General features: G+C 42.8%; 2 long non-coding RNA genes across 3 annotated transcripts; one reads left to right on the top strand and one right to left on the bottom strand.

The window, feature by feature from the left end:
- Window positions 1–39419: 39419 nt before the first annotated feature.
- Window positions 39420–83571, bottom strand: LOC128340320 (uncharacterized). 2 transcript variants are annotated; one of them, XR_008313596.1, is made up of 4 exons: window positions 83474–83571; window positions 81553–81635; window positions 79783–79896; window positions 39420–39697 (listed from the first exon to the last, which is right to left on the bottom strand). It is a non-coding gene; the product is annotated as an uncharacterized LOC128340320 (long non-coding RNA). The 2 variants fall into 2 exon arrangements; XR_008313597.1 differs by lacking the exon at window positions 39420–39697 and adding an exon at window positions 51862–52339.
- Window positions 83572–89622: 6051 nt separating this feature from the next.
- On the top strand, window positions 89623–110055 carry LOC128341922 (uncharacterized). Its single transcript, XR_008314680.1, has 4 exons — window positions 89623–89733; window positions 101210–101261; window positions 106873–106958; window positions 109913–110055. It is a non-coding gene; the product is annotated as an uncharacterized LOC128341922 (long non-coding RNA).
- The last annotated feature ends 34124 nt before the right edge of the window (window positions 110056–144179 follow it).

The following is a 144179-nucleotide window of genomic DNA, read 5'->3' as shown; positions in this document are numbered from 1 at the left end:
AAAAGGTGAAACTGATATATGAGATAGACACATTACATGCAAAGCGAGATAAGTCAAGCCTTAATTTGTTATAATTGTGATGATCATGGCGTACAGCTCATGAGAACCCCAAATCCACAATCCCAGAAAATTAGAATATTACATGAAACCAAGAAGACAAGGATTGAAGAATAGAACAATATTGGACCTCTGAAAAGTATAAGCATGCATATGTATTCAGTACTTGGTTTGGGCCCCTTTTGCAGCAATTACTGCCTCAATGCGGCGTGGCATGGATGCTATCAGCCTGTGGCACTGATGAGGTATTATGGAAGACCAGGATGCTTCATTAGCGGCCTTCAGCAATTCTGCATTGTTTGGTCTCATGTCTCTCATCCTTCTCTTGGCAATGCCCCATAGATTCTCTATGGGGTCAGGTCAGGCGAGTTTGCTGGCCAATCAAGCACAGTACACTGTATACTTCCGATATTGTTCTATTCTTCAATCCTTGTCTTCTTGGTTCCATGTAATATTCTAATTTTCTGAGATTGTGGATTTGGGGTTTTCATGAGCTGTATGCCATGATCATCACAATTATAACAAATTAAGGATTGACTTATCTCGCTTTGCATGTAATGCATCTGTCTCATATATCAGTTTCACCTTTTAATTTGCATTACTGAAATTAATGGACTTTTGCACAATATTCTAATTTTCCGAGTTTCACTTGTACTTCAACAAGTCACCAAAAATCAGCCCTCTGCCCAAATCCTTTGAAAAAATTCTGGTAGCTTCCATGCCCCCTTGAGCACTAACACCAACCCCACACCACTCTAGGCCACCCCTTTCCCCCCAACATGGAGCGATACACCTCCATTATACCTTATAGGGGGAAACCTTAAAGACGCATAAACTTCAACAATTCACCAAAAATCAGCCCTTTGCCCAATTCCTCTGCAATTTGGGTGGTAGCCTCCACCCATTAGGCACTACCACCCCACCCCACTCTTCTGCCCCAGATCCCACTTTATGCCCCAAGTCTGCCCCAAAGATACTAAAACTTCAAAAAATCAGCTCTTTGCCCAATTCCTCTGCAATTTGGGTGGTAGCCTCCACCCATTAGGCACTACCACCCCACCCCTCTCTTTTGGCCCTGGGACCTGGTTTTTTAAAATCCAAATCTATTCAGATTTGGATTAATTTGGATACAAATAGAATCTGGGGTGATTTGGATGGGTCAGATTCAATTTGGGGTGTTTCAATTTGGAAACAATTGGATCCAAATTGAAACACCAAAAATCCAAATTGCACACCCCTATGGCACAGGGCTGTCTTGTCTTAAGAGAGCGTGGCTTGTAAGTAGGGTTGTGCATGGAACCAGTTAAGGTGGTTCAGTTAGAATTGGAATGCATTGGAACCAAACCACTGCTGGTGGTCCAGTTTGTTCAGTTGAACCAGGTCAACCCAGTTTGAGGGCTATGCTTGTAAAGGGGAATCTGGTGAGGATTCCCCTCTAAAAGCAAAGGGGTGGGGGGATCTTTTAAGAGTTTGTAAAAGGCAGCCGAGGGGGCAGTGAGAGGGCACCTCACCCACTTCTGCAATTCTGGCAGCACAGCAGCAGCTCCTCTAAGCCCCACCAGCACTGTTTTCCCCCAGCAGTGCAAGCCAGTGGCAACCTGGTTCCGGCCTTGACATATGCGTGGAGGCCATTTGAGGGACCTCACATGATGCAAGTGGCCTCTGCTCATGTGTGAAGGTCACTCAAATGGCTTCCATACACCCGCAGAGGCCATAACTGGGCTGCTACTGGCCAGCACTGCTGGAGGTAGTGCTGGCTGGGCTTAGAAAAGCTGCCACCACAGAAGCAGGTAAGGTGCCCTCTTGCAACCCCACCAGCTGCCCTTAAATCACTCTTAAAGGATTCCCCACCCCTCTCTTGTAAAGGGGAATCCTTACTGGATTTCCCTTTACAAGCATTGCTCTTGAACTGGATTGAACTGGTCCAAATCGGACCAGGTGCTTTTCGGGGGAGGGGGGCTGGTCCGGTTCAAGTTTGGTTCTACACATCCTTACTTGCAAGCAATCCAAGACTATTGGTGAATGGCAGCCTCTGCATGCCAAAGGATATCTTCTCATCCATCATTCCATTTAGACAAATGAAAGATTATAGCATATAAGAAAAGGCAGCAGCAGCAGCAACACAATGCCTTCTGCTCAAATAAATTACCAGTTTCTCGTGATCTTTTTGACAAGTAAATTGCCAGAGAAAATAGCACTGATAGGAACACAATGACAAAAATGCAGCACTTAGGCCACAAAAGCATATACTTCCCTTACATCAAACAGTTTCCTTGAAAAATACTTAATATTGTTTTAGGAAAGAGTTTTTCATTTACATCTTCTGTAATTCTCCCCCCACACCACCCCTTCTGGTTTGACATCGAAAATACAAGCTGTGAAATGTCAGCACAAAAGAAGCAATAAACAGAAAATTTAAAGCACCAAACAGTCCTAGTACTTTATATTCAGCTAAGATCTAATTTCTTATAGAATATGAAAGCACCAAATAGGGTATGCTCAACTCAGACAAAAAATCTAAATGATACTTCTTTCTGCAGTAAAAATATGGTAATAAATATTTCTATCTTTCCCTTGTTGTTAATTAACCTCCATATTTGCTGCTTTACTCTGCCTAATGGTCAAGTCAGCCCTGGGCTAAAGGTCTATCAAAACACCTGTGACAAAATCAGTGACCTGTGTGTGCTTTACACAGATACAATTTATTGTGTGCACAGTCCTCCATTTTGCCTAATCTTGTGACTAGAGTTTTCTTTGAATGAAAAGATGCCTTGCCAGCTTTTTCTCCACGGTCTCCAGTGCTTAATTCCACATATTGTTTATCTACTTTGAAACATTTAAATATTTGCAGTTACTGAGAGATATTTTTAACATTACCTTACATTCTGGTGATCTTGAGAGTCATATCTATAAAGGGGTGTGTCTGTGTGTGTGTGTGTGTGTGTGTGTGTGTGTGTGTAGTGTGATGAAGTGGCTTGGTAGGATATGTGTCTATAATATTAATCTTGATTTTAAGGTATAAAGTGAACATTATTCTTGGGGGTTTTTATTTATATTTTTCTTGTGGCTGATATGTGTGCATATGGGCACAATTGCAGCTATTTTTAAGTAAACTACTATAAAAAGTGTTCACTTTATACAATGAAAAAGCCAGAACTTAGAATGATTAATCCTCTTTTTAAAAAACAACAGCAACCACTGGGAAATAATGTCTGCATTTACACGTAACGCGAAACTGGAGTTCCATTCCCCTCTGGTTTCATTAACTGTATATCCTAATGCGGGCAACCTTAGTTTCATTCAGAAATGGACCTGCAGTTTCCCTCCCCAGACTCCAATTTGTGCCTTGGATTATCATAAGGTTTCACCCCCTTCAATTCCAGTTTGGTGGTGCCAGCGTTACATCTGAGCACTTGCACCACAGTTTCCTCAAGCAACCAAAGATGAGGGAGGAAGCTTCTCCCTTCCTCCGGCTGCCATTTGCTGCCAGGGCTATCCTTCAATAAAGAAGGAAGCCCCAGCAGTCAGTTCCCCCTCCTCTCTGCAGTCAGTAAGACTGCAGAGAGGGAGCTCTCCTGAACATCCGAATTCAGATGGGAGACTGCGGGGAGGAGGGCACAGAACCGCAGGTCCTCGTTACGTCTGAGGGCAACCAATGATAAAACACTGCAAAATGCCCTGAGAATAGGTAGAAGTAAATTCTTCAGTCCACCGCAACAAAACTAATCAGTAATTGGGATGGAGAAACAGAAACCACAGAATAATTTGAAGTCAGGTATTGTTGTCTACATTGCTTTACCACACAAATGTGGCAAACTCCCATACAGTCTCTTGGTCATTCACCCAGAGTTCTGCTGAACACCATTATTTCCTACAACACTGGGAGCGGGGCTCATAGGGTCTCTAAAGATGCTTCAGCATGAAGATTGTTGGAGTGTCAGACAAGGACATTCACTATATACCCACCTGCAGGCGTGGCTCGTGAACACACCTCCGGGGGGCGGGCGGTGGTGGGCTTCTTTAAGGTAAATGGAACTGGAGCTCTGTGCTGCCCAGCAGCCCCCACGGCGGGGAATCGCCTCCGCCACTCACCTGGCTCCCGCAGAGGCAAGCCCCCGCCAGCGGCCAGGTGAGTGGTGGAAGTGATTACTCGCCGCAGGGGCGGCTGGGCGGCACGAAGCACTGGCTCAGTTTACCTTAAAGAAGCTACTCGCTGCCCCCCCCGGAGCAGAGTTCACGAGCCGCGCCTGGCTACATGCCATGTGAGGACTATGACAATTTAGATGCTGACCCTGCATGTCAAAATGGCAGACTAAGGAGTAGCAGGTGGCAGAGTCCTAAAGACGGTCTGTTGGCAGGGAAAGCTGCAGCAGTTGGTACTACTTTTCATGGTACCTCTTCCATTTTGGCATCACCAGCCATAGGGGAAGCAACTGATTGTGCAAGCCCTATTATAGAACACTGCTCAGGGCCAAATTTATTAATGCTTTTAAAGAGATCTAAAAGTGAGAGTCAAAGTTTTTTTTTGTCTCTGATGTGCACTCGAAAGTAGAGATGGCAATGAATGAATATTAAATGGAAAGGAAGTTTGCTATAATTCATGGAGGAGCTGCTTAAACAAATTAATCATCCTCACAGAATTATACATACTGCTGGGAGTGGGATTTGACTTTAATTGGTTCCTCATGTGGCCATCTAGGACTTAATTCAAACTGTTACTCTGCGTTTGAAAGCGTTTATTATTCAGGCAAAAATGGAAAGGAGATTTGACGACTAACTTTATTTTAAAGGTTTTATCCCATGCGCCAAATGGGTCAGCTTTCAAAAATACTTTCAGATGTATAGGTTTCAGCAGGTCCCTGCAAAGAACATGGGCTAATGCCATTCAATTAGTTGCATGTTCCCCATGTGCTTGTTCTTGGCATCTTACTGCATTCCACATTCCTCCTGTTTGTTCTAGTAGAGTTTGGCCAAAATTCAACGGAGTCGACTCTGTTCCATCATTTAATAACAAATTATGTAGGATTCGATTAAGAATACCATTCTCTTGATATCTGTGGAATGCTCAGAAGTCCTAGCAGCCCTTATAAAATCAGCAATGTGAGTAGAACAGTATTTTCCATCTAGAAAGCTTTGTCTGTCTACACTTGCACACATTAACCACTAAGTTGCTCATCAACACCTTTTGACTTTTTCTCTTGAAAATGACACAGGACTCTGAGTACAACATGACGTACAGTTATATTTTCTCCCAATAATGGAGAAATGTTTTCCCCCGTAATGTTTTTTTTTTAAGCAGAGTGGAGACATTTTGCCTGCTTAAGCAACCATGCACATATAGAGGGGCTGGGTGTGTGTGTGCCTGAGGCCCAGTCACATCTCCACAATTCCTCATGACATGTGCACTTTGGTAGTCAGGATGTCAGCCACTGTGTCTCTTAGCCATGGTGAACATTCTGGTGTGCATGCACTGATGGTGACCAGTGTTTTACATTCCATTCTGCCCTTTAAATATAGGGTTATTTCTCTTCCAATTATTTCACTTTTCAGGTTTGGTTTTGTAGTCATTCCCATAATTTATCTGTTGAGTTCTAGGCATTATTTTAATCCTTGGTGACTTAGTAAAAAATCATGCAGTGAAGATTGTCAGTCATCCTACTGCATAAGATTATTCCCCTTCCAGTTTCATTTGGGGCCAACATTGCGGTGGTCTCCTATATTGAATTAAACAGTAACTGAGAGAAAAGGCAAGTCGGTCTCACTGCAACCTGGGTCTTAAACTATCCTGTCAGATCCTTATCTGCCTTGAGTAGTGCACTCGTTGGCTTGTCATAGAGGTTTCAATCAAATGTATCACCTCCAGTTCACCCTGCTGAAAATGACTTTCCCAGCCTGCTAGCTGTATGACTCCTATGAGAGTAACCACATAATCCTATACTGCAAGCAAGCATTAAGTGGCAAGCTATAATCATAACTTGAAGATGCAACTTTTCCAGATTCCCCCACCCTGCAAAGTATCCTCCTCTTGAGTCTTAGGAAATATTTATCATGTTGCCATTCTAAATGTTAATTACCCGAGCAGGATGCCACTTCCACGTAATTACTCTTTACAATAACAGCATGTGCAGTGATCTTCACCATTTTTCAAACAGGGGCCAGGTTGGCAAAGAAAAAGAAAGAAAGAAAGAAAAAGAAAAAGAAAGAGCCATTTTCCACTGGGCTGAGCTCCACACAGTGCTGAGCTTCACCCAGCGCCGAGGATGTGCCTTTAAGAGAAAACAAGTCCTGCTGAGCCCCAATGCCATCTCGGAAGGCATACACAGAGCACCGGGAAGTGTAATGCTTCCCAGCATTTCCCCAGCTCAGTGGGGAAATGCGGGAGAATCCGCATGGGGGAAAAATATATATATATATATATATTGCCCTTCATAAGGCATCCCAAGGCAGTTTACAAAAGTTGAAAAGCAATAACACTCCATAAAAATCACATTTAAAACTTTAGAAGTGGTTAAACAGTAAAAACAACCACCATGAAAAAGACAACAGAAGCAAAACTGCTGAGAGACCTGGCAGCCCTTAAGGGGTAAAAGCCTTTCTCTTCCTGTGCACGAAGATACTTTCACTCCTACACACACACTTGCCTGTGCACATTTCCTCAATTCAGAAACACCTTTAATACCTACTACAATCACCTCAAATATTTATACAATATCAACAATGCTTCTATTTATCTTAGTTCACACACACACACACACACACACACACACACACACACACACACACACGGAAACTGAGTCCCGGATTTTGCCCCAAGATTTAGGGGTAACCTGAACCTTTGGTAAGGATATGTTTTGGTTGAGGGGAAGCAGAGAAAAGGAATAATTTGGTATTGGCCTGTTCTTTTTAATGAGGGCAGGTCTTGTGGTAGCAAGCATGACTTGTCCCCATAGCTAAGCAGGGTCTGCCCTGGTTGCATCTGAATGGGAGACTTGATGTGTGAGCACTGCAAGATATTCTCCTCAGGGGATGAAGCTGCTCTGGGAAGAGCAGAAGGTTTCAAGTTCCCTCCCTGGCTTCTCCAAGATAGGGCTGAGATCGATTCCTGCCTGCAACCTTGGAGAAGCCGCTGCCAGTCTGTGAAGACAATACTGAGCTAGATAGAGTAATGGTCTGACTCAGTATATGGCAGTTTCCTATGTTCCTATGATTAAAAAAAAGAATCCCTACACTTAGCTCCTTTAAAATTAAAGATATTTTCTCCCTTCAGGAGGGTAAGGGGAGGAGTATCAGGTAGCATCTCTCCCTCTCCTTGTGATTGGCTACCTGATGCTTAGTGACCTTTCCCTTGCTGTTGAACCTGTCAGCTGAGGGAGGGGTGGGTTGAACCTGATCACTAAACAGTCAAGAGGAGGGGAGGAGAAAGGAACACTGCCTGACACTCCTCCTCTCTTAAGGAGAGGATTCATCTCACCTGAAGCCAAGATGAGTCCTCTGATCAGGAGCCAACAGTGTGACAATGAGATGGGGAGACAAGAGGGGGAGAGCAAAGAGCAAACTGTTGCCCAACCAGCTGACCCTCTTCTCCTGGAACCCAGGGACATTTGTCCCACTTTGTTCAATTCCCCTGAAGCCACACCCTCTAGAATATCTTGTACTACAAAAATTGTGGGTCGCCCCAAATCCAGTAAGGCTCAGCACCCAATCTGCACATTGTCAGAGATTTCTCTTTGAATGTGGATCAACATTCCAGAGTGAGTAACTCCTGGTCAAAGGGATGTTGTGAGGGGAAGGAATAGAGATTTCCATTCAGCATCTAATGCAGGCCTGCTCACCTCAGCCCCCCAGATGTTTTTGGACTACAGCTCCCAGAATCCCCAGCCACAGTGGCCAATAGCCACGGATGATGGGAGTTGTAGGCCAACGTCTGCAGGAAAGCCGAAGTTGAGCAGCCCTGATCTAAGGCTATGTGCATAGTAGATTGGGTTTGTGAATGGCTCAACAGCTGCTTGGTGCAGCCAGTTGTGATCAAACTGAGATTATATGTTGGATAATTAATTTGAGGCAGCCCATTCTACTAGCATGGGTATCAGTGCTGCCAAAGCTGGGTGCACTAACCATCTGTTTGGTGAGGAGAACTTGCGCAGTGCCATGTACCCTGTGATAAAACAGACTTGAAATCAATGGGCGTGTGCATCCAATTTTGTGCTGGACTGCGGCCAAAGAATGCCAGTTCTGAGAAAATGTTGAAATCATCTAATGCTTTATCCTATTTTAGCCATATGTCTCTCCACTAAATGACTTCAATTGCTGCTTTAATCTTCCACCAGACACTGAATGGGAATTAATAAATGAATCTGTTGCTGGCTTTACAGTTCTTGAGGCCACTGTTTATTCAATGTTTGGAAAGTGACATCATATCTCACAGAGATATTAGAGGGAATAAATATAGGACTATAATACATATTAAAGATGAGGACTTCCTGCCCAGCTCACTTTGCAGTTTCTAAGACAAACTTTGGGGATATATTGAATATCATTTTGGCTGTGTGAACCCAAAATTTTCAATTTCAAAGCAATTTCTATGCCTCCCCTAAAAAAAACAACACCCTTCTATTTGTGATAGCAATTTCTACAATTTTAGTACTTGCAGCAAAAACCCGACAATTCCTATCATGCCTTGTCACTATTCCAAGGCAAACACAAAACGTTGAATGAGATTGCTTTGTGATGCTGCAGCAATTCGACCTACAGTGTAGTATACGGATGTGGTGAATTCCAACCGGAATCTGTGTTGGAAGGTTAGGCAAAGTTAGATGTGTGGAAAGTGGGTGTGTGAGTGACTCTCACTTTGGGGGCATCCATTATCCAAAGGGAGGATTTGTCCCTCTCTGCTTTTCAATACACAAGTTCCACATGCATTTGGAGCATGCACATCTCTCTGTACAGCACTGTACAGGATCTGAAGGTGCTTTAGGCTAGGGGTTCCCAACAGAGGGTCCTTGTATCCCTAGGGGTACTTGAGGGGCATCCAGGGGGTACTCAGAGTCCTCCTGCTTCCCCATGCTGCAGCTGTGCTGCTCTTCTTGAAATGAATGAGACAAGGTGGCTTCAAATGAGAGCACCTTCAAAATGTTTATTTCAATGGGAGTTACTCATGAGTAACTTAGTTTGGAGAGCAATCTGTTTCATATCTCTAACTTTTAAATGTGTATGTGTGTGTTTACATAGATATAGGTACAAAGACACACAGACAACACACACACACAATTTCTGTGGAGTACTAGAACTGATGTTTTGTGGTACACTTGTTTTAAAAAGTTTGGAAACCTCTGCTATAAGCAGATAAGTAAGCGGTTCACATCTTTTCACTCCCCATGACCTCTAGTTGGCCACCACTGTTGCTCCTGCCATCTTTTTCATTTCTCATCTTTTGTGCTTTAATTGGGTTAATGTCAATCAACCCTCTCTTGGCCAATCACTGCTAGAATGTCATGACATATTTTAAGAATGTGCATTTCTAGTTCATCAGAACATCCTTTTCTAGTTCACCAAAGCAACTCTAGCAATTTGAACGAGAGTCCATATAGTGCCCAAAATATAGCTGACATAGAACAAGCCCTAGAACGATTTTCCTCTATACACCCACTCAAGGAACACATTGGCTCCTTGTTAATGTCACTACCACCCACAAGACATGGGTAGGGATGGTAAAGAAACTTTTTTAAAATTGTGGTACCCCAAAACCATGAGTGAACATATAAATGGATGCCTTATATTGAGCCAGGTCATTGGTCTATCTAGGAACATAGGAAGCTGCCATAGACTGAGTCAGACCATTGGTCTATCTAGTTCAGTATTGTCTACACAGACTGGCAGCGGCTTCTCCAAGGTTGCAGGCAGGAATCTCTCTCAGCCACCTCCTCTTATTGGATCAAGTTAAGGCCTTTGACAAAGTGAACCACAATTATCTGTGGACATTGTTGAAAGCTAAAGGTATACTACCCCTATTCGTTACTTGGATACAGCTGCTTTATACTAATGCAAAGGTGACACCACAGATTAATGGATGGCGGGGCGACCCGATAATTTTGCATTCGGGTGTCTGCCAAGGATGCCCACTGAGCCCATTACTTTATGTTTTTGCCCTGGATCCGATCCTGATCAGGATTCAGAGAGAACCCCATCTGCAAGGACTCTCGGTCTCTATCCCTCCGCCCTGCGAGATCTTCCCAGGAAGGAGGAGGAGGGAGAGTGAGGGGATAGCCGAACCACCTGTCCACTCAGAACCGCATTCTGAGTTTAGGGTAAAATGTGTAGCTCATGCCGATGATGTTACATTACTGTTATCGAATGAAAATGAAATCTCTGTAATACTAGACCTCTTCTGGGAATATGGCAAGATCTCGGGCTCAGAATTAAATGCTGACAAAAGTGTATTTGTTAAAATGGACCCCGGACACCAGCAACTCTCGTGCCTACCCATCTCTGAATGAAAAAGCGAAGGGGCCCCAGAGTCCAAACTGAAGTGGGTAGATACAGTAAACATTTTGGGGATTGAATATGGGATTAAGGAAAAAGTCTTTTGGGGGGGGGGAATTGGACAGACTGGGAAGAAAAAGTAATGCTTAAAATCACCATGTGGAAAAAATGGAGCCTCGCCATATACCAGAAAGTGGTTTACATCCGGACTTATCTGATACCCCTGGTGCATAACCTGGTGGTAGTCTATCCTCCCCTGCTCGATCTCCTTCGGAGAGTTGAAAGCCAGATCTTCCGTCTGGTATGGCACACAGCATCCTTCCCTTTGGCCCGTGCGGTAGCATTTAAAGAGGTTGAGCAGGAAGGCCTAGCCCTACCTATCCTGAAACCCTATTTTGTAACTGAATTCATGTTCTACAATTTTGGAAACTGGATTTTCGTGAATGTCCATAATATGTCCAACCTCCTGCAAAAAACCTGGGTCTCGCTTTTCGCTCTGCGTTGGCGCAAGTCAGCATGGGGCATAGCATGGTGGGGGAAAGGATCTTTCAATGGTAATATCACACAAGTATTAAAAAGAGAACACCGGACTACTTGAGAGATTTGTTATTCACACTTTATTTTTGTTATTCACACCGGATCTATTTAAAGGATCCTCCTCAGTTAAGCAGGTAAGGAAAACAATTTATGGAGAGACTCTAGAAGTGGGTTTCTTAAAACCTGATTTAGAACGTAAATGCTACAAACACACTTCACAGTACTTGTTGCAACCCGATCACCCTATCGCTCTCTTTAAGGAGAAAAAAGTCCCTTTCCATTTATGGGAAACAAGGTGGCGCTTATACCATCAAGTACTACCACTTAATGCGGCTAAGCCATGGCTCCCAAAGGACCAGCAAGAGTGCCCTAAAATCACCTGCAAACAGAAAGCTAGTGAGCTAGGCAAAACATTCAGGGAAACCCACTCACATTTCTTAAAAGAGTGTGTGGTAGCCAAAAGGGTGTGGCAGGGAGTAAGCAAGCTGTTAGAGTGGCCTGATTTGGAAAAACAGACTTGGGAAGAACTAACCTCGGGTTTGAGCGATAGAACCTCCTTTCGAGGTCCCAGAAAGAAACCAAGGAAACGGGACGGAACGGGTGCCCTCATACTAGGAAACTGGAACGTTCCCCTTCTTGTAATCAGGTTAGTAAACCTGTATGTCATTTATGCAATGCTCCTGCATAGGAATAGGGAGGGAAGACGCAACCAAGAGGTTCACGCAGATGAGACAGTAAATCTCTTCTGGAAAAGTTTGTATGGTTATGTGCAAAAAGGCAAGAGTATCTCTTCTAAACAGCAATGGGCCAAATTGTGGAAATGGACGTCGGACATAACCCCCCCATTACCTGATGTGCCTTGAAATCCCCCACCCCAAGTTACAGTACTACTTGCATATACTTCATAACCTTGTGGGTTTCCAAATCCTTGTGTGTAAATCTCTGTAGATATATCATGTACAAATAACCACATTGTATATAATTGTACTGTATGCTTTGGTAGTTTGTTGGTTCAATAAAAAAAATCTTGTCCTATTAAAAAAATCTTGTCCTATCTTGGAGATGCCAGGAAGGGAACTTGGAAGCTAGATGCTCTTCCCAGAGTGGCTCCATCCCCTGAGGGGAAAATCTTACAGTGCTCACACTTCTAGTCTCCCTTTCATATGCAATCAGGGCAGACCCTGCTTAGCTAAAGGGACAAGTCATGTTTGCTACCACAAGACTAGCTTAGTATAATCTGCACTGATTGGCAGTGGCTTTCCAAGTTTTCAGGCAGGAGTCTTTCCCAGCCCCAACTGGATTGAACCAGAGATTGAACCTGGGACCTTTTGCATACAAAGCATGTGCTCCTGCATGGAGCTATGCCCCCACCAGCAGAATATTAGTAGAAAGTCCTTTTAAATAATAATATTGTTGTTGTTGTTAAAGTATATCTGTCAATTTTAAAAAATTATATGTTGTATGCAAATTGTTACTACAATGCAACATTTAAAATTTGAAAAGGTTATCAAAAAGGTACCAAAGACTAATCATATCAAACTAATTAATTCAATGTCTGTTAGATCATATTAAGAGGTCCTAGATGTGTCAGAAAGCCAATGAACCTGACATGACTCCTTTAATGACACCACCTAGTTAAACAAAAGCAATCCATGTTTTTATAGACCTAGTCCATTTTATATTGCATTGTGTTGTGGAGGTGAAATCTGGCCCGGGAAGAGGTGAGGGAGACAGACAGACATGCAAGAGAAGGTGAGAGGGGACAGGAGGAGGACAGAAAGGGAAAGTTGAGAGAAGAAGAAAAGAGTGCAAAGATGGGGCATGGGAGGTATAAAGGAGAGAGGGGAAACTAGGTGCAAGAGGTATGGGAGAAACAGAGAGTTTCTCCCATGGTTTTCTGATTGCTTATCACAGTGGTGGTGGATGATCACTTGTTTTAGAGTTTACTAGTCAAACCGTTCACTGAAGGCTTCCAGTTTCCAGCTCTCGATTCCACCTCCATTTGTGTACAGCAAATCTAGACATATTGAAAAACAGGTACATTATTTTTCTTTGGCAGGGTGAGCAGAATCCCTTCATGCTGTGCTACTAATTCTTCCGTCCACTCTGAATAATAAGCTAACTCTCAGTTTTGTTCCTCCCCTACGCTTTAAGCTGTCTGCCTGACTTTGTTTATTTGATTACTGCTTGTACCTTTTAGTGATTAAAAGCTCATGCAGCCTTTAAAAATATAATTTCTGCCATATTGAAGACTGCTACGGGAAATGGGGCGGCGTTTATGATGTCAGAGCCACCAGCCTATCAACACTGTGCATAGCCAACTACTGCTTCCATCCTGCAAAACTGGTTTTCCTTGTGCTCCGCCTTGAAAAAGAATAGATGTGTCTGGACAGGAATGTAGCAAGTATGCTCCTGAGCATAGTGACCCTTGGCTTTTGATCAATAGACATTCCTGGCTGGAAGGACATAAAATAGCACAATCTGATGCAGATTACCCCTTTAGTTCCTGTTTTTTCAAACCCTCTTTGTTCAAAATCTTCTGCAGATGAGTATGCATTTTCCAGTGAGTCATCTCCTGGAAGATTTAAGTATCAGCTGCAAGTAGGTAAGCTTCAAATACAAGAGATGTGACTGCAAAGAGTTGCTGAATGTTCCCAATATAAAGCATTATATCACAGATTCCTTGGAAGGGATGGTCTATAACAAAAGGAAATAAGGAGTAGATTGCATAATGGTTATAATTATAACTCTTCAACTCAAGATGTTTCATTATTGTGCTGAAGCCAGCTGGGTATTATAGGGACTCTCTACATCATCACAGCTTTCTGCTTGCAGCCCCACACGTGGCAAACGAGACAGATGAAGATACACTGGTGTTACATGGAGGTTACCACAGCACACACATAAAATATGGACAGTACTTTGAATATCTTTAAACACCCAGCTACACCCTAGGAGCCCTGATTGCTCCCCAACATGAGCATGGAGTTTCAACAAGAAGCACATATATTGATTTATTTTAAAACCTGCAGATCCTACTTTTCTGCTTTCACACTGAGCATTCAGAGCAGCTAACAACAGAGTTAAAATGCATTAAAAATGAGTAGATACAATAATAATAAATAATCCTTATAATTTAATCAACAGTAGCAAAGAAAAATCAGAAAGAAAATTAGCAGGAACATTTAAAAAAAAATCAAAAGCCCCTCCTGAGCAGAAATGTTTCTGCTTCAGGAGTGAAGGGGCTAGACCAGATAAGATCCTGTCCCATGCATCTACCTACCAAATCTCCAAGGGCATTAATCTTCAAGGCACGAAGCAGAGCTTCAAATGAAAGTCTAAGAAACTGAGCAGGTTTGTTTGTGAGGAGGCAGCCCTTCAGATATTCTGCTCCCTCAGATCACTTACAGCTTCAAAGGTCAACACCAGTACTTTGAACAACATAGGGCCACTTAAGATGATACTTTTAAACACACATTTAGTATATCTGTGGTTTTTTTTATACCCACTTGGAAAATAGATTCAGATGAACAGACCAGTGAGGGTGGAGTATATTCTTCCATCCACATGTAGAGCCTTTCTTTCACAGATGTAGGCCTATTCCTCCCATCTCTTAAAATATGCACAAAACCGACTTGCCCGGTTTGGTTTGAGTCCAAACTGGGCATGTTTGATTTTGTGGCACCGAACACACACACCCCTGGTGTGGTTTCAATTTGAGCTGGTTCAGGGGCCCTAAACTTTTTTCTAAAGCTTTTACTCACCACCATTGCGCTGTAGGTCTGGCGGTCTTGGGGAGTGCAGGCACAGCCACAGGGAGGGGGGTCTTGTATTCTGCTCCCACTGTCAGCCTCTCCCCCAGTCTTGCAAGGGCTGTAGCCTATTTTCCCGCCATTCCAGCTCTTTTCCCGGTGGTGGCAGCCATTTTGGAGGCTACAGCACTTGCTCCCTGGCCATTTGTGCAGAATGGGCTGAAAATGGCCCAAAATGGCCCTTGCAGGATTGGGGGAGGCCACTGTGGGGAGAGGGAAACTAAGGAGTGCCCCCATGGCCATGAAAGCACCCCTCCCCACAGCTGCTGGACCTGCGGCACCATGGCAGTGAGTAAATATTTTTAAAGGTTTAGAACCCCTAAAGTGGCCCGAGCCAGCGGGGCGGGGGGATTTGGCTTGAGATTGAGCCAAACTGAGCCCCGTTGGCAAGCCCTCGAGCTGGACCAGTTTGATGGCGAACCCGCTCGACCTCAAGCCGATTCGCACATCCCTACCCTCTCTATAAGTTTTCCAGGCTTCCTTTGTTGTATTTCCTGCTTCAAACACTGCACCTTCTCATAGATATAAGTGCATAAAATGACAGAATCATGGACAGTGATCAGCTGTTGAAATTAGAGATATAGCCATTTGTGTACCGATGCTGTGTGAGGGCTGCTGGGAGCAGCATCCGATTGGTACAGTGTGACCTGCCTGCCTCCTTTTAAAGGCCCCCTCGCCCCACACCGAAACGTTTTGGATACAGGAGCCTGAATTGTTTCAGCACCTCTCCAAAGAGGTACTGAAATGATTCAGGCACATCCCTACATTTAACATAAGACTCTTATGTCATGGTGCTGTCACATTCCCAGTTCTGAAGATTATATCCCACTGCATGTAGGTTTCTAAATGTCATGGAATGTGACTCTAGGCAATCAATGTGTAAAAATGCATGGGTGTGTGTTGTAGTGGCACACACTATGTGCACAAATTACCCTTACATACCATTGTGCATTTCTAAATTTTACTTTAAAAAAAGAAAAACTCTGGTGGAAAGTTCACACAAGAAGGCCTAGGAGTCCAAATCCAAAATGTTCAGTACAATTCTGTTGCAGAGAGGTTTGAACAGGCAACCAAATAACTTTGCAAGCATGCATGACTATGAAAGCAGGGGCGGGGGGAGCGTGTTTAAGCTGGTTCTTCTTGTACCTTCTTTTTGGACACTCATGATAGAATTATGTCGTTATATTCAGGGGAAAGCAGGTGTGGTGACGAGAGAGCAGCTATTGTTTATATAAGAAAGAAGGTACACCAGAATTGGTAGGGATGACTATTTTTTCAGCAGCTGACACAGACACAGGAACATCACTGAATCTGAAGAATGTGAGATCTTGATCCTTTAAGTTGTGCTTCCTCACACATCACCCTAATGGCACTTGTTAAGTACAACCAACACACATATTTGTGGAACAAGGGATTCAAAAAGCTAAGTATAATTCTAGACCAATAGCAGGTACAGGCAAACCTCGTTCAACGCGGACTCTATATTCGCGCTTTTGCATATTCGTGGGTGTCTACTTTACACCTGTTTTCATTATACATGGATACAAAATTGTTAAAACCCATATATCTGTGGATCTTAGAGGGCCGGAAGTTACCCTGGAGGTCACTTCAAGCCATCATTTTGTAAGGAGGAGGCATTTCGTGGCTCATTTCTTTTGTAAAAAGGATTTTCCCGTGATTTTTCATGGTTGTGTGGGGGGGTGACATTTCACAGATTCAGGGGTCATTCCTGGGCACATGTAAACCCTGCAGAGCATGGTACAGTAAAGAATTTCAATGATTTTTGCCTTTTTTGCCAGGGTTGTGTATGTGTGTGTATGATTTTAAACCATTTTTATCCATTCTGGAACCTAAGCCCCCATTTCCCATAGGCATAATGCCTCATTACTCATGGTTTCATTACTCGCAGTAGTAGGCAAGGAATGGAACCCCTGTGAGTAACGCGGTATACCTGTATAGTATTTGAAAACAGTATTTAGGTGCCTAGGGAGTTGTCTCTAATAGCGTCCCACATTTTTGTCTCAGCATGGAGATGCAGTTAGGAGAAAGCCTGTCATGCATTTGGTAAAAGCAGAGAGCCTTTTTTGATGCCATCACAAATGTTTAAGTTGTGATTTTGTTTTAAGTTGTGTTTTTGTACAGTACTCCAAGCTATAAGACAATTGGGACATTCTTCATAATGAACCATGAAGGAAAAAGGAAATAAAACATGGCAGCTGTTTTCTGAAAGTTCTATATTTCTTTAAAATATCTGAATGATTGACATGAAACTGTTCATACATATTTAGCATTCCAGAAACCTAACTGAAGAGCCTTCTTGTTAAACTCTCTATTTTTTCTACTAGGAGGGCTGCAATGGCAGAGTAACCTGATAAGACAGAAGGAGATCTAGCTGAATCCATCATTCCTAAGCACTTACAGCTCAATCTGAACTCAGACATTCATTCGTTCATTCATTCATCATTCATATTTTTATATCGCCTGATATGTATATCTCTGTTTGCTCCGAAGTAAGTCTTACTGGTTAGAGTTGGACTTCTTTCCAAGTAAGTACATTTTTTTATACATTCCATTTTGAAGTCAAGAGCACTAGGCTGCTTCCATGCAAATACTCTGGCTTAAGCAGTTGATGGATCAGACTTTTAGTACCCACTGTACTTAACTATATTTCCACTTGCTAACATACAGACTAACACTGTACTAGTGCAAAATGTTGCACTAATGCAAGAATGTTGTGTTAGCTAGTTCGACTACGTTGGGAGTTTGCATTCCACCAGTGCACCAGGGTGTGCTGGGGCAACCTGTGGCACGCTTCCAACTGTGGATTTGTGGAACCTCTTCCTCGGTCCAAATATGTTGCCGGGAATGATGCAGAACTGTCTGCTATCCTTGTCGTGCAAGTGTGATGCTTCACAAGCAGACCAAGGATGCAAGAGACTGAGCATTCACTAGGCCACATGACCTTCTTGCATGGAGCAATCTTAGTGCTATTGCTCCATGACTAATATAGTTGACTAATTCAATTACTAATGCCATTGCTTTAGTGTGGCATTCGTCTCAATATCAGCCACTGAAACTTCAGGCTTAACTTAAGAGTGCTTTTCTAGATAACAATTTAATAGGCTGACAAGTGACCACTATATGCAAAACTTGGATGATGATGACTTCATCATTATCATACAGAAACAATTAGGGTATCTGTGACAGATTTTGTGACATTAGGTAAAGGTAAAGTGTGCCATGGAGTCAGTTTCGACTCCTGGCGCCCACAGAGCCCTGTGGTTGTCTTTGGTAGAATAAAGGAGGGATTTATCATTGCCGTCTTCCGCACAATATGAGATGATGCCTTTCAGCATCTTCCTATATTGCTGCTGCCCAATAAAGGTGTTTGCCATAGTCTGGGAAACACACAAGTGGGGATTCGAACTGGCAACCTCTGGCTTGATAATTATATTAATAAATGATAATATATTTAAAATGACATTGTAAATTATTATAAATGATGTGAAATGATACATGACATTAGAAGGTGGAAAATATGGTTCATGATTAAAATCAATTTCAAACCCATACACTCAGTGCTACTTATTGGGCTGGGTTGGACAATACCTCTGATCCAGTCCATCAGGTAAAGGGGGCTGAGCTCATGCATACACTGTTGCCATTATCCATATATATTCATGTGGGTATGGAATGTCCAAATATGGCCTATGCACACAAAATCCAATGCACAGGCCAAAACTTGATTCCCTCACGGGTGGTGGGGCGGGGAAGCAATTTATTGACTGCATAATTTTGCCTTTCACATTTTGGGTGTTTTGCATGTAGGCCATGTTTTGACATTCCATCCTTACATGGCCATATAGGGATGGTAGAGCCGGGGCAGGTGAGGTGGGTGGGTGAGAAGGACAGCCACGCACCTGCTCCCCTGTATGTGATGGGCTGGATCATATGAGCAAGATTGCCTGAGCCGGCCCACAATCGTTGGCTGCCTTTCCAAAGATCTGAAGCCCACAAGCAACCATTTCCCTTACACTACCCTGTATCTTGAATAGTTGTGTGGAAGAAGGAAATTTGGAAGTTTGTTCTGCTGTGGTGAGAAAAGCCACACCTGCTGAAATGTTGTCTGTGTACAATTATCCTATGCAATTTCTGTACTCTATTAACGTGCAAAAGGTTTTTCCTGGATAGTGCTGAGTACATTGTTCACATCTAGCAAAGCTTTCTCAGTATCAGGCTGGAAGCTCCTATGCCAGTTTTTCTGTGATTAGTAGTCAATGAAGGAATTACATGGTTTGTCTCCACAAGGGATTTCGGAAACAATGATTATGTGTCTAGGTTTGGGTGAGGTGGGGTGGAGTGGGGGTTAGTTCATGAGCTTTAGAATCACAGCCAATATGTAAAGATGTCAAAAAAAAGAAAGAAATATAGCTGCACAAATACATGTTAAATGTCTCATTGTTAAGTTTGCTTGCCTAAGCACATTACTTGCGAGTAAACCAAACCAAACTTGGCAGGGCTTACTTCTGAGTAAACTTGCTCAGGGTAGGCTGCAATACAGACTACTAAAAGTAAATCGTTCAATCTGTGGTTTTCCTGGCTCCAATTTTCTGGCCAATTTCCACCAGAAAATATTTGCATCCTTTGAATGGTGTAGAATTGTATTTACATTTTAAATCAAAGCTGATGGATCTAAATCAGCTTAAATCCAAGCACTTTGGCTTAACTTGATTGTGGCCTGGACTGTTTCTTCCTTTCTGCCATAATTCAAACTTGACAGTTCATTTATCTATACCATCTGGGATAAAATATTGACGTATTGAACTTTAGCCACAAATAATTCCTGAGGTATCTTTGATGCAGTATAGTTTATAACCAATTTCCATTCTGATTACAGCACTGGATAAAATCCACTTATGTCTAAGCATTTCAATTCAACTCAATGATCATGACCTTTCTCAAAGTCAAAAAGAAAACCTGTTGTAGATCAGGTATCTGCATTCAGATTTCTAGAGTGCTAGGTTTAGTCTATCACAACTAGTTTATACTTCTCATTAGAGCAATGTCAAGATAGTCGGCACACAGAAGAATAAAAATAAATACAATATATTAGGCAATCACGAGTCAAGTGGGGGCAGGGAGAGAGAGAGAGCGCGCAAGAGAGAAAGCTCCTAAAGGTTTTTCTCAGCTTACTAACATTATTTTAGGCATGTTTTCTTAGAAGTAAGTCCCGTACTGTAGTCTATCCCACAGATGTGATTCCCCCCCACCACTAGTAAAGCTTCAGTTTCTGGAAGAGGCCATACTAGTGTGGGAAGGAAGGAGTGTGGACTTCTAATGTTATTGAGCAGCATGGAAGTATATAGTCATTCTGCATGAATGAACCTTAGCTTGTTTTTTCAGAAGTTAGCCACATTGAATGGAACATAGGAAGCTGCCATATACTGAGTCAGACCATGGGTCTATCTAGCTCAGTATTGTCTCCACAGACTGGCAGTGGCTTCTTCAAGGTTACAGTCAGGAATCTCTCTCAACCCGATCTTGGGGAAGCCATGGAGGGAACTTGAAACCTTCTGCTCTTCCCAGAGCAGCTCCATCCCCTAAGCAGGGGCGTATCTATGGTGCGGCAGGCAGGGACGTATCTATGGTGGGGCAGGCAGGGAACTTGAAGGGGGGGTGTGCCATAATGGCCACCAAACACAAAATGGCCACTATGCGTGCTCAAATAGCCTCTGTGAGGCCTGACATGGCCTAGGGCCTCACAGAGGCCATTTGAGAATGCACGGTGGCCATTTTGTTTTCAGTGGCCATTTTTAAAAAACAAAATTTATTTTAAAAGATGTCCACCGTACATGCTCAAATGGTCCCTGAGAGGCCCTAGAGGCCAACAGGGGGAGGGGGAACCTTTGCAGACCCCCATGGCCTTTGTGTAATATAATATAAGTGTAAAATGTAACATAATATAAGTCACTGTACACATATTTAGTTTGGCACTATGTACAGAGAATCAGGGCTTGTGAATACTGAGCTGAAGCTTATGAGCTAGGATTGTATTCATTTACTCTTACTTTGCAGCTTGTGATAAGCAAGTTAAATGTGTTATCTCAATAATATGGCTATTAATGGTGAGTTTGTCTTTGAATCAGTGTGAAATCCTTAGTATTAAAGCCCACTGGGAGTTTCTTGCTCTCTTTCTCTCATTTTAAGTGTCTTTCTGAAATACTAGAATATACTCCAAGCAGTGACACAGTTTACTCTGCATATCCTTTAATTATTTTCAGATTATCTGGGAAAAGCCAAATTCTCCATTTATTTTTAAAACTATAATAGTGATGCTACAATGCATAGTAGAGAATTAGACAGGCACTTCTGTTTAGTTTTCCAAGAACAACTCCACATAGTATTTGGGTATTTCATGAGCCCCAGCATACTGAAATTTGTAGTTTTCCAGCATTTTTTTGGTCTGGCTACATCCACTGCTAAATAGTTTTTGAAATATTAAAAGATTAATGAGCTTGACTTGTATTTTTTAGCTGATATTATGGTAAAGTTATCAGAAAGATGGGTGTCAGATGTTTGGACAGGGGGCGCAATTTCAGTGCTTGCCCTAGGCGCTATTTTCCCTAGATACGCCTCTGCCCCTAAGGGAAATATCGTACAGTGCTCTGAGTGATACGAGACATGCTTCCTATTAAATGTGCTTAGGGTGGTAGAGTAAGCCCCACTGAAGTCAATTTGACTTATTCTGTTATAGTCAAATAGCAGATCTATAGAAGACTACAACAAGGCAAAATGTAGGTGGGGGAAGCACTTATTTGGCTTGGGTTTGTCACTTAATCAAAAGCCAAGACATGACATTTGAATAAACTCAGTACAATTAAGATTGCAAAACATGTTCGAAAGACAACTTGCATGATGCAGCCATAGAAATCTCAGGGCAATCTTGAACACATTTATTTAGGGCACTTTTTCATGTTACCTTTGGCAGCATCACTACTTCCATGTCACTCATATGGAAGAGTTCACAGTCCCGTGGGAGACGTCTGTGTTCCTTACCACACCACTGCTGTCCTTTCTTTCTACTGGAACAATTCTGGCATGAGACAAAGCCGTGGCATGGGCTCTTTCTTTGTGATCTGATTGTCTGACATAATTTGACAGCTATGAAAACTAATAGCTCCACTTTATGGAATATAATAATAATATTATTATGAAAAGTAATATTAATGTTTTATTCCACCCTAGCTAGAATGCATCTATAGTGTGGAATCCAGTTCTAGATGGCACATTCTAAAAAAGATGCAGACAAATTGGAACAGGTTCAGAGAAGGTCAACAAAAATGGTCAGGAGTTTGGAAATCAAGTTCTGTAAGGAAATATTAAAGGAACAGCTATGTTTAGCCTGGAGAACAGAAGCTTGAAGGGGATAGCAATCTTCAAATACATGAAGTGCTGTCCCATAGAAGAAGATAAAGACTAGTTCTCTGTTGCCCCAGGGGGTAGGACTGGCTCTAATGAGCTTAAGTTACAAGAAGGTAGATTTTGGTTGCACATTAGGAAAAAGTGTTAATGATCAGAACAGTTTGACAAGGGAATGGGGGGCTCTCCTTGCTGGAGGTCCTCAACAGGACAGCTATCTGTTAGGAATGCTCTAGCTCTGGATTTCTTACACTCAGCAGGATTAGACTAGATGACCTATAGGGCTCCCTCCTTTCTATTCTATCTATTCTTCCTATTAAACATATACGACACTAAGAAAAGGCCCTTAAAGGTAAATCCCTTTAATTTCAGTTGAACTTATTTCAAAATCAGTACGCTTAGCATTGCAACCTGCATTAGACTGGTGAGATGCAGATATAGTCAAAATCGGCTATAGACTATAGCAAACCAAAAAGTAGAAGAAAAGCGCTTATTTGGCTTGGGCTTACCACTTAACCGAAAGCTAGTCAAGTCATTGCACTGAAAAAAGGAATCTTATATGTTGGTATAAAAGATCGTTGGCAGGACCAAGTGGCGAAGCTAAACTTTCAAACCAGCTTAATAACACATTAGCTGAAGTTCATTCTTGGACACACAGCCAGATCTCTCAAATCTACAGACATTCAGTCTTTTATGGAAAACTCAGTATCCTTTTTGTTGACTAGTTTCAGTTTTCCACAACCTCTATGTAAAAATATAGGATGACAATGTCAAAATATGGCCCAGTGTTGGCACAAATCTTTTGAATATATTAATGTGTTCTTATTAATATGATAACAAACGTACAACAAATACTGAAATATTATTAGAAGCTGTGCTCGAGATTTTATGGGACTGTTTTCATCGTTGCACTATAAAGATTTCTTTAAATGAATTGTGATCACTTGGGTTTCTTGGAATGCCTAACCCCATAGTATGTGGAAAGTCCACAGGTCAGCTAGTAAATATTGGTTTGTCATTCTAGCAGAAATCCTATCTTGTGTGTATTGATTTGTATGAAATCATTTTGTGTAATCCCCCCCCTCCTCAAAAAAATAAAACCACTGAAAATCACATCACATAATATAGGAAAAAAGAAAAATAGATGTATAAGTGAAAGCACTTTGCCTTGGTCACAGATACATCAGGCAGAAATTCATCAGGGGCATCTCTAGGAAGTGGTTAGGGAAACAGCACCTGTTAAATGTCTACCTGAATGCATCTCTCCCCAGCCCAATGTCCAACTGAAAGACCAAGGCAAAATGTAGGGACATGGACTTCATTTCTATAGCCACCATCATATACCAGACTGTATAAAGTCTTTACAACTTATATAGAGCAGAAGTTAAGATGGGCAACTTAAGTTGCAATTTCCATTCTTTTTAGAGCATGAGTGAAAATGTAAAGCTGCTTAACTCTCATTTTAAACTAAAGGTTTTTGGATTACTGAATTTCCAGGCTTTTAAAAAAGCAAAATCTGATTAGACACTATGGGGAAGAGCTTACAAAACACAAGGTAAAAGTTCCTGATGTTGAACACCAAAAACTTCATAACACCTATAAGATAAAGTCACACTCCCCGACACTGCACCCCGCAAAACCAAGTAAATTAAATTCATGGATTTAGTAATAGTAACAATGTGATCCTACCTCATGATTATTTAGCAGTGAATAAGAACACAAGAAGAAGCAGGTAATTTGTGTTCACTTTAAATCTGTATTTCATGTTTTCGTTTTTCTTAAAAAAAATAACACACACACAAATCATCATTAAAAATAACAATAGCTTTAACAACCATGTCCAAAACTACAGATTATCTTCCCAGAAATTTCCCATTAACCTCGCAGTTCTGCTTAATTTAATTTCCTTCAGGATGGTGTTATCAGAAAAATAGTGTAAAAGTTGTACACAAGTGATGTAGCCATTCACACACAGGCACACACAAGCACACACCCCTCACCTGATCCAGCGCACTTCTCATCCCGGCAAGCCGACCTTCCAAGCAGCAGGGTCAGGACAGCAGAATAGAGTGGTGGGCAGGAGATCTGCAGCAGGGTCGGGGCAGGGGCAGGGCAGCAAGTCAGCTGCCATGTTTATTGTGGGCAGCACTGAGGGCACTATAACCTCAGACTTGCTACAGCACAGATTCTATGAGCACTAAAAATGCATCTGTCTGCCTCTTAAAACCGAACTTTGAGAATCGGTTGTAAAGTAACAATCAATTGGGTTCCAGGGGGATATACAAAAGGCACTTTTCTAGCATGCAGTCTAAAGGTCCAACAAAAAACCCTCTTGTCTAGAAAACCTCATGGAGCGTTAGAGATTTCTGTCATGTTATAACTAACCCCTCCCAACCACTTTGAAAGGTGCCTCTTGGTCCAATTAGCGGAGGTTAGATATAATACTACAGATATCTCCTACTTTCATGAGGCACCTTTCAAAGTGATGGCTCTTTTATTTTTAACAAGGTGAGAGTAATTGTCCTTATCCAACCCCAGCACAGCTTCTTTTCCCCAGCGTCTTGTGTCTCATGTCTTTCTTCTAGATTGTGAACCCTTTAGGGACAAGAAACAATTTTATTCCCTTTTCTGTATAAATCACTATGAGATGTTTTGTGCTGAGAAGCAGTACGTAATAACAGTAACAGCAACAACAACACTCACACAATATCATTGTTTTTATGTGACCTGCTGAGACAATGGATATGGCTGCTGGCCATATCTCTGGCCTCTTGATGAAGAAGAGGAAGGAAGGAAGGCAGGCAGGAAGCGGCCCACATCATGTGCAAGGTTATGCTGGCATTCCTGACTGGCCAGCACTGCTGTACTTGTGGAAATCAGCGCCAATGGCGTTGTGCAAGAGTGCAGTTGCTCAGCTACTTGAAACAGTGCACCTGCACTTGCAGAGCAGCTGGTAATAAAGCAAGTTCCACTATGCAAGTGTGATCAGGAATGCCAGCATTGCTTTGAGCATCATGTGGGGCAATAACAGAACTAGCTGAACCCGCACAGAGCATCTGTGCGGTAGTTCACTTCCTTTGGGGGGTTATTTGGGATAATTTGTTTGGCTGGTCCTCCCACAACTCTCTCACTTGCTCTCCCCTCCCCCCCCCAACAGCTCTCATGCTCGCGCTGTCTCTCCCCCGCACCTCTCTCACTCGCTTTGTCGCTCCCCCGCGCCTCTCTCGCTCGCTCTGTCGCTCCCCGCGCGCCTCTCTCGCTCGCGCTGTATCTCCCCCACGCGCCTCTCTCGCTCGCACTGTCACTCCCCCGCGCACCTCTCTCGCTCGCGCTGTCGCTCCCCCGTGCGCCTCTCTTGCTCTCTCTCTCCCCCCACGCCTCTCTCGCTCATGCTTTCTCTCCTCCCCCGCCTCTCTCGCTTGTGCTCTCTCTCCCCCGCGCCTCTCTCGCTCGCACTCTCTCTCCCCCGCTCCTCTCTCGCTTTCTCTCCCCCGCACCTCTCTCGCTCGCGCTCTCTCTCCCCCATGCACCTCTCTCGCTCGCTCTGTCTCCCCCTCCCCGCACGCCTCTCTCGCTCGCTCTGTCTCCCCCTCCCCGTGCGCCTCTCCTGCTCGCTCTGTCTCCCCCCGCGTGCCTCTCTCACTCGCTCTGTCTTCCCCCCGCGCGCCTCTCTCACTCACTCTGTCTCTCCCCCGCGCGCCTCACTCGCTCGCTCGGTCTCTCTCCCCCTGCGCCTCTCTCGCTCGCTCTGTCTCCCCCTCCCCCGCGCGCCTCTCTCTCTCACTCTGTCTCCCCCCCACGCCTCTCTCGCTCGCTCTGTCTCTCCCCCCGCGCGCCTCTCGCTCGCTCTGTCTCCCCCCCCCCGCGCCTCTCTCTCGCTCGCTCTGTCTCCCCCGCTACCTGCCTCTCTCAATTGCTAGAGTGTGCAGCCACCACCGGTCGCCAGGCCAGGCCCACCAGCGTGAGCCGGCCAATTCTCCTACTCCCCTCCCCCCAAGCCTTCTGCCTCAGTCCCCTCCCCCCAATCCTTCTGCCCCAGCTTGCTCCCTCCTCTGTTTCCACCTCTTTCTCTTTCTCTCTCTCATTCGTGCTCACCCCCACCTCTGCTTTTTAGCCTGCTTGTGTTTTCCCTGCTGGCCATTGCCACATCCTCCTTCCTCCAGTCCCTGGTGTCGGGCCGCCAAGTGTTCAGCCAGCTCCTTCCTGAAGCCCTCCCTCTAGAGAGCATCTTCCGAAGCGGCCGACTGTTTGTCTCTGCCCAGCCAGGCTCCCCCGCTTTCTCTCCCCTCCATTCTGCCTTTCTTCTGTTAAATGTTAATGTAACTTAACTTGGACCGCCTTGTTATAAATTCTAGATATTTTTGGGTAAGAACTTCATAAGAAAGAGCCCCGCTGTACTGGAGCACAAGTCCTGCAAGCCCAGTATTTTGTTTCTCAAAGTGACAGAGCTGGCATTGTTGGGGTTGGCATTGCTGGGTAGATTCTAAGGGCTCGTAAGAACATAAGAACAGCCATGCTGGAGCAGGCCCAAGGCCTATCTAGTGCAGCATCCTCTTTCAGACAGTGGCCCACCAAATGCCTCTGGGAAGCCCACAGACGTGAGGTGATGGCATGCCCTCTCTCTTGCTGTTGCTCCCCTGCAACTGGAATTAAGAGGCGCCTCTGAGGCTTAGGTAGCCTATAGCCACCAGATTAGTACCCAGTGATATACTTGTTCTCCATGAATTTATCTAAACCCCTTTTAAAGCCATCCAAGCTAGCGGCCATCACCACATCCAGTGGCAGAGAATTCCATAGATTAATTATGCACTGTATGAAAAAGTACTTCCTTTTGTTGGTCCTAAATTTCCTGGCCTTCAGTTTCATGAGATGACCCCTGGTTCTAGCATTGTGAGAGATGGAGAAAATGTTCCCTCTGTCCACCCTCTCTACTCCATGCATAATTTTATACATCTCTATCATGTCTCCTTGTAGATGCCTCATTTTCAAACTAAGGAGCCCCAGATACTGTAGCCTTGCCTCATAAAGGAAGTATTCCAGGCCCTTGATCATCTTGGTTGCTCTCTTCTGTACCTTTTCCAGTTCTACAATGTCCTTCTTAAGATACAGTGACCAGAACTGCACACAGTACTCCAAATGTGGCTGCACCATGGTTTGTATAAGGGCATTAAAATATTAGCATTTTCATTTGCAATCCTTGGCATGGAATTTGCCTTTTTTACAGCTACTATTCACTGAGTCAACACTTTCAACGAGCTATCCACCATGACCACAAGATTGCTCTCCTGGTCAGTCAGTGACAACTCACATCTTACACTTGCTTACATTGAACTGCATTTGCCATTTGTCACCCACTCCCTCAGGTTGGAGAGATCCTTTTGGAGCTCCTCACAATCTGTTTCAGATTTCGCTACCCTAAATAGTTTAGTGTGATCTGCAAATTTGGCCATTTCACTGTTTATCCCAACTTCTAGATCATTTATGAACAACTTAAAGAGCACTGGTCCCAGTATCGATCCCTGGGGGACCCTATTTCTTACTTCCCTCCATTGTGAAAACTGTCCTTCAGCCAGTTACCAATCGACACATAAACCTGCCCCCTTATCCCATGACTTCTAAGTTTACTCAAGAGCCTTTGTTGGGGAACTCTGTCAAAAGCTTTTTGGAAATCTATGTATACTATGCCAACTGGATCACCTTTATCCATATGCCTGTTGACTCTCTCAAAGAACTCCAAAAGGTTCTGCATAAGCAAGACTTGCTCATGCAGAAGCCATTTTGATCGCCGAGACCATCTCTGTGTCCATACCTTTCACATGGTGGTGGTGGTGGAGCAACTCTCTCAATTAAGATAATTGGCCCACCATCACCACCTTTCTTACAACCCATCCAACAAGATAAGCTACCATGAACCTTGGTGGGAGGGAACCCAGATAGGAGGGGGCCTGTGGAAAGCAGTTCACTCGGGGGTCCTCTGAAACCTACAGCTGACCCTTGTGAAACAACCAGATGCTTCTGGGAAGCTCTCAACCAGGGCATGAAGGCAACAACCCCTCACATCACAGTAGTTTTTAGAGGGAAAAGTAGTTCCTCATTTTATGGAATAATTTGTTGTTCAGGTAATGGTTTTTTTGTACGTACCATTGGTGTGAACCCATTTTTAATTAAGCTGGTGGAAACCATTCCACTGGCATTGGCAAGTTTTAATAAGAACTTGTGACAAGATGGTTAAACCTTGACAAATATATAACTTTATCAAAGGTTTGTCAGACTGGCTATAATTTTGGCTTATTTTTTCAACTTCTCTCTGCTTACATAAAATTTGACCTATTTCACAATAAATTCATTTCTTGCTGTACAAGGCATTTGTTTAATTTTTAAATCACCTTATTGTCTCTTAAATTAAAAAGAAAACAGTTCTGCACGGCATTATGCCCACCACAATACATTCTGTGTTGCATCACCTTTAGATGATTTGCCAGATTGAAGGTCATTATCAATTGCAGTTTAATCAACCAAATCATGCATGTGGGCAAAGGTTAACTGAGCATGAACCCATCTGACTTCCTTTGTCAAGTCAAGACAATTTGTTGACTAATAAAATTGCTCTGATTGCACTTACCAACACCTGCTTTGAAACCAAGCCTCATTAATACTGCACTAATGAGTCAGAAGCGTTTTTGCAAGGACAGCATCAAAAGCACTGTTTTAACTTCATTCAGGCTATCTACATGCAAATAAATAACCAACTGCACACAATTATTGTTATTGTTGTGTTAAGGGGGGAAATCATAAAGAAGAGTGTGATTTTAAAAAAAAAAATATTAGGGTCACAAACACTAAGGGTGAGATCCTGTAGCTGAGTGCCAGAAGTACAGCCTGCACTTTTCCACTGTAGCCTCTGGAAATAGTTTATTGTTGCAGATCTTTTCTTTTTTGTAATGCACAAATGCCTGATGATCTGGGCTGGGTCCCTGAACTGCTTTTGCAAGATATGGACACACTTTTGAAAGCTGGCCACCTTGTAAACCATATAAGACTTTCACTTCTGATTACTGATTCATTGTAACTTGATGATAAGTAGGAACAAGAAAGGATAATCAGCAGAATAACAAAACTGATATCATTATTGTATGGAATCATTCCATTAAAAATATCCTAGAGCTTCTGATAGACAATGATGTATGCTTTAATCACGCAGTCACCCAGAGAACAATTTGTTATGAGGTGGCTAATATGATGATGATAATTTATGATGAAGGTGGTATGAATCATAATTGCCCACCATGTAACACTTGTTTCTTTATCGAATGTTGCCTCTGATCAAAGAGGTATGTAGGTTTTTGGAGCAATACAAAAACCTGCAAACACTGTTTACAAAGATGACAACATTGGGATGAATATATGTAGCCATCATGTGCATCAATGCCTGTTTCATACCACCTTAACTCTCTGAAAAGCCTATCATCTGTCTCCAGTCTAGAATATAGGAGAACCTCGATATCTGCGGACTCCACATCCATAAATTCATGTATCTGCGGTTGGGTAATTGACACCCAACATTGGTATACATGGGGGGAAATTATTATTATTATTATTATTAATAATTTATGTATTATTTCATTTTATATCCTGCTCTTCCTCCAAGGAGCCCAGAGCAGTGTATTACATACTTAAGTTTCTCCTCACAACTGTTACCTGGGAGACCCCAGTTACCACAAACCAGACAGACAAGGATGATTGAAGGAAGCAATAGTCACCATTTATTGAACCAAAACCAGCGCTGGTGGCTCTTCCTGGTGCCTCACGGCCCTCCAGAAAGAAGCCCCGAATCCCCCGGTTTTTGGGGTTTTAAACCTTGGCATTGTTACACATCTGGGCGTTAACATTTGGCCCAAGAACCAATTAGTTCATTTCATTAACACATGTGTTTGCCTCAGGGCTGGACTTTGCTCTGAATTCCGGTTTTACAGAAAAGAGATAAGCAAATTAAGAGAAGATTCTTTCACATTCTAAGAAGCAGGGCAGTTTGGAATAAGCCGATCATTCGATGCCTATGCTAATGAAGTTTGCAACACCCGTACCCTCTTTCCCCACCCTGTCTGTCCTTGGCAGATAAGTAACTCAGCAAGGAATTTTCCATTCCACACTTGCAAACTCTATTAACCATTTCTTGACCAGTGCAAACCTGAGTTCTGTCTCACTCTTTTTGCAAAGACACTTTCCCATTCCATGAGAACAAAGTAATTACAAAGCAGCTTTCAGAAAAGGCATTTCCCCCTCATTCCACATTTCCCCCCTTAGAAGCCATTTTATGGCTTCTCTTCCTGAGGTACATAGCCATTATATGGGGGGCAGTTTCTTTTCTTACTATTGCTGAGATAGTGGATTGCAAAGCACTAGTTATACATAGTATTATGCAGGGCAACAGTAGCAGTATTAACACAACAATAGGAAAGATCATAAACGCAGATTTCAACCAGTTTAGATCCAGTGAGCCAATTCCATAAGTCCCAGTCTGTCACACTGCCGATCCTCTGAAGGCTCCCCTTCTTTTCACTTGACCACTGCTTTGGTCTGTAATAGAAAGACATCCCTCTCGGGAGAGACAGTTCAAGGCAATCCTGCTTATGCTAGAAATAAAAGACAGATGCATGTATTACCAATTTCCCTCCCCTGGGTAGGGACAGCATGCTGAAACTGAGTTCCTGAGTAGCCCAATACAATAAATAAACCTGAGGCTATTTTCAATTTGATCTTTTGGCATTTTCTTTCCAATTTATGTTTTTGTTTTCCTGCTTGCCCTCTTTTCTCCCCCCCCGAAGTCCAAAACAGAAGATAATGTCCTCATTTACTTCACCTGATGAGCAATCCTGAGCAGGAGGCAAAAACAATGAAAATCAAAAAGAGAAAATAATAATGTTCACATCCATACCCCCTTGTGGGTTTGTGACTGTAAAGGCATTAAAATCCGACAGGTCAAACAGTCTTGTCTCTCGAGAGGCCACAACATAAGCTCCAGTGCTCGAATATCCAGCTGTTTCTCCAAAAAGTCCAGAGCGGTGTACTGCATAAGTCTGCTCTTTCACAACAACCCTTCGAAGCAGGCCAGGCCGTTTAAATAGCTGGCCCAGTGTCACCCAGCAGTGTGGTCGAATGAGGATTCAGACTCAGGTCTCCCTGGTCCTAGTCCACCACTCTAACCACTACGTTGGCTGCCTACATACTTACAGACTTCTGTCAGGGCAATCAATCTCCATCCAGTGTATCTGACTTCATGATTCGTCAGTGACATCTGGCCTTTGGGATTTTCACTGTCCCCATTTCAGCCACGTGTAGATAGTGTTCCAGCTCTCCATCTTCAGCCTCATCACTAGCAAGCTTGGTAGGGCAACAATATCCTCAGAAAAACCTATAAAAGAAACAGTCCTTGCCCCCCAAGAAAAATACTATACCTATTGAAACAGGATCAAAACCCCTTACGTGAGGTCCAGTGTCTCATGAAACAAACAGGCTTCCTAGTTAAAAGATATCATCAAGAAAAATGTCCATAGTTTCGCCGAGGAGTGAAGCCTGTGATAAACACAGTCATTATCCAATCTCTAGTCAGGAGCTGTGAAAACAGGGTACGGATTGTACGACAACACACAAACTTGATTCCTATTAAACTGGGAGGTTTTCCAGATAACATGCAAACCAGTCTTGTGGAACTCCCTTCCACTTGCAGAAGTGGCAAAACAAAATTCCTTTCACCAAATCTCATGTCTGGGATCTGGAATTTCAAGATCCAGCTGCTGTGAAGGCAAAGCAGGGCTGGCGGTGGGACGAATTTATAAATTTTGAAGCCTCAGACCCATTGATAATAGTTTACAGCAAAATCCATTAGCAGAAACATTTCATACATATTACAAAAATATAAAACAATAACTGCATTTGACTATCTGACTTAAAATCTCTTTTCCTTCTTACCCACAATGACAAGTTGCTGTTCAGAGATCTTCCTTTTCACTCAATATTGGGAGTGAGGAGACTACACTCCAGTCATAATTTAGCATTTGCATGTTGGAAACACTTTTCCATGTACAGTCTATACAAAAACAACTGAAACAGAGTTAGAGGAATCTAAGAGCCCCCTCTTTTTAGTCAAGCAATTTCATTACAGCCATAGGCCATACAGAAAATGTAAAGAAAATTAAAAGTATACATTAATACAGAACTTTTCTCCAAGCTCCCTTTAGCTCAAGAAAGTATTACAAGTTTGTAATAAGGAAATCACCATAAGCCAATACTACAGTATAAAATCACATTTGGCAAAAACAATTGCATCTGAATGACAAGGACACACACAATCAGACATTTGGGAGAATGGAGTGGACAGAACTTGCCCTTTCTTCAGCATATATATACAACCTAGCCTCTATATAGCAAATTACCAAAACACTCTCACATATATGACAAAAAAAACACCCATCAGCAAAACAAATAGGCAGAAAGGCAGAATACCCTCTGCATTTTATCAAAACGTGGAATTTCACACAAAGCCTAATAGAAACAGAACTGAACAGAAATAAAGTTCTCAGGAACAGAATCTTCACAGAAGCATCTCTGGACACCCATAGAAGCATACACACATATACACACCCACAGCTCCCCTGAAATTAGCATCAGTCACAGTTAACATTTAAACAAACATTTTTGATGGAAAACAGGGAAGTTCACATTTTAAATATCATTTTAAAAACACAACAAAATAAACAGCTACATATTTCAAACTGCATTTAAACAAAATAAACTGTGATATAACATTTAAGTCTGTTTAGGGCTTAACCCATGAGCAAGTTAACCAGTCAAGCGCAACAAAGAAACCCCAAGAAAACACAGTCACTAGCAAACTGGTCTATAAATCAACATTCTTTTCATTCCGTTGAAAACTTCCCTTTTGTCAACACCCCGGGTTGGTGTGAGCAGATGCAGGGACTTGGTGAACTGTCCCTGCCCCGGGAAATCAGTAAGTCAATTTGGATATACTCAATTAGGCCTGCCTCTACTACCTGAGCCCCAAGGAGCATAACGGGCTCCTATCCTGGCATATGTCACGTAATGTGCACAAGCTTTTTCCCCCTAAGTAGACACGTTGCAGACATGTAGGGATTCCTGCAGTAGCCTTGCGGGCCATTTCTTCCCCTGTGGGTGGACTGATGGTAGTGTTCTATCAAAACATGTCCCAACCCTCTGGACATTGCCTGCCTGCTGTCTGGCTGAAAGGACCAGCCCTGGTCCCTGGCTGGTGACTCAGCCATCCTGGTTTCATCCTCCGGGTGTTCTGGGTGCTGTGAGTCCCAGAGATCTGTGAGTTTGGACAACAGGATCCCCTGTCGGGCTGGATCTGCTTGCAGACCCTCAGCCACTCTTTTTGGGCTGCCTGGTCAGCCCTCCTGTTGCCTTGTGCCTTCCTGCCATCCCCCCTTTGGTAGCCCCTGCAGTGCATAACAGCCACTTGCTGGGTACACCAAACAACCTTGGGCAGGCAGAAGATCTCCTTACTGTGTCTCATCTTCTGGCCCCCTGTGCTGATGGTAACCGGTTTGTCCTCGCCCTCCTTGGGGAGGCCAGGCTGACAAAGTCTCCTGGCTCCTGCCTCTCGGGGGCCCCTGTGATGGTGGTCTTCCAACACCTGTCCCTGTGGCATCCTTCTGCCAGACTTGTTGTGACCACCGACCTCCCAGGCAGGAGTTCCCGGTTTCTCGTGGGGCACTCCTTCCCTTCCCTGTGACCCTCCTCTCTATCCTGACCTGTTCCTTCTCCTGCTCAACTTACCCATGCCTTCTGAAGTGGTGGCCGCCAAAAGTTAACCTTTTGTCTCTGGCCATGAGCCTTTCCTTGGGCATTCTCTGCCCAAGCCTACTGGAAGGCTCCCGGCTTCGTCCTGCGCTATCAGGACTTTGGTGGCCTCCGGTTTCCCGTCCCACCACGCCTTCCACTTCCTTTCTATCTCCTCTCCCCTGTCTGTTGCTTTCCTTCTCTGCTCTCCTACAACCCTGCTTCTCCACCTTCTGTCTGTCCCTCCTTGTCCTACAACCACCCAAACATTACCTTCCTGGCTTCACAACAAGCAACTCCAAACAACATGCCAAACCTTCAGTACTTCACACTTTTCCTTTTCCTTCCCTTAAACCAGCCTCTTTCCATCTGCCTTTCAACAATTAACCAGCCTTTACATCACATGCACCAAATAAACCTCCTGAAACATCTCTACCTCTCTGCACCTTTCCAAGTGAATGTGTGCCAATCTCCTGCAACTTGCACTTCTCTTGAGATTTACCTCCATCTCTGCTGGGCAAATGGTCCCAGCCTGCTTGCCTGGGCCTCTGCCCTCATGGCTACTCAGAGGGTTGCCTGTTGCTTGCAACAGCTCCTGAGCCATGGGGGAGGGCATTTGGTCTCAGGGACCAACCTGGTACCTATGTAGGGGTTTAGCCTGGGTCCCCTGTACTATATTCCACACCTTCTGGGTTACTAACATCTTCAGTTGGCCAGGATCATGATGATCCCATAATCTCCTGCCTTCCTGATTTCTGAGTTGGGGGAGAGAGCAAACTGCCTCCTTCCTACCGTGTTCCTAATTCCCACTGGCCTTGGGGATACGGAACCCCAAGTGCTTCACACGGTCCTGGCAGGCTTGGGCCTCTGGCTCTCGGGACTCTTGTAGCCTGAAGTCCCTCAGAGCCCCCCCAAGCCTGGCTTGAAGCTCTTCAGCATCGACCCTTCCCCTCCCATTGTTTTCCCAGAGGCGTGCTCTCTTACACTCTGAACAAACAGACAAGTGGGGGGGGGGGAACGGACTGCGGGTAAGGGATCCACGCAGTGAGGCACAAAAGGATTTTAGACAGACAAATTCACACTTCGCACCTCCAGTTTCCGCTCTCCTCCCGTCGCCGGGACAGAAAACGTACTCAGGAGTCCCGCCTCTGCCAGTGCAGGGCCACACTCGGGGTGGGTTTCCCCCTTTGGGGTCCCCCTCTGCACTCACCAAACTTTCAAACTGCACACATTCACACCAACTCCTCCCTTGTTCCTCCTCCCAGAGCCTGTCCTGCTTGTAGGCAGTGCCCTCTGCCCACAGCGGCTCTTGACCTAGGGTGGGCTATTCCCTTGGTCTCCTACCCGTCCCGGGACTCCCAATACTTCACCTGTCCGGACCCCTTGCGTTGGTGTGCCTCGTTCCGCGCCCGTCTTCGGTGGACTTGGGAGTCTGGGTCTCACGCCGCGGGGGTCAAAACCTTCCTTCTTACAATGGGAGAAGTGGCGCCGAAGGGTTGCTCTCCCACGACGTGAGAAAGGGACCCCCAAGTAGCCACCGATGGGCAGGTAAATCACCAGCAGACCATCCGAGCTTGAACGGCACCAGTTTATGTTACCTGGGAGACCCCAGTTACCACAAACCAGACAGACAAGGATGATTGAAGGAAGCAATAGTCACCATTTATTGAACCAAAACCAGCGCTGGTGGCTCTTCCTGGTGCCTCACGGCCCTCCAGAAAGAAGCCCCGAATCCCCCGGTTTTTGGGGTTTTAAACCTTGGCATTGTTACACATCTGGGCGTTAACATTTGGCCCAAGAACCAATTAGTTCATTTCATTAACACATGTGTTTGCCTCAGGGCTGGACTTTGCTCTGAATTCCGGTTTTACAGAAAAGAGATAAGCAAATTAAGAGAAGATTCTTTCACATTCTAAGAAGCAGGGCAGTTTGGAATAAGCCGATCATTCGATGCCTATGCTAATGAAGTTTGCAACACCCGTACCCTCTTTCCCCACCCTGTCTGTCCTTGGCAGATAAGTAACTCAGCAAGGAATTTTCCATTCCACACTTGCAAACTCTATTAACCATTTCTTGACCAGTGCAAACCTGAGTTCTGTCTCACTCTTTTTGCAAAGACACTTTCCCATTCCATGAGAACAAAGTAATTACAAAGCAGCTTTCAGAAAAGGCATTTCCCCCTCATTCCACACAACAACCCTGTGAAGTAGGTTAGGCTGAGAGAGAAGTGACTGGCCCAGAGTCACCCAGCAAGTATCATGGCTGAATGGGGATTTGAACTCGGGTCTCCCTGGTCCTAGTCCAGCACTCTAACCACTACACCACATTGGCTCTTATTGGCAAATGAGGGGTTAATTCCACATATCCGTGGGTCGAGGATGGCTGGAAATTACTTGGAGGTCATTTCCAGCTGCCATTTTGTGTTTGGGAGCCTCAAAATGGCTTTATTTAAAAAAAAACCTTTTTAAAAGCTGGTTTTTAGCTGATTTTCGTCCATTTGGGGGACGAATAAAGGAGGGGAAACGAAAGGGGAAAAGTGAGGCATGGTAAGCAGCAACCCCCTGCTTTCCCCCCAGAAATATGACCAATTTTTGATGGTTTTCCTGACCTCCAGGAACCTAACCCCTGCGATCCCATAGCCCCAGTGCCTCGATATTTGCATTTTCCATATCTACGGTTGCAGTGGGGAATGGAACCCCCACGAATATTGAGATTCTCCTGTAGTGAAATATTAAAATACAGACAATTGTCCATTTGTGGAGATTTCTTCATGGGTGTTGCCTAATAAAATTTTACCCATGTGGCAATCACCACAAACATTTATTTGAACTTCTTCAGGACTGGCAGAAGGTACTCCTTCAGGCTCACTGTCTTTAGCCATGGCTTAGAGACCACAGGTGGTAAATGAGACATGCAGAATAGGGGAATAAAGAGCAAGAGAGAGGATATTCTCAAGTGCTTGAAGGCTTAGTTATGTGCCATGTCTTTAAATAAAAATCCTCCAAGGCTCAAGAACTGTCGTAATGAACCTTTAGTAGGGAGTTTGACACGTCTTTTCTTAGGCCCTTTTTCATTATTCCTCATTTGACTTCTTTTGACTAAATGCACGAATCCATTTCAAAAACAGAGATTAAGCCATCACTGGCACAGATGTTTCCGCATTAGCCAGAAGGGTATAATGATGCTGCACTGGAGCTTAGACAATGACAAGCACTTGAGAATTTTCCATCTATCCTGGGGAAGAGAACTGGAGAATATGCTGTCGAAGAAAACACAGTATTGCCTCAATTGAATTAAACAGATTGATATGAAAGAGCTTTTCTCTCTATAATTCCAGAGTCTGTGAAACCCCTTGTATATCCTCTTGCCCTTAAATAGGAATAATGCATTCGACTACTACAACCTTTCAGAACACTTTGCCTCTGCAGTTCTAATCATGGATGCAAAATTACTTCCTAGTGAAAAAGTTATCCCCATTTAGTGACATTAGGTGTATAACTGATTTCTGAGGCAGATCTGGATGAGCTCTGTGTCGACAGGGCCTGTGTGCAGTGAGCTTGTACTGTGGGAATGTACTCTCCTTGTCACCTCTAGGCCTGCTGGATAGGCAGGTACTGGATGCAGTGGTTGGCTGGTTGCATAGGGCCCCCATGCATAAAGTCAGACGTGCATAAGCCTGAACCATGATCATTGCCTAGATTTTATGTGGATTTAATGACTGTACAGTTCAAGTCTATGAGTATATGAATATTCTCATATAAATCTATAACTATGAGTTCTATAACTATAGCTGACTATAGATATCATATATCTATGAGTTCAAGTATTCATGGAAGATGGTCCTATGCAAATATTATATGCAGTGTTATATGCAACATTTATATGCAAAAGTGTCTGAATATCCAGCATACCTGGAGGAGGCACAGGTAGAGTGCAATTCCACTTCCCCACTGTGCATAGCAATATGGCTGAATGGCAGGCCTAAAGGTAGGCCAAGTGTACTTGCAGGGCAATTCCATTCCCTTACCATCCACTGGCTTTTCACTCTTAAGAGTGACCAGGCCCTTGCAAAACATTTACAGGCAGGAGAGGGGGAAAGTATTGGAATTACTTCATGTGAAGCAATCAGAATGCAAGGGACCCTTTGGAATGAGAATCAGGATGCAGAATAGGGTTAGAAGATGCAGAGTTTAATATTCAGTCTCCTCTTCATACAGTAACAGTTTGCTATCTATCTTTCTTTCCCTTGCCCTTCCTGTTCAGTCTGGGAGCAGTTAGCCAGGAGTTAACCCAGGGAATTAAAAAAAAAAATTGCCCTGTATCATGGAATGTGTGTCCCGCAGCTCCGCCACACACACACAAATATCACAATATGTCCATCCCATTACAAGGCTGGGAAGAACATTCTAGAACCTTATTTAAATATTCTGAGATGGAGTGGAACCAGGTCAACCATGATATTGATTCACTACCGCCCTGGCCTGCAGTAACTTTAAGGGAGGTGACTGGTTTGATCTATACCCTGAAGGTGGGGAAGGCCCTGGGTACTACCCTTGTTGTCCTGGAGCTAATTAAAGTGAACCCCAATTGGTGGGCCCTAGGGATGTGCAAACAGGTTTGATGGCAAATTGGTTCTGTTCGACAGTTTGGAGTCAGACCGAACCACCCTGTGTTCGGTCCAATCCCGGACTGACCCCAGACTGAACTTCCTCGGCCATTTGGGGAGTTCGCAAGTAATTTTTCCCCAAAAAACTTTTTTAGGTCTTACCTCCTCCAGGGGGCTTCTCTGAAGCCATGGGGGGGGGTGTCCACAGAGGTTCCCCTCCACCTGCCAGCCTTCCTTGTGCCAAATATATCCAAGTTCAGGCATTCTTCAGTCCTTTCAAGGCCTTTCCCCTGTCACGGTGGCCATTTTGGAGGCCACTGCACATGAACAATAGCCCCCTGTGTGACCCAGGCCACTCAAAGGCCCATCGTGCATGCGCAGTAGCCTCCAAAATGGCCACCACGAGGGGGAAAGGCCCGATAAGGGCCGAAGAATGCCCAAACCAGATGATTTTTGACACAAAGAAGGCCAGTGGGGGAGGGGGAACCTCCATGGACCCCCTCCTGTGGCCTCAGAGAAGGCCCCCAGAAGGTGTAAGTACTAAAAACCTCTCTACTAAATATCATACAATTGAGATAAATGTTTTTATTATAAAAGTAGACACTCCATTAAAAAATATATACTGTGCTGAAGTCAGATGCAGGGGGCTTGGCTGGGGTGCAAGGCACGGCCTATGACGTGGTGGCCTGGGTTCTTTGAACCCCCCCCCCGTACAATGGTGGCTCCGCCCTGTTTCAGTCACAATGTGCTGAGCATGGAACATGTAAAACACAGAGGTCTCATTTGTGTGCTCCAGGAACCTGGATTTCCCCACCTATTGAAGAATGATTAATCACACCTGAGTTAGGTTGTGATCCTGGTGAGAAGAACTCCCCAGCTGGAACCATGTGCTTCTTTTCAAAATCAGTGTTCATGTGCTTCTTTTCAAAATCTGTGCATCCCCGTTAAGGTTATTTAGATCCTCTTCCTGAAGATAGATGAAAATAAAGACAAACCATATGCAAGGTTTAGGAATATAGGCCGTTCATGTATATTCCATGTAAGGTTTGGAATGTCAGCTTGGTAAGCATTCCAAACTATGCTTACATTTCATTCCTTTCATGTCTTTTGTTAATCCATGAGTCATGTAAGATTAATGAGCAAAATGTGATATTATGGAATGTGGAACTCCTTCGCTCAATGCCAATACTGTGAGATTGTGCTGAAATAACTAAAAGTGACACAGATGAGTGTAAATTAGGAACAACTCTGCAGAACTACAGTGAGGTACAAATGGATCAGGTTACTTGATAAATCATCCGTGCACCCCAAGGGGGGTGCAATATTTAATACCACTAACAGAATTGGATTTATACAACCTTATACTACAGATGTAGAGTTGAATGGATTTGAGCTCAAATCGGGGTGTATCAAGTGATTCGAACTCAAATCGAATCACCCCTAGAATAAAGAGCCTGATTCAAGTTCAAATGGAATCAACACTGATTTAAGCTTGCATTGATTCAAGTGATTCAAGCCCCATTTTGAGTCCTGTTTTGTTTCGCCCCACCCCACCCTTGCTGGTTGGTTTTCTGGCACTGGCTTCTGATTGGCTTCAGATCTCCTTGCTTCTTGGTTATCTTGTTCTCATTCAGAGCAATTGTTGTCATGGGTAACTGTGCTCCATTGGCTGGGGGGAGGAAGCAAGGAGGCCAAATGAGGGATTTTCAAAATGAATTTAAGAACCTGCTTGGAGGCAGAGAGACAGAGAGCCATTTCTGCCTCAGGAGAGAAGAATCAGAGAAAGCAGCAGCATCACTGAGAGCTGAGACTGGTGGTGGTGGTGGTTGTTAGGGATGTGCATGGAACTGGTGGTTCTGAAGAACTGGCAGCCCCATTGGTTCGACGACAGGAGGTGTCTAACTTTAAGAGCGGGGGAGGGTACACTTATCACTCCTGCTGCTTTTCCACCGCCAGCGTCCATTTTTTGCAAAGCCCATTGGGGCAGCAGCATACTTCCCTGCCTCCCCATTGCCCCCATTGTCTGGATATGAGCGGAAGTCTCTGACATGCCTGCGTGCACTGGCACGACGTACGTGTGCATGTGCCGGCGTACACAGGTGTGCCGGAGACTTCCGGTCATAATTGGACAATGGGAGCAACGAGGGGGCAGGGAGGAAAGCTGTGCCCTGATGGGCTTTGAAAAAAATGGATGCTGGCGGGGGGAAAGCAGCGGGAGGGTAAGTGCACCCTACCCTGCTCTTAAAGCAGCATCCCTGCTGCCTTCAGGCCTCCCCCGTGTGGTTCTGTGCACATCCCTAGTGGTGGTCTGGGCCTGCCTGCTGCCTGCCCGTCCCAGTGAGTGGAGAGACAGAGAGTGCCTGCTAGGCTTATCTGTGTCTCTATTTTCCCTCTCTCCTTTTAACTTGCAGTGCAAACAACTGCTTTTATTTTCTTTTTTGGACTGTATTTTGGGCAAAATGTGGTTTCTGTGTTGGGAGGAACTGTGTGCTTCTGTTCTGCAGTGTTTTTCAAGGCCGGATTGCAAAATGTGTGCACTCTCCTTGTTTCAGCCATAGGGAACAATGTGGAACTCGAACCATCCCATTTTCCCCCATGGGTAGGTCCTAGGGACACTACTGTGGGTTGGGCTCTATGGTGCGATGGGTGCTACCTACCACCCACTGCACAAAAGAAATGGGCAAGGGGGTGATTTTTTTTAAAAAAATTAACCTTTTCACCAAATCCGCATAGGATCCTATGGGTTTTTTGGGGAAAAGGTTATTATTATTATTATTTTAAATTCTAGTATGACCGGCTATGTTTTAGTCTATGAATGCACATCCTCCTTTTCCTGCAATGGCAAGTGCCTAGAAAGAAAAATCTACACTGTGTTTTGCTGTGAGGAAGAAGCCCCCCTTCTGTGCTTGCTCTTCTTCCTCAGGTTGCCACCACTTCATACTCAGACTCCTGTAGTTTTAATAGCTAGCTTCATGGCAAATAGAAATGAAAAAAAGAAAGTAAGCTTTACTTTAAAGTAAACTCTTCATTAAAAAAGAAAGCAAGTAAGCTTTTCCAAGTAAGAAATATGGGACTGGAGAAAGTGCTACCTGTTGAATTTTTGCCTGTCAGACAGGTGTTTTTTTTGGGGGGGGGGTCTGATCTCTGCTTTCTTAATCATGTTGATTATGTGAAGCTGCCTAAAACTGAAAAGGGCCCACAGCTGTCACTAGAAGGAAGAGCAGAGCATTTATATGAATGTGGTTGCAATTCTGAGAGAAAAGAATTTTTCCACAGCTGACAAATAATAAAAAAGTCTCCTGAATCTAGAAATCAAGACTAAAGAGGCATCTCAATCCAAACAACTGTTCATAAGGTAATGAAGTCATCACGGGGTGTGCATAGTGAAAGGACATGCAAAGTGGCGGGTATTGATGGCAGAGCCAGCAAAGCTTGACTAGGGAGGCTTCAAAGAAGTTTAATTTCTTGTTTGGTAGACAGATTTTTTTATTGGTATGGAAGAAAAATGTTTCCTCAGTTCAGGCAATAACTCTTATGCATCTGCTGACAGTTGTTGTATGAAAGTTGAGGCAACCTTCACACGTGGAACTGTTCTGTTACTGGCCTTTATTTTTTAATGTAACTTTAGCTGAACTTATTTACTTCCATCTTCACAGTCCATTCCATTTCAGTGGTTCTGCTTCCTAGATCATATTATGCTTTCAAACAAGAACCAGTACCAAAAGAACTCCAGAATAAATAGCAAAGCATAAAAGCCATAATCCCCTGATTTAATGTTTGCACAAATAATATTTCCCTGTTGCTAACCATAGCAAGGGAATGTGCTCCTTGCCTTAGGGAGCATTGTCTGCCTTTATTGATCAATTGATTGATTGCATTTCTAGACCACCCCATCCAACAGCACAACACATTTAGAAAACATAAAAACACCATTCAAAAAACACTGCTTTAAACAATTTTAAAACAATTCAGAACCATTTAAAACCAATTAAAATACTTAAAAACAGTTTAATAAACCTTGGAAGGCCAGGCCAAACAAGTAAGTTATTAGGGCTCTCTTAAAGGCCAACAACAAGCCTAAATTACAGATATCTGCCAGGACTGCATTCCCTAGGCCAGGAGCAGCTACAGAGAAGGCCCGGCTCCGAATTGCCACCAGACGTACTGGTGGTAACTGGAGAGGGACACTCCAGATGACCTCAACATGTGGTGGGGTTCATACAGAAGAAGGCTCTCTCTAAGGTAGCCTGGATCCAAGCTGTTCAGGGCTTTATACCAGCACTTTGAATTTTGCCCGCAACATACCAGCAGCCAGTGCCAGTTAATGATCCCCATGAATGTGTGGATTGCAACTCAAGGCTGTGTGATTCAGACCTCCAGTCTGATTCACACCTCCAGTCCCCTACCAACTGAGGGGAAATATATAAAGCTGCTTCATAGTGAGTCAGATCATTGGTCCACCTAGTTCAGTATTGACTATACTGACTGGCAGCAGCTCTCCAGAGTTTCATGAGGGAGCTTTCCTCGGTCCTCCCTGAAAATGTCAAGGATTATGCTGGGGACTTACCACGGAACCAATACCCTTATCATTGACCCTGGCAAATCCCCTGGTATAGCTGGAAAAAATGGGGTGTTGCATGTCCCGATGATGGTCATAAGAAAGAAACCTGTAATGGTGCTGTGTAACTAGTCTGAATGGCAGGAGCTTTCATCAATTCATCCTGCAACTGGGGTAAATCTGGCCAGGAGCTTGCTGTTAGACCAGTTGCTGGAAACGTGGTTGTTGTTGGAGCAGTATTCCAGCTCAAAGAAATATCTAGAGTTTGCCATGCTGGTCCAGTACAGTAGAGTTGAGGATTTTACCCAAAGTGTTCATTCTGTTCCCCTTGAGGTAAATCAATGTCTAAATAAATAAATAAATACTCTCAACTGATGTGAAGAAATTTCTCCCAATGTGGAATTTCTCTATCATTACAGATTTTTAGGGTTCTCCCAGGGGAGAATTCTCTTCAAATACAGGGGTTCTTCACAAGGAGAAACTGAAATCTTTCTGTATTATAGGGTTCCTCCCCAAACAATATTTCTCAGATAGCTTCTCCACATCATGCGATTAGATGTGCAACCAAAATATTCAGGTAATACCTAAACAAAGGTACATTTCACTATATGTTCATCTGAACAATCCACAATTCAATTCATCTGCAATCTGAATGTGTATTAGGGATATGTGAGCAGGCTTGCCATTGAGCCAGCCTGGTTTGGGTGGTTTGAGGTCGAACCGGACCAGCCTCCAAAGTGGGGTGCTGTCTGAGTTCACTGAACTGGCTCATGGGCCAGCTTGGGATGGAAAACTTGTTGTAACAAATAGCCTTGACTCAGAACATCTCGCGGGAGGGAACTATTCGCTGAGACACCCTTCCCCCCGCCTTCCAGAGGAGTCTGAGTGGGCTTCATTGTAAAACTTTTTACTTTAGATCTATGGTAGATTAAAATGCTGCCGCCGCCACCCGCTTATTGGCAGAACCTAAACTCCTGGGCTTGGGGTGGAGTATCCCAGAGAAACTCTTTAACTTTGCTAACAAAGTATGGGGGACTTTGTTCCATGTGCGCAGCTGGCTAGAGGTCTGTGGAGACTGGTTTTGCACCAAAGGCGCATCCCCTCCCTCCCAGAGTTAACCAAACACTCTGTGAGGCTTTAGAAGAAAACAAAACAAGAAAAACGTCTTATTAAAGAGGCTACAAAAATAGGTTGTCTTAAGCTTCAGTTTTAGGTTGCATTTAAGAATGCTTACATGGTTACAGAGTCTTTTTTAATTAGATGGTTCCATCTGAGGTTTTTGGCTTGTTAGATAAACTTAAAAATACTTAGTTAGTTACAAGAATACTTCAAAAGCACCCCAAATGATGCTGGGGCAGCATCCAGTAAAATATTAGTTACTTAGTTGCAACGAACAGATATTTAGGAAAATGCAAAGCACACAAACAAAAGCAAAATAAATTCCTGATTCACAGTTTGACTAAATGAACTGTTCCCTAGTTTAAATTCCTGAAGCCAAAAGTCCTGGCTTCTGTTTCTTAACTCACTGAACTCCTGATGAGAATCAAGCTCCTGTAACTCTGTCTCTCAAGAATCTATAGTCAACCTCCAGCTGCAACAAAGCTCCATTGCCACATGTCCTCCGTTCAGAGGTGTAACTATAGGGGGGGCAGGGGGGCACGTGCCCCAGGCGCCATCTTTTCAGGTCACATGGGGGGTGCCGCCATGACCAAATTATTATTTTTTAAATTTTTAATACAAATTTCTCCTGCTCAGTGCAGCAGCGCTGCAGCAGTCAAGGGAGCGCGTCGGCGCCCCCTCCCCCATGAGCGGTCCCGCCCACGCGCCCCCCCCCCCCATTGCTTTGCTGGCGGCCAGTCAGTGGCCTGGCTTGGCGGCGGCGGGCGCCGCGGCAGGCGCCTTTCATGCTGCTCACTGCGCCTGACCACCCGCGCCCCCCCCATTGCTTTGCTTGCGACCAGTCAGTGGCCTGGCTTGGTGGCAGGCGCCTTTCATGCTGCTCACTGCGCCTGCCCCTGGCTGAGGCTCACTCGCTCCGTCGCTCGCTTAGTCTGGAACAGCCAGAAAGAGGCCCTCTAGTGACTTGCCAGCCAGAGGGTCTCTAGTCAGTGACGCATGCATGCGCGACTCGGCCGGTGTGCCGAGTTGCGCTGCGCATGCGTGTGGTGCATCCGTTCTCCTCTGTTTGCCTGAATGTGGTGGCGCGGTCGCCGTCGCGGAGGTTGCTGGGGCTGGGGCTGGGGCTGGTTGCTGGGGCTGGGGCTGCACTGCAGCAGGCGCAGGCAGGACGACAAGGACACATGGACACCCGCACGGAAGAAAGGATTCGGCAGCGGGCGGGTGGAAGCAGCAGACCAAGTGTCAGGGTGAGAAATTGAATGAGTTGCAAAAACTACAGAAGCCACATGTGGGGGAAAAAACATATTAAAGAATCAGGCTTTTATTTAGCTGCCCAACTATGGTTCTCAGGTGCCTAGCAGGTATTAATGTTTGCATTATACGCTCCTCTCTCCGCCCCAAAAGAAAGAAAAACAATCATAAAGATTCTTTGGCACTCAATCTTAAATGCATGCATGTATATGGAACTGAGAGTCAATTCCCACAGCCTGGGTAGTACAGCAGTGTGAGTTGACTCAAGCAGTGTAACATAGCTGCCTGTGCATTGTTACAAGGTGTTTCAAGAGAGTTTTACCATGAGTTCTGCTTGCTGGCATGCTCGTTTTTGCACTGTGAAAGCTTGCCTTGTGATCTCAGTTTACGCTGAAGTGCTCCTATAACAGCTCCATCTCAGAAAAACCTGCAGTGTTAGCTTTAACAAGTGCCTGTGGTATCCTGCTAAAGACACAAAGTTTGTCAAGAAAAATGGGGGAGGGGGTTATATGCCAGGACCTTTGGAGTTATTCTCTTGCTTGTGAGGAAAAACCAAATTATAATGTGGTATGTATCATCAATCATTGCATCATAATTCTGTTGTTTGAGATACAAGCCAACTCCACAGGGTTGTTGCTTGTGAGGAAAAAACTAAGTATAATGGCAATAGCAATAGCACTTACATTTATATACCGCTCTATAGCCGAAGCTCTCTAAGTGGTTTACAATGATTAGCATATTGCCCCCAACATTCTGGGTACTCATTTTACCGACCTCGGAAGGATGGAAGGCTGAGTCAACCTTGATGTAGTGTGTATCATCATTGCATCATAATTCTGTTGTTTGAGATACAGGCCAACTCCACAGGGTTGTTGCTTGTGAGGAAAAACCTAAGTATAATGTGGTGTGTATCATCATTGCATCATAATTCTGTTGTTTGAGATACAGGCCAACTCCACAGGGTTGTTGCTTGTGAGGAAAAACCTAAGTATAATGTGGTGTGTATCATCATTGCATCATAATTCTGTTTGAGATACAGGCCAACTCCACAGGGTTGTTGCTTGTGAGGAAAAACCTAAGTATAATGTGGTGTGTATCATCATTGCATCATAATTCTGTTGTTTGAAATACAAGCCAACTCCACAGGGTTGTTGCTTGTGAGGAAAACACACATGTGTGTCAGTCAGATGTATGCTGGGGGGGGCGGTGGCAGGGGAGGCGTGGCGGGGGCGCAATTTCAGTGCTTGCCCCGGGCGCCGTTTTCCCTAGTTACGCCTCTGCCTCCGTACTCCTCCAGCACAGACTACCTTTCTTCTTCCCAGAAATCCCAGCAACCGTTCTCTAGGTCCCACACACTTGGTGTATTGATTGGGTGATCCCTGGAGTTCACCAACCTGTCACTTACAATACAGCAGCCCCTTTCAGATCACAATCCGGGAGCTTTTTGCTGAGAGGTAGTGAGTTTGGAGTTCACCTCCTCTCGTAGTTGTGCAAAACTTGGGTCTGCCTCCTGCTCTCTCTGGACCTCCTAGGCTGTGCTGCTGATGGCTGCTTCTGGCATCCCTCTGCAGCACCTCCCTCCTGGTCACTTGCCTGCTGCAGGTGCTCTGGAAGGGGGGCATCTGCCTCTGTTCCTGGGTGTGGCTGGACGTTTCCTCCACTGGGTGCCAACCAGAGGGTACCAACCAACTCCATGGGTTGCTAACCCATGGGGTACTAGGTTTTGTTGTTTCTGAGGTGTTCTGAGTGTAGATTTTCTGGTAGCATATGAGATTTTCAATGACAAACCATGATCTACTCTCATTTGCTACCAAATAATCTACACTCAGAACACCTCAGAAACAACAAAACCCTGTATCCCATGGGTTGCTAACACCCTCTGTGCACTACACACCCTCTGTTGGCACCCTCTGTGCACTACACCAACACTCGCTCTGGGCCACCCCAGAACCCCCCAAGTGCAGTTATGGGGCTGCTGAAACCTCCATTTTCTCCTATGGAGAAAAACCTTACAAATGCATAAACTTCAAAAATCACTTAAAAATCATCCCTTTGCCCAATTCCTTTGAAATAATTCTGGTAGCTTCTTTGCCACCCTTGCCACTACCCACTACACTCTGCTCCAGGCCACCCCTTTCCTCCCGACATGAAGCTATGCATTTGCTGAAACCTTCATTCTTCTCTATGGAGAAAAACCTTACAAAAGCATAAACTTCAAAAATCACTTAAAAATCAGTCCTTTGCCCAATTCCTTTCAAATAATTCTGGTAGTTTCCTTGCCCCTCTTGGGAACTACCACCCACCACATTCCACTCTAGGCCACCCCTTTCCCCCTGACATGAAGCTATACATTTGCTGGAATCTTTATTATTGCCTATAAGGAATTCAAAAATACTTTTAAAATACACCAATAATCCGATTGCCTTGGGGTTTGGTGGGTGGTAGGCACCCCTGGGAGCCTACCACCCATCCCACATTTGTGTCCCTAGGTGCTCCACAATAGGAGATAATGGGCTGGTTTGGGTCCCATTATACCCTATGAGAAAAATAATTTAAAATATTTCAAAAAAAATCATTAAAAATTGTAGGAGTGTCCAATTGCTTCAGGGTTTGGGTGGTAGTTGGCACCAATGTGTGCTCCACAATAAGGAATAATGGTCTGATTTGAGTCCCATTATACCCTATGAGAAAAAATAAAAAAAATAATTCATAAAAATCATACGAGTGTCCAATTGCTTTGGGGGTTGGGTGGTAGGCACCCATGGATGCCAGCTACCACCCGGCCCACTTTTGGAGGTTTTAACTGGTTCAAACTAGTTCAAATCAAACCACACACACACACACACAGTTTGGTTAAAATTCAAACCTGCAGCTTGAACCTGATGGCTGGTTTGGTTTGAATTATAACCATCGAACTGAACCGGTTCGAATTTGCAAATCCCTACTTCCACCTTTGTGGGACAAAAGTGGGTCAGTCCCATTGAGGTGCCTCTGCTGACCCCTAGTTTTAAAGCCAGCCATTTTCTGTGTCAGCTCTCCAGCCTCCTCAATGGTCTTTGGCCCCTGAACAAAGACTTGCTTGTAGAGGTCATCCGACAGCTGAGAAATGAACTGCTCAAGCTGAAACAGCTCCGTGATTTTCTCAACTGGTTTCACCCCTGCCCATTCCAACTATGAGTGCAGTGCCCTCTTTAACTTGTGGGTATAGGTCTGATAAGACTCTGCAACTTTCTTCTTCAGACCCCTGAAGTTACACCTGGTATTTTCTGGGGTAAGCCCTTGCCTGGATTTAACCATTACCTTAAACCACCTCCAACCTCCCCACTGGCCTCCCAAATGATAGTCCGGGCTGGGTGTGGTCTGGTTCAGGCCTCTGCACATGCACAGAGTCCATTTACATCACCGCATGATGCATGTGCGGAGGCCCAAACTGGGCCACAGCCAGCCCAGACTATCATTTGGGAGGCCGGCAGGGCAGTTGGAGGAGCCCCCATCGCTGCCTCCTGAGTCTCCGCTGCTGTCGCTGCCAAACTGGGATAATGTCCGGCTCGAGCCAAACTGGGCTAACGTCTGGCTCGCACATCCCTAATGTGTCAGATTGAGAGAGAGAGAAGCCCTTTGCTGGACCAGGTTTAGCTGGGTTCCCACAAAGTATATTTGGCATAAACATTAATTTGCCCATGCTTACTACATTAAACTGAACCAACAGTTGGTCAAATTTCGATTTACAGTTTCCTGATTCTGCAGTGAAAGTATGGACAAAATAGGAGAGCCTTTCTCTCATACTCCGAAATGGACCCAATTATTTTGTCCTTGGCCCTGTGAACATATTTCTGTCTTTGAAATTACTCCTACGACTTATTTTGCCACTCCATCCCACTGGCTATGTTTGTGTGCTGAAAGTGGAGAGGGTGCTGCATCAATTTGCACTTATACCTCAAACTATCCTTCAGCCACAGGGCCAATTGGGAAAGTAGATGGAAGTCTTATAAAAGCTCTCTTCACCTCCTAGTGACCTTCTTCAGCATCCACTCAGCACCTGACTGTCCACCCAGTTGGCCATCATTGGGGATGATGGATATTACGTAGGATATTTTCCCATCTACCCAGGTTGAATTGTCGATGGATGGCTTTTCAGCTACTTTGCACTGTGCCACTGAAAGTTGTTCTTTCCCCCCAGTTTGACTATAGACTGAAGGCAGTGCTGTTAATAATAGTGCAGGTACAGAGAGAAAAACAAGGTAGGTGAGCAGCCAGGGACAGCAGCAGGTGAAAGACATTTTTCATAGATCTGTCTCTCAGGACTTTGGGACCTGAGCTTCTGGGAATGTTACCACTTTTAGGGAATTGCCTGTCCACAGGTAGCAGTTCCCTATGGGATCGTACGGGGTTTGGGGAAAGGTTACAAATGTTTTTGAAATAATACACTTGCCCATTTCTTTTGTTGGTTGTGTGGTAGGTAGCACCCATGATTCCGTACCACCCAACCCACCTTGGTGTCCATAGGACCTACCCATGGGGAACAATAGGGTGTTTTGAGTTCCCCATTGTTCCCTAGGGCCAAAGCAAGCATAGTGCACAAATTTTGTAACCCTGCCTTAAAAAACACTGCAGGACAGAAGCACACAGTCCCTCCTAAAACAGAACACAACATTTTGCCAAACACACAGTCCAAAAATGGCCAGAAAAGAACCACTGACTCAAAATCCATTGCCAGCCACAGTGCCTGCACTGCACTGTGACATCATTGGCACAAGTTGCATAACATAGTTCTAGCTCCTTACTTCAACATTGTAACAGCTGCCACAGCAGCACCCTTAGCAGCCAGCAAGCATAGCCATAAGCTCAACTAGAACAATGTCTTCAGCCACATTTTGACTGAATACACCTTGCAATGCAGAATCCAGATTGCAGAGCAGACCACCAGAGCAATGAGTGAAGCACAAGTTAGTCTCAAGGCCAGACATGGGAATCTTCACAGCAATGACCAAGAAATATTAAACACACACACAGAGCTGAGCTGCCACTGTCCATTTCTCGCCACAACACCATCTCACAGACAGACCAAAAGACAACTTGAGGAAGGCAAGCAAACACCCAAGTTCTGCCTTTGTCAATTTCAGATCCAGCAAAACCAGATAGATAATAATATAGCAGCAGTAGCACAGTATATTATACTCAGTGCCGAGAAAATAAAACAACAAAATCTTTCCTTCCTTGATTCCTTCCGTCCTCCTCTCCTGAGGTATCCTTTTTAAGGGCACACTAAGGGCTCTCTCTGCCTCCTCTCCCCAGGCCCTTTGAAAACATTTTGAAATCCCCTCCTTTTTTGTTCCCCATCCCTCCTCCCTCCACCCAGCTAATGGGGGCCCAATTACCATGACAACACTTGATTTGTATGATAACAAGCCAACCAAGGAGATCTCAAGTCAATCAGAAGCCAATGCCAGAAAACCAATCAGCAAGGGGGTGGGGAACACACCAGAGTGGCACTCGAATTTGAGTTTGAATCAGGGTCGATTAAATTCAAACTTGATTCAGGCCCTTTATTCTAAGGGTGGCTCAATTCAAGTTCAAATCACTCGAATCGGCCCAATTCAAGCTTGAATTGATTCAATTCAAATCAATGTACACATCTCTAGGCAGTCTTCTTCCTTTTTGGCTACTGCTTCTAAGCAATGTTGCCATTTTGTAAATGTGTGGCTCAAAAACCACTTTAGATTCCACCCCTGAGTTTTCCAACATATGCTCTCCCAGTATGTGGCCCAGTAAACTGGGAAGGCAGAATATAGCAGTACACAGCATTGCATCGCATGCGCATAACATGAGCTTTCCAGGAACTCTGGGGTGAAAGAACACATGTCAGGAGCTAGCAACATTTTTTAGTACTACTTTAGTCTCTGGAGTTTTGGGAATTGCCCTTCCTTTTTACAGCACACTAGCTCAAAGTCTGACAGTTTACCAGATGGAGTGCTTTGTCAAAGAGAAGCAGATCTCTCTAATATCACTTGGTTTCCTCCCCAGGGTAGCATAAATATCCTTTTATTTAATGATTGTGCAGATTATCATTCTGCACTGTACAGAGTCCTGGCAAGATTTCCTTATATGTGCCAGAGAAACAATGCAGGCTTTTCTGTATTAATCATTATGAGCACCCTTAACTCAAGAGAGAAATGAAGACATAAAGGTCTTTTTCACAGCAATTGTTCAAAATAATTTAAGTCCAGAAACAATCCAGAAATGACACTATAGGGGGAAGAGTCATAAAACTTTGTGTTTAGAATAGGTACATGAATACTGAAAGCCATGGCCACAGTATATTCTGCACATATCCAGATGTTTACAATGTATTTGGATTTGGAGGGTAATTTTAGTGCAGAATTTGACATCCTTGAGAACATAGCCACAGTAAAGACTTAAAGTTGTTTCTACACTTTAACTTTCATGGTTAAAGAATCCCCTAAAAAAAATCCCAGGAATGATTAAAGCAGCTTAAGTGCAAGGCATATGGTTGTGTGGACAGTGTCTCTGGGAAACATAGATAGATCTGACATATTTCTCTGTGGTGAAAGGGTGCAATGCCCTCTACATTTTATGGTAGCCTTAATGGCTACCATAAGGCATCCCCATCTTCTTTCTCTCTCCATCCGCCTCCTTTCAAACACTCCATCACTCCAGTCCCTGACAAAAGCAAAAAAATTCAGAATTATTTGCAAACCTGGATCTGACATATGTGAAGCATCTTAGGCTAGGACCAATACAGCAGAGTTACCTGAGGTTGAAAAAGCAATTTCAGAATGCAGGTTTGAAGGTGCATGGTGGATACAAACAGATTATGTGCTTTCCTCATAACCGTAAATTCTTATGGTGTGCTAGTTAACAGGCATAAAATAACAGAGACGGTATAGACTACTGCTTTATATCGTTTTCTAAATTACCATCTGCTTGGCAGTACATGTTGAAAGCTTAACCTGCAGCTTATCCATCACCAGCTGGAACTCTCATTGAAAATCAAATGCAGTATGTAAATAAATAGCAAACCTGCACCAAATCTACAATTTATCTCAGCCTTCTGCTAATAGAATTTTTCCGATAGTGCTTGTACTTCCATTATGACTCTCCATTTTTCACTGGAAGGATGTAATGCTTGAGCATATTATGAAAGAGCTCTCCAAGTTTCATATGATACATGCTATCAGCCCAGCGCCAGCACAATGAAATCCAATGCTGCGTATCTCTCATTAATTCCATATTGCTTAAGTCTTGTACTTGCAAAATAGTTTTGATTTGGAGTCAAGCAATAATGAAAGCAAAAAGTAAAAAAAAAAAAAAGATGAAGGAAAGATGTGTTTGAAATGTTTAAGAGAAACTTGAACTATTGCTTTGATAAGTAATCTCTCCTTTCAGCATCTCATGCTGTGAGGATTAAAAATTGTCGATGATGCTAAATTCAGATAACTAGAAAGCAAGAATTCCTAGTACCCATCTGCAGATGTTTTTTTAAAAAACCCTCCCTGCTTCCTCCCTCCCTCCTTCTTCGTATCTCCTTCTTTCTCCCTGAAGAGTCTTCTGTATACGTACTGGAGTTTCATGTACATATTGGAGCCACTGGGCAATGCTTGCGAGAGTGCAAATCCGAGGCATTTTATTTATTTATTTAACATATTTTTATACTGCCCAAAACTCACGTCTCTGGGTGGTTTACAAGTTAAAAAGAAAAAGTAAAACATCAGTTAAAAACAAAAACAAGAAATTTAAAACACAACAATTTAAAATCTTTAAAACAATATTCTAAAAACAACATTAAAAGAATCAAGATTTTCATTGAATGCATTTTCATGTACACTTTATACAGAGTTCTTTTTTTGCCAACTTAATTTTTAGCATGGAACAGAAGATCAGAGAAAGATTATACAAGATTATGCAAATATTCTGGAATACTGGTAACTTTCTGTATTCAGTATATTTGTTCAAGATGCAAAAAGAGAGAGATGTATGTTAAAAGAAAAAGAAAAAGATGGAGTAGGCTATCAAATAATCAAGATAGCTTTGCAGTGCAGTTCCTCTAGGAATACTTTGAGGATTTCACTACATAAAAATTGATTCAGCTAAGAGTTGGGTTTGGGTATTATTATTATTATTATTATTGCTTGTTTACACAGTCACACAGGTGTTATTGACTGCTTTGTTTTATCCAGACATTGAGTCCTTCCCAAGGACCTGGGATGGCTGAATTTTATTGTCAGTTGCATTTGTTGGTTACATTTTTTGACCTCTTTCATCCAGCCTGCTTTTTTATTATAATCTATTGGATTGTCCCATAATTTCCCCCAGAATGGCACTGTTTCTTTTTTATTTGGTGTTTATACGTTTCTTGCAGTTTCTCCTTCTATGCTTTAGTAGAAACGTCTCTGATTCGACTGGAATTGGAGATTCTGCCTGTGTTGTGTAATTCTGGCTTAATACATGCTAATCTTCTTTGATACTGCTGTTATTTGCTGCTTTATTATTTCCAGGACTTTTCTAATTTTCCTTGAATCTAGGTGGTATTTTTGGATCAGATACTGTTTGGTGTTTTCATTCTTCAGTTTCTTGTCTTTCATATCTTTCAGTTTACTAGCATCTGATCTAAGCCTGGAGATTTTATTTTCTAATCTAATCTTACATTTAGGTGATGTACTGCTTTCTTTTTTTACAGGTCCATTGATCTTATAGCCAAGCTCTTGTGTTGTTATTGTTGCTGCACTGTACATTAGTTGGTTTGTTTCCTGCAAATTATTGGTTGTTATCTCTGCAAGTGCAGCATTGACATCTTTTAATACCTGAGTGAGTTGTTTTTTGGCAACTGTTTGTAGAGCTGGAAGTCGAACCCTGGTGGTTGTTTGGTTCATGTGCTCAGTTATTTTTTGCTTTAGTTCTTGCTGCTTTTCTGTTAAATGGCATTTGGGTTTTTGAGGTGAAGGCAAAGGGGAGGTTGCCTGGTTTTGATTTTGAAACAGTTCAGTAACAGTGGCATCCTCGATTTCCAACACCTCCTCCACCTGCGCCTGAGCAACTTCTTCAATTGGTGGTAATTCTATCTTGAGCCTGTGTTGCTCTTTGCAGTTCTTCCAGCTAAACTCCGGTGAATACTTTATTTCTTATTATGTATCTTCTCTGGTCTGCTAGCCTTTGTTCTGTTATTTCTGTATCTGGATGCTTCTCTTTCCAAATTTGGTACATTCTTTTTAAATAACCTCTTCTAGTTGGACTAGACTTGTAATAGCAGATCATTATTTCCTTGTTGGCATTTTTCATATATTTTTTTCGGTTAAGCGACGTTTCTTCCAGTAACTTTTCTGTCTTCAGCCCTGGTTGCTCAGCTGAAGATCCTGAGTCCTGTTGCCCACTTGCAACCAGATGTCCAGGGACTATAGCACCTGGCGCGGTCCTTGTTGACCTGGGCGACGACCAATCCTGTATAGATTTATTAAAGTTACATCTCACCATATTGTTGATGGGAGAGGCACTCTTTGACTGGCTCCTCTGGTGAGACCTGTCCAGTATGGTTGGACCTCTGGCATAGCTCTCACCTTCCTCAGAGCACACAAGCCCCACAACCACGCCAAGGTAGTGCCTCACTGGGTTGTTGTTGTTGTTGTTATTATTATTATTATTTCTAGCATGCTGTTATGCTCACTTTGTGCCCATACCCAAGGAGACACGGACACATGGTACTTTGGTGAAATTGGCCACTTTTATTGAGCTTTAATTCTTGCTGTGCCTGCAAGGCACTCAGCTGGGATTGGCGCTCCACCCACCACAGTGCGGTTCCTAGGAGGTTGGCCAGGACTGTGGCCACCCTGGCCTACATGCCCATGGCACTAGCACCTTGACTCCAGGAGGCTCCACCGCTATAAAGTGGGGGCGCCCTTCTTCACCGACCTAAGGTTAGGTCTCTGGCATCAATGCCAGCCCTCCGTCGCTGTCCAGCCATATGGAAGGATGTCATTTGCTGAGAGGTAGGAGTTGAGCCGCATCCCCAGTCTGTCAAGCCTCAAGGCATCTGCCCCTCCTCCTTGAAGCCAAATGCTTACCTAAGGTGCTGCACAGATTTTCAGCTGTTTACTGCTGCACTGTACCTGCCATGGCAGGCATTAGACTAGCTTAATGCCCCACACACCCCACAAGCCCCACAGAACCACCATCAATCCCAGGCACAAGTGAGGCTGTTCTTGTGCACAGCCTTACCCAGGCTAGGTAAGCCCATGAGAATTGGCTAGGCTGCATGTGAGAACAGCTAGGATTGGATCCAATCCCGGCAGGGCAGTGCTTGTATAACCCAGCTTTATAACCCAGCTGTTAGTTGGGGTTAAGCCCGGCTCAGGGATCAAGACAGAGATAGGTGCCTAGAGTGCGCATCTCCTAGGGGAATCCCCCAATTGCACCATACTTGATGCACAGTGCATTGTGGGATACCTGGAGGTTGAGAAGCATTGTTCTTCTGTCCCTCTGAAGCTCAATCATCTGGGAGCACAGTCTGCGCTCCCAGCACACCTTTACTAATCATTTGCACAGCCTTCCCCCTGCCCACCTGCCCACCAAGTAGGTTATGTGAATACCTCCTGTGTCTACTAAAGTCCTATTTATCCAAAGCAGCTGGGCAATTAGGGGAGCACGTTTGCTTCTCCTGTTCTGGAAAAATGTAGGAACACCAATTGTCACTAACAAAGGAGATCTGTTACAAAATATTACAATTCCTAAAGGAACTGATCCAAGCACATTCTTCTGCAGCAGCCAAGGCTTTGCATGCAGAGGCTTGTTAGGAAAGCATCAATAATGTCAATCAACTGTCCAGCAGGGAGGCAGAACATGAAGAACTGATTCCAGACGAGCCCCCTCCTTCTCACCCTTCCCTGATCAGCAGTACAGCTAATTTCGTAATTGGGCTCCCATTGCAGAACACTGGCTTCTATTTCGGGGTGGGAAGATCCATTATTATGCATAGTTTTTCATTTATTAAGGGATATACATGCACAAGGCTGTGGCCCCAGTAAGACTGAAGTGGCTGATTATCCTGATAAATAAAATTGAAAATAACAACAACAACAACAACAAGCAGCTTTACTGGGAACAGCCTATATTCTGCGACGATACCTATAACAGCAACAACACTGACAATAAAATTCTGGCATCCAAGGTCCTTGGGAAGGACTTGATGTCTGGATAAAACAAACCAGTCAATAGCAGCTGTCTGACTGTGTAAAATGATAATAAATAATAATATTCTTCGATTCATTGCCTCACACATGGATACTAAAATGTTTAGAAACAACTGGTGTCAGCAAAAACATTCAGATATTTATTTTTTTTAAAGCAATGAGCATGTGGAGTACACAGTTAACAATCAATGGCGAGACACTTGGACAGGTTAGCATTAGAAGAGGCATTTTCCAAGGGGACTCGCTCTCCCCTCTGTTGTTTGTAATCGCCATGACCCCACTTTCACAAATACTAAACAAAACAGGCCTCGGATACCAAACAGCTAAAACATCAAGTAAAATCAACCATCTGCTGTACATGGACGATCTGAAGTTGTATGGAAAGTCCCAGTCAGAAATCGAATCACTGCTAAACACTGTCCGTATATTCAGTAGCGATATAGCAATGGAGTTTGGACTAGACAAGTGTGCTGCATTAATAATAAACAGAGGGAAAATAAGAAAAACAGAAGGAATAGAACTGCCCAATGGAAGCAAAATCAAGAACCTGGAAGAGAAAGAACCTTACAAATACTTGGGCATTCTCCAGGCTGATAACATCGCACACACTGAAGTTAAAAGAAAAATTGGAAGTGAATACATCAGGAGAGTTAGAAAAATCCTCAAGGCCAAACTCAATGGCAGGAACACCATACAAGCCATAAACACCTTGGCTATACCTGTTATCAGATACACTGCAGGAATAATAGACTGGACCCAGGCAGAGTTAGAGACGCTAGATTGTAAGACCAGGAAAATCATGACCATCAATCATGCTCTGCACCCCCGCAGTGATGTCGATAGGCTATACCTCCCTCGCAGCACAGGTGGAAGAGGAATGCTGCAAGTCCATCAAACAGTAGAAGAGGAGAAAAGGGGTCTTGAAGAATATATAAAGGACAGTGAAAAAGATGGACTTCAAATGGTCAATAATGCGAAACTATTCAACACCAATGAAAGAAAGCAGGCCTACAAGAAATAGCAAGTCAAGAACCAAGCAGAAAAATGGAAAAATAAGCCACTACATGGTCAATATTTGCACAATATAAGTGGAAAATCAGACATCAGCAAGACCTGGCAATGGCTTAATAATGGCAACTTGAAGAAAGAAACAGAGGGTTTAATACTGGCTGCACAAGAACAGGCACTAAGAACAAACGCAATAAGAGCAAAAGTCGAAAAATCCACAACAAGCAGCAAGTGCCGCCTTTGTAAGGAAGCAGATGAAACCGTGGACCACCTAATCAGCTGTTGTCAAAAGATCGCACAGACTGACTACAAACAAAGGCAGGACAAAGTAGCAGGGATGATACACTGGAACATCTGCAAAAAATACAAGCTACAGTAGCCAAACATAGGTGGGACCATAAAATTGAAAAAGTTGAAGAAAATGAAGATGCAAAAATATTATAGGTCTTCCGACTACAAACAGACAAACATCTGCCAAACAATACACCAGATATAACTGTAGTCGAGAAGAAAGAAAAACAAGTCAAAATAATCGACATAGCAATACCAGGGGATAGCAGAATAGAAGAAACAGAAATAGAAAAAATCATCAAATACAAAGATCTACAAATTGAAATTGAAAGGCTGTGGAGGAAAAAGACCAGAATAATCCGAGTGGTAATTGGCGCCCTGGGTGCAGTTCCAAAAGACTTGAAGAGCACCTCAACACCATAGGGGTCACAGAAATCACCATCAGCCAATTAAAAAAAGCAGCCTATATTCTGCGATGATATCTATAACAATTGACAATAAAATTCAGCCATCCCAGGTCCTTGGGAAGGACTCGATGTCTGGATAAAACAAACCAGTCAATAACACCTCTCCGAATGTCTAAACAAGAAATAATAATAATAATAACAACTGCTGATTGACAAAATGATTTTAGAAAATTGCAAGAGAAGAAAAGCAAATCTAAGTGTTGCATGGATTGACTACAAAAAAGCCTTCGATTCATTGCCTCACACGTGGATACTAAAATGTTTTTAAACAACTGGTGTCAGCAAAAACATTCAGATATTTATTTATTTTTAAAGCAATGAGCATGTGGAGTACACAGTTAACAATCAATGGTGACACACTTGGACAGGTTAGCATTAGAAGAGGCATTTTCCAAGGGGACTCACTATCCCCTCTGTAATCGCCATGACCCCACTTTCACAAATAATAAACAAAACAGGCCTCGGATACCAAACATCTAAAACATCACGTAATATCAACCATCTGCTGTACATGGACGATCTGAAGTTGTATGGAAAGTCCCATTCAGAAATCGAATCACTGCTAAACACTGTCCGTATATCCAGTAGCGATATAGCAATGGAGTTTGGACTAGACAAGTGTGCTGCATTAATAATGAACAGAGGGAAAATAAGAAAAACAGAAGGAATAGAATTACCCCATGGAAGCAACTTCAAGAACCTGGAAGAGAAAGAACATTACAAATACTTGGGCATTCTCCAGGCTGATAACATCGCACAAGAATATATAAGGGACAGTGAAGAAGATGCACTTAAAATGGTCAAGAACGAGAAACTATTCAACACCAATAAAGCAAAGCAGGCCTAGAAGAAAGAACAAGTCAAGAACCGAACAGAAAAATGGAGAAATTAGCCCCTGCATGGTCAATATTTGAACAATATAAGTGGAAAATCAGACATCACCAAGACCTGGCAATGGCTTAAGAATGGTTGCTTGAAGAAAGAAACAGAGAGTTTAATACTGGCTGCGCAAGAACAGGCACTAAGAACAAATGCAATAAGAGCAAAAGTCGAAAAATCCACAACAAACAGCAAGTGCCGCCTTTGTAAAGAAGCAGATGAAACAATGGACCACCTAATCAGCTGTTGTCAAAAGATCGCACAGACTGACTACAAACAGGCAGGCAAGGTAGCAGGGCAAGGTAGCAGGGATGATACACTGGAACATCTGCAAAAAATACAAGCTACAGTAGCCAAACATTGGTGGGACCATAAAACTGAAAAAGTTGAGGAAAATGAAGATGTAAAAATATTATGGGACTTCCAACTACAAGCAGACAAACATCTGCCAAACAATACACCAGATATAACTGTAGTTGAGAAGAAAGAAAAACAAGTGAAAATAATCGACATAGCAATACCAGGGGATAGCAGAATAGAAGAAACAGAAATAGAAAAAAATCATCAAATACAAAGATCTACAAATTGAAATTGAAAGGCTGTGGAGGAAAAAGACCAGAATAATCCGAGTGGTAATTGGCGCCCTGGGTGCAGTTCCAAAAGACTTGAAGAGCACCTCAACACCATAGGGGTCACAGAAATCACCATCAGCCAATTACAAAAAGCAGCCTATATTCTGCGATGATATCTATAACAATTGACAATAAAATTCAGCCATCCCAGGTCCTTGGGAAGGACTCGATGTCTGGATAAAACAAACCAGTCAATAACACCTCTCCGAATGTCTAAACAAGAAATAATAATAATAATAACAACTGCTGATTGACAAAATGATTTTAGAAAATTGCAAGAGAAGAAAAGCAAATCTAAGTGTTGCATGGATTGACTACAAAAAAGCCTTCGATTCATTGCCTCACACGTGGATACTAAAATGTTTTTAAACAACTGGTGTCAGCAAAAACATTCAGATATTTATTTATTTTTAAAGCAATTAGCATGTGGAGTACACAGTTAACAATCAATGGTGACACACTTGGACAGGTTAGCATTAGAAGAGGCATTTTCCAAGGGGACTCACTATCCCCTCTGTAATCGCCATGACCCCACTTTCACAAATAATAAACAAAACAGGCCTCGGATACCAAACATCTAAAACATCACGTAATATCAACCATCTGCTGTACATGGACGATCTGAAGTTGTATGGAAAGTCCCATTCAGAAATCGAATCACTGCTAAACACTGTCCGTATATCCAGTAGCGATATAGCAATGGAGTTTGGACTAGACAAGTGTGCTGCATTAATAATGAACAGAGGGAAAATAAGAAAAACAGAAGGAATAGAATTACCCCATGGAAGCAACTTCAAGAACCTGGAAGAGAAAGAACATTACAAATACTTGGGCATTCTCCAGGCTGATAACATCGCACAAGAATATATAAGGGACAGTGAAGAAGATGCACTTAAAATGGTCAAGAACGAGAAACTATTCAACACCAATAAAGCAAAGCAGGCCTAGAAGAAAGAACAAGTCAAGAACCGAACAGAAAAATGGAGAAATAAGCCCCTGCATGGTCAATATTTGCACAATATAAGTGGAAAATCAGACATCACCAAGACCTGGCAATGGCTTAAGAATGGTTGCTTGAAGAAAGAAACAGAGAGTTTAATACTGGCTGCGCAAGAACAGGCACTAAGAACAAATGCAATAAGAGCAAAAGTCGAAAAATCCACAACAAACAGCAAGTGCCGCCTTTGTAAAGAAGCAGATGAATCAATGGACCACCTAATCAGCTGTTGTCAAAAGATCGCACAGACTGACTACAAACAGGCAGGCAAGGTAGCAGGGCAAGGTAGCAGGGATGATACACTGGAACATCTGCAAAAAATACAAGCTACAGTAGCCAAACATTGGTGGGACCATAAAACTGAAAAAGTTGAGGAAAATGAAGATGTAAAAATATTATGGGACTTCCAACTACAAGCAGACAAACATCTGCCAAACAATACACCAGATATAACTGTAGTTGAGAAGAAAGAAAAACAAGTGAAAATAATCGACATAGCAATACCAGGGGATAGCAGAATAGAAGAAACAGAAATAGAAAAAAATCATCAAATACAAAGATCTACAAATTGAAATTGAAAGGCTGTGGAGGAAAAAGACCAGAATAATCCGAGTGGTAATTGGCGCCCTGGGTGCAGTTCCAAAAGACCTTGAAGAGCACCTCAACACCATAGGGGCCACAGAAATCACCATCGGCCAATTACAAAATCAGCTTTACTGGGAACAGCCTATATTATGCGACGATATATATAACAACAGCAACAACATTGACAATAAAATTCAGCCATCCCAAGTCCTTGAGAAGGACTCGATGTCTGGATAAAACAAACCAGTCAATAACACCTGTCTGACTGTGTAAATAAATAAATAATAATAATAACAACAATTTTCAATAAAATTCTGGCATCCCAGGTCCTTGGGAAGGACTCGATGTCTGGATAAAACAAACCAGTCAATAACACCTGTCTGACTGTGTAAATAAATAAATAATAATAATAACAACAATTTTCAATAAAATTCTGGCATCCCAGGTCCTTGGGAAGGACTCGATGTCTGGATAAAACAAACCAGTCAATAACACCTGTCTGACTGTGTAAACAAGAAATAATAAATAAATAAATACTCCAGGTTTCCAGAAAGGCTACAGGTTTCAGGGTCCCCCAGCAAACTGCCCTAACTGGCCCCCACATATCTGGGTAGATCCAAAGAGAGTAACTTCATCGCCACCTCATAAAGGCTATGGGCACAAGGGTGGTTTGGGAGATCAGCAGTGGACCTTTCTGAGGGCCCTGGGCCTTCAGCAACTGGCTAGCATCGCTGACTCTTGATGCTAGTACTGTATACAGAACAGCAAACATTTATTTATCTACATTTTGATAACTGCTCCGCAGTTAACAGCTCCAAACAATACCACAATATAATTCAGCATAAAACAAACACAAAGCAAGTGAACACTACACCAGAAAGTAGTAAAACCAATGAAACCAGCAGGAAGACAAAAAGATCAACAGTTAATTAACATGCTGAAAGGCCTGGGCAAATAAAAAGCTGTTTGCCAGATGCCAAAAGGCAAGAGATTTGGCACCAGGTAAGCCTCTCTAGGAAGGGCATTCTGGATATCAGATTGGTCATCCTAGTGGATCTCCACTCACCACCCAACTAAACTCTGAAGATGGCAGAAAGACCTGCAAGTATGAATGTAGGGATGTGCACAAAACCAGAAAACCCAGTTCAGTTTGAGTCAAACTGGACTCAAACCAAACAGGGTCTGTTCTGGTTTTGTGCACATCCATACCGGGCCTGGTTCAGCTCAAATTTGAGCCTAGTTTGGGGGTGGGAGTAGGGTTTGAGGCCGTACTAGTAAAGGGGAATCTGGTAAGGATTCCTCTTTACCAGTACAGGGAAAGGTGAGGCCATTTGGGACTGGGGGAAGGTGGGACCAGAATAAGTGAGCTGGTGGCAAATTGAAGGTAGATGTTTACTTCCCTCCCACCCCAACTCTTTTTCTTTAGGCCCCCTGGTCCCCTCCGTTACTGGTAAGGAGTTATTTTCGAGCTGGTTCAAGCCGAACAGGGCTTGGTTCAGCTCGACCCAAACCCCCTCAAACTGAACAACTCAAAGTTGAGCCAGCTCGATGTCGACCAGCTCAGACACCCCTAGGTGAATGTAGCAGCCAGACATGCTTATGAGGAAGAAGGTAGTCCTTCATGGAGGCAAGTCCTAAGCCACTTAAGGCTTCGTAGGTAATGGCCAGCACTCTGAACTGTGCCCCCAAACAGACTGCTGCTGGCTAAGTTGTGTTAAAGCTAGGTAGATGTAATCCCTATAGATAGTCCCAGTTAAGTTTCAGGAAACTAACTAAACTCTCCCCATGATCAATATTTAATAAATAAGCTTACTGTATTACTAATGTGCACTATGTAACTCCTTGATTATCAGAAGACAATAGCTATCTTCAGATATTAAAATGGGGGGGATGTTGTAAAATGGGGGGGATGTTGTAAAATGGGGGGGGATGTTGATATCTTCAGTTATTAAAATGGGGAGGGGTATTAAGAAGGCAAAAGCTGTGTATAGGGGGGAAATTGAGAACCACATGAGCAGTCATGACACCAGACAAGTGTGGCAGGGGGTTCAGCAACTTATTGGCTACAGATCTAGTGGTCCACCAACTGTAGAGAGCAGTGCCTCCCTGGTGGGGGAGCTGATTACCTTTTTTGCCTGGTTTGAGGTGACACCAGCAGTGGTTCCAGCAGTGCTGCCAGAGTCACCGCCCTCACTCCCCGAGGGAAACGTTGTTAGGGTGGAAGAGGGGGAAGTGAGACGGATACTGAAGGAAATAAATACGAGGAAGGCTACGGGCCCTGATGGAGTGGTTGGGAGGGCGTTGAGAGACTGCTCGGAACAACTGGCTGGAATCTTTATGAAGATTTTTAATCGATCTCTGGCCCAAGCTACTGTTCCACCCTGCCTGAAATCCTCTACTATTATACCTCTACCAAAAAAATCAAATATAGATAGTTTGAATGACTTCCGTCCGGTGGCGCTTACACCCATTATAATGAAATGTTTTGAGAAATTGGTGCGAAATCGTATTATGGCTTGTCTGCCAGTTGGACTTGACTCCGGTCAATTTGCATATAAGAAGAAGAGATCCACGGAGGATGCTGTGGCTATGGCCCTACACACTGTCCTGACCCACCTCGAGAGACAGGGGAGCTATGCAAGACTGCTTTTTGTAGACTTTAGTTCTGCATTTAATACTATTCTTCCACATAGATTGGTGCCCAAATTATTAGATCTGGGGCTTCCACCGTGCTTATGCAGGTGGATATTAGACTTTTTATTATCTCATTCTCAACGGGTTAGGATGGGTTCTCATGTCTCAGCGGACCTCAGTATAAATACGGGGACGCTGCAGGGGTGCGTGTTGAGCCCACCTTTGTACACGCTTTACACATATGACTGTGTTCCCAACCACCCCAGCAATAAGATCATTAAGTTTGCAGACGACACAACTGTGATTGGTCTGATTACTGCTGGAGAAGGGGAGTCGGCCTACAGGAAGGAAGTGGAGTGGCTGATAGAGTGGTGTGGGGAGAATAACTTATTCCTCAATTTAAAAAAAACAAAGAAGATCATTGTGGATTTTAGGAAATGTAAATTGGATATTCAGCCACTCATTATTGAAGGGATTTGTGTGGAACGGGTTTCGGTGTTCAGATTTCTGGGAATGGAGTTGAGAGATGATCTGACATGGGGAGCAAACACCAAAGATCTGGGGAAGAGAGCACAGCAGAGACTATACTTCTTGAGAATTCTCAGGAGGAATAATCTTTCAAATAATCTACTGTTGATGTTCTACCGCTGTACCATAGAGAGTGTGTTAACCTATGAAATCTGTGTGTGGTTTGGGAGTTGCACAGTTAGGGAAAGAGCATTGCTGTCCAAGGTTGTTAAGACTGCGGAGAGAATAATTGGGTGTACTCTTCCCACTTTAGATCAAATTTATGCCACCAGGAGTTTTAACAAAGCAGCAGAGATAGTGCAGGATCCCACGCACCCTGGAAATGATCTCTTTCAGCTTCTGCCTTCGAGAAGGAGGTATGGGGTCATAAAGGCCAGGACCAGCCGCTTGAGAAATAGCTTTTATCCAAAAGTGGTTTTAGCTTCGAATGCAGCAAAATACAGTTTCTGATGGGGTTTTTGTTTTTCAGTTCTCAGAGTTCTTTAGTGTTTCTTTTAGAGTTTTTAGAGTAATGGGTATATGGCGGCGGGGGGGGGTATATTGGGATATATTCAGCTATTCTTTGTTAGGTCCTGTAGAGGTTGTTGTAGATTCTTTCAATCTCGTTGTTCTGTACAGAACAATGACAATAAAGATTTATCGTATCGTATCGTACTCTTGTGCAGTGTCCCCAGTGTCCCCCCCTGCCTTGGGGCTGACATGCCCCAATGCCTCACCCCCATTCCTTCCACACTCTCAGTGGTTATCTGAAGAAGAAAACACTGTAAGCATGAAGAAATTCCTTTTATGATTGGAAGACTGGGACACCCTTCCAATCAAAGAAAGAATCTCTTCATGTTTCTGTATTTGTCTCTGTAGACCAACACTTAAGCATGATGGAAGACACAGGGGTGAGGCTTCTGAATGTATCAGCACCTCAGGGAGGGGCTTCATGGTGCACTTTCAAGACATTGTACAATAACACCCCCCGCCCCCCACTTTCCAAACATGTGAAGAGGGCTACTGAGTGCTTATGACTTAATATGTGGGTTTTTAACAGTTAAATATACAAGTCCAAACATACTTTGAAAACTCAATAGGTGAATCTATATGCCTAGTGCATGAGTAGTTTTCAAAATTACAGCCAGCTTATAATTGAAGCAAGCTTTATGCCTGGAGTTTTGTAGTGGCAAAGGCTAGATCAGCCTTGCATCTTTTCATGAAAATTTCCCAGAAACCAGTTTTTGACAGCTGACTCAAACATCCCACAAAATCTTGCAATGCAGATCCTTTTTCTTTTCTTTTTTTACTGTACTACATCAGAATGCAGATGTGGAGGCTTGCATATTTGCATGTCACACCCCCCCATGGGAAAAAGATCCTCACTGTGCATACAAAAGAAGACAGTCTTATTATTTCCCCCCCGCAGCATGCTAGTTTTCTTTGTGCAGGGAGTTTTTGTGTCATGGAGGGAGCATCCAATTCAATTATTATTTTATTCATTAGGAACAGAAGTATTAACAATGAAAAACCAAAATCAGAAATTCACAAATCAGTGATGAAACAAAATCATAGCAAATAAAAGAACCTATATTCAGCAATGCTCAAATCACAGCTGCACTCCTCATATAAACGTAACTCCAGAGTATTAAAAACCATAATGTCAAACAGCAGATGCACTAAAGGTCTGGTGGAATAGAAAGGTCTTAACCTGGCAGCCAAACACTTGAAATAAATTCAAGTATATGATCCTCCACCTGTAGTTTCCATGGTACAGTCCAAGAATAACTATACAGTGGTCCCTCGACTTACGAACTACTCGACATAAGTATTTTTCGAGTTACAAACAGCAGTTTTAGATCCGGTTTTAGATGCGGTTTTTTCGACTTACAAATTTTTAGATGGGGTTTCCTCGACTTACGAATTTTACATGCGGTTTCCTTGACTTGCCTGCCTGTTTACTGCCTGTTTATTCTTGAAAAGAAATGTTCCTGTGCAGTTTGCAAGCCTTACTGGGGGTCTGGGTCTTTTTTCTAGGCTCCGGAACGCATTAATCCGTTCCCAATGCATTCCTATGGGAAACCGCTTTTCGACTTACGAACTTTTCGACTTACAAATGTGCATTCGGAACGGATTAATTTCGTAAGTAGAGGGACCACTGTACCTATGATTCTGTGGCATAGATCTACTGCAGGCCTGCTCAACTTCGGCCCTCCTGCAGATGTTGACCTACAACTCCCATAATTCCCAGCTATTGGCTGCTATGGCTAGGGATTATGGGAGTTGTAGTCCAAAACCGCCCTGAGCCATTTTGGAAGGGCGGTATATAAATCAAATAAATAAATAATAAATAATAATAAATAATAAAAACAGCTGGGGGGCCAAAGTTGAGCAGGCCTGACCTACTGTGAGTCAAGAGGTAAAGCTCTACATCATCCAAATAATGTAAATAGGTCACAGAATGCATTCAAATCCAAAATAGCATGGGACCAGGGTGCTTTCCAGATTGCACGCTATCACAGTGTCGCAACAGTGTGCTTCCGTATTGCCTGTGTTTTGACATTGCAGCCCCTGCGTTGTAAGGAAGGTACCGTTCATATTTCCAGCATCTTGTTTCAGATTTTATTGCTGTGCCACAGCCCTATAATGTTACATCTGCACTGCAAAAAAATAGCTGTATTTGCCTGTTGTAGGAGGCTTGCCACCTTACAATGGATCTCTAATGTAGTTTGAATTTGGCACCACAAAACGTTGCAGTTTATAACACTTATTGCAGTGTAAGGCTCACAATCTGAAAAGCGCCCAGGTTATATGAAGGATCTCCTCTCTGATGATCCTGTCTGCATAATAAGGTAATTGGGATAAACTGTCTAGTGCATCCTGCCCCCTTCTGAAATGTGATTGATGTAATATGTGAGAAGGCTTTCTTGGTAGTGGTGGATAAAGAAAAATGAGAAGCACCAAATCCAGATGCAGATGAAGAGACAAAAGTCCCACCGTGCTGTAAACCTATTTATTTAAGCCCAACGTGTATCGACTGACGCCTTCTTCAGGGGCAAAATATTGTCCAATGCAATCCTGTCACAAAAACACTTCTTCCAAAACAGGTAACAATATCTTAGACCAGCCAAAGCTAATGGGACACATTTGCTGATATCTTCCTGCTGTGAGTGGCGTTACCAGTAGCGGCGTGGCACCCAGCACCCACTGGGGTAGAGGATTGGCTCTGCCACTCAGCTGGCGGAGGCCATTTGCGTGGCCAGCAACTAGCCTCCACACCTGTGCAGAGGCCAGCAGAGTGAAGGAGTCTATCTCCCTCCACAGTGGGTACTGGGCAGCATGCTGCTGCTGGTAAGAGCTTTTTGGTATGGCAGTACTAGAGGTAAGTGCCTACTAATTTAGACTTAAAGGTGCATCCTGCCACCCCCTCGGTGGCACCCGCACCAGCCACCACTGCTTGTGGGTCTGATTGACATTTTCGTTTTTGCATTTATGTTTGCCACTGAGTGGCTCAGTTCTTGTGCTAGAAAGGCAAGATATTAATGTCCCTTCATAATAGGTGCAATATAGTGTTTGAAATGGTAAGTTAAAGGCTGGTTGACTGTTATAAAATATCTATCTATCTATCTATCTATCTGTCTGTCTGTCTGTCTGTCTAATCATCTGCAATGCATCAGACAATTATAGCCAAAGACGAGGAGATGAAATGCAGTGCCACTATCCCAAATGTTAATAGGAAATGGGCCATACTGCCTTATGCTTCAGCAGCAGTTTGCCCCTTGTCAAAAATCCCTCATGCAGTAAGAACCAATTTACTAAACTTGCCTGTCTTAATTATTTTTAATTGTAGTCATATGTGTATGTTTCTGTTTTGTGGAATATTTGATGAGATCATTTTTCATCCTAGGAGGCTGCTTTTGACAGTAATACAAAGTGATTGCAGTGGTTGGGTTTATGGATTCTTATTGTGGCAAAAAAAAAAAAAAAGGACAAGGCAAGAATTGAAAATTATGCCTACATTTTGCTTGGTCTATGGACCATAGAATGCAAAGGCATATGAAGAGAACACTCCACTCCACACTCCACTGTGTCATTCCTCTGTGCGGGGTGCATACCGAGGTTGGAGTGGGACAAAAAGCGAAGATGGGCCCCTTCCCCCCCTCCCGTTTTTCAGAGAGGGGCAAGTGGGAGAGCAGAGAACAAACCTGCCACATAGCTGTCAGCTCCCTCAAGGGGCCAGGGACATTTGTCTCCCCTCCCCCGCACTTGTTCAATTATAGCTATGCTCCTGCTCTGTAAAGATCTGAGACTGGGGAATAAGCAAGGAATGTAGGTCTGATTGCACATTCTGTTATATATGTGAATAGCAGGTGTGAGCTTTGCTCCCACATCTGCTTAACGTCTAATGATGTAACGTACAAACCACTGGCACACAGATTTCACTTATGGTGAGATCTGTGTCCAGTCATGAATTCATGGAGTGCATAGAACTATGCAATCCTTGTGAGGTTCCACATACCTAAAACTGCAGTTGTATTAGGGAGTAAACTCCACTGGGCATAGTGGAACTTCTGAATAAAAACACTTAAGCTTGTCAGGGGCGTAACTATCATAGGGCAAGGGGAGCCAGTTGTCTGGGGGCCCACTGCCTTGGGGGGCCTTCCAGAGACAAGTCACATGACTGACTCCCCCAGCCGCTCACCCGCCTGGGCTTCCTTCAGTTGTATTCATCCTCCAAAATTGATGGGAGTGTTAAGACCTGGAGAAACCAGAACAGCATGTCTTTCTCTAGTACCATTAAATGACTTGCATTGTCCACAATTTACAAAACCTTTTAAAACATAATTTAGGATGAAGTTCTATTGTGGCACATATCTGTGTTATATTACTATGCTTTTTGTTACCACTATTCAGCCTCATTTAAGATTTCTTTACTTCAGGAGCTAAGCTTCAGTTGGGGGGGGGCATTTTAAAATCTTGTCTCTGGGCCCAGTTCAACCTTGCTACGCCCCTGAAGCTTGTGCTGTTAGACACCACCACATTTCTCTATCAAAGCTTGATCTTTGATATTTACCAAGGCACTCTTTTGATTGTGACTTGCACACTATCTATATGATAACACTGTCTGCAGAAAAATCCTCAGTAGTTGGAAATCCTCAGTAGTCAGAAATCAGGCAGCTCCTTCACCCCACTTTGCCAAAGCATCTTTTCCCTAGCATCTCTTAAGCACAAGGCCTTCCAATTTGGATGGAACAACCAAGCAAGAAAACAAGTACCCACACATGTTTTCCTTCTGTGCTTCTTTCCAATTTTGAGGATACCTCCAATATTAACAATGAAGAGCAAAACCTTTTTTTAAAAAACAAAAAACAATTGTTGCCATCCATATATTTCTTCTCTGTGCAAAAATGTTACATTTGCGATATTTCTGTTCCAAAGTATCCCCTCCACCAAATTCTTACTCTGCTGTTATTCTTGCACAGAAGACCATTATAAAAATGAAAACAGATATATATGACTTAAGGATGTACAATGAGTTACAACATGTTCCCAATGTCAAGCAGGTTATAGCTGCACAGAATAGGGATGGATAGTCAAGGGGGAGATTGCATAGCCAGGTGGCTAATTCCACAAAAGCAGGGAATGCTATTGCTTAGATTGTCACCCCAATGGGGAAAGTAATGGTGGCCTTGCCCTACTATTCAGTGTCATGACATCATGTCAGTGCAGAAAAGCAATCCCTTTGAGAAGACCTGTTTGGAGACTCTGTTTTTCAGGTCCTCCTACAGGGACAGAGACTGAAGATGTCCTTCACTGTGGAGGCATCTCTGGTAGAGCATATGTGCATCATCAGGCAGACAGCTGTGATGACAGCAGCAGCAAGAAGAGGGATGGTCATACTGCAGCCACAGTGAGCAGACAGAGTTCTGGAGGACACCAGGGGGTTAAATGACAGCCTTACGCAGGTGGCAGTGGCCTCACTAGTGAACAAAAAGAGCTGTAACCACCCAGCTCTTAACAACCACCTTCACAGCACCACAAGTTTGGTTTCCAAGTGTGGCCACCATTTTGAGGACATCAAGCTTAGTTTTTATTTCCAGGATCAGCAGTAGCTAAGTGGAGAATATGGACAATTGGGCAAACTATGCTTTTTCACAATAACCTCCTCACAGCATATATATTCAGGTGTTTTCCTTTTCTAGACTTTTTTCTTGATTTTCTTTTTAATAACCTGAGATTTCCTTTAGTTTACCGATGAAATTTCATGAAGAATTATGCAGACATTTACGTCTTATTTTTGGCAAAAGAAACTGAGAAGAGCAGACTAGTGTATGGCACTGAAAAGGAAATCATCCTGAGATTATAATTATGGTGAATGACTTGACAAAGTGCCAAGAGACAGATGCGTCTCAACAGAAAAATGACAATGAATACTGTGTATTAATCAGAATGAAGCTCAACCATTTTTAGTACCTCAAAATTCCGTAATGCTGAAAACACCCTAAAATGTTTATGAGCTACAAAGGGAATCGTAGGGAATGTTCCATATGGGAAATACCAGACTCCAGTCTTCCAGTAATATGGAATGTAAATGCAAACTGTTTGCCAGGATTTTCTGCATAGAGTCAAACACAATGAAAACCACCATATGGGTGGAATAAATAAAGTATATTGGGGGAATGTGCCAAGCCAATAATAACAATGGGGGGGGGGGAGAGAGAATGGAACTAAAACTCAAATCATGACTAAAACTGATAAAGGCAGCCAAGCAGACAGGGTAACGATGACACATATTGTATATAAAAAGAGTGTAGGGGAGAAAGGATCATAATCTGAGTCAGTTTATGAGTAAGCACAACCTCTTTTCTCTTTATTGCATGGACAATTCCATTCTTTACAGTGTTGGTGCCAAATAGAGAATTGAGAGCAATCTAACACAAGCTGAAAAATAACGCAAAAGTTACTGTGCTAGACCTGAACAAGCAATTGTCTAAGACCCCATATGTATGATCCAATAAGAAATTATTTCTTTCCCTATATACATATTTGGGCTATGTGGAGGAATGTATTTGGCTTTTGCTTTCATTTGTCACTTGACTTTAGGAGCAGAAGAGGTGTAGGATGGTTTGTTCAGCAAACAGCCTTCCATGCAATCTCTCCCATATATCATTAGGTGCAGATATTGGATGTTTAATTCAATTGCATATATTATATAAAGTTATGGTCCTCCCAACTGCACTGCAATAATTGCAGCTCGAAAAAGTGACGCTATCTTAAAATGAAGCACAGTAACTGGGAATTTGTGGGTTGTCAGTAGAAAAAAAATGCATGACATACTGCCAGTGTTTTGTAGACCAAAGTATACAAAACGTTTATGTATAGAAACTGGATCTTCTCCATTATTCATATTCTTATTTTGATAGAACAATACTTTCTAATATGTTTCTCTGATAATGAAATAAGAAGTTCTGGTACTCTACAAAGTACCAGGGTAAACAGAAGCTCTTGTCGCATCTCTCTCCCCCCCCCCTCTCCACATGTATCCATTGTTTGAGAATCTAAACTAGTCAGAATTTGCAGAGTACATCACAATAAAGGTGAATTTATATATACTTTACTTTTAGTCTCTGAGATGGCGACAGAACGACAGTGCATGCATATTCACTAGCCATCTGCATAACTGGGGTCACGACTGGCTAGTGCACATGTGCAGCGGCCTCCAAAATGGCCACCGCCAGTGCAGAGAGGCCCAGAATGGGCCAAAAATGAGACCGGGGGAGGCCAGTGGGGAGAGGAGGAACTGCCAGAGGACTCCCCACCCCTTGCAGCCATGGCAGTAGCCCCCGGAGGAAGTGAGTGTTGTTGTTGTTTTTAATAACTTTAGAACCCCAGAACCAGCTTGAAGCTGAGCTGGATGGGTCTGTTCAGCAGGGCAGGGTGGGGTGGGGGGAAAGAACATGCCCAGTTCTGTTCAAGTCTAATTCAGACTCGAACCAAACCAGGCAAACCGGTTTTCTGCACACAAGGGTGTGCACAGAATCAACTGGTCCAGTTTGAGTTTGAACTGGACCTGAACCGGACTAAGCCAGTTCAGTCCGGCACCCCCTCAACCCCCCCCGGTTCGGCTTGATCTGGGGTGGGGCCACTATCTATCTATCTATCTATCTATCTATCTATCTATCTATAACTTACCCCCTCCAAGGCAGTTGCTCGAGGTGTGGGGGGGTGTCCTACGGAGGTTCCCCCTCCCCCTGCTGGCCTCCCTTACTGCCCAAACCGGCCCATTCAGCCGGCTCTTCGGCCTGTTTGGGCCTTCTCCCTCTGGCGCGGCAGCCATTTTGGAGGCCACTACACTTGTGCAATTGGTCCCTGTATGGCCTGGATCATGCCAGGCCACACAGAGGGGTGGCATGACTCATGGTATCTCACCTGGACCTCCTTAGAAAAGATGCTGGTTAAGTATGGGGTTTCCCTCCTGAATCAAGCTTCCAGATTTGGACTTTACAATCACGGTACTGACCATGATAACTCACATGGATTCTACCTTTTTAAAGTGCTAACTGTGCCAGTGTCATAGATTACATTTTGGTATCTCTGACATTCCTTTCATGGGATTTTGACATACATAATAAATCAGAGAGTGACCATCTGACCTTGGTCATGACCTTTTCTACATATACTGTACCCCCTGCTGTAACATGCTATAAATTAGAGGACTTTACCCAAGGTAAACATTGAGGTGATTCTCACGATCGCCAAAAAGTGGGCTAAGGGAGCCTAGCCCACTTTCTGGTGACTGTGAGAACCACTGGGAACGCAGGTGGGCCCAGTTGCTCTCAAGCAGCTTAACGGCTTACAGAGCCCTCCCATAAGCCCAGGTTAGCGGAGCGAGCACTCCACTAACCTGGGCTCTACGATTGTGTGTTGCTGTGGTGCAGCTCTGCACCACGGCAACTCACAAGGAGACCTCCAACTGGGAGGCTAAAAAGCAGCCTCCTGGCTCAGGGGTCTCTCCAGCATGCTCTACGCACTCGCACAGAGCATGCTGGAACTTCCGTGATGATTTAAAATAATAATAATAACATGGCCACCGCGCATGCTCAAATGACCTCTGCGAGGCCCTGGGCCATGCCAGGCCTCACAGAGGCCATTTGAGCACGTGCGATGGCAGGCAAAATGGCCACCACGCTGATTTACAGAGGCTCAAACGGACCAACAAGGAAGGCTTTGTGGTCTGCGGCGGTGATCAACATAGCCGGTGGGGGGAGGGGGGACCTTCATGGACACACATACACCCCGCATGGCATTTCGGAAGCCCCCTAAAGGAGCTACAAGTACTAAAAAAAATTATTTAGTTTTTAAAAAAATAATCGTGAAACACCCCCCCGGACTGAACCGAATGGGGGGGGGGAGTTTGATGGGGGCCGTACAGAACTGGCCCGGTCAGGTTCGAGTGCAGCTTACACTCAAACTGAATCGGGCTAGCCGGTTCCATGCACACCCCTACCATTTAACTCTGTGGTTGTCGCCCAGACAATCGTCAGCTGAGGTTAAGTGAACCTTGGCTTAACTCTGGGTTAAAAACTCAGGCTTGGCATGGGGGTAGTGCCAGGATTGGGCTCAATACCGGTGCTTCACACATGCAGCCTAGCGCAGGCTGGGCTGCCCTAGCCTGTGTTAAGCTGCACGTGTGAATATCCTTCTAGTGTCTACCAACACAGTACAATTTTTGCTGCAATTTTTGCTGCTACAAGTTTCTTCTTGTAGTTTTACCCTACTGATCATATCATTCTGACTCAAAGTAGACTTCATTTCCATACAATATCACAGCACCACCTGGGACTGATGAGCCAACTCTTTTTCTCATTAATCTGCTCTGAAAGTGGCTGTGTCAGGAGGAGGAACACTCAACACACCAAGTCAAGTCGATGGACTGTGTGCTTCTGTCTATTTAACAAGGTCATTGGTGAACAATGTGACAGATCCTCTACCAGTGCTCCAAAGAGTAGCTGAGCAGACCAGTGGGGGAGTGGTTGAAGACTTAAGAATAGTCTGTAGTGATGTAAACAGCCTTACTTTTGACAATGTATTCTTTTTTTTTAGTTCTAACTGTTACAATGATCTCAAAGCACCTTTATCACAACTTTACACCACCACAGCATTAAACGAGTGAGAGAAGGGCAAGGTCACTGTGACTTCTGCTGTGATTAGATATAAAGGGACATTAGCATCCCATCCATCAATCTCTTGGGAAGAGAGCTGGTCTTGTGGTAGCAAGCATGACTTGTCCCCTTAAGCTAAGCAGGATCCGCCCTGGTTTCATACGAAAGGGAGACTAGAAGTGTGAGCACTGTAAGATATTCCCCTTAGAGGATGGAGCCGCTCTGGGAAGCGCATCTAGGCTCCAAATTCCTTCCCTGTCTTCTCCAGGATAGGGCTGAGAGAAATTCCTGCCTGCAACCTTGGAGAAGCCGCTGCCAGTCTGTGTAGACAATACTGAGCGAGATGGACCTATGGTCTCTGACTCAGTATATAGCAGCTTCCTATGTTCCTATGTTCCTGTCCTAAAAGGGTACTTTGTATGATACCACTTAAGTTTCCATGGAGCAGTTGCCCTGTAACACCAGCAAGTAGACAGATGCTTAATGCCCCTGACCCCATATAGCAGGACTTCCCAACCTTGAGAACTGTATTCCAGATGCTGTTGGAATACAGCTACCATCACCCCCTAACAAAGTAGATGATGGGGTCTGTAGTCCAACAACATCTGGGGACCCAAGGCTGAGAACCCCAGATTTATAGTAATAGGAGAATCCTCCTCACATCAAGATGCTTAGTATTTATGAGTTTTGTCTGAAGAAGTTGAAGGAAAAAGCTCACCTGTTTCCAAAAGTTTTCTCCCATCTATTATTTCTTGTTTACACAGTCAGACAGGTGTTATTGACTGGTTTGTTTTATTTATTATTATTATTATTTTACACAGTCAGACAGGTGTTATCGACTGGTTTGTTTTATCCAGACATCGAGTCCTTCCCAAGGACCTGGGATGCCAGAATTTTATTGTCAATGTTGTTGCTGTTGTTATAGATATCGTCGCAGAATATAGGCTGTTCCCAGTAAAGCTGCTTTTTGTAATTGGCTGGTGGTGATTTCTGTGGCCCCTATGGTGTTGAGGTGCTCTTCAAGGTCTTTTGGAACTGCACCCAGGGCGCCAATTACCACTGGGATTATTATTATTATTTCTTGTTTACACAGTCAGACAGGTGTTATTGACTGGTTTGTTTTATCCAGACATCGAGTCCTTCCCAAGGACCTGGGATGGCTGAATTTTATTGTCAATTGTTATAGATATCGTCGCATAATATAGGCTGTTGTTATTATTATTATTCTTTCTATACCGCCCTTCCAAAAATGGCTCAGGGCGGTTTACACAGAGAAATAATATATAAATAAGATGGATCCCTGTCCCCAAAGGGCTCACAATCTAAAAAGAAACATAAGACAGACACTAGCAACAGTCACTGGAGGTTCTGTGCTGGGGGTGGATAGGGCCAGTTACTCTACCCCTGCTAAATAAAGAGAATCGCCACATTAAAAGGTGCCTCTTTGCCAAGTTAGCAGGGGTGTATATTGGCATATACACACTAATGGCACCATGTTGACCCACAGGAATTGTAGTTCTCAGAACCAAACATTGCTGAGAGCTGTTTGTAAATTCAGTCTCTGGGTGAAATGAAGCTCCGTGGTAACACCAGCATTACTAGCTTGAAAAATTCATATTCTAGCTGCTGAAATCTCCTTCTCTTTGTTCCAGGAGCCAATCAGGGCACTTGTAATGCACAATGAAGAGGAGTGTCTCACAACCGCTTAGGCAATGCCCAGCTGCCTGCTCACCCCTTCACTATGTGCACAGCATTGCAAGAAGACGCACGTATTAAAACAAAAGCCAATTTAGAAGTCTTGGGGGAAAGTGTGGGTTGCTGTTGTTGTTTCAACTGATCACAGAAGAAGCTTGTAATTAGTGGTTCAAATATTATTTGAGTGGAGGCAGGACGGGTTACACATCACTAATGAGGTCAAATGACTCAATTCTTGGCATACATGGCTTGCAGTATCTTTGTAGAATGTAAATATTTTACACTGAAATTGCACTAATTCTATATTTGCATTTGTCTGCTGTTGTCTTTTGAAAATAGGGTTTCAGGTTGGAATTTACTATTGTGACACTTCAAAACAGCTTAGATCTAATCTTGTTATACTCATAAACTCAGTTCTCTGTCCTTTGGCAGGACCACATCTTTGTGCTGTGAGCAAGAAAGGAAAATCAGGTGAGGTGGGGTGGATGCAGGACAAAAGCACAGACCGCACAGACTCAGGCCTTCTCAAATTGTGGGCAGTACCACCTGCTTCGAAGGCTCTGCCTCTCAACTAGCCACCCTGGGTGTTGGTTGGCTAAGCAGCATGGCAACTAGCAGAAGGAATGTAAATAATTGATTATTTTAAAGCATATCACTCAACTGCTAATGTCAGGAGCCCCAAGGGACGTGACATTATGTCTGAGCAATCTCTCATTTTAAACATGAGAGCTGCACCATTGTGGTAGGGTTGCCAACTAGGGAACTTCGTAGAGGACATGCGACTATTTTGGGGACCAAACAACTTTTTTTTTTTTTGCCATAGGAGGAATAAAGTCTATTCTGGGGACCAAATGCCTTTTCTGGCATGTGTTGTGGTGTCCAAAGTTCTGGGGAGCAGTTGCAACATTTGGTTTGCTCAGAACTCTTTGCTCTCATGAGCAGCTTCTCTTCCTCTGTCTCCTTCCCCTTCCGACTGACCATCCATCCAATGGAGAAGCCAGAGGGGAAGTTTTGCTTCAGTGGCAGGTTGCAGAGCTAAGTGATTCAGGAGCTCAGATAGGTGGGTCCAGCAGGTGCAGCTTGCTTCCTTCATGTGGTGGTGGCGGCAGCAGTGAGAAGTTAGCAGTTAGTTAACTAACTTTTCTCAGTTAGCAGTTACCTCTACTAACAGAGCAGTTACCTCTGCTAACAGAGTTTTTAAAAAGCACCTTTTAAAGTGGTGAATCTCTTCTATTTATCATGGGGAGAGCAACAGGCCCTATCCAACCCCAGCACAGCATTCCTTTAATGTTTGATGCTGGTGTTACCTTCTGTTTCTTTTTAGGTCATGAGCACTTTGGGGACAGGGGAGCTTCTTATTATTTATTTTTCTTTGAAAACCACTGTGAAAACCACTGCTCTTATGTTCTTATGTAGAGACATAAGAACATAAGAGCAGCCCTACTGGATCATTCCCAAAGCCTATCCAGTCCAACATCCTGTTTCACACAGAGGCCCACCAGAAGCCTCTGAGAAGCCCACAGGCAAGTCCACATGCCCTCTCTCTTGCTGTTGCTCCCCTGCAACTGTGGGAGCAACAGCATTTAGAGGCATCTTGCCTCTGTGGCTGGAAGTGGCCTATAGCCACCAGACAATTAGCCATTTATAGACTTGTCCTCTATGAATTGGTCAAGCCCCTTTCAAAGCCATCCAAGCTAGTGGCCATCACCACATCCCATATCCCGTGGCAGATAATTCCACAGATTAATTATGTGCTGTGTGAAAAAGTACTTCTTTTTGTTAGTCTTAATTTTCCGGGCCTACAGTTTCATGGGATGATCTCTGGTTCTAATGCTGTGAGAGAAGGAAAACGTTTTCTCTCTGTCCACTCTCTCTACTCCATGCATAATTGTATACATCTCTATTATGTCTCCCCATAGTCACCTCTCTTCCAAACTAAAAAGCCCCAGAAGTAGACAAATTCTGTCATTTTATAAGCCATGCTGTCTCCCTGCTGAAATAAGAGCATCTCCTTCTCTGTTTGTTTTCAGGAAGACCCTCAAGACTCTCCTGTTCTTGCAAGCTTTTAATTAGGATTTTAATAATTTGTTTTAATAACTGTTTTATACTATTGTTTTCATTGTGTCTTGTGCATTTTAATTTGTGTTGATTTTTAAATATATTAAATTTGTACACTGCCTAGATCTTATTTGTTTATTGTTTTTCCATGTAAACTGCCCTGAGCCATTTTTGGAAGGGTGGTATAGAAATCAATCAATCAATCAATCAATCAAACAAACAAACAAATAAACAAAATAGAGATGTGCATATCAGGTGGTATAAACAAACAAACAAACTTAAGTGTGGAAAGCATGGTGGGGGCTGAGGCTTTTGAGTATGTCAGTGACAGGGTGGGGCTTTTGGGCATTATCTCAGGATGCTGAATGTGAGTACCAAGTCCCCTTTTTTGGTAACGTCTGAAAAAGGCATATAACTATTGGTTAACTGTTTAATTGTTTAACCCTTGCCAGTTGTCATGGAGTATTTCTGTACCTTTAGAGGCTCAAAACATTAATTGTTGGTTCTTAATTCTACAATGTTGTCCATTTAGGACATTGTCAGTGACATCCCAGGAAACCAAACCTCAAAGAGCAGGTTATTACCATAAATGGTTTTGCCTCCATTAAAAAAAAAATACTGCTGGGGTACAAGCATGCCCCATTAGGTGTACAGACATTCCCCTGAGTTAGTTGACTTGCAAAACACCCACTATCTAAGTGAAAAATAGTCTTCTAGGACTTGGTTTGCCTCTGAAAGTTTTGTTTTGTTAACTTATAGGTCAGGGTGCATTCAGAGTTCACCATAATGGCAAATTTGCAAAAACAAGTTCCACATTTGTACCTCTTGGCACCTAGCAATGACTGCCCCTGGTGTCATTATGTTTTGTAAGAGACCTATTGGTCAGGGTGCATTCAAAGTTCACCATATTGACAACTTTGGAACAATCTCACTTAGCACCTCTTAACACCTAACAATGTTATCTGACCCCTGTGTCACCTTTGGACATAGGAAAAAGTCATTATTACCTGTTCTCAAGAGGAAGGGCCCTCATCTTGACCTTGGCATTCTTGCTAAGTCATTGCACTTTTGTCAGCCCATCATCGTTGTCTATATATATGGGTTCCATTGCCCCTTTCCTACTAGCAAGGACAGAAAAGCAAGTAAGTGTGAAGATCAAGCAAGAGGAGGAGGAGGCGTGCAAAGCATAATGGATTTTATTATTATTATTATTACATTTATTTCCTGCTCTTTCTCCAAGGAGCCCAGAGCAGTGTACTACATACTTTTCTCTTTCACAACAACCCTGTGAAGTAGGTTAGGCTGAGAGAGAAGTGACTGGCCCAGAGTCACCCAGCTAGTTTCATGGCTGAATGGGGATTTGAACTCAGGTCTCCCCGGTCCTAGTCCAGCACTCTAACCACTACACCACGCTGGCGCTCCTTCAATGATGGAATTCAATGATGGATTGAATGGATGCTCCTTCAACAGAAAATACTTCTGTGTACCTCTCCACCATGGATGTCAAGGCTGGCCAATGTGGGGTAGAGAGTTACCCCATAACAATAACAACATTTGCATTCGCATGACATCCAGTGCAGGTTAACATTTTACATTCCTAAGCAGCTGTAGAAACTCCAGTTCTGAGTGCGCACCTGGGGATTAATTGTGACTTTGCTCCTGAGAAGTCAGTGTGAATTTTGACATTTACTATTGGTGACACATTGAAATTGCTTCGTTCTAACCATATTACATTTGCAATGATTCTACATACTTAACTCAGAGCAGCTTTTGCTGAGTTTGCTCTTAAAGCATTAAAAAAATCATTGTCTCATTACATACCACGGAACAAGTAGTTACAGCATGCTGATTATTAACTGACAAACTTACGCACTCTAGAAATGTGGTTCCTAAATCTTGTGCAGCACAGTATATGCAAAACATCCCAAAAGGAACTATGATCCTCATTATCAGATGAATATGTATTTGACTGTAGTTAACACATTACTGTGTTTCCTTCAAGTTTTACATAATATAGTTTGATGCCATAAAACCTACTGTGTGTAGAGAAACATGGCACCTTTCATTTGTCTTCTAGTTAAGAATGTATTATAAATAGCTGATAATCTTTCAGTCTTGCTAATAAAGTCTGTGTTTTGTTCCTGTATGTTCTTGGAGCCTCAATCCTATTATAATTAATTAGCAGTGATTATGTGTTGTTCTTTTTATCATTTTGATTTCATAGCTGCAGTCATAAGAGACGGCTGATATAACTTAGTCAACACTCTTAAGTTTCATGCCAAAGTAGATCAAATCGTCTATGGCAGGGATACACATACATTCACACTTAACCGTATCTTTTTTTCATTTTGGTTGAAAAGCAACTGGGGAAGGCTGTGATTCTGAATGGAAAACAGATTTGTCAAAAAGCGGTATATACATATTTGTCATCTTCGTAGTAGAAGTAGTAGATAAAGCAGCCTTACCTCAACCATTTCTTCACTCAGACTAACAGCATTGGGATCTGTGAACCACGCAGTCAAAGACTGGTAATGTCTAATTCACCCTACAGAGTGCAACCAGTATACACTCTCCAAAGTTTGCTCAGGGAATTTTATAGCACACACAATAATCTATAAGTAGGTTTATACAGTACCTCACATAGAGCCCCTGGGCTTAACTTACATTGGACTGACTTGCCACCCTTATATCTCATACTTAACTTTTTCTAACACTTAACATTCAACAGCTTTGTGACAGGCAAAAATCCAACAGGTGATATTTTTTCAGTTACTTACTCATTATGATGGGAAAGCATGTAGTGCTTGATTTTCTGCCTGTTATGCAGCTCTTATGAGGCAGCAGAGCTCATCAGCGGGGGCTGGTGAGGAGGGAGAGAATAAAACAGAAATAAAAGTTGAATACTCTGTAGGTGTATTGATGTCTTCATGTCAGTCTGAAGAATATGGTATTGTAAGCTCTATCATGGCTTGAAGAATTTCAGCCTATGCTTTAAGTAACAGTTTTTATACAAAACCTCCATACATTTTGTTCCTGTATTGGTGAAAGTAAGATTGAGGAAGAATGATTTTGCTGCATTTCTGTAGTCTGTTCAAGTTTATTTCCCAACATTTAAATGTGTTGCTTCTTTGCCACTCAGCAATAATAAATGATCTCCGCCATTTTTGATTCAGGTGAAATAAATATTTTTTACATTACTTTTAAGTCTTATGAAGTATTCTCTCACCTTTATAGGTGTGATTCTTGCCAGCAGGTAGAAATGCATTTTATTATGTTTTCTATTTGTTATGTAGTTGCTCTTTACAGCTGCTGTCTCTCTCTCTCTCACACACACATGCACACATTTCTATCTACTAAAATAATAACAGCCCAGAGTGCAATGAAAATAAAATTTCATACACATATTGCAGAAATCAATTTGTTACTCTCAGGAATGCTGATCCCCCGCCAGAGAACCAGTGGAGGCTTGCTGACATGAAGAGGTTAATACTTACTAAAAATTTTGGGAATAACTGGTTAAAGCCTAAAATGAACAAGCATAGTTAACCAACTGTAGTGTCAACAGGCTTAGTACTCAGAAATGTCATTTTCCTGTAAAGGTCAAGTGTGCCGTCAAGTCGATTTCGACTCCTGGCGCCCACAGAGTCCTGTGGTGTTCTTTGGTTTACCATTGCCTCCTCCCGCGTAGTATGAGATGATGCCTTTCAGCATCTTTCTGTATCGCTGCTGCCTGATATAGTACCAGCAGGGATTTGAACCGGCAACCTTCTGCTTGTTAGTCAAGCATTTCCCTGCTACGCCTCTAATTGGTATTGGGCCAGAAATTAGTTTGCAGCACAAGAGTTGTTCTTCCTCATTACCATTTCAGAAAACAAAAGCTCTGGGTTTATCACCAGCATTAAATGAACTTCCAAAGGCTGAGGGAAATCTTTGAAAATAAAGCCACTACAAATCATGTGGCTGAGACTTATGAGCCTAAGAATCAAGTTGAGCACTTTTAAGACAGATGAGGAAAAAATGGTACAACATCCAAGAAAGATATTTTGCATGGAGTGTTTGGGTTTTCCCCCCTTTTTCCTTTTTCTTGAGCTGAATTTTGTGCAATGTGTGCACTAGAAATGAAACAAGGAGATTAAAGTCCTGTTTGTCATGGACAGAGATTTCTGAAATGCTTATCAGCCCTTCGCAGCTGAACGCAGCTCAGATTAAAAATGATCTGACAGAAAATGGGCTGACTGCAAAAGTGGGGCTTTACATCCAAGCTAATTACAAAGTGCATATTAAACACAAGGCCTGTGAGGAGAGCAGCTGCAAAGGTCTTTATCTATATTAAGAGACTGCCCACCTACATAATAAGAGTAATTATGAAGGAGATTTTTAAAAGGAAATTACATATAAAGGCACATTGCATATTTCTCTAATTTAATGGATGTGTTTAACAGCTTGTGTTAAGGTGCCACTTTCTTTATTCCATGGGACAGGTGCTCTTGCAGTTTTACAAAAGCGAATGTGGTTTGCTAGGCAAAACCAATCATTTATTCATTTTCTTTTAAAAAGGGAAACTGACTTCTCTGGGGATGGAAATTCTAATTGAATCCAGGTGTGGCACCACTGCCAAATCTATACTATCGCATTACAATACAATGATTATACATGCTTCAGATTCAAAGAGCAAGCATATGTAGGGTCAATCTATACCTGACTTGGCATGAGGGAGTAGAAATCTGGATTATACCACTTCTGATAGCTGGTGGGAGAATTTTTGAATGCTCCTTTCACGTAAAAATGTCCATGCCTAACGTACATAAGGGAAAATATTACGTTAACCATTTTTTACTGATTTACAGTATTAGTTTATACCACACATGGTACCTTTTATGCAAGGGCATGTTCAAAAATAGGACACCTCCCTCCTTCCAACATTTTCATTCCTGATGTCTTATAGGGATGTGCACAAACCTGTTTGGCGTTCTATTCTTAGAGCGTCAAACAGGTTCAGAAGCCCACATTTGAACTGGTTCGAACGTGGGGCCAGGGGTAGCTTTAAGGACGGGGAAGGGTGCACTTAACACCCCACCTCTCCTGTGCATCCCCGTCTGGTGCTGTGTGGATAAACAGTCCAGTGGGATGGCAGCGTAACTCCTTGTCACCCCATTGTTTTACTGACCAGAAGTGACCGGAAGTGCCATGCAGTGCATGCATCGTGGGCAGGCAAGTGCATGTCGCACGCACTGCACTTCCGGTCACTTCTGGTCAGTATAACAATGGGGTGGCAAGGAGATAGGCTACTGCTCCACCGGACTATTTATTCACAGTGCGCTGGAGGGGGAAGTGCACCCTCCCCTGTACTTAAAGCCACACCCACCCCACCATCAGCTCAAAGGGATCCAGTTTTGTGCACAACCCAAGAAAGTCTTTTAAAGATTTGTAAGTTGCACCTCCTCTGAGAGAGCTGGTATTCTTTAATACCTGTAATATGGGAGTTCTGTATGCCATCTTCCTAACTCCTGGGATCCCAAGTGATGGCAGAAGCTAGGCGTGTGCTCCTCTATGAATCAGACCCTCTTTCTCCTGGTTATCCATGTAGTGATACCCTACCATCTGGATTATACCATCTGAATGTATTCTATGTGGGGCCGCCCACATCTGAATGTATTCTATGTGGGGCCGCCTTTCCAGGAACTTCAGCAGTCAGCACATAACATTAGGAACATCTTGCCCCTATTCTGGCATAGTAGTTATCTGTTCCTTCTCGGTCACTGAAATCTTCTAGTACTGCTTTGTGCTATTTGTGAGAATATAGAACAGGGGACTATTTTTTTCTAGTAGCAGTAGTAGTAGTAGCAGTACTACTAGTCACACCCACTCTTTCTGTAGGTTCACTTTGCCTCTATTCTGGACAGTTTCTGCCAGTAGGTAAACATTTTCTTTCTTTCATAAAGCCTCTTTTTAAGCAACTGTAAAGTCACACTTGATGTAAACTTTACATCACACTTGATGTAAAGTCACACTTGATGTTTTAGATGTCTGAGGGAATGCTTCTCTGAGGGAGGGCAGGATGCCTCCTTGTCCTAAGGAGGCAATAATTAGACCTCTTCTAAAGAAGCCTGCATTAGATCCCTCGGAGTTGAGCAATTACAGGCATATTTCCAACCTCCCATGGCTGGGCAAGGTAATTGAGAGGATGGTGGCCTCTCAGCTCCAGGTGGTCTTGGAGGAAACTGATTATCTAGATCCATTTCAAACTGGTTTTCGGGTGGGCTATGTTGTGGAGACTGCCTTCGTTGGCTTGATGGATGATCTCCAATCAGCAATTGACAGAGGAAGTGTGATTCTGTTGGTCCTCTTGGATCTCTCGGCAGCTTTCGATACTATTGACCATAGTATCCTCCTGGAACGTCTGGGGGTGTTGGGGGTGGGAGGCACTGTTTTACAGTGGTTCCGCTCCTACCTCTTGGATAGATTCCAGATGGTGTCGATTGGAGACTGTTGCTCTTCAAAATCTGAGCTTTATGGTGTCTGTCAAGGCTCCGTACTTTCTCCAATGCTTTTTAACATCTACATGAAACCTCTGGGAGAGATCATCAGGGGATTTGGAGCTGGGTGTTACCAGTATGCTGATGACACCCAGTTCTACTTCTCCATGTCAACTTCTTCAGGAGCTGGCATATCCTCCCTAAATGCCTGTCTGGAAGCAGTAATGGGCTGGATGAGGGAGAATAAACTGAAGCGGAATCCAGATAAGACGGAGGTACTTATTGTGCGGGGTCAGAACTCTAGAGACTATTTTGATTTGCCTGTTCTAGATGGGGTCACACTTCCCCAAAAGGAACAGGTTCACAGTCTGGGAGTACTTCTGGATTCACACCTCTCCTTGGTTTCTCAGATTGAGGCGGTGACCAAGGGTCCTTTCTATCAGCTCTGGCTGATACGCCAGCTGCACCCGTTTCTCGAGATCAATGACCTCAAAACAGTGGTACATCTGCTGGTAACCTCCAGACTTGACTTTTGTAATGCGCTCTACGTAGGGCTGCCTTTGTATGTAGTCCAGAAACTTCAGTTGGTTCAGAACGCGGCAGGCAGGTTGGTCTCTGGGTCATCTCGGAGAGACCATGTTACTCCTTTACTGATGGAGTTACACTGGCTGCCAATAGGTTTCTGGACAAAATACAAAGTGCTAGTAATAACTTACAAAGCCCTAAACGGCTTAGGCCCTGGGTACCTAAGAGAGCATCTTCTTCGTTATCAGCCCCACCGCCCATTGAGGTCATCTGAGGAGGTCCGTCTCCAGTTACCGCCAACTCGTTTGGTGGCTACAAAGAGACGTGCCTTCTCGGTTGCTGCCCTGAGATTGTGGAATGCGCTTCCTGCTGAGATACGATCCTCCCCATCTCTGGCAATTTTCAAAAAACACCTGAAAACCCTTCTTTTCACCCAAGCTTTCTCTGCTTTCTAAATTGTGGGGTTTTTAATTTCTGGTTTATTTTAAAATTCAAAACCCGATTTGGGGGTTTTTAATCACTGTAATTTTGTAATTGTTGTTTTAAAATGTTTTTAAATTGTTAATTGTTATATGTTTTTTAATTTGTTTAAGTTCTTTACTGTTTTAGTGGTGTGTTTTAATTGTAAACCACCCTGAGCCATTTTGGAAGGGTTTTATAAATCAAATCAAATCAAATCAATCAATCAATCAATGTCAAGCCACAGTGCATTTAATGAGATTAACTCCTACATACGGATGCATAGGATAGCAGTCTTAGTGGTTTAGTGCTATGTATTTTGCCAGTTATTTGTGTAGTGTTTATTTTTAAAAATAATTTAGTTGTTGGCTTTAATATATTATAAGGCATCTGGAATACATTCAATAGAAATCTGATGTCCATTTTATTTAGGATGGATTTAGTAGCTAGTGCTAAGACTTCAAACATTCATTTTAATTCAACAAGGTGATGTGTCTAAATGCACCTTTCTGGTTTCTTGTCAGGGCTCTTTTTATAAGAGTAACCAGACACAGGAGAAAAATTTCTAAGGCTTTATTATTTTGCTCTGCTGCAGACAGAGGGTGCCAACTGGTTCTCACCAAGCTGAGACCCTGAGTTACAATTTGCATAAGTTTTTATACCTTTTATTATACAGTTTACACAGTTTACACAAACATTGGTTACACAACAATAATTAAACAGGTTATACCTTATCAGCATGAATCACAGACTTCTGTCTCCTAACTAAGACATCACTTAATCATTACAAGACTCTGAGTTTCTGTTAAGTTAAACACATGTACCTAAACACGTACACAATCTTCACCTTTTGTGGATTCAAATAAATCCAAGGTAGTAAATAGACAAAAGTTGCTGCTGAATCTGGAGAGACACCTGATATGATCATAGATCCAGCCTGCTAATTGTCCAGGTTTATGCCCTCCAAATTTAGCCTTATATGGCCATGACCTCCTTCTCTAGCTAAGCTGGTATTTTTGGTTCCTCTCCCCATCTCCCATCAGATCCTCCTCTACCAAAAGAGAGAGGAGGCTTTTGGACAGAAACATTACTAGACACTGGCAATATCAATACCATGCAAATTCAGTTTCTGAATTATGAAGAATTAGAAGGATTATAATGAAATCTACAAGCTACACCAATTTCAGCCTCTGCCACTGGCCCTTATGAGCCACACCCACAGCCATGTTCCTACAGGGTGCTGTAATATATATATATATATATATATATATATATATATATATATATATACACACACACACACACAGTGGTCCCTCGACTTACGAACTACTCGAAATAAGTATTTTTTGAGTTACAAACAGCAGTTTTAGATCCGGTTTTAGATGTGTTTTTTTCGACTTACAAATTTTTAGATGGGGTTTCCTCGACTTACGAATTTTACATGCGGTTTCCTTGACTTGCCTGCCTGTTTATTCTTGAAAAGAAATGTTCCTGTGCAGTTTGCAAGCCTTACTGGGGGTCTGGGTCTTTTTTCTAGGCTCCGGAACGCATTAATCCGTTCCCAATGCATTCCTATGGGAAACCGCTTTTTGACTTACGAACTTTTCGACTTACAAATGTGCATTTGGAACAGATTAATTTCGTAAGTAGAGGGACCACTGTATATATATATATATATATGAATTTCCCTCCTGAAACTTCAGTGATGATTGCAATGTGACAGAGATAACATACACAGCTCTTTGGTCTTGCTCTGGACGAATTTGTCTTCTCCTTCCCCCTCCATTAATCTCACATAGGAAAATTCAGCTCTCATGTCCTCCATGTGAGACCCTCAAAGAGCAAAGTAGCTAGCTAGACAAAAAAATATTTGTGAAAGTGGCACTCCCAAGCAGGGCCTCTCCCAAGCAGGGCCTCCAGCCCAAAGAAACAGAATCCAACCCTCTGTTTGGTTCCTGTTGCTCCTTGGAGTTGGACTCTCCCCTATGCCACTTTCTCCTGCTCCTTTCCCTGTGGCAATTCAATAATAGGCTGACCTTGAAAAGAGGATTCATATTGGATCTCGGCATTACTCAAGATACCAAGCAAGTTCTACAAGAGTTAGTGAGGAAAGTTCACTCAGCCAGGTAGATACAGCAGCTGGTACCTTCATATGTGGCTGAACACTCTGATTGACAGGAAGGAATCACTGAAGAAATCAAGTGTAGTGGGGAAAGAAAGGTGCAGCCAGCCAGCCAGCTAGCTAGCTAAAGAGAGATCCTTCTTGCTGAGGGACATGTATGTTGGAATTCTGGTCGACTGTGAGGAAACGAATGAGTGCAAACCTGGAGACCCTTCTCATTAAGGCATACAGCATTACATTAGCATGATTGTGTGAACCCACCAAGGTGGAAATCTCAGATTCATCCTGGGCTATAAACCATCTTGAGGGGTTCAGATAATCACACTAATGCGTGTAAAACTTAGATTCAAATGATGGTGTGAACCAGGCCATATCATAACTGGAATCAGGAGCAGCCCAAGACATTGGTGTATGTGAGGAAAGGTGCCAAATACCACCTCCTGTCCCTCCATCTCTTTTTGTTCACAGCTGCTGCAACAACTTCCTTCAGCACATATGCAAACACCCATGTTCACTTTCTCTGTCTCCTTCTCCATAGTAGTGATACTTGCCATTGCTGTTGCCTGGCACAGCAAATACCCTCATATCTCCCACGTGCACTGCTGAATGTATGAAAAGTCGAAGGAAGCCAAAAAGAAAGTGAAATTAAGTATAGAGTATAGAAATGAAGTATAGAAATGAAGTATCTCTTATACTCTATGGCAGGGATTCCCAACCTATCATAGTCCAAATGTTGATGAACTACGACTCCCATCATTCCCATGTGGGGTACCACAGGTTGGGAACTCCTGCTCTATGGAATGAACAGGAAAGTACTGGAAGCTGTATAGAGTGCTTCCAGTATTCTACTGGCTTTGCATCATCACCATCTTTTTTTCTTTGCTGCTTCCTTTTTTTTAACTACTAGCCCAGGAAGGGAGGCAGGAAGATACATGCTGTGAGGAGGGGTGGCAAAGGATTGTCTCAGGGCAGATCTTTGTGGAACAGAGCAGGCGTGTAACAATGATAGGGCAAGGGGAGACAGTTGTCTGGGGGCCCCACTGCCTGGAGGGACACCCCAGAGGCACCTCATGTGACTCCCCATTGCCCCCTGCCCAGCCCCATAGCCTCTCAGCCACTTGCCCTCTTCGCCGTCTCTCCTGCTTGTTCTGCTGGCCGCAATCGAAGCAGCAGGCAAGCTGCAAAGAGCTCCTTTTCTCCCGCCTCTCAGCTGATCGGTGGGTGGGCGGGGCTTCCACGGAGGCCTCCGTGTAGGCCGCAGTGAAGCCTGAACTCGAGTAGGGCCCAAGCCAGCCAGGAAGGAGGAGGCAGCCAGAGTGTTCTCTGCAGCAGAAGATCCCTTGCTGCCCTGCTTAACCCAGACCAGCATTTGCCAGGTAGAGTGTGAACTCCTTTTTGTGGTTACCTTTCCTGCCCCCCCCCCCATATATAGGGATCTGCTTGCCATAGGGCTTGGATATGGGGGTGGGGGGGGAGGGACCGAGAAGTCTCTGAATATTTATTTTGAAACAGCTTGGAAAATTTGCTGACTTAAAAAAAACTATCTAAAAAGTCCTATAAGTGGCTTGTTTCATGGCAGAAAATTGCAAAAACTTCTGGAACAGTATTTTATTAATTTTATTTATTCATTTATTCATTTATAAATGCACTTATGTTCAAGTTGTTTTGCAACCCAGAAGGTCTGAGTGAGAACTGTGAAGCATGTGTGGTGCTTTTATTTTATTTTTCTTGTGTGTGAACTGCTCCCCAATAACTTGCAGGGACTTCAGGGTCAATCTGGCCAACATGTGAATGCAGCACCTCCATTCCAGAGGAGATGTGTCTTAAAGGGCTTTAAAAGCCTCCTGTGAAAAACCTCCTGCAATCAAACTTGACTGAATTTGTTCAGAATTCTGAGAAAACAAACATAGGCTCACCCTGCATGGTTGAAAGTCTCCTTTGCTAATCTGCAGCGAGGGGCCCATTTTAATAATTCATCTTTCTAGTGTGTTCTAGGCATTAAAAGTAAAACAAATGTATAGTACTCAATGTATATCACTATATATTGTGACGTGTGCGTGTGTGTATTCAGTGAAATGTATTTCCAGGCAGCATACTTATTTTGGAATATCAGACTTAAATCCTTGGGGGCCTGGGGTGTGCGGAGGCCCTGGACTTTGGGGGGGGCATTTTAAAATCTTGTCTCTGGGCCCACTCCAACCTTGCTACGCCCCTGGAACAGAGGCTCTGCTACCACTTGGCAAAGCATCTCTTCGGTAACAGTAGGAGGCAGAAGGCTTCTTTCTGCCCTGTGGTTCCCCAAATACCTGCTGTTTGAAGTGATCATCTTAACTTATCTCATTGGAGACCCATCCCTGACAGCAATACATAGCTAATAAAGGAACATAGGAAGCTGCCATATACTGAGTCAGACCATAGATCCATCTAGCTCAGTATTGTCTACACAGACTGGCAGCAGCTTCTCCAAGGCTTCAGGCAGGAATCACCCTCAGCCCTATCTTGGAGATGCCAGGGAGGGAACTTGGAACCTGCTCTTCCCAGAGCAGCTCCATCCCCTAAGGGGAATATCTTACAGTGCTCACACATCAAATCTCCCATTCTTATGCAATCAGGGCGGACCCTGCTTAGCTATGGGGACAAGTCATGCTTGCTACCACAAGACCAGCTCTCCTCTCCTAAGATTATCATATCGTAATATAATAACACAATATATAATATATTAACCCCTGCTAACTGGGCAAAGAGGGACCTTTTTAATGTGGTGATTCTCTTTATTTAGCAGGGGGAGAGTACCTGGCCCTCTCCACCCCCAGCACAGTACCTCCAGTGACTGTTGCTGGTGTCTATCTTATGTTTCTTTTTAGGCTGTGAGCCCTTTGGGGACAGAGAGCCATTTTATATCTATCTATCTATCTATCTATCTATCTATCTATCTATCTATCTATCATTTCTCTACATAAACTGCTTTGGAAACTTTTGTTGAAAAGCTGTATATAAATATTTGTTGATGTTGTTAATATAATGCACCAACATTCATTAATTTAGAAATACACTGAGACAAATGTCTTGTTCAGACATTTTTTTAAAAGGACCATGTACACAAGTACAGAGTCCACTCTGGAGCATGTTTGGAAATCTACCTCTCTCTCTCTCTCTCTCTCTCTCTCTCTCTCTCTCTCTCACACACACACACACACACACACACACACACACACCACACACACCCCTCACATGCTATTCATGGTTACAGTGTTTTTCTGAAGAGGGGGGCAGGGGGGCACCCACACTGGGAGGGCGCCTGCTGCTACCACCCCGGCGCTGGGAGAGGCCCCACAGTCTGAGCCATCAGAAGTCCATGGCCAGCTGCTGCGTACTCACTTGCTACACGTCTTTACTCTTTAGAGTGCCTCATCTTAATTCTGTGGGATGCTCCTGCCCTAGACCTTCAAGGTTGAACTCCTTGGCAAACCAAAGGAAGTAGGCAATTTATCTAAACTGAGTTTGAGGGCGGCTTGCAGGACTCAAAACTTTCCATGATGTTCAATATTATCACCACCACTCTGAGCCCTTGGGAATAAAGTGGAATGCATTTTAAAATGCATGAAGTCATCCAACATTCCATAGTCATCTTTGCACATATATATACACCTGCGCATCAGGGAAGGAACCTTCACAGCAATCCTTCCCCTCCCAATGAAGAGACCCACCCAAGAGTCCCCCCTACAACCTCACTTCACTACCTCCAAGTCTACAATCAATTGCTAAGGCCCATGATTCAGCACTTCCTACTAGAATGCCCCCAGATGCTGCAATATCCTTCAGGCCCCTGAAGGGACAGATCCTGCCCCAACCAATTGAAGCTGCCTTGGTACCACTGGGTCCAGAAAAACCTCTGGGCAGTCTAACCTTAAACAAATAAAAATGTCTTCAGCTCCATTTTCAAACTCCAGTAGCATCCCCATTCCTCCCCCAAAGGCTTTATTATTATTATTTCTTGTATTTATTTGATTTGTATACCGCCCTTCCAAAATGGCTCAGGAGGCTTTTTCTCCTCTCCTCTCCTCTCCTCTCCTCTCCTCTCCTCTCCTCTCCTTCCATCTCCTCTCCTCTCCTCTCCTCTCCTCTCCCACAAGTCCCTTTTCTCTTTCAACCTTCTCCCATATTTTCCTTTTCAGGAAGGCCAAGCCAGAGATGTGGGTTTTCCACAAATATTTCAAATTGGAAAATTTTCTGGAAAACCTGCCCATACAACTTTTTCTCTCACTTGCATAAGGTGAGATTTTTTAAAAAAATCTAAAATCTTTTTTTAGAAAAATTTAAAATAAAAATAAATTGATAAAGAAATAGATAAAGGAGGGGTGATTAATAGGTTGCAGAACCCCTAGCACTGGCTCTGGAGCAACTGAACACGGTGGTAGCCCCAAACCATTTGCCCCCTCATGATTTCCTTTCCAATCTCCCAGAATAACAGGAATGAGTAAGAATGTCCGGAGCACATATCAAGGAGTTAGGACAGCTCATTATCCTATCACCACTTTTCCCTTTCAGCTTTTAGAAACCAGTTGTTTAATGTATTTATTTCTGGCAGCGATAACCACAGGCATTAGGCTATCCATGACAAAGACCTCTGAAAATGCTCTTCAGGGAAATGTTAGGGGGGGAATGTCAAGATCTTTCTGCTCAGTCAGTAAGAGAGCCTAAATATGGAATCACATGTGGGATGTTTGCATTTCTGCCATCTGGATGCTTAGGAGCTTCTTTATGGGGACACAGGTGGGGAGATACTAATAGCAGAAATAGACATTGGACTGTATGCGTCGAAGCACCCACAGAAAGATGTTCCGCAAAAGAAATCCACTGCCGCCGCCTCCCCATAGCAATCCCCTGTGTCCTCTGGGGACCATCAGAAATGAGGTGGGATGTTCTTCAGGGAAAAGAGGAAATTCCTAGCAATTGGCAGAAACACCTTGCACAAATGGAGGTTCTTGCAGCAACTTCCTTCTGCCTGCGCTTCTTAGGATCTAATCCATTGAGTTCAACAGACTTGAGCATCTTTAGTTGTTCTGTGTTGGACTGTAGTCATTAACTTATAACCAAAGAAAAGACTATATTGTAAAAAGCAATAAAATCACACAGAGAAAAACAATATTTTGACCTTGAATCTTGTGCGCAGTTAGTTTGTTCATTATCACTTATATCCCACCCTTCTATATCTGTTATACCTTTTGATGAATTTGTTGGTTGGTTTGTGCAAAATAAAGTCATTCTTCTCCATTACCTACAGATACCAAATTTTGCATGAATAATTTTGCTATGGAAATTAGCTGAATGCACTACTTTTTAGACTGTAACATGCTGAGGAAAAGGTTTACTTCTTTATATTTAGAACAAATTCTGAATATACTCATATTTTAACTGTTATTGTTCTCAATATATTTTAACTTGATAATCAGATCTGTAATTCAAAAACAACGTACCTAAGAGAAGCAGAAGATCATTCTCAGATTCAAATTTACTATGATTCAAATTTACCATATATGGTCATTATTCACTTAAATGAATATTGTTTGGAGTTGATAACATCTTTCTAAAATTTGCATATAAAATTGGAATTAAAGGTTATAAACCACTTTTGGTATTAAAATGTATGTGCTTGTAATTACCTGATACTGTCACAGACATCTCAGAGTGATGAGAACCTTCTGTAATGTACTTGTGGGTAGATCATAATAAAGAAATAGAGACAGTTTGGAGGACTGCACCATTACCAAATTGGATTGGCATCTTAAGTTTAGCCTTTTAATTTACTTTTTGGCTGCTGTTATCTATGCTGTATTAAGTAAACCTCAGAGAAACCACATCTATATTTCAAGCCTTGATGAAACCACAGGTCTATTGACTATTTATTCCCAGTGCAGAATCTGTTTTAGTAATTTGTGGCCCTGTATACTGTATACTTTGATCCAGTACTTTTACTAATGAATGGGCTGTAGAGGAAATAGAATGCTTACAACCTCAGTCCTGAAATTGAGCTCTGGACAATTGGAGTGGAAACATAAGAGATATCTTGGTAAATTGTGCTCTAGGAATTGGAAGACTGCAAAAGATCTTTCCATCAGAATGTGGAAAAAACCAAATAGTAGTGCTGTGTGAAACCTGTCAATGTATTTCCACAAAGACACTCATCTGCAAAAGTGGATATATATTCACAGTGCAGATCTGAATCATTGTACATTGCTTGCATATTTTTAGAAACAATATGCTTATTTTGCCTAGATATCTCTAGAAGCAGTATAATGCAAACTGGAATTATTGTTTCTCATCATATGCACAGCTGTGATGCATGTTGTGATGCAGATTTCTCACAAATCTGATCAAAAATTGCTCAGACCTGTTGTCTGTTCCAGTCACTTATTGGACCAGATTTTCACAAATATTTACAGGGGGAGACATCCTAACTAATGCAGGGAGACACAGTGAGAGCCACATCTTCACAGCAGGATGCTGCTCTAAATGCAGCTGGAGGCTGCCCTGTTGCCTCTGTGCTTGCACCCATGGTTTGTGTCTGTGTGTGTGTGGGGGGGAGAATTTCTGTGCTTTCTGAAAAGATGTCTCTGAGGGCTGCATCACCCTCGGGACATATTTCTGGAAGGCACAGTGTACTTCTGGAGTCAGAGGAAATTGCCAAAAATCACTCCCCATCATGGGGAAGTGGCAGTGGCAGTGTGCAGTGGCAGTGGAGAAGCTCTCCAGGGCAGATGCATTTTCCTGGTGTGTTCACACTGCCTTAGTTAGGATCTCAGTCAGGATTCCTATCCATATGATCTTGATGTGCCACTAACTAATTTCTAATTTAAGGGAAATTAAAACATCAGTTCATTTACTGTTCAACTACTGGTTGTTTTCTTAGTTTTGAAATCTGGCTGCTCTATGGTCTTTCATTTTGAGGTGGTCTTTCATTTTGAATTAAATATTTCTGGGGGGTTGCCTTAATACAGTTATCTACGGGAAGCAAACCATCTTCCTTCAAGTTTCTCAACAGTTTGCAGTACCCAGAAAAATTGATTTGGCTTTTCTATCTGATTTTCAGATATCAAAGTCAAAATATATGTGTGACAATATCTGACAGACAAAAACATTTTCTACTAGCAATGGCAGAAAAGGCTGGATTTCATCACATTGGTGCTTGGGTGAAATAAAACCTCTGTCCCTTATGCTGACACCTGGCTTCAAGAGCTACATTTTATTTTCCCACTGTAATCATTTTTGAAGTTATTCAGGCTTACTGTGAAATTAAAAATATAGCTACTGGCTAAGATCAAGTCTGTTAGTATTTGTTACTCTAGAAACAAAATCCAAGGTTGCACTGGGAAAGAGCAAGAAGTAACTTCACAAAACTGGCTGCCAACAGCCTCAGTAGTATATCTGGAATATTAGTTAGGAACATAGGAACATAGGAAGCTGCCATATTCTGAGTCAGAGCATAGGTCCATCTAGCTCAGTATTGTCTACACAGACTGGCAGCTGCTTCTCCAAGGCTGCAGGCAGGAATCTCTCTCAGCCCTATCTTGGAGAAGCCAGGGAGGGAACTTGGAACCTTCTTCTCTTCCCAGAGCGGCCCCATTCCCTGAGGGGAATATCTTACAGTGTTCACACATCAAGTCTCCCATTCATATGCAACCAGGGCAGACCCTGCTTAGCTAAGGGGAAAAGGCACTAGACCAGCTTTCCTCACTGAACTAATAGTTCTAAGAACCATTTCTATTGGGTCAAATTATAAGGCACCCAGGCTCCTGAGTGTCAGGATCCTGAATGTCATCATAGAATCATCTACAAGCAATACACCACCTAGACTGCAGTAATGGTTAGTAGACCACACAAACCAATCCATGTTCATCTGGCCGCTGAACTTGCTCTCCAATCTGAGTAATTTGTCACAAGAATAACAGCAACAGGCTTCTAGTGCCTTACCCCAGAGCACCTTACCCAACTCCTGTCTCCTTTAGAAACCAGCCGTCATCTTGGCTTTGACTACATCCTTATTTCTGGCTCCTCATACCTGGATCTGCTTTCTCCAGCCTTGGTTTTGCCAGTCTTGATCCATGATCTTGCCTCAGCACCCAAAGAGCCAGTGCAGACTAAGGATGTGCATGAACCGGTTCGGCGGTCCTTTTATGGACCGCCGAACCGGTCCAGAGGTCCAGCATTCAGACCAGTTCAGAAGCAGGGAGAGTGCCCATCCCCCCTGCCCACTTACCCCCCGCTGGTGCTATCTAAAAAAAACACTAGTGTGAGGCTGCTGCATACCTCCTTGCAGCCCCAGTCAGTGTTGTACTGGAAGTGGCTGGTGCACATGCGTGATGTGCGCATGCACACTGGCCACTTCCAGTATGATGCTGACCAGGGCTGCAAGAAGGTTTGCAGCTGCCCCACACCAGCCTTTTTGGAGACAGCACTGGTGGTGGGAAAGTGGCGGGGGGAGATGATCACCCCCTGCTCCTTAAAGGTAACCCCCCCACCTCCCGGGAGTGCACAAATCTGTTCGTGCACATCCCTAGCGCAGACTGAGACCTGACACAAATCCTGTTAAGAGCCTCAACAATCAATGGGGTTTCATAACACAGCATTGTTTCTTGTATCCATATGTTTCTCAATATTGCTCCTACTTGATGGGGATATTAAAGTGACAAGCTTTTTGAAATGCATCCCTCCCCACACACCAAATGAGGCAAGTTGTTAAAATACCCTGAAAATCTGCAGTTTGCATGCTGTCATCCTTAAAGCCTTATTGGAAAAGAACTAATTCTATCCTAGAGATGACAGGTTCCTAAGAGTACAAGTCCATGAGAACTACTTGTCATAACATTTGCTGCTCTAGGGACACTGGTATGAGGCCTGCTTTCTTTTTTCCCTTATATCTGCTTAAAAAAAAATTTCTCTCCACAAAATGACTTGTCACTATGTCTCTTGGGCAGGTTGAACAACTGTGAACTCTTCCCTGGCTCGTCATGAAATGAGGTCTCAATTCTGCATGATTTTGCAAATGTGTTGCAGTCAGTACAAAGGAGACTCAATGAGTGTTGTCTGATCAACACAAATTGATCACCAAAGGATTAATTAGCAAGTGTTTTCTACCATACTGCAAGGAGGAGACAAACTCTTTCATAAATACAGGCACATATGCATGATTAGTCTGCTTACACTTCAAAATGTTACATTTTGTCACAGTCACATCAACCTAACGCTTTATCTGACTTGTCATGAAAATAACCCTCCCCTTGAGAAATGTTGCTAATTTTATTGAGACTCATTTTTGGCATCCTTCCATATTCTTGTATTTTTGTGGATGTGTAGGAACTTCCATATTCTTGCAGGGTGTGATGCACACAACCCCTCGTCAAATAAGAATGTAGCTCTCTAATAATGAGTGTCTTTCCTGAGTCACTGAAAAAACCTTTTCCCCCTGCCAGCATGTTAAAAAATTGGTTCAAATCAGTTAGATGTTTCACAAGTTAGCCCACTTGCACCTCAAACGTTCATGAATCCACCATCTTGAATTGGGTTGGATTACATCATCACAAAGCCACCTAATGACGCAGCAGGAAAATGACTTGATTAGCAAGCCAGAGGTTGCCGGTTCGAATCCCTGCTGGTATGTTTCCCAGACTATGGGAAACATCTATATCGGTCAGCAGCAATATAGGAAGATGCTGAAAGGCATCATCTCATACTGCATGGGAGGTGGCAATGGTAAACCCCTTCTGTATTCTACCAAAGACAACCACAGGGATCTGTGGTTGCCAGGAGTTGACACTGACGGCACACTTTACCTTTACACCATCACAAACTATACTGTTGAGGTTTCCCTATGTGTCCCTACAACTGTACCTGATTTGGTCCATACTGGTCCATGCTGGTCCAGGCAATACACACAGACACATAGAAGGACACACACATGGAATGTCAGGTGATCTCATAAGCACACTGGAAAGCAGACTAAAAAGAACACTTAACATCCAAACATTATGCTCCCATTTACAGACATTTCTCCACAAGCCATTCCACTAATTCTGATATATTGCTCAAAGAAAGTTTGAGGAGAGGAAAACCCCTTGATATTTCTGTGATGTCATTGTTAGCTGAAATTGCATTCCAACTGACAGTGGAAGAATGCCATGGTAAGAGTATAGTCTGAGAAGAGCACAACAAATTGAAAACCTTTCTGTATCATGAAGATAAAATGGTTAAGATGGACTTTGTGGAACTCATCCAGCTCATATTGTAAACATGTCGGCAAATGTGAGGAAACTATGAAATCGGCTGCCAAATTGCTATAGAATTTCTGAAAGGGTATCCAAGAACCTTTTTCCTGCCAGCCAATTGAAGAGCCTTGTTAGCATACATGAAGCCCACAATGATTCATGAAAGAAATATCAAAATAAAACACTGACATCTGGGAACAGAAAAAGACAATCCAGGTGTCAGGCATTTGAGTCTGTGATTTGTCTTTTCAAATTATGCATTAATATTAAGTTATCTGTTTTGTGCCAAACTTCATGTAGACAACTGTTTTCCACACACAGTTTCACAATGTAAATATCACACCCTTGGATTTTCTGCTCTTTTTCATGTTACTAACTAATTGCTATATGTTCAGTTAATAAAAATGAATAATAGAAAGAACAAAATGGGGACAAAGTAGGGGATGAACAGGGAAACATGCATTGCTAATTATTTAGGATAATAAGTGGGAAGATAAATTCTATCAGAGAATGCAGAAGGAACTTGAATCTGGAGAGAGCATGACCCCAATCTGTCTTTACACAAATTCCACCAGAGTAGTTGTAATCACATGCAGCAACTAATGGACCTGGATACATCTGTAGCTAAAGATGCATCTAGCCAATTCAGTGGGACTTACGTACAAGTTGGCAGTGCAAATTTATATTGTACTGTCAGGCAGTAAGGCCGAATTCAGACAATCCAGGAAACCATAATTTGTTGGACTGTGAAAGAGCTGGTGAAAGTGTGCATGATCTCCTCCACCCTCCTTTTCCCTTTGTGTGCCAGCAATAGTCCCTATTCAGCCCAGCATAATATATCTCCAATGGCTGTTTGCAATTATCTGGTTTATGCCTCTTTTGACATGGTGAGCTGTTTTGGATTTGGGAACCTTTCCCCCCTTTTTTGCTTTATTTGAGAATGCAGATAACTGTCATTATTGAAAAGTCATATATGATGATGATGATGATGATGATGATGATGATGATGATGAAGATCATGCTGATGCAAAGCTTCTTGGTTTGTTAAACCATAGTTTACTATGATATCTGAAATGGAAAACTCTGGTTTAAGTGATTTTGGTTTGCCATCCTTATTTGCTATAATTCCTTAAATCACAGGACAGGTTCTCATGACCCGTGCAAAGCTACCCAACCAGGAACTGGGAAATTTACATGTTTTGTGCATTACTAACTTCCCAAAACCAAAAATGAATCCAACAATGGTTGCCATTATTGGATTGGCACTGCACCAACCTGACATTCAACCAGTATCAGTAATCCAGGATTTGATCTACATTTGCTGATCCTGGTTAAATGTTGGGTTGGTGAAGTGCCAGTTTGACTTCGATGAAAATTTCTGAGTTGTTACCATCAGAAATCAGGAGCACGTACAGTGTGCAGATCTCCGAATTTCTGATTCCCTACAGTTGCGGGGATCACGAAGACCAGCCCATGGTTTCCCAGTTTTGATGTTGTGGTTTAACTAACTGGGAAGCTGTGCTGAACCAACTGAAATGTTTATTTCACAGGAATAGGAAAAGTTATCCTTCTACATTTTTCTTCCTAATAATGTCACATTTTCATATTTTTCTCCAGCTACCATCCTATGTGACCTAGTTCAAATCAAGTTTATTAAATTATACTGTCCTGCTCAAGTAGTTGTTTTGCTGTAACTACTCTGTCTTCGGGGATGATGCGGCAGCCACCAATCACAGTGTGTACTCTGTTATACATTCTGACTAATGATGAAGCCTTCAGTCATTTACTGCAAGCAACTTCTAAGGGATAATTTGCACTTTTGAGATTAAAAAGTCACAGCAAGTTGGCATCACTTTAATTTTGATGAATGAAAGTTCCTGTAAACACAGCTCCACACATTAAACACTTAATTTATGTCATTTCCCAGAATGTGATAAATTTCCATTTTGGGAATTGTTGGGGAAGGCGTTCTTCACCTTTTATTCTTTTGAGTTCGTTCTGTGATCTCCATGCTTCTTGAGAGAGGGAGGCAGGGATGCAATTTCAGCTTTCAGTGGTGAGGCCAAGATTTAGGGCATGGTTCAAAATTGTACTCTTGGTTGTGTTCAAGATGAAATTGCAACAAAACAAAACAAAGCAAAATACCAACTCAAAAAATAATATTTTGAGAGCTGTTGATGTGCTTGTTATAGAATAACCACCCAGATTATTGAATGGCCTTCATGATAGGTGCTTTTGGCTTTGAAGTGAGCACCAGAGTCAATTTTATTACAGCAGGCATTTTTAGTTAGGCCTTTTAGCATCTCTGGGTTTACTCTTTCTCTTTGTTTTTGCTGTTTTGTTATTTCTGCTTTTATTGTATTTTATATTGTGTCATATCATTTTATTAAGATTGTGCTCAGTTATTTTGTATCTGGTTTGCAGAAAAAAGGTGGGATACACATTTACTAAGTACCTTAGCCTTTCTCCTGTATTTTGCCATGATGAAATGGGAGCAGGGTCAGTGAAAAGCTTTATCTAAAAGTCAAACCATATGTGAAGGGGGAAGCATGCCTGTGGTTTTCATGTCTGCCTTGTTCATATATTTCAGAGAATGTCTTCTTCACTATGAGCCCCATCGCCCATGGAGAACATCTGGAGAGGTCAGTCTGCAGTTGCCATTGAATCTTTTGGTCAGGCCTTCTCTGTTGCCACCCTGAAACTCTGGAATATGATCCTTGCTGAAATGAGCCTCCCTATCTCTGGCAACTTAAAAGTCTCTAAAGAAACATGTATTCACCCAAACATTTTAACTAGACTTGTGGTTTTAAATTGTGTTAAGGTTTTAGTTTCTGTTTTAGTTTGTTTTGTGTTGCTGTAAACCACCCAGAGATGGAAGTTTGGGGTGGTGTACAAATATTTGTAGACAGAGGCCCACATACTGGGCAGTGATCCACCAATCCAAGAGAGGGGCTCATTTGCTGCTTCCAAGCCACTCTGCAGCCTATGGCAGGGCTGCTCCATGGCTACTATTGTGCCACCACACTTTGGATGCTACTTCTAGCATTCCCAATGGGAATGCTACATCAGCAGTGCAGCAACTCTCCTCATCCCAATGGGAGTAGCACTGGAAGTGCAATGGCACATTCCTTAGTAGGCATAGAGCAGCCCCACTGCTGGAAAGTGTGCAGGCAGGCTGCAGAGCGGCTCGGAAGCAGCAAGCACAAACAGCAAGCTCTTCAATTGGTAGCTCACTGCACAAAATGGGGGCCAGAAAGGGTCTAAATATACAACAAAAGATTGCAGTGCCCTCTCCTTACTTTCCCACACTCCCCAGTCTGAAATGAGCGGAGTGGAGGAGAAACGTATCTGAAGTGACAGAACGCAGACGGTAAGGCAGAGCAAGAGCAGGGCTCAGATCCTCTCACAGATTTGGTTGCATAAAATACCACCTACTTTGTACACGACTGGGGCAGGTACATAAATAAACAAATGCGGCTGGCGTCCTGTCACATCCAGTTCAGCTTTAAGAGCTATTCAAAGATAGGCATGAGTCCTTTCTATGATATATATATATATATTCATGAATTAAATTATCGTTGACTAAACCCCATGTAATTTTTTGTTATGCTGATAACACATTGTTCTTTATATTTCCTTTTTCATATCACTGGCTCACACACTGCACAAGAATACATCAACCTAGTAGCGTTGCATTTGCACAATTTTTGCAAGTGTTAAATTTGTACAAATTCCATCACACCATTATTTCTAATGGGCTTGCTCTTCTGTAACAAGGTTTGTGCAACTTAACACAAATTGCGCAAATGCATTATTAGTTGATGTACTGTTGTATAGTATGTAACAGTATGTAAACCATTACATATACACAAAATACATTTTAATAACCCACTCTAATATTTAATTCTATTCATCGTGCTTGTGTTCTATATTTTATAAATATTTAATAGCTTATTTTTCTCAGCAGTTACAAGTAAATGTGGTAGAAGTTATAGATGCTCCCCATTATCTGTTAAGCAATTAGAAGGCAATAAGCATTTCTTAATTTGAAATGTTACCCATTGCACATTGTGGTAAAATGATTATTTAAGCTTTAGTAAGTATTGGTGTAATTATTCCTGGTCTAAGCTAATTGCTTCATTTTACCCAGGAATCCTACACATGCCTTTTGTATAAAAAGATACTAAAACACATGGCAAACATTATTTAGTGAAAGCTAGACAATTTTACCTTGTATGTTGTATTTATTTTTTCATTTGTTCATTAATTATTACAGGTGGACCTCAGCACATGCAATCCCAGCAATTGTGTATTTGCATATCCACAGTCGGGAAATTGACACCTGACTGTGGATTGACAATCGGTATACATGGAAGGAAATGGTGAAAAAATGAATAGTTTTTGCATATCCGCGGTTATGGGGTGGCTGGAAATGACCTCTGAGGTCATTTCCAGCTGCCATTTTGAAGGAAGTTCCCATTTTGTGGCTCATTGGCATTTAAAAAGGGGCATGGTTTTTTTGTGAGGAAATGGGCAAAAATTGGTATTTGGGGGCATTGCTGGACAGTTGGGGACCCACAGAGCATGATAGGTCACTCGTGCCGAACCAGACCACTCCCTGGTTCAAATAACCAACTCATGGGCCAACTCGGAGTGTATATTTGTAAAGGAGAATCCATCAAGGATGCCCCTTTACAAGAAAAGGAATTCCCTACAATACATAGTGTAAATGCATAAATGGGGGGAGGGAAATTAGTATTTACCTTAATAATTAAGGCAGTGGGGATGGCAGAGGTGGCTGTGGTGGAAACATCAGAGGCGGGGGGCTCCTCTAACCCTCCCGTCAGCCTCTCAAGTGACAGTCTTGGCTGGCTATGACCTGGTTCAGCTTCTGACCATGTGCAGAGGCCCTAATTAGGCAGCAGCTGGCCTGGACTGTCATTTGGGAGGCTGACGGGGAGTTGGAGGAGCCCCCGCCACCACCATTATTAAGGTAATTATTAATTATAATAATTACTTATTATTAATAAAAATAAGTAATTATTATATTTATAGAACTTATTAATTATAATAATTACAATTATTCAGGTAAATAGTTCCCTCACTTAGTGTATTTTAGTGTAAATAATTCCCTCAGCCCATTTAGTGTAGGGAATTCCCTTTCCTAGTAAAGAGGAATCCTCGCTGGATTCTCCCTTACAAGTATACCCCGCAAGCCAGTCTGCAAATCAGCTTGGCCTGGCTCAACGGCTAAACCAGACCGGATCTGGTTCAGCTGAGCCTGGACCGGGCTAGATCGGCTTGAATCTGGATCGGATTTGTGCCAAACCAGCAAAACTGGTTCCATGCACGTCCCTAAACTTAACCCCCTGATTGCCATTGCTCTAATGCCTCATTATCTGAGGTTTTCTTACCCGTGGAAATCAGCATGAACGGAACCCCCACAGATAACAGGTACACCTGTATTCATTTATTCATTCATAAGACATTTATATCCCCCTTTCCTGCCAAAGGTAGTTTAAAGTGGCTTGTGACAACATTGTAGAGACAATGGCTAACATCCAAAATGATTCTGGTACACGCAAATTTTCAGTCACTCAAGAGGTTAGCTGAGTTGCACTCAAAATGGGATTTCTGCAAAAGCACTAGTGTGCCAGAGCACTGTTGTGCAAATGTTGCCATTAAAACAAATGAGGTGTGCCACAGTTGCATAACTGTTCAGCTGCAACATTAGTGGTAATGCAACATTAGTCTGGAGTGCAAGCTCCAGACTTAGCACAATTAGCTAGTGCAACCATCTTGGGCTAGCCTAATGTCCTCCTGCAAGTGTTCTGTTGCTCTAGATGTCAGCCAAAATCTGTAAAACAAGAACCAGCCAAATAATGAAGATCAATACAAAACAGGCAAGTAGCATAAAATAAAATATAACCACAAACCAGCACAAGACCACACACACACAAAAGCTCAGATACAGAAAAATCAAAATCTGAACTTTAGCACTTTACATGCCAAATTTTGACCACATGCCAAATAGAATAAAATGTGCATGGAGGCCAAGTTTGTGTGATCTTCCTCTCCTTTTCTGAGGGGAATTGTGCAGATCTTGTTCCATGTGCCATGACTGGGCATTTCCATGGAATGCCCAGCTCACACTAGATGTGTGGTGGAAAGGAATGGAGCTTATTATGAGGTTGGCAGGTTTGGCTTTTTTAAAGCCAGACTTTGGGTTACGGCCCATTTGACCCACGAGTATAGCCCTTAGGTTCTGGCAATTTGTGGCTAACAGTGCCTCCTCAGGAAAAGTATGAAAATGTGTCAAGTTTTAGCCTGAGATGTTTGTCAAGATTCAGCCTTCTTAAAGGCTGACCTCTTTCACTTCAAGAGTTGAATGAAATAAATATACTTCAAAATAAAGAATAACGCACTGCTTTTGCTCACTGTAGCGATACTGTATGTAACATTTCCACTAAGAACCCCTTATTAGTATCAAAGTTAAGTACAGTATTGTATAAGCATTATCTCCAGCATATAGAGGCCTACTGCAAGATGTGGCTCTTTCTTTTGAATACAACACTCTCTGGCAAGGTATAACAATTACAGCTGCAAAGCCCAGAGGTCTAGATTTATGTTCTTTACAAGTAACCTCAAATCATTTTCCGAGACTTGATTCATCTGAAACACTCCATTGTACCAACTCATTCAGCCAACTATATATGGTATTCTTTTTCAGAAAGGCCATCTTGCAGTCAACATGTCAAGACTTGGGCCACTGTCTCTTTCAGCCACATAGTAGACTGCAGGCACTAATTTGAGTTTTTTTTTGACATTTTAAAGCCTATTTTTGCTTGAATGAACACATATATAAAGCTGATTGTGTTTCAGGATTGCTATTTTTGTTACAATATCTTTCATTTTGGTGATGTAGGATTTGTATCTCTCAAGTGCGCAGAATAATATCTGTATAGCAGTGCTATTCAGGTGCAGTAGTGACTGAATAGCTAAATTGGCTCAGAAGTATTATGGCAGATAAAAACACTGTCATCCCAATGCTAATCATTTGTGTCAGCATATTCGCCTGAAGGGACAGTGCTATTTGTAAGGCTTCTCATTCCATCCCAAGAGCCTGATCCAGAGCTCTGAGGAACATAGAGCAAAGGGCTTCCTTATTATAAAGACACGGTAGTGCCTGTATGGGAAAGGTGTTGGTTAAAAACAGTATTCCACCATTATAAGCCTTGCACATTCTATTGTTCATAAACTCTATGGCATCCATCCAACCCGCCTGAAATGTATGTACACATCAACTAGATGGGAAGTACACCACCCCTCCAAATATGATGCAGCTCTGTTGGGAAATGGCTGATATACAGGTGAAACTCGGAAAATTAGAATATTGTGCAAAAGTCCATTAATTTCAGTAATGCAAATTAAAAGGTGAAACTGATATATGAGACAGATGCATTTCATGCAAAGCGAGATAAGTCAAGCCTTAATTTGTTATAATTGTGATGATCATGGCGTACAGCTCATGAAAACCCCAAATCCACAATCTCAGAAAATTAGAATATTACATGGAACCAAGAAGACAAGGATTGAAGAATAGAACAATATCGGACCTCTGAAAAGTATAAGCATGCATATGTATTCAGTACTTGGTTTGGGCCCCTTTTGCAGCAATTACTGCCTCAATGCAGCGTGGCATGGATGCTATCAGCCTGTGGCACTGATGAGGTGTTATGGAAGACCAGGATGCTTCATTAGCGGCCTTCAGCTCTTCTGCATTGTTTGGTCTCATGTCTCTCATCCTTCTCTTGGCAATGCCCCATAGATTCTCTATAGGGTCAGGTCAGGCGAGTTTGCTGGCCAATCAAGCACAGTACACTGTATACTTTTCAGAGGTCCGATATTGTTCTATTCTTCAATCCTTGTCTTATTGGTTCCATGTAATATTCTAATTTTCTGAGATTGTGGATTTGGGGTTTTCATGAGCTGTACACCATGATAAGGGCTTGACTTATCTCACTCTGCATGTAATGCGTCTGTCTCATATATCAGTTTCACCTTTTAATTTGCATTACTGAAATTAATGGACTTTTGCACGATAGTCTAATTTTCCGAGTTTCACCTGTATAGCAGTTTAAATCAACTGCTGTATATCAACTCAAATCAACTTATAAAAAGGGGAGTTTGGGTGTTGGCAACTTTCTTTTACCACAGATAATGTACCTCTTTAATGTTATCCTAAAATTGCAGCACTGCTCATGCAACCACTTGTCAGCAGCATTGGGACAGCCCTGCAGGTCTGCAGCAACCTTGACACGGTACTCAGCATTGCCCAAGTATGAATATGCATTTGCTCATATTCATCATGTTTTTATTCTTGTCCCTCCTCCCTTCTCCTCCCTCTGTGTCATCTTCCCTGCCACCCATTTAAACTTAGAATCAAACTAGATATTATGAGAAGAACATGTTTGATTTTTTTAAAAAATAGTAAAAATAGTCACACAAGACCCCAATCCAGATGGCGATCATGGCAGTGAGGAGGGGACACAGTGAAATACCCTATTCTAATCATAGAAGGCCCCATGACAATGACAATGTGGATCTGTATTTCCTGAAACCTACAACAGTGTGCCATGTTAAGAATCCAAAGTCAGATGAGATGCCCATTAACTTGAGTATTCTCTGTAACAGGGATTCTCAACGTTGGGTCCCCAGATGTTATTGGACTTCAACTCCCATAATCCCCAGCCCCAGTGGCCTTTGGTTGGGGATATAGTCCAATAACATCTGGGGACCCAATGTTGAATATCCCTGCTCTATAACACCTGCTTTGATGACATGCTGGATCTTAGCCTTCCTGGTTTCAGTTTTCTGGATATCCCTTCCATCCAATCTGCACAAACCTGACCTAATTGAGCAGATGGGTTCCAGGAACCCAGCCCCCCAAGCGCCTGAGGGCCCCCCAGCTCCACCCCTCCCTATCTTCTTCATTATCTCCCTCACTCTGAGGGGCTGCCGGAGAGAAAGGTGAACACAGTCCCCCCCTCCCTTAGCTACACCCCTGCACCAAACTAAACACAGTCCACCAACCATGTTCAGCATCATGCCAGACTCTTGGAAGAAAAAAGAATCTGCCATTATACAAACCTATGCTGTGTGACTGCGACATCTTAACAAGAATATTGAAGGGATGACACCTGACTGATGGAACTGGTTGACCAATTGCATGACTAAAAGTATTGGCTGACATGATGCACAGTGTCTTGACAATGCTGTGAACTGCATTGGGGCTGCAGTTACCCCCATTTGCTGCCATAGGAGTAACTGCAGCAGTGCTGCTTGACACCCACTTGGCCTCAGTGGTGGCAGGGCTGCCTGACGTGTCCACAGCAGCCCCAAGGCAGTTCTCAGAGTTGCTGAGACACTGCTAATCATGTCAGTCATTCTTGTACAAAACCTGAAATACAAGCATTCCTCAGATATTGAAATGTGAATCTCTATGTTGAGCACCCTAGCAGTACAAGAGTGACCCCTTTTCTGTAAAAGAATCTGAGCCCTTCTTCATGAGCAGTGAGAAAGGGCAAGAGGAAGCCCTAAAGAGCTTACCTCCCTACAGAGGAGTGACAGTGTCCTCTATGGCGCGCAGATCACCTGCCCGGATGACTACTGCTGCTGCTGGAAGCTCAGGGGGCCAGGACACGTCACTCCATGTTGCCCCCCCCCCGAGTTCCAATAATGCACTGCACAAATGCATGATGCATTATGGAGAGCCCCCCCATCCCCTCCCCTCCCCTCCCACAAACTGAGGAACATCTCCTCCATATGCCAGTCATGGCTGCAAGCAGCCACAGCTGGCACAGATCACGGAAATCGAGAGCACTCACTCTCCTAGCCTCATTTTGAAGATCGGCTGCCTAGGCGGGTTTGCCACTGAGGCTCCACTGGCATCAGGCCCAATCTCGGTGGTGCACACAAACAGGCAAAACTGGGCTGGGCTTCCTTAACCCGGTTTTGCCTGCACGTGTGAATAGCTTCTCTGTCTTTCTAAATATGACAAGCTCTGGTCTGAATGTTTGAACCTATTCTCAGTGTAAGAGTAGGGTATTTTCCTTTTTTTTCCCCTTTCATTTTTTGGTGGGGGAGGCTGGGATGAGTGATTTATTTATTAGTTGTAAGTGCTTATTATTATTATATGCATTTCAGTAGTCAATAGGGGAAAAAGAACATTGCAGAGCAGGAAAAAGCACAGAAGAAGACAACCAAAATAATCTTTCTTACAAAGAAAGCCTTTTTCAATTTTTTAAAAAATGGTGACCAAGAGGGAACATGATTGAGTCTTAGAAAATAATGCATGGTGTGGAGAAAAAGATTACATCTTTTAAAAGAAAGCTGAGATTTTTGAACAGGTTATAGAAGGAGGGGTCCAAGTGCACCCCTAATTTTGAAACACACTCCCAAGGTACGTAATACCATTTCATGTCCAACCATCTGGTGTCAGGGAAACGGAGGACACTTATCAGGAGAACATTTTCCTTCACCTTACTAATGGACTTTTGCCTGAGGGGGCCATCGTCTTTTTGATAGCTCACACTGGCACAAAAGATTGTCTGTTCCTAAAAATCATGTGAGAGTCTCCAAACAATAATGATAGGCCTTTCAAAAGTAATCAGGATTTTAAAAATATGACTTGCTTGCTAGTTCTGCAGGAGTTATAATTCAAATGCTTTTTCTTGTTCATTCCCCCACCCCCAAAGCAGAACTCAAACCACCATCTTTCTAAACATATGACAACACATGTATCACTGGTGTTAACTTTAAACCCTTGAACAATTTTAGAATTTGAGCGATCTAAAAGACCACCGCCTGCTATATGCACCTGCCTAATCTGCAAGATCTTCTGAGCCTATCTTTTAATGAATCCTCCTTACGAGATTTGACAGATGGCTACTAGAAATAAGGTGCAGCCTGCCAGCATTTCACAAACCAAGGCACAGCATGAGCACTGGGGGATGTTATGCTGGTGTTGCCAGAGGATATGGCAGCTGAATTTTAGGACTGGGATGCCAACCTTCTTATGCACTGAAACGTTGTTCTTAGTACCATTTGTAAATGGATAAACTCATGAGACATACTCAAATGAAAATACCATTATGCTAAAACCAAAAAGAAAGTGCATTATAGTACAGCTTATTTGATATAATCTGTTTGGGTTTGTTTGTTTTTTAAAGTTGCTCTTGGGTGTTGAGGTTTCATCATTCTATAACTCTAAACTGTTTCTGTTTGCTGTTAGGGTGTAAGTTTTGCCTGGAGAGAGGACTTTAATCCGTGTTGACGTATGCAGCCATGCAAGTTAAAAAGTGAAGCTATGTGCAGCATATACATTTACAGTCACTTTAATTTTTAATGTTTCAGTAAAAAATAGCTTGCCAACCAGATTTTTGTTTCAAATGCTTTCTGATATTTGGCCATTCTCCAAGTTCTTGTTTTGTACTTTGGCAGAAACCACATACAACTTTCATTCACATGCAGAGCAACCCTATGCGTGTTTACTCAGAAGTCAGTCCCACTGAATTCAGTGGAGCATATTTCCTAGTTAGTGGCTGACATCCAGACAACAGAAGCATGTACATAAAGAGCACCTCCAAGCATACAGTTGGACTGCCTCCACAGAGCCATTGGTACCCTTAAGTGTGTGCTTTTGTGCAAGAAAGCCACTGCCTTCAGAGACATGTTTCTCCTGCTTTGGGAACGCAGGAGAGCACTCTGGGAGAAGTGGCCACTGGCATCATTGCACAAAAATGTGCACATAAGGGAACTGACAGAGCTGTAGGGGCAGTCCTGTTGTGGGCTCAGAGGTGCTATTTATTTCCACACTATGGTAACAGAAGGTTGTTCTCACAATCAGAGATTACTGGGTAGGAGAGGGTTAACCCAGGAATCTCTGTTTGGGGCATTAGGAGTCCTCCAAACCCAGTGGTTCTGAGCCTGGGTAACCCAGACCCGCTACTCAGACAAAAAGTGAGGTAGGAAGAAATCAGGACCTGTCTTACCTCTTCCTCAGGTTGTTTATTCCACCTCTGCTTTTAAACTGCTTCCGGGGTCATGTTTACCATAAAGCTCTAAGACTTGTGAGGCCAAAGAACTGAGCACTGTTGCTGTACTGAGGGCTGCCTCCCTGCTGCTCACACAGTGCATTGTGGGATACTGGAGGACTCAGCTTGGATTCCCCCGCTCCCGATCTTGGCTATGGAGACTGCTCACACAGTTCATGTGGGCACATGAGTGGCAGAGCCATGAATAGGCTGGGAGCAGAAAGCCTTCCCTACACACACACACACACACACACACACACACACACACACACACGGTTTGGTCATGTGAACAAGCCCAGGGTGTCAGACTGTGATTTGGAGTTGCATCCTTATTAATCTGATTTTTAAAAAAAATTCACCCACATATAGCACAGTGAAACTGTTGGAGATGCAGCTCCTGCATGGCTTTGACTCTTAGCACCAGCAACACTAAAGACTGCTAGGGGCATTTCTCTCTGAACATGCTTTCTCTACTCTGATCCCCTTTTATTAGACTGATAGTCTCAGGTTTCATTCTCTCACCTGGAGAGAGAGAGATTTCCATCGTCTCCCTTCCCACTTCCTGTATGTAGCTAGCAATGAGGCATGTAGGCCATATCTATCTCCCTGATGGATTTCCTAAATAAACTACACCGCTGCAAGTGTTTAAAATACCACCTGCAGTGTTGTAGAACAGGACACTTCCATTCGTTTCAATGGAGGTAGTGTCGCACAACTGCGGTTGCACAATTTTAAGTCAGATCAGGATAGCCCTGTTCCGTAGCACTGCGGGCAGCATTTTAGGCACACACAACAGCATAGCTGATCCTGAATTGGTTGTATTTCACTACACTGTATGTGGGTGACCAATAATAGTGGCCACTGCTGGTACACACTTTATTTCATGCTATGCTTTATTACAATTAACAGGGAGCGCTAGCTAAGAATAGCCCTTGGGCGCATTCACACATAACACACAACTGCAGTTAAATGGGGCAGAGGCTGGAATTCCTGTATGCCCAAATGAGCGCAACCATGGTTTTAAGGCAAAAGTGATCTGTGGTTTCCCTCACAAAACTCCAAATTGAACCTTCATTTTTCAGGGAATTTTGCCACTCCAACCTCAGGTTTAGAGGCAGCAGTGTTACGTACAAATGCAGATGCCGCCATAACCAGGGTTTCATGATGCCTTTGGAACCATAATCATAGAGAGGGCAGCCCAGCCCAGCCCAGGATTGAGGTAGCTCTATGCACGCTGTGGTTCTCAATGGCCGCCTGTCGGCAAAAGCGTCATGGCCCCTCCATCCTCCTTTCTCTTCCAGCTTCTGCCTGGCAACAGTGATGCTATGGACCCGCAGTTGGAGTATTTAACTGGCATGATCCTTTCATGGTTGGCCAGCTTTCTGCCTCTTTCCATGGGAAATGGGTGGCCACCTAATAATATAGGGAAGAAAGATGGAGCAGTGGCAACTGTATTTAAAGCTAGGACATAGCTGCAAGTACAGTGAGGAAGGGGTTCAACTGCCATAGCCCTAACGAAGCTGGCCGGCAAACCCAGAAAAGCTTGATAGTGACTGAGATGCTTCTTTGGGGATCATGGCCAATGGCAGCCACCTTGATGATGTCCTGACACCCTACCTGCAACCTGGCAATGCAAGCGGCATGTGGCTGGCTGGGATGCAGCCTCAGCAGCCAAGAAGGAGGGAGGGGGCACCCTGCCCTGAAACTGGAGGTGGTCAAACTCTGGTTGGGCATACATCTGTGATGTGATTCATGGTTAGAAAAATTAACTGCGTGTTCGGCATCCTCCGGTTCATGTTATATTTGAATGCGGCCATTATGTTAGTAGATGGTTTGGTAGCAGCAGATAATTAAATCTCAAATGGATCTTCTGGCCCCCAAATCAATATTTATTTTCACTAACCAGAACAAAAGAAGGGTCAATTAAGCTAAACAACTAGTGTGACTCATCATACAAAAACCACCTGTAAATAAATTTGAGTATGCATATGGTTATTATGGGTTTTCTCCCCCTTTTTTGAAATTTTGAATGGTAAGGCTTTTCTCTAAGATGATGGCTCATACTGAGTTATCATTTTCTGGGCATCTCTTCTCCTCTTTACAGGGCTCTTTTTATCAAAATCCTTGAGGGAACAAAATCAAAGGACCATTTTATTCTGCTACAGCTTTGGAAATGTCATCAAATCTATTTTTTCCTGGCTGAGAAATATGAACCTCAATGCCTCATAATTGCAGATGCTGGTGAACTTCTTCAGTCTTGGGTTCAAAGAACTTTAGGGGTTTGAGAAAGTTTGGCTCAAAGGCAAAAGCAAGCTCTTTAAAATCCAGAGTCCTTTTGTGCTTAGAGAAGCTCATCTATTTCTTTTTCCTAACCCTCAGCATCTGTTAGCAAACAGTCCAGAGGAAAGAAAAAAGAGCAAATTAATTTGTTGTTGATGTTGTTGTTGTTTACACAGTCACACAGGTGTTATTGACTGGTTTGTTTTATCCAGACATCGAGTCCTTCCCAAGGACCTGAGATGGCTGAATCTTATTATCAATATTGTTGCTGTTGTTATTATAAATATCATTGCAGAATATAGGCTGTTCCCAGTAAAGTTGCTTTTTGAAATTGGCTGATGGTGATTTCTGTGGCCCCTATGGTGTTGAGGTGCTCTTCAAGTTGTTTTGGAATTGCACCTAGGGCGCCAATTACTACTGGGATTATTTTGGTCTTCTTCTGCCACAGCCTTTCATTTTCAGTTTGTATATCTTTGTATTTTGTGATTTTTTCTATTTCTTTTTCTTCTATTCTGCTATCCCCTGGTATTGCTATGTCAATTATTTTGACTTGTTTTTCTTTCTTCTCGACTACAGTTATATCTGGTGTATTGTGTGGCAGATGTTTGTCTGTTTGTAGTCAGAAGTCACATAATATCATCCCTGCTACCTTGTCATGCCTTTGTTTGTAGTCAGTCTGTGCAATGTTTTTACAACAGCTGATTAGGTGGTCCACGGTTTCATCTGCTTTACAAAGCACCTGCTGTTTGTTGTTGATTTCTTAGTGCCTGTTCTTGTACAGCCAATATTAAACACTCTATTTCTTTCTTCAAGTTGCCATTCCTAAGCCATTGCCAGGTCTTGGTGATGTTTGATTTTCCAGTTATATTGTGCAAATATTGACCATGCAGTGGCTTATTTTTCCATTTTTCTGCTCACTTCTTGACTTGTTCTTTCTTGTAGGCCTGCTTTGTTTCATTGGTGTTGAATAGTTTCGCATTATTGACCATTTGAAGTGCATCTTCTTCACTGTCCCTTATATATTCTTCAAGGCCTCTTTTCTCCTCCTCTACTGTTTGATGGACTTGCAGCATTCCTCTTCCACCTGAGCTGTGAGGGAGATATAGCCTATCTACATCACTGCGGGGGTGCAGAGCATGATTGATGGTCATTATTTTCCTGGTCGTATGATCTAGTGTCTCTAGCTCTGCCTGGGTCCAGTCTATTATTCCTGCAGTGTATCTGATAATAGGTATAGCCCAGGTGTTTGTGGCTTGTATGATTTTCCCACCATTGAGTTTGGATTTAGGATTTTTCTAACTCTCTTGATGTATTCACTTCCAATTTTTCTTTTAACTTCAGTGTGTGCGATGTTATCAGCCTGGAGAATGCCCAAGTATTTGTAATGTTCTTTCTCTTCCAGGTTCTTGATCTTGCTTCCATTGGGCAGTTCTATTCCTTCTGTTTTTGTTATTTTTCCTCTGTTCATTATTAATGCAGCACAATTGTCTAGTCCAAACTCCATTGCTATATTGCCACTGAATATATGGACAGTGTTTAGCAGTGATTCAATTTCTGATTGGGACTTTCCATACAACTTCAAATCGTTCATGTAGAGCAGATGGTTTATTTTACTTGATGTTTTAGATGTTTGGTATCCGAGGCCTGTTTTGTTTAGTATTTGTGAAAGTGAAGTCATGGCGATTACAAACAACAGACGGGATAGTGAGTCTCCTTGGAAAATATCTCTTCTAATGCTAACCTGTCGAAGTGTCTCGCCATTGATTGTTAACTGTGTACTCCACATGCTCATTGCTTCTTTTTTTAAATAAATATCTGAATGTTTTTGCTGACACTAGTTGTTTCTAAACTACTGTTGTTGTTGTTGTTGTTGTTGTTAGCCAAAATGCCATTTTAACTTGCAAAGGTATCAGGGAGAGTGTCTTTTAAGGTCCCTTCCTGATAATTGTTGGAATCTGAATACAATCACAATGCACATTAAGTTGCCAATGGATCTTGAAGAAAGTCCATGGTCTAAAGGGCTTCTGGCAAGGGAGACTTTATGCAACTACTGGCTAGTACAATGCCCAGGATATTGCTGGCGAAATGTCAAGAACTGAGATAGAGTGCTTCCGATGGGCATGTCATGTGAACCCACTCAAGTGTGATTCCTGAGCCATCTGCCCAACATCTACAACACACCTGCTGGACTTGCCAGAGGTTATATGAAATTGCCCTCAGGGAACCACAAGACTTGGTTTTGCTAAAGTTCTTGCTTTAAAAAAAATGCTCTGCTGGTTGACTAAAGTAAAGTATGCAATCAAGTCGGTGCAAACTCCTAGTGACCACAGAGCCCTGTGGTTTTTCTTTGGTAGAATACAGGAGGGGTTTACCATTTCCGTCTCCCACACTAGTGAAGCATTTATAGAAGCTGGTTAGTCAAGTTCTGGGATTGTGCAAGCTTCTTTCTCCTAAGGTGTAGGAAGAAAAAATTGGTTTTCAAAGGGACTGTACAACTTTAAAAACCTGTTTATGGTTTCTGGTTTTTTTCCTGCTTTTTGTGAGCTGCAGTGGCTAAGACTTGGGTTAAAGCTAAATATGTTCATTTTGCCCACTGACATTTTGACTAAGCACATGCAGCCAAAAGAAGCAGGTGTATAGTGGATGCACTCCCACTTCAACATCACAGGTGCATGTGCGCGGGCAATATCTGCCCATTTCCTCTTCCTCTGGAAGCACTCTATGCAATGTGTAAATCTGTCCCTGAGGGCCATGCAGCATAAACTAAAAGGTAATACAACTTAGGCACCAGCAACAGCTACTGGAAAGAGATTGCACTGGTCCCAAATAGGAACAGTTGCTTTCCCTTGCTAAAAATACTGAATGTATCTGAATCCATAGGTTTCTTCCATTTTTTCTGATGTAAGATATAGGAGATTGTCTTAAATTCAGGATCCTCTTCCTTTCAAATAAATAAATAAGGGGCTCATCTTAAATGTAGAGTTGTATTTGATTGGGTAAGAGTGCCACCATGTTAAAAGGTGCCTCTTTGCCCAATTAGCAAGGAGTTCTTAGTTGTGCCCTGTTGACATCTCTTTGTCCACTGTCACCGTGAGAGTGTCTCATGGCACTATCTATTACTGTCACCATTACTAGTGGTAATTCTTGGCTTCACCCCACCTGGCTCAATACTATCTTTACAGTCACCACTTTATTACATTTTTATCCTGCCCTTCCTCTGAGGAAGTTAGGATGGTTCAGTTTTCAGGCTCCACTTCTGAACTCTACACTAAGCCCACCCAGGTGCCAGAATTTGGTGGGCGGGGGGAGGAATGCTTACTGCTACTATCTGCCCCCTTTTCATGCAAGATCCTCAACCTGCATGGAATAGCAATGTGAACTTTGAGAGGCATATGCTCCTTTTAGTTCTCTGTCAGCAAACGGATGGAAGCTTCAATTTTATCAAAGCAACGTGACAGGAATCATGCTTCCAAGAGGAAAACAACTATGTAAAAGCACCATGAAAGATTCAGGACAAAATTCAGTGATTTAGCCAAAAGGGGAGTGTTTGTATCATAAAATTGAAAATGTGTCTTTTTCTTTCTTGTCAGAATCAAGGGCCAACATTTTTAGAGTTACATATGGCAGGCCATCTAATTTACATATGGTTGGAGGTTGTTGTTTTTTTAACAGCTATCTTGCACAGACTCTCTTACCTCAGTTATGTGTGCATGCTTTGCATTTGTTCACTCTGTTAGTAAATCAGTTTTGGCTGGTGTTCCTGGGTCTTTCAATTTATACTGCAATTTTCAGATCTGGTATTCATTAATATCAAAAAGAATTATATGGCCAACTCTCTTACCAAATGTGAAGACTCCAGCAGGAATTGAAGTGTGAGTTGCAGTAGTAAGTTTCATGTATTCACTGGAGCTATGCAACTTTGTCTTTTAAAAAAAAACAACCCTCCAACAAAATGAGAGAAAGTATTTATGATATTGCTTCACATCTTCATGATGTACATAGGTCAAACATCATTCCTCAGTGGTCTGTTTCGACTTCAAGGGTTTTATATTATTATTATTTTAATGTTTTAAACATAATGTAGCTTCATTCACTCAGTTTGGCAATCACTTCTGAACACATCGAGTTCCTATGGAATCCAGCATTTTTGTGCAGGTCGAGTGACAGTACCCTGTGCAAAAGTAAGTTGTCTCTTCAGCTACACCATAAGAACAAGAGAAAATAGCTTTGCTTTCCTGAGTACTGTAGCAAAAGCAAAACTGGTGAGGCTGTTGTTTTTTCCTGATGGGCTATTCAGTCCAACTGTCTTATTGGCTAGTTGTGTAAACCATGCTTATTCTTCTCATGCATTACTGAAAGGGTTTATTGCCCTCCTGTAGGTAATGGTCAGAATAGCATGCATAATAGATGCCATATGCACATCTAATTCGTGTATTCTTCCATGAGCTGCTGCATCATAGCAGTATGCAGTATTCGAACATGAACCAGAAGAAGATAGGTAGAAACCATCAATTTGTTTCCATCTAAAATTAAAAGGGGAACTTATTTAAAAAAATAGAACCCACTGAAGTCTGCTCTCAAATCTAGAATACAGAATATAAAAACACACATAATTGATCATGCCAGCTCATAGAAAATAATACAGTCCATCAGAACATGACAAACAATATAAAAAACAATCAGGACTTTGTAAATCAATTCAATTCTAAATCAGACTTAAATAGCAAATTAAAACATTTCAAATCAACAGTAGTAATTAAAAAAACCAACCCCAGGTGAAATAGGATTAAAGTTCTTTTGGCTTTACATTTGTGATAGGAAAGACCTTTGCAGAGTATAAATATATATACAGGTGAAATTCGGAAAATTAGACTATCGTGCAAATTTCAGTAATGCAAATTAAAAGGTGAAACTGATATATGAGACAGACGCATTACATGCAAAGCAAGATAAGTCAAGCCTTAATTTTTTATAATTGTGATGATCATGGCGTACAGCTCATGGAAACACCAAATCCACAATCCCAGAAAATTAGAATATTACATGGAACCAAGAAGACAAGGATTGTAGAACAGAACAATATCGGACCTCTGAAAAGTATACAGTGTACTGTGCTTGATTGGCCAGCAAACTCGCCTGACCTGACCCCATAGAGAATCTATGGGGCATTGCCAAGAGAAGGATGAGAGACATGAGACCAAACAATGCAGAAGAGCTGAAGGCCGCTAATGAAGCATCCTGGTCTTCCATAACTCCTCATCAGTGCCACAGGCTGATAGCATCCATGCCACGCCGCATTGAGGCAGTAATTGCTGCAAAAGGGGCCCAAACCAAGTACTGAATACATATGCATGCTTATACTTTTCAGAGGTCCGATATTGTTCTATTCTACAATCCTTGTCTTCTTGGTTCCATGTAATATTCTAATTTTCTGGGATTATGGATTTGGGGTTTTCATGAGCTGTACGCCATGATCATCACAATTATAACAAATTAAGGCTTGACTTATCTCGCTTTGCATGAAATGCATCTGTCTCATATATCAGTTTCACCTTTTAATTTGCATTACTGAAATTAATGGACTTTTGCACGATATTCTAATTTTCCGAGTTTAACCTGTATTATGCCTTTTTGCCAGAATTCACAGTGTATAATAAGCAATTCCATACATTTAGAGGAAGCTTTTTAAATTACCCATGCATCATGTTTAGCCATTCTTATGCTGGACATTTTGCTATGATTTGCAACCACATGTGGTACCAGCTAAATGTTGGGGTTTACTCTTGCCCTGACACCCCTGAAATGTGAAATTATTATAATATATATTTTTAACTGTAAAAGTTATGCATTCACATATTTTATTAGATGCAAGAATCATTTAAAGAAAGCTTGCTCTTGTTGACAAAAGTGAGAGCAAAAAGGAACTAGGATAAAAATGCAATATTTGTATAGTCTTTTCTTATATCCTCTGTTCAAAGCCAACCAAATCCAAAGGGATTTTCTTGGCAGAAACGCTATTGCGAATGGCAGATTTATTGGCATAGAGTAAAGCAACCTAAAACTATCAGAGCCTGAACATTATTTCTGGTGCACACCGAAAACTAAGATTTGATTGCGTCTGATTACGTGAAATGATTCATGAAACTGAGCTCTGGTTGAAGCTTTAGTGGAAGATAAACATTTTGGCTCTTTATCCCCTTTTTGAAGTGCAATAACAGAAGAACTGCAAAATTGATTGAAATACCCTAAACAGCTTTTGAGTTTTATGCCTTACATGTGCCCACTGAATGCTGGTACCAGTTCTGAAATCCAGAACTGGAACAATGGCACATCTGAAGAGATGCATATTATTAACTGTTTTATTACTTTCGCTCATCATCTACATCTAGTGATCTTTAACCAAGGCCCAATCAGAGGTGCACCTAGGTAATTTTGGAACCTGGACCTAAAGGCCTTTGGAGGCCCCTCCCCTCCCCTGCAAATTAAGCATCATCATGCTCCACCAGGCAAACACACCACCCGGGTCAGACTAAAGAGGATTTGGAGCACCACAGAGGCTGTGGAGGCCCTGGAGTTTGGCCCTGAAGTCCTGCAGTAAGAGCGCACAACAACAACAACAACAACAACAACAACAAGGAAAACAAAACAAAAACCAAGAAACCCAGAACATCAAAAAGAAAAAAGAAAAAGCAAGGGCAGGGGGAGAGGTGGTGGTGGGGAAAGGTTATAACCTTTCTTCCTGATGCACCTTTTAAAAAAACTTACAGGAATGCTTTTTTAAATGGGGGAAATTTAAAAACATCTATCCCCCACCTGTCTGAAGTAATACAGTACATTCTACCTCCTCAACATTCTATCACTTAATTTCCAGCTCATTTAGCTACATCTGTGACCAAATCCAGATGTTACACTTACCACAACCACATGACTGGACATTGTAATTGAGGTGGATTGTTGCCATATTCTTCATTGTTAATGATATATTGTTGGTGTGTAATAATTCAATTGAACAAGATTTTCTAAGGTTTCCCCCGCCCTCATTTTTCTTTCTCTGGAAGATATTCCATGAATCATAACATTGTTTAGAAGTTGTTCCATAGGCTCTTTCATAGTCTCTGCTCTTTTCCAACATGATGTAACTGTATGCACTGCTCAGGCAAACAAAGATGATCAGTATTTTGAGAGATAACCATAGTGACTTTTCAGTCTAGATAGTTTCTGCAAGATCAGCAATGGCTGAGGTGGACTAATGATGTCTGGCCAAATAGTGTCCCACATGATTTACAAATGGCCACAGCACCACAAGAGAACCATATAATGTTAAATTATCGTGGAAATTCCACTGTGTGTGTGTGTGTGGTTTGCTTTTGTTTTTTGTTTTTTTGTTTTAGGGAATGAGGAGGGTTAATCAAGATATCTCTCAACCAGCTACTGATCTGCAAGGTTTGTTGTAACAGCCCAGCAGATCTACGATGTGGGCCATGAAGCATTGGAGAGTGGTATCTGCTGCTGTGTGATACAGAAAGAGAATTGCACATGCATGCACACCCACACCCACACACATGTGTCCAAGCAAACAGGCAGCAGGAAAATTTCTGGTTGCCCTAGCAACTGCCTGCCTAGCCTGCCTTGGAAAAGACCCAGATGTCTCATGACAGGGACAGAGCCTCTCACATTAGTGCCCATCATTAGCATTTATGAGCTGCTACAGCAAATTTGTTGATTACAGTGTTAATTCAACATGCAACATTGCTAAGCTCATAATTCTGAGCTTAATTCAAACTCATTTTGGCAAGTGGGAGTGATCTGCTAATTGACTTGAGGGCCAACCCTATGTGCAAGATCCCATTTTAGCAGCACTGTTATGGGGCGGGGGTGGTGGTGGTATCGCGATCTAACATTTTTTGTGGCAATCAAATTAAAATCTATTTGTAGTACGGATAGCATATTTATGGTAATTTACCTTTAAGAGATGAGGCATAAACGAATAGAGAAGGAAAATGGAAAATGCATAGGCAATAATTCACAATGTTCCATTCTGCAAGCACATGTCAACAAGACAGAAAGCAAGACATCAAGATCAAAGAAGTCGTTGTACTGCGCATCTCTCTAATCCTGGCATTTGTGTGGCAGTGGAAGGAAATCTGTTCAAGTACAAAAGGCTTAAGACTCTGTTTAAAAGTTATTATACATTTATACCGATGCTTTTTTTATTTTTATTTTTGCTTCAGGAGCTGAATACAGATAGCACCTTTGCAAATGCCCTTCATCACTTGGGTTCTAGCATTCCCTCTGCTGTACTTTATGCCAGGGTTACCAGCCTTCTGCTGTATCAATAGAATACTAAGCAACTGGCACTGCTTTCCTCTTTTGAACCACAGTCCCAGGGCAGTGCTACTGTCTGTCCTAGTCATGGTGTGTGACAACTTGTGCTTCTTTGGCACTTCCTAGCTGCGTTTCAGAATACAGTCTTTTAAGGGACATAATACGCTTTGACATACAACTGGGCTAAACTGTTATTGGAAGTGAAATGTTGATAAATATTGCAAACTTGAGTTTAAGTATTCAGATTTGCATGTTCAAGCCGTTCTTGTTTCCCATGCTCTATTTTTTTGTCCACCAAAATAAAAGACTTAAAAATTATCAGCCAAAACCTCAGAGTACTGCACTCTCAAGCACAAGTTCCATTAACATCCATGGGGCTGGCAATAATGGTATTTTGAGAATGGGCTTAGGTTTCAACCATTACCCACCAGATAGCTAGTTTTCACCCACCAGATAGCTAGTTTCCCATTATTTCTCATTATTTTTTGTACTGTTTGGCCAGTGTAAATGAGTGCATTTTAAAAACATGAATGTAAATGGTTAGGCAAGCTGTGGTGAAGGTGCTGTATGTCTTTCTCAATCAGAATAAAATAGTCTGTTTGGACTACTGATAAGAATCAGGAGTTGAATTTTCATCCAATGTTGTGTCTAAGCAACAGTCCAAGGCAAACTTGGAGGCTCTTGCTGGGAAGTAAAATCTGAGAAATTTGAAGAGAGGCAAAACAAGTTTTCATAAGGCTTGTGAAATTTCCCAAGGGAGTCCATGCATCACTAAACTTTTTTTGTGTGTGTGCCATAGCACATGATTCTTTTCAGCAATGCAGAGAAGTTTATGTTTTCTGATAGCACTTGTTGGTGCCTCTGTCAGTGCCTCATGTTTGGTAACCAGACTGTAAAATTCACAAAAGGTAACTAAAAGTATCTGGAGACTCACCAGCTCACTTTCACACGCCCCTAATGAAATTTGAGTGAGCATATCTGGTCAAATTTACAGTCATTTCAAGTTTCTTTCAGAGAATAATTCAGCTCTTTAAGTATCCCTTGAATAGAGAGGATCCCATTTATTTGAAATGTGCTCTAATCTAAGGACCACTTTATAGATTTTTATGAGTTTTATTTATTTATTTTATTTATTTATCATATTTTTATACGGCCTGATATGTAAATCTCTAGGCAGTGTACAGATGCCAACATTAAAATCACAGGATAAAATACATAAAACACTATACAAATATTAAAAAATTGTTAAAATTATTAAAATTGTAATTAAAAGCTTGAGAGAACAGGAATATCTTGAGGGTCTACCTGAAAAAAGAAACAGGGAAGGAGATGCTCTTGTTTCAGCAGGGAGCATATTCCAAAACCCTGGGGCAGCCACAGAGAAAGCCCGGTCTCGAGTCGCCATCAGATGAGCTGGTGGCAACTGGAACCGGAACTCTCCAGAAGATCGTAAAAGGTGGGAGCCAGGAGGGTTCATGACAAACGAGGCACTCTCTTAAATAACCTGGTCCGGAGCTGTTAAGGGCTTTATAGGTAATAACCAGCACATTGTATTTCACCTGGAAACATATTGGCAGCCAGTGTAATTCTTTCAAAACCAGTGTTATGTGGTTCCTTCATGTTGTCCCAGAGACCAATCTGGCTGCCGCATTCTCTACCAATTGTAGTTTCCAAACTACATACAAAGGCAGCCCACGTAGAATGCATTACAGTAGTCAAATCTGGAGGTTACCAGCATATGTACCACTGTTTTAAGGTCACTTACCTCTAGAAATGGACATAGCTGACCTATCAGCCGAAGCTGATAAAAAGCACTCCTGGCCACTGCCTCAACCTGAGAAACCAGGGAAAGCTTTGGGTCCAGGAGCACTCCCAGGCTACGTACCTGATATTTCAGAGGGAGTGTAACCTCATCCAGAACAGGCAGATCTAAACCACCTCTTGGGTCCCAACCCCCTACAGTCAGTACTTCCATCTTATTTGGATTCAACTTCAGTTTGTTATCCCTTATCCAACCCATTACCACCTCCAAGCAGGCATTTAGGGAAGATATACCATTTCCTGATGAGGTCAGCATGAAGAAGTAACTTTGGCTGTCATCAGCATATTGATAACACCCAGCACCATACTTCCTGATGATCTCTCCCAGTGGTTTTATGTAGATGTTAAAGAGCATTGGAGACAGTATGGAGCCTTGTGGAACTCCATACTTCAGTTCTCACTTTGCAGAGCAACAGTCTCCAAGCAACACCATCAGGAAACTACCAGAGAGGTAGGAGCAGAACCAATGTAAAACAGTGCCACCCAGTATGACCCCTCTCAGGGGGTCCAGAAGGATACCATGGCCGGTGGTATAGAAAGCCGCAGAGAGATCCAAGAGGATCAACAGAGTCACACTCCCTCTGTTGCTAGCCAATTAGAGATCATACATCAAGACAGACCAAGGGAGCTGAGAAGTTACCTCCCACTCAATCACCTTGTCCAACCATGGTAAGTTAGAAACAGGGCTGTACTTAGCTAACTCCAAGGGATCCAGCACAGGTTTCTTCACAAGTGATCTAATAATAGCCTCCTTAGGCATCCTGCCCTCCCTCAGAGAAGCATTTGCAATATTTACCAGACCCTCTCCGATAATATAATTATCAGATGAGATAAGCCAAGTTGGGTAAGGATCAAGAGAACAGGTAGTAGGTTGAAACAGTTTGTCCACTTCCTCAGGAGTCACAAACTGAAAATGATCCAACCTAATCCCATATGAGGAGTTGCTGGATACCTCCACAGTATACCCTGCAATAACCGTGGAATCCAGCTCAGCCCGAATGTAAGAGATTTTATCTGCAAGAAAGTTGTGTAAAATGTCACAGCAAGTAACCAATGGTTCCAAGTTTAAATTAAAGGGGGAGGGGTACATACTAGCACCCTCACAACCCTAGAAAACTCAGCTGGATGTGAGTTTGCGGAAGCAATGCAGACAGAAAAGAACTGCTTCTTTCCCACCTGCACTGCCAGAGCATAGACCTTCAAATGTGCTCTGTGTTGTACCTGATCAGACTCGCGCTGAGTCTTCCTCCACTTGCACTCTAGTCACCTACCTTGCTTCTTCAGCTCCTGTAACTCATCCGAATACCACAGGGCTGTCTTTAAAGCAGGTCGGAGAGGACGCTTAGGAGCGATTGTGTCTACTGCTCTAGTGAGTTCATTATTCCATGTTTGCACCAGAGCATCAACAGAATCACTAGCAGAGCCAGCTTGAAACCCTTCCAAGGCTTCTTGGAATCCTATTGGATCCAATAAACTCCTTGGGCAGACCAACCTAATACGTCCTTCACCCCTACAGAGGTGGTGGGCCGAGGCAGAAAACTTCTACCTTAACCAGACCACCCATGACAATGGGGAGATGACAGGAGTCCCCACCCATGGAACACCATCCTGATCAGAGCAAAAGACTAAATTGATTGTGTGACTAGCATCATGTGTCAGTCCAGAGACCTATTGGGATAGGCCCCCAGTTGTCATGGCCACTATGAACTCTTGAGCCGCTCCCAACAACCCAGACCAAAAAAATCCCACTGAAGTCCCCCACCAACAACAACCTGGGCGACTCCAATGCCAACTCAGAAACCAGGTCCATCTGCTCAATTAGGGACTCCACTGGGCAGCGGGGTGATCGGTACACCAGCAGAAGCCCCAATTTATCCTTGGTCCCTAGATTTAGTTACATACATTCAACATAGGCCAAATCCCTGACGGGATCCTGGTAAGGGAGATGTTATTCTTATAGACCACAGCTACCCCACCTCCCCATCCACATCCTCTCACCTGCTCCATCATGGAGTAACCCTCTGGGAGAAGCTGGGGCCAGACCGGACCACTAGCCTCACCCGACCAGGTCTCTGTGATACATACCAAGTCGGCTCCTTCATCCATGATCAAGTCATGCATTATCTCAGATTTATTGTGAACTGACCTGGCATTACAGAGTAATAAGGTGAGGCTCTGTGGGTGGTTGTCATTGCTCTCCAAGGTCACAGAGGTGGTAGGGCTACCACTGGGGACTACATCAACACCAGTGGGGATTACCTCCACTGTTGCTGGGGTCTATCTTGTGTTTCTTTTTAGACTGTGAGCCCTTTGGGGACAGGGATCCATCTTATTTGTTCGTTAGTTCTCTGTGTAAACCGCCCTGAGCCATTTTTGGAAGGCGGTATAGAAATCAGATGAATGAATGAATGGGGATTACCCACTACCACTGGTATAGCTGCCCCATGGTCACCCCCCACCTCCTCATCTTTGTGTGACCCAAGACACATACCTGTATCAAGTCTACGTAGCAATGAAGTGAGCAGGACTCTCCTTTCCAATGATCCCAAACAATAAGTTGGCCCCAGCCCTCAGTCCCACCCCTGAAGGCCACCACCAAAGGTTGACCCCCTTTGGCGGCCAGCTTCGATGGCCACCTTCAGGCAGCCTGCACCAGCAGCTGTGCCTCTGGTTAGCCCTGGTCCCTATTTAAGCCAAGGAGCAGCCAGACTCAACCCCTCACATGGGCTTCTGGAGCCTGGCAGGTGGAACAGCCCCCACACAGCTGAAGCTCATCAGGGCACTCGGACTGTGGCTGCAGCCAACAACAGGATCAGCAGGCGATGGTACTCTGCTACGCAAGGCCAGAGGGAGGGAGGGCCAGCTCTGCAAACTTCCCAGCCCAAGCAGCCAAGGGAATCTCTGCTATTAAAAAAGCAGACCTCAGCCTCCCAGCTAGCCTTCTGGTCCTTTGAGTACATATTTTATTTGACAATTCTGGCCCTATAGTGACATGAAAATAAATTGGGCAAAGCCATGAATGTTAGCTGAGTTCCATTCTCATGTCTGTGTTCTCTGAATAGTTTTAATGAGTTTTGCAGTGCAACTTTCATGCCTGAAGTGAAAAATTTTCATGCCTGAAGTAAATCATCCACCCTCAGTTTGGCATTCATCCTCAGTTTGCTCTGGGGTTCTGTTTTGTTTTATTTGTTTTTTGTTATAACAGAAAGGAAGGCTTTGCAAAATGATGCTCCTTCTGGCATCGGTGGCCTAGATTTCTGTCCTGGTAAGTCCATTTGGGTGCAAGGACATAAGGTGACTTCAATAGGAAATTATGTCCTCAGGTAACTCCCCTCAAAAGGACACCTAATATATTTCACGAGAGCTCACTAACACATGCAGAAAATATTTCATCTCAGAAGGGAAATAAAATACTCATGAGTTGTTTATGATAGGACAATTTACATAACTGTGTGCTTTTTTACAGTCAGGTAAAGCTCCAGGCATTTTTTAATATATTTTAAAACCTTTTAAATGATTTTGTCTTTTTGGTTGTATTTGTTTGCTTTTGTGTGTTTTAACTGTATGTTGTTTTTTACTGTTTGATTGTTTTATTTTGTGAGCTGCCCAGATAACAATTTGTTATGGGGCTGCCATATAAATAAAGCTTTTATGTGTTATTTTTGCTCCCCTGCTCTCATATGCTCCCCTGCTCTCATATTTGAAACCCAACAGGAGGTTCCAAGAAAACCTCTACCAAGAGGTGACTGAAAGCAAATTATCTCATGGTAGGAAAAAAAAGTAGTGTGGATTGGCCAACATTTGCCACAGAATGCATGCTGTGAGGTTCAGTTTCCCAGGTTTTTTACGCATTCTCTGAGAGCATATAAAGCTCTTGTGGGAAACAACAGCTTTTATATCAAAGGTGCATCAGATTCATCTTTCTCACTCACTTTGAACTTGGAATTAAGACTGTACAAGTGGTATTAGCCCTCTTATATATTGCTATATCCAGAAATACATGGTGGAAAGCACTCCTGAACCTTTTAGTCCATCATTTGGATCTATGCCAAGGGTTTTGCTCTCTCAAAAGCAGCTTTGCATTTTCCAAAGAAGAGTTGTCTCCTCTCAACTCTTGCTCTACAGTTCATTAGGTGACATGGTGGGAATACATCCTTTAATGTTCCTGGATGTATATGCAAGTACAGGACAGGAAACCTAAAATGGACATTTACACAAAACTTCTCACATCTGCACGGTCATTTCCCTATGGATCCTCAACATATGGGATTTCATGTTGACCTTGCTTCTCACAAAATGCAAAGGGATATGGGATCCTCCCTTTTTGTTAAGATGCTTGCCAATACATTTTGCAGGGTGTAATTCTTTCTTGTCATTCCTCACTATTTTTCTAATGTATGAGTGAAATAATGAACTATGAAGTTTGTTGTAAATGACTAAGAACTTGAACTAATCTAAGAATCCCTCCCTCCATCTTCAGTGAGCCCTTGATTATGTCAGATGGGGGTTGTGGCAGACTCTGTGCAGCTAAGAATGTATGGGAAATATGCGTCAATAACCTCTACTTCACCTTCTGAAGGAAGTTAAGAGAATAACTCTCCCTTCCTCTACTCTGACAAGAGGTTATTAGATAGAGAGGAAGGAAATGAGTTCAGATTGTCACCTGCTCTGCAGAGTGCCAGAAATGCAGTTAAAGCCACGTTGCTGGGGAGTAGGGGGTGCACAGCCTGACAGATTCTGGAAATGAATCAACAGGAGAAAATTTGAACATTAGTGTACTCTCTCACCTTGTGATTTCCCACAACACCTGGAAAGTCTTAATTTACACCGAACCTCATTCTTCAAGGCAACTTCATTCACCACAGGAATTAATATGGTGCTCTGCATGCTGCAAAGTTTCTCATCACTGTGCATGATTTTGACTGATCTTGCATACATTGAGAGTAGAAATACGGACAAAGGTTTCTGAGCTGGAAACAAACTTCAGGGGCTTGGTAATGCTCTTGTCAAGGGAGAAGTGAGCATCAGAAGCCCCCCCACATTCTTCTCCAGGTGGGATTAATGCTCTCTATTTAATTCATTGGAGGCCTTGATTTTGCCATTGAATCCTATAGGGAGATAGAAAGAGGCTGGCAACCCACTGTTGCCCCAAGGGTCTTCAGTGTGGAGTGGAGTTGCACCAGCAGGTCCTCTCCTCAGCTTAGAGCTGTCATTAGCAGTCAGGGATCATTGCAAGGCTCATTCATCCCTGGCTGTACATGACAGCTTGGGGGTTAGCTGGGTGATAGGTTAGGGGGCATTCTGATTGTCTCAGAAATAAAATGAGCTGTATCCTAAACTTTACAAAAATAATTCATATTTTTTTTCCAGTCCAATCCAATCCAAGCTCACACATCACTTATGGAGCAAGTATATCATTTTTAATTGCTTTTTGTTCTATTAAAATGTTATACTAAAAATAAATCTTCAAAATATTCACTTTCTGTGGCTTCTGTTGACAACAGAATCACTTCAGACAGAACACTCCAAGCAGAACATGCCACACCTTGACAACAGAATCACTCCAGTCTTCAACTGATCTCGTTTGTTGTTTTGGGGTTTTTGTTTGGATGTTGTGTGCTGCTGTTTGGACATTAGTTTATGAATGACCCCAGGAATAGCTAAATTGATCACCAGACTTATGGACTCACCTACTAGTACACACACACACACACACACGCACAACCCTCCTAGATTCCTATGTAAAATGCCTGGGCAGGCAGAGGACCATAGGAGGGAGAGCATTTTGGCAGTCAAAGAAGCTGTCGCCCTTAATAGGAAAATATTTCTGCTTAAATTTTCTATGGAGCTTCAATTTGACAAGGGACAGGGAATCAGACCAATATTTGTTTAAAGCACTTCACATCTTATCAATTTAAGATAACTTTTGCTAGAGGATTAAACTTTTCAAGAAAGTTAAGAGATTAGTTCCATGCAGGATGAAATGCACACAGATCTGTATAAACTAAATGAGACAGACATTTGTGGTATGTACAGACAAGCTTCTTTTCCTTGCTTTGTATTTGAGGAGAGAAAAACAAGGGAAGCAAACAGGAAACTGTAAAGAACAAGGTTGGGTGTTATTTTTTTTTACTCAGGTGATACAACAGAGACAGTGTCAAAGATCCATTTTGGCATTAATAATCTTCAGAGTGCTCTACACATCAGAGGATATAGATATGTTATTGTGGGTAGACTCCTGCATATATCCATTCTATCAGTTTACTATTACTGTACTATTTAATACTTATTGATTTATCCTCCCAAGAGACTCAAATGTAGGTCAGACCAATGTCCCGTTTAGACTTCAAAGAACCTGGGGGTGCTGTAGAGTTTCCCTGAAAGTGTTGAAAGCCCCGCCTCTGTGCCCTGAAACCCCACTCACCATCCCAACATTTCTTGGAAGAGCCACATGCTGGAGACATGATTCCTGTGATTAGAATGCTGGCGAGCCCTAAGCCTTCTTCACACATTATTCACCCAGCAGCACTCACACTCGGGTGTTCAAGGCTGCTGATCATGGAAGTGGCGGACTTCATGGTCACAGCAAGTGCCTTTTTACACAAACACCTCTGCAGCCATGAATGGAGAGGTCCAGGCTGGGTTCGGGGGGGCGGGGGCTGACAGCACTGGGGCAGGACTTCCTACTTGCTCTTGGCACTATAATTGTGAGCAGCGCTGGGCTGAATGATGTTCTAGCATTCCACATTTCAGGGAATAATCTCTCCATAAGTATAGCATTTGTCTCTTCAGGCAAACCCTATACAGGTGGAGAGCAGGGGGGTGGAGTTTCAGAGCAGGTCAGCATGCAGATAAGGTTCCAAGTATATTCTTGGAGATGCTGTGTACAAGCAGCGCATTCCCTGCCTTCTATAGCATCTGAAAAGGGCTCAAGAGTTTGCTCAAAGCCACACAGAAGGATTAATGGTTGATGAGCAAGACCAGAGCTTCACATGCAAAATGAATAACATTCTGTCCACTGCATTTCACTAAACTGGCCCCTGTGGCATAATATAACATCCCATTTATGTCACAAGACACCAGAAATCATACATTAAGTAGGGATGTGTGGTGTAGTGGTTAGAGTGTTGGACTAAGACTGGGGAGACCCAAGTTGAAATCCCCATTCAGCCATGAAACTCACTAGGTGGCTCTGGGCTCGTCACATCTTTCTCAGCCTAACCTACCTCACAGGGTTGTTGTGAGGAGAAATATAACCATGTACTGCTCTGGGCTCCAAGAAGGAAGAGCAGGGGGGGAAATGTAAAAACAAACAAACAAAAGTGTTTTGACTAGAAATGGGCTGTTTTGAGTGTCTTGAGCTCGAAACAAAACACCCATTAAATAAAGGGCCTGTTTTGAGCTTGGAACAAAACAACCCCACTCCGAATCAAAACATTTTGATATTTCAAGTGCCATTTTGGAGGCCTGTTTTTCCCTTGCTAATTGGCACTGGAGAAGACTTTTGAGGATACCATGGACAGCCAGGAAAACAAACAAATGGATCTTACAACAAATCAGTCCAGAATTTTCACTCAGGGCACAAATGACCAGGCTCAAACTGTCATACTTTGGACACATTATGTGAAGACCCAACTTCCTTGAGAAGTCCATAATACTGAGGAAAGTTGAAGGAAAGAGAAGAAGAGGATGACCAGCAGCAAGGTTGATGGACTCAATTACGACAGCAATGAATGCACCACTGAGAGACCTAAAAGGCCAAGCTGAAGACAGATCATCCTGGATAGAATCTATGTCGCTAAGAGTTAACACCAGCTTGAGGGCACTTGATCAAGCAAGCAAGCAAGCAAGCAATCAAATCTGAGATCTGAGCAGCTTCACGAGTTTCAGCGTCAGGCTTTGAGTTTCAGGCACACATGTGCATTTTATCCACTGAAAAAATATTGAGTTTAAGTTGACATTAGAAGAACTGAATATTCTTTCTGTGGTGGGGTCATTACTCATGCAAGGGCATGACAAGTACCCTTGCCTCTTCATTCTACATCACATAGATATGTGTGATGTTTCCTTTTTGACATGTCTTGGCACTAGCTCCTATTTGCCAAGTAGGGATCACAGGAATCTGCAAGAAAAAGTGTTGTTCCTCCTTACCAGAAAATGGAAAAGAAAATCTAATCCAGACAAACCAGTGATCTTCCTCCAGAAGACGACACAGGAATCTCCATTCACACATGCGCTCTCTTTACTTCAAACATCAACAGTCAAAAGGATAGTCCAGATTTGCCTGCAACAAAAGTCCTATCCAGATATTCTGATGTATGTGTGTACAGGTTTCTGTACCCATGCACGTGATTTTGTGTGAATGATTGTACATATATTCACTGTAAAAGTGAACCTGGATACAGGCCCATTCAAATGCATGGTATAGAGAGGAAGTGTACTGCTGTACATAAATGAGTGAATAACTGCACTTGTGTATTCGTTCATTCATTCATTTGTTCAATTCATTCATTAAATTCATACATTCAATTTCTATACCACCCTTCCAAAAATGGCCCAGGGCAGTTTACACAGAGAAATAACAAATAAATAAGATGGACCCCTGTCCACAAAGGGCTCACAATTTAAAAAGAAAAACTGTTGACACCAGCAACAGTCACTGGAGGTACTGTGCTGGGGGTGGATAGGGCCAGTTACTCTCCCCCTGCTAAGTAAAGAGAATCATCACATTTAAAGGTGCCTCTTTGTATATGTACATATCTGTACATGCCTGCACTGTGCACAGATTGTACGTGCATTGAACATAACGTTCTAAAGAAAAGAGATTCGTTTTTACTACTACTACAAATAACAATATTCTTTTTACATAGCTTTTTTAACGGCCAGAAAGCAATGAAATATTGTTTTCTTTGTCTTACTCTTTGAAGAACTAAGTTATTGAAAGTAGTGGTTCTTTCTGTTCAAATATTGGAGAGTACACCAGGGAGCTACTGCTGATGATTTGTGGTCCACACGGCATCTAGGCCTTTGAATTTAAAAATGAGAGTGAATCGAAACATTAACTGAAGTGCAGTTCTGTTTGTTGCTATTTTGAAGCTTCAGAATGGTCTGTCCTAAAGCTGAAAGCTCCACAGCAAACACTGGGAAGCCCTTGCCTTTTCTTTGCATTCGTCCTGATGCCATTTCAAGACGGAGGCAGCTTTTGAAGTGTTGCCACCTGCAATGCTTCTCCTGCCATTGCACCACAGGGTCACCGTGCTCTCTGTTTGATGGATCCCATTACAAGGCTGTGCCTTAGTGGGCTGGGTTATCGGAGACAATTATTCACTTCCCTCACCTGATACCACACAAAGTTTCAGTCAGCTGCAATGGCCTGGCCTCTCTGTCAAGCCTACGTTATCTTCCCTAGCATTTTTCTTTCCATGGATGGGAGGCTTCTTTTTCTTTACATCCAAGCACAATTAATCTTTTAATTAAAGGCAGGTTTGTTCTCTAGCTACACATCTGAATTTTTTGTTCCAGCCTCTGAAATAGCCATAGCAGTGCTATTTCTTCAGTCAATTAGAAAAATGAGATTGAGAGATAATGTCTCCAAGTACCCCCAAGGAGTTCGCAACTCTGAGCCCGGGGCCAGCAGATCTCTTGAGTAAACCCCTTCTGGATGTCTGGATTCTGCACAGATTTTAAACCATAACCTCCTTTTTCTTAATGCAATTCTTTTTCAGCAGCCAAGACTTTTTAATCAGCATCCCTCTTATTAGAGGAATAATGCCTTCATTATTTGTACTGGCTCTTGAAAGTATCTGCATTTTGGATGTCAGCAAGTGTCTAGCCAGCCTGGTCCTCATGTACTGTGGGCTTCACCTGGACCTCTTGTGCATGTACCATATTGTTTTCCCTGTTCATTTGATGGAATCTGAAATAAGGTTGGGTGCTGAACTAGACAGAATGCTAAACTAGACAGACTTGCAGTCTGATCCAACAGGATTTTTGTTCTTAATAAGTGGACACATGCTAAGGATTGTGCACACAGATCTGTTGCCTCCTTTGAAATGAAGGGGACATCAGAGGTGTTGCACCTGCAAGAAATCACTCGATTCAGACGAGGAAGGTTTCACTGTTTAAACTTCCATGATTAGAATTTTACATTTACAATTGCTAATCAATATCAGTATTCACTTCAGAGATCCCTGCCACCCATTCTTTCTGTGATGTCATCAGTTTCAAGTTTCGAAGAAGCGGCTAGAGGATCCAGGGCTGATATCATATTGTGTGTATTCTCCAAATGCACAAACACCAGCCAAACACATATGGTGAGAAATTAGCTCCATGTTTGGCTTACTTCGGGCCAATTTCACCATATGGAAATACTTTTATACTGTAAATTTAAGCAATATTGGGCGGGGGGACCCTTTTCATTCTCATGTTGGGGTGGAGTTCTGATGTAAGTTTGCGGGATTGCTCTTAAACAGCTTCATTAGTTTTTAATAGGAAAAAATTATTCCATATATCAAATTGAAAACAATTGATTTATTCTCTCACCAGGAACTTCCTGCCTGCTTCATCTGTCTCTTTCATCCACCCCAAATTCTTTACTCTTGGGAACAACTCAGGCTCAAGAAAAATCTGGAATCCAAATTATATAGACATTACTTGTGAAATTACAGAAAAAATCAACACAATGTTGTTTTTGGTAGCTCCTCACAAAAACTCACTAAGGCCTGGGTTCAAATCTTTCAAAAGTCATGCAAGATGGTCTTGCCAGAGCTGCAAATGGTACTGAAGGTAAGCTAGTGGCAGAAGTAGAAATATTAGCACTTATACTGCTTATGCTGTTTTAAATCCATGTTAGTAGACGCTTATATAAAAGTTTAATGTATTGTTTTCCCCGCAATCCTTTGGATGCGACAGGTCAGAAAATGAGAGGAGAGGAGAAAATGAGACGAGAGCTGGTCTTGTGGTAGCAAGCATGACTTGTCCCCATAGCTAAGCAGGGTCTGCCCTGGTTGCATATGAATGGGAGACTTGATGTGTGAGCACTGTTAGATATTCCCCTCAGGGGATGAAACCAATCTGGGAAGAGCAGAAGGTTTCAAGTTCCCTCCCTGGCTTCTCCAAGATAGGGCTGAGAGAGATTCCTGCCTGCAACCTTGAAGAAGCAACTGCCAGTCTGTGAAGACAATACTGAGCTAGATAGACCAATGGTCTGACTCAGTATATGGCAGTTTCCTATGTTCCTATGTTCCTATGACATAAATAAATAAATACATTTGGTAGAAATAAAAAGTGAAGATCCAGAAATCTGTATGTTCGGGTTGTTTGTTACTCATAAACTCTTCCTATGCATTTTTAATATTGAAATGGTACTCATATTCACAGGTCAGAGCAATAATGCATGGGCCAGATTTTCTTGATTTGTTTTAACTTTTATATGTGTTTTAATTGTTTTATGTTAACCGACCAGAGAAAAAAGTTTGGGCGGTATATAGGTTTGATGAATAAATAAATAAAATTTAAAAATGATCTGTTTACTTATTCCGACATTTGTATGATGTAGTCACTGCAGGTTCGACAGTGAAGATCTAAAAGCAATACACTCACTTGGATTTGTACTGCCATCCATGAATGAAGTTCTTGGATTTGTCATTGGGCTCCAGGCAGCTTTTGTGCAAATGGGCTACTATGACTTTGCAAATCATCTGATAAGGTTTCCTTTACATAAGCTACCTGCCATTCATAATACTACAGCCCATTTTTTGTCTAAATAGTTCTCTATCACAGTGTACTGTTTGGCCCTATGGTACTGTAAGGTGCTGGCAGGAGTCTCAAACCAAAGCCTCCAGCAGCCAGTCTTGGGCATCTCACTCCCTCTGCCACCAGGGCGCTCTCAGGCAATGGGAGTTATTGGCAAGGGCCAGTGAGGGCGCTGCTGCTCATCAGCTCCGCCAGGACTGGTGATCTGGGGAACCCATAGGTGCTTGGCTGGCCATATGTACTGTTGCTTCAGTCTTGGTTACATACTCTGATCAATCTGGCTATGAAAAGACATGCAGATTCCCTTACTTTGTCCCCTTTCCCTAATTCCCCAGTTCCCAAACTGACAACTTGGGGAAGCCAACCTTTGGCCCAGCTGGACTACGCATATAGTTCTGTCCCACCCCCTTGGAATCCTATCTTCCTGATTTTAAAATGGACAAGTAACCTGCTACTGGCAGATGCTGTCTTACAAAGTTGCTTATGGGTTCAGGGGGTATATATGCCACTCACAATCTAGTTTCCACAGAGGTGATCTTCAAGAGGAAGAATCAGTCAAGCTGTTTGGTCTGAAGGCACACAATACAATAACTTGGCTGTGGTCACTGCTGGAAGACTTCTTGAGAATCCTATGTATGAAACATTTCTAAAATAAAACTCAAGGAGGTCGTTCAACAATAAAATTTAGTCATCTTCTTAGAAGATATCTTTTTTTTTTTACTTTTTACATTTATATTCCACCTTTCTTCTATGATAAAACTCAAGGAGGTCATTCACACAATCAAAAACTGTGTTGTACCCGGGCTTGGGAACTGTGTATGCTTCCAATTTTCAGTTGTGTGGAAGCAAAGTAGGAGGAAAAACTGGGTAGAAATGATTGTGTGGAAGCAAGATGAGAGGAAAACCTGGGTAGCTTTTCTTCCCACCTTGCTTCCACACAATCACTTCTACGCAAGTTTCCCTCTTACCTTGTTTCCACACAATTGAAAATTGGGAACACACACAGCTCTCAACCCCGGATACAACACAGTTTTTGATTGTGTGAATGACCTCCTTGAGTTTTATCATAGAAGAAAGGTGGAATATAAATGTTAAAAGTTTTTTAAAAAATCTCTTCTAAGAAGACTAAATTTTATTGTTGGCCACAAGGCTATAATATATAATGGTTGTTAATACTGGCAACTTGACAAGACAAAGTGAGAGTTAAGTAGTGCGAACAGTTAAGTAGGCTGATAGTGAGGTCATTCACACGACTGGGCAGAGGGGCGGGCGGTGGGGGGGGGCTCCTCTTTACTCACCTTTCACCCAGACTGTTGTCGAACTGTTAGTGGGAATACCATCCGTGCTTCCACAAGATCCCATTTTGAAGAGCTGGGATGATGTGTCCCAGCCTCCATGAATCCCACAATGCACCGCATGCCAAGTGCAGTGAATTGGGGGATTCCCCCAGGAGATGGGCATTCTAGGTGCACAACTCTGTGTGCAGTCAGGCTGAAAGCAGCCCGTGCTTACACATGAGCAGCAACCTTGTGTTAAGGGAGCACTCACTCCCTTCACCTTGGCTAACAGCTGGGCCCAATCCCGATGCCAGAAGTTCTCATGTGCAACCTAACCCAGGCTGGGCTTGCCTAGCCTGGGTAAAGCTGCATGTGAAAACCGCCTCAATTTCTTGCATAAGGTAGAGACACCACAGTCTCATATAATCTTGGCAGGATCACTTTTCTTTGGGCAGTCTATGAACATATGAACCTGCTTTACAGTGAGTCAGACATTAGTCCACCCATGTCAGTATTGTCTACACTGACTGGCAGTGCCTCCCAACAAACAACAACAACAATAAATATTTATATACCACTTTTCAACAAAAGTTTCCAAAGCGGTTTACATAAAGAAATAATAGATAGGTAGGTAGGTAGGTAGATAGATAGGATAGATCCCTGTCCCTGAAGGGCTCACAATCTAAAAAGAAACACACCAGCAACAGTCACTGGAGGTACTGTGCTGGGGGTGGACAGGGCCAGTAACTCTTCCCCTGCTAAATAAAGAGAATCACCATGTTAAAAAGGTGCCTCTTTGCCCAGTTAGCAGACCTCCTAGGAAATGCCATGGATTGAACCTGGCAGCCTATGCATGCAAAGTGGGCTCTCTGTCCCTGAGCTAGGACCCTCTCTCCAAACGCTGCTTATTTTCAGATTTAAAGATTTGGAAGGAATGGCAGGGAAGCAACAGATGGCCAGGCAGTGGTATTCCAAAGTCAGGCTCAGTGCAGATGCCAGGATCTAATTGTGCAAATCCTTTGTTTGCAGCATCAGGGACATCTCTAATCTTCTATTTTTTTGCTCTTCCCCACCGTCATCTCTCCTTCTAAGGTGTCCAGTTGCAATCTCTGAGCTCTGTATGAGGTCCCATACCAGTACCTATAAGAGTTGTACAGAAGAAATAATTCTACTACATATATGTGGCTTGAGTATATTCTAGGACATCCAATTACTGCAAAGGAAAAAGCTATATCTGCTGGCATTCTTCTGTTCAGCTCTCTAAGATATAAAAGCAAGCCTCCTCATGATCTGGAAACCCTACCTGCATTAATTTTGTACAATCCATGGTATTGGGCAACCATATAGGTGTGAAGAAGTATGACTCCCTAGCTTCCGTGAAGCTGACACACAACATCTTGAATTGCTCTTATAAATCATTTCATTCTATTCCAATAGCCTGAAGCTCCAAACTCAAGACACTAATATTGTTCTAACAATAGCATATTGCTGTTGATTAGGTCACGGTGTGTCTGTGATTATTGGCATCTAGGGATGTGCGAAACGTTTTGGATAAAAAATATTTTGTGTTCAAAACGGGCTGTTTCAGGTGGTTTGTAGACAAAACAAAACACCCATTTCCCAAATCTGAAAGTTTTGTACCAAAACTAAACGTCCCTGTTTCAGCTACAAAATGTTTTGTTGTTTCGGACCTCCATTTTGTGGCGATCTCTGAGTCAGTCTCCATTTTGTGTTTGACATCTCTTTGAATTTCCCACCTTTCCAGCTTTCCGATCGGTGACCCAAAGCATGGGCTGACCTGCTGAAGATTCCCTCCTTGTTCCCCATTGGCTCTTTTCCCTCTTGCCACTCTTTACTGACCCCACATTGGCCAGGGGAAGGGTCGAAGAAGGGGCAAGGGTGGGGGGGAGTTCAAGGAGGGGTTTTCAATTCATCCAACAAATTAGTTACTCATTCGCCATTCTGCCTTTCTGCCTCATTGAAGAGAGAGAGCGCGCTAGTTTTCATTGCATGGCATGCCTCAAGTTGCCATGATGATGCCATGCCATTGCCTATGCCTGCCTGCCTTGTTGCCAGCCTGAGCCCAGCCTGCTATGACTACTGAATGCCAGCCAGGGAATGGATTTATCTGTTGCATTGATTTTTTTTGTTCCTGAATAATTTTTTCACCCCCTTGAGAGATGCCATGCCGTTGCCTATACCTGCCTTGTTGCTAGCCTGAGCCCAGCCTGTAGATTCTCTGGTAGCATATGAGATTTTCAACGACAAACCATGAATCCACTCTCCTATGCTACCAGAGAATCTACACTCAAAACATCTCAGAAACAACAGAATCCAGTACCCCATGGGTCAGCAACCCATAGGAGTGGTTGGCACCCTATGTGATCTACATCACTACTTGCTCTGGGCCACCCTGGTGCCCCCCAAGTGCAGTTATGGGGCTGCTGAAACCTCCATCATTCCCTATGTGGAAGAACCTTAAAGACGCATAAACTCCATTAAATCTTTAAAAACCAGCCCTCTGCCCAATTCCTTTGAAATAATTCTGGCAGCTTCCTTGCCCCCACTACGAACTACCACCTACCCTAATCTGCTCTGGGCCACCCCCTTTCCCCCTGACATGAAGCTATACTTTTGCTGAAACCTCCATTATTCCCTATGGCAAAAATCTTAAACTTCAAAAATTCACCAACAATCAGCCCTTTGCCCAATTTCTCTGAAATTTGGGTGGTTGCTTCCACCCACTGAGCACTACCAACCCCACCTACGAGATTTGCCCTGGGGCCACTTTTTATAACCCAAAACATTTCAGATTCAGATTTTGCAATTTTGAAAAAAGAACAAAATTGGCTGGTTTTGAACAAAGAACAAAATGGGGGTGTTTTGGATTCGGGCTGAAGGTAAAACAGAAGAGAGAGAAAATACGCACAACCCTAGCATCTGTCCTTGTTGAAAATTGTAAAGATATGGCCGTATCTGTTACTATTGGCATCAGTATGTGTTGACAATTGTTAAGACATACTTAACTATGTCATTCACACACACACACACCTATTGCTATTGCTATAGTTGCTATTGCTATTGGTATGCCTCCAAGGTATATTGCACCAAAACCGGTCTAATGTGGTGTTCTGCATTCTGCATTAAAAGTCAGCTGATAGAATTAATTAGTTGGCTGTATTGCTTAACTTGACATTAATCCTTGTTTGGTTCTCTGGTTCATTAGAAGTTGCTAATGTGTGCTACTGCCGTGCCTTTATTAAATTGCCACTGAGATAAAAGCAGCAATGAAAGTCACTTATCTCTTCTGACCGTAATATATACCTCACTTGAATGTGATTTCACTCCCTTTAGGGATATGCCTATTGCAACTGATATTACAAAACTACCTTATGAAACAGTCCAGTTCAGGTGCCATGCAGCATTACAACATGGCCCGCTCTGTTGAAAAACCCAGCTGAAGTCTGACAATAGTTTTAAGAGGTCTTACATGTTCAGCACTTCATCATGAACTCTAGGCCTAAAACTGGAATTAACACTTAAGGCTATGAGAAAGGAAGAGTGCAAGATTATATCCTGAATGATTAATGTTCACAACTAGGGGTGTGCAATTCGGATTTTCTGTGTTTCGATTTGTAACCGAATCGAAACAACCCTGATTCGATTTGGATCCGAATCTGACCCATCCAAATCACCCCAAATTCGATTCGGATCTGAATCGCGGCTGATCCGAATCGAACTGATTCGGGTTTTGGATCTGTCCTATTAATTTCCCCAGATTCCCAGCTTTCATTTTTTAAAAAAGCTAAGCTCTAGCCCTTATAGAAGTGGAGTTATGGAGCAAAATGTGTGGTCACTATTTTTTAAGTGTTTGGATTCTTTGGTGTATAATAACTTTCACTCAATGAATCCTTATGAGGATTCATTACACACCTTCATTTCCTCTATTCATTTTGACTGTCTTTTAGACAGTGCCAATTGTCAACTGCCATGTGCCAATTACACCCCACTCCCACCCGCAAGGCAGTGAGGTACTACTCAGTTTAAGTTAAGTTCTTCCTCCAAGGAGCCCAGAGTGGTGTACTACATACTTGAGTTTCTCTTTCACAGCAACCCTGTGAAGTAGGTTAGGCTGAGAGAGAAGTGACTGGCCCAGAGTCACCCAGCTAGTTTCATGGCTGAATGGGGATTTGAACTCGGGCCTCCACGGTCCTAGTCCAGCACTCTAACCACTACACCATGCTGGTTATCTAATTGCAGAGGGATTGGGCAAAGGGCTAGTTTTTGGTGAATAGTTGAAGGTTTAGTGTCTTTGAGGCAGATTAGGGGCATAAAGTGGGATCTGGGGTGGTAGAGTGTGGTGAGGTGGTAGTGCCTAATGGGTGGAGGCTACCACCCAAATTGCAGAAGGATTGGGCAAAGGGCTGGTTTTTGGTGAATAGTTGCTCATCTTTAAGGTTTTTCCCTATAAGGTATAATGGAGGTTTCAGCAGCCCCATAATTGCACTTGGAGGGCGCTGGGGTGGCCCAGAGTGAGTGGTGGTGTAGTGCACATAGGGTGCCAGCCACTCCCATGGGGTTGCTAACCCATGGGGTACAGGGTTCTGTTGTTTCTGAGGTGGTCTGAGTGTAGATTCTATGGTAGCAAATGAGAGTGGATTCATGGTTTGTATTGAAAATCTCATTTGCTACCAGAGACTCTACTCTCAGAACACCTCAGAAACAACAGAACCCTGAACCCCATGGGCTAGAAACACATGGGGGTGGCTGGCACCCTCTGTTCACTACACCACCACTCACTCTGGGCCACCCCAGCACCCCCCCCCAGTGCAGTTATGGGGCTGCTGAAACCTACATGATTTCATATGGAAAACTTCAACAATTCACCAAAAACCAGCCCTTTGCCCAATCCCTCTGCAATTTGGGTGGTAGCCTCTACCCATTAGGCACTTAACTTAAACTGAGTAGTACCTCACTGCCTTGCGGGTGGGAGTGGGGTGTAGTTGGCACATGGCAGTTGACAATTGGCACTGTCTAAAAGACAGTCAAAATGAATAGAGGAAATGAAGGTGTGTAATGAATCCTCATAAGGATTCATTGAGTGAAAGTTACTATACACCAAAGAATCCGAACACTTGAAAAATAGTGACCACACATTTTGCTCCATAACTCCACTTCTTTAAGGGCTAGAGCTTAGCTTTTTTAAAAAATGAAAGCTGGGAATCTGGGGAAATTAATAGGACAGATCCAAAACCCGAATCAATTCGAATAGAATCAGCCGCGATTCAATTTGTACCCGAATCTAGCCAATGGACCACAGAGGTGATTCGTTTTGTCTCTGAATCACCCGAATCAGCTAGATTTGAGTACAAATCGATTTGTATCTGAATTGATTCACACATCCCTATTCACAACTCCTTTTAAATAAAAACATTTCTACAAATCCTTGAAGGGAAAATTGAATTAATATGTAATACACCAAGAAGATGATAACTGTTTGGGTGGCTAGCCACCTTGAATTCCCTCAAATAATCAATTAGATTCCTTGAAATCATAACATAATCAATAGTAAACATTTTAGCTTCAGCCCAAAAAGTGAATTTCGCTGGTCAATCCTCCTGTACTGCACCATTTAATAACTATATATCTAATTTGGCCATTGTTTTTGAAAGACATAAACCAGCATAGTTTCCAACCTGGTCTTTGAATATGTTGGGAAATAAGAGGAGGTAGGGCATCACCTATATCAGGTGGATTTTCTTAGAACTTTTGATAAAGCGCTATATCATTTAAATCCATACACACATTAAAATCCCCAGCCACTATAACATGGGCATGAGGAAGGGAATTTAACAATTTCGTCAAATAATCCTCAGTTTTTCCCCACATTTCATCGATTTGTGCATGGGTCTGCCCTGGTGGAAAATAAACATTTACCAGTAATATGCTGGCACTGTCAAATTTGATCTCAACAGTCATCACTAAATGCTTGAGGGGTGGCAGCATAGTTAATGTTGCTTGAAGAGCAGTGGAGATCAACAAACTTAACCCACCACATAATCTACCTCTCCCCAAGCCTGGAAATGCATTCAGGGAGAAGGAAATATAAGCATCTAAACTAAGCTCTTCATCAAGCCATGTTTCCTGCAGCATCACAAAATCAAAATCTGAAATATATTCAGTAAAGGAGACATCTTTAATCTTAGACCTCCAACCAGCCACATTCCATGTTATAAAAGATAAAGGCCTCACAGATGTTAAATGTCACTTAATTACTTCCAAATGATGAATTGCAGTTTCTTCTCTATTTGATGCTGGTTCTTCTGAACTTGTGATTGAGGGGATGTAGTCCATTCATTCCAGCAGAATCACTCTGTGGCCCTTCCATTGCCTCTAATAATGATTGAGACCACAAAGGGTGTCTTTCAAATTGTGTTGAAATTAAGGGTTCAATTAACATTGATGGATCGGGAAGAAACAAATTTTGGGCACCAATGGATGGGATCCAGATTATCACAATTTTGAAAATTCTGTCCACCCATGTCTGATGATAATTTAGACCCATTCAGATAAATTAACTTGGAGTCTTGCTTCAGAGCATCCTTAATAGTGTCAATTGAATTCCTCCATTAGCATCACTGTTTAAAGATATAACCCTCCTTGAATTTTCACTGCCTCTTTTATTTTGCTTGGGTAAATTATACACTGCATCTTGTACAAAAGCAATAGTGTTTTCCACTTCAGCAAAGCTTATCAGAAGATCCTCCATCCGACAGCCTTGCGATTTAAGAACAGAGTTGTTCTTATCTAGTGGTTTGGCTGTATGCCCAGACTTATTTTCCTTGAAGCGCTTCTTGTCTCCACCACCAAACACAGTTTGTATCTGGCCATTCTACAGTGTGCCTGGCTCCAATCTAACAGTTTTGTGTGAGTTTTCATTTAACTCATTGCTGCTGAATTCGTTTGCCCTTCTCTTACTGTCTGCAGCAAAAGAGGCTGATGGAATAGAACAATTTTGAAGTAGCAAGGACCCACGAGTTATATCCATGAAAGCTCTTACAAAGAACTTTAACAATTCTAAATACCTTTTTCCATTAATTAAAACTGTGGAGTTTAATGGCTGATGGAAGGTTAACAGAAGCCTCCTGTCCCCTGGACGGCTGGGCAATACTTCATATGAAGACAAATTGACATCACAAATGTGCAAACATAATAACTGCCCCAGAGAACGTGTAACTATCCACGTATTATGCCAACATTCATGTAAGAGGTTTTCCAGAATCGTAAGGGCAGTTTGCCTAGTATGTAGAGCTCTGGTGGTATGTTGTTTTGAGCTATGGTTTCTATAATTTCTCTGCTGTTCTTTAGACACCGGCAGTTTTAAGGGAGAGATATTTTCTCCCTGCAGCACCTGTGTCTGTTTGTAAATTAAATCAGTAGGATCATTTGGTGCTTCCTCCCCTTGATCCTCTAAAATATTTTTAATTGTATTCAGTTTATTAGAAACCTCTGTTATCTTCTGACTGATCATTATCACTGTTTGAGCTGTCAAAAGGCAGGAGGAAGCAGCTGGATCTGAAAAATCAGATCTAACTTTGTCATCATCCTCATTTGTACCAGTATCAAATTCAAAAGGATCTGGAGAGTCCCTCAAAATATATGATGAATCTCCATTATTAAACAAAGCCTCTAGAGAGCCTTCTTTTTGTGCTTGAGTAGCAATCAAAGAATTATTCGCTGTGGACAAGAATATTCCAATCTCAGCAATCTCAGAGTTATTATTTGGTGCTTGAATTTGCTCAGCAACAGAGTCTAATTTAGGGTTAGAGTCAGAAACTGTTCTTCCTGGTGCAATGTCTGCCAGAGGAGCAAGCATATTAGAGGTTTCAAAGGAATCCAAAATACTTACTAATTCCTGGTTATTCAAATATTTGTCAATTTTAGCTTGTTTAGATGTTTTCGCTCCCTTCTGCAAACCATCTGGGTTGTTTCTAAGGTGCTTCTTGTT

The sequence above is a fragment of the Hemicordylus capensis genome, chromosome 1, assembly GCF_027244095.1.
Source record: "Hemicordylus capensis ecotype Gifberg chromosome 1, rHemCap1.1.pri, whole genome shotgun sequence".
NCBI lineage: Eukaryota > Metazoa > Chordata > Lepidosauria > Squamata > Cordylidae > Hemicordylus > Hemicordylus capensis.
This window is presented reverse-complemented; position numbering and strand designations above follow the sequence as displayed.